We start from the raw sequence: 121,896 nt of genomic DNA on the forward strand, positions 1-121,896 counted from the left end.
ATTGGCAGGCGGCGGGGGCATCACCGCCACCTCGGCCACACCAGATGGGCAGTGCTTCCCTGTGCCGGGCCCCCAGATCGCTGCTGCTGCCCTGGGGTGGCTATTTTTTGGGAGCAGGGCTTATTTGGGCCACTGAGCAGGCTTTGCCCGGGCAGGGACGCGTGAAGAGGGGTTGCCCCTGTCTCGCCTCACCGCTGTCACCCGCTGCATCCAGCCTCTCCTTCGCAGGACGCTCGCCCTCAGCCTTATCACGGCTCTGCCCCCTTGCAGGGTCGTCCCACGCCAGGGACACGGTGGGGTGTGGGGAAGCAGCCCCCGAGCCATCCCTCAGCTGCAGAAGAGCGGCGGGCAGCACCAAGGCATCCATTACCTGTGCTCCCACTTTATCCCAGCCAGAAACCAATTGTCCGCCCCAGGCAAGCCTCCATGTTTGTGAGGTGGTACCGGCTCTGTAGCAGCTCCCCCGGCTCGGCCTGGGCTCCCCCAGTGTGTTCTGCTAATCTCCTCTTCTTGTCATTGCTTTTTCCCCCCCTTCCCCTGTTGCTGGTGTGAGGAACTCCTATTAACCCAGCTGATTTCAAGACTGTCGAAAAAATTGTCTTGAGACTCATCCAATTGTTGACTGTGTTGTCCCTCTCCTAGCGCGGGAAAGGGGGAAGGAGCCGTGGGAGCGCCGAGACCAGCTTTGTGATGGTTACTTCTTGCCTCCCCAAAGACTCGAGCGCACGGGGGCATGAAGCCTTTTGTATCTCGTGATATGCCACAAATGGCTCCTGCCGCCAAGTCCTCCTGCCCGCTGAGCCAAGCCCTGGCAATGGTGCCATCTCGGAAACTAGGGGTAACGCGCCAGGAAATGGCAAATGTGGAAATGCAATTTTTTTTGTGTTTTGTTTTCATCTGTATCTGCTGTATCATGACTGAAAACAGACTCACGCTTTTGGAAAGGAAACAAAACTCACTCCTCTCTTCATTTTTTTGTCTTTTTCTTTGAAAGCCCAGATCCTTATTCCATGGACACCTTTCTTTGGTTTTGGGAAGATCTGGGCATTGATGGGACAGAAGCAGCTTGGCTCATCCTTCCTTCACAGATTCAGACTTTTAACAAGAGCCTTTTATTAATGACAGCAAACTATAACAACCCAAGCACTGGGCTTTATTGGGGGATTTTTTTTTTTCACTTCCTGTTGTGGTTTCAGTTGGGGTAGAGTCAGGTTTCTTATCAGCAGCTGGTGCAGTGCTGTGTTTTGGATGTGGGATGGGAATAGTGTGAGAGCGCACTGGGGTTTTTAGTTGTCGCCACGCTCTCCAGGCATTTTCTGCTCCTCACACCACCCCACCAGTAAGTAGACTCGTCTGGGCACAAGAAGTTGGGAGGAGACACAGCTGGGACAGCTGACCCCAACTGACCAAAGAGATATTCCATGCCATATGACATCATGCTCAGGATATAAAGTTGAGGGAAGAAGAAGGAAGGAGTGACATTTGGAGTGATGGCGTTTTTCTTCCCAAGTAACCATTACGCGTGATGGAGCCCTGCTTCCCTGGAGATGGCTGAACACCTGCCTGCCCATGGGAAGCAGTGAATGAATTCCTTGTTCTGCTTTGCTTGTGTGCGTGGCTTTTGCTTTACCTATTAAACTGTCTCTATCTCAACTCACAAGTTTTTTTCTCACTTCTGCTCTTCCGATTCTCTCCCCATCCAGACTGGGGGAGTGAGCAAGCAGCTGAGTGGTCCTAGCTGCCAGCTGGGGTTAAACCACGACAGCTTACTAATGTGGCTACTGTGGTAGGGACTATTACTAAGAAATATGTGGCACTCGTGTGATTTACTGAGATGTTCCTGCTGCTGCTGATAGATTTGCTTTTCTACACTCAGATGCTGGAGCCTGTTTTTTGAAGTTTGTCCAGGGACAGAGGACAGGAGGAAGCCCTCTGGGTCGGTGAGGTTTGGTCTGCAGCATACACAGCAAACGCAGCCCGCTCCACACTGCCATCAGACCCGGCCACTCTCTTCCCTGAGAGAATGCATTAGAAATGGCCATTCAGCCATGCGGGGTTGATGGGGACAAGCTCAAGGAAAGGTGGAGTCACAGCCTGACATAGAGCCAACAGCTTGACTCAGTGGAGAGAACTCCTGGCCGGTCCTGAGGACTTATGAGCGGCACCTTCCTGCTGGTTAAATTGATTTCTTCCATGCATTTACTGAAGGCAGGAGATACTGTCCCCTGCCAGCGAAACCACTGCTCAAAACGGATGGTCTTGTGTTAACCTCATGAACATCTGCTCATAAAGTCTGAAATTCCATTGGATTCCATCGTCTGCCTCTCAGTTCCTGGATGCTCCCGAGGACTGAAATCAAACCCTGGCAGGGAGCTGAGCCTGGCCATGACCCCGGGGCATGGTGTGCAATCCTCCTGCCCTGGGACCAGGCCCCAGCTCTCACCAGTGCCATTTACTGGGGCACTTTACCCATGACTTGTGGTTTTCAGCTCTGGTTTGCATGGCTGAAGTCCTGGAAGGAGCACCAAGGCTCGGCTCTGGCTTGGGCACATCTCTCCTGGTCGGCTCAATGTGGGGGGTGGCTGAGGGGCAATGTGCCATGGAGACACCCCTCCAAAACCCATGTGTATGCCGTGTTGGCCATCAGCGCCCAGCAGAGAAGAGCTCTTGCCCCAACCTGCGCTCTTCAGAGAGGAGCTGGGTTCAATGCTGCTCACCTCCTGCCGTACGTTTTTGCAGGGTTTGTCTTTTACCTTTCGTTTCCCAAGAGGGCTTATGTGCTTCACAAACGTCCGATGAGTCTCAGCGTCCTTCTTCTCCCTCCAATCCCTATCCCAAACCAAACCTTTCTCTCTCTACCCATCACCCCCAAAAGTCCTTGCCACCCGGTAAGTTTTTCCCTACCCCTAACCCCTACACCTGCAGTGTTGTCCCACCCTTGCTTTCCTCAGAGTCCCCTGGTCACCCTTCTGCCTTGTGAGCTCCCAGGCTGTTGTGTGAAAAGATGGGAGAGCCAGGTTGGGATTTTCGGAGGCGCCTGGTTTCCAGCGACACCTCATAGGTATTCAGGCTGCCCTACTCCTTGCTGACGAGCCTTGTCTACAGAGTTTTCCTGCATAAAAAACTGCACATGTCAGAGCGGAAAGACAAATGACGATAGCAATAATGTGGAAGAACATCCTCGGAACATCTGAGAGGGCTGAATTCATGAACCACTTTTATCAAGGCATACAAGAGGCACTTAAATATTAGCTGCTGCTTATAAATAATATTGGTATGTTAAATACACACATATTTTCACAGTTTTATAAAGCGAGTGATCTCTGTTTGCTTTCAACTGGAAATCATAAAGTAAAAATCAATGATCTTATATCAAGCTTATATTATAGTCCTTGAAGAGTCAACTGACTCTATAAAAATGACTGTTTTCTAGCGAAGATATCATTAATTGGATTGAGTTGGCAAAGTTTAAGTGCCTTGTCATATTTTGATTGCTATGCAGTGCTAGAGCTTATTGATTTTATAGAACAGCCTGTAGATAAATGTAATGATTAATTTTGTTTGGTTTACAAGAACTGAAAACTTCTATGCAGAACTGGATGCACTATTTTATTTTTTTATAACCGCCCGTACCTCAAGCGAGCGTGGGTCTAGCTGTGAAGCTATGCCAGGTGGCCTGGCCTTCCCTGGTTTCTTGTTTCCTCAAATGAAATTCCATATTCCACCCAAATCCATGGCGTTTCCCCCCGCTAGCCCCGCTTTCATTTCAAGGGCTTTGGAGAGATTGTTTTTCAGGCTTTATTTCTTGCATGGGGTGGGTGTTTCTATTTTCCTGCTGAAAAAAGGAATGGTCGTGAAGTTTTATTCCATTTTAGTCCGTGAAGCTGTCAGCTGCAGGTCTGCAACCCAGGCCCAGCTGGTGGACTCTCTTCCAGGTCAGTGCTTGCCTCTGGGATGGAGCAGGCGTCTCCAGGCCGCGATGCAGATCCTCGCCTGCCCCGGGGACCCCGTGTGACCCCCTGCCCTGCCTCAACACCCCCGGCCCTGCCGTGGTGCAGAGGAGCGTCGCTGCTGGAGGTCTGGCTGCCCCCCAAAACGGGGCGAGCTGGGGCTGCGATCCCCTCGCACGCAACACACCGGGGCTCTGCTCGGTGCCGAGCTGTTTTTCCCTGAGACTTCGGGGATATTTTTAGCCCTTGCTACGGCACTGGGCACTGCATGGCTGCCTCCGAATTATTTGGTTTCTTAATTGGAGGAGTTGATGTAAAAGCAAAGTGAGGGGAAAGGAAATACCAGCAGCCTCCCTGGGGACACCCTGCCAAGCCTGGGGGTGACAGTCGTGCTCACCATGAACTGTCGCGGCACGTTTCTGTACCAGGAACACGAGGAATTAAAAGGATTTCTTTCACGCCTTAATTTTTGTTCAGGTCTGGTGTTTTCCTTCCTGACTGTTCTAATTGTATTATTGCACCCACTGCTGGCAAAGGCCGAAAACTGCATTTCTGGATGCTGCTGGTCGTTCTTCCCGTTGGCACGAGCAGCTGAGAGCTTCTGACAATTAAGCTCCAAACCTACACATTATCCGCAAGGTACCTGAATTTAAATCAAAGTTTTGATGTTTATGTTTGCCCTCAGAACGGATTAGTATTGAATTCCTGATCTACAAGGGTTTAATGCGTCTCTGGATATCACCAGCGGAGCAGAAATCGTTGAGTAGCTTAAGTTGGCCAGAAATTAAGGCAGGAAAGTCACTTTGTAGGGTCTGTATGGGAACTGCTAAAATCGCATCCCAATAAATTCCAGGGCACCTCATTCCTCTGAATCAGCGCTCTCTTCTGCTCCAACACAGACGTGTATTCCTGTGGGATCTTGGGAAATCACGTATGCCAGGCGTGTGTGAGTAGCTACCTAAAATAAAATATCTCCATTGATGTGAGAACAAGTAAGAGGTGGTTGAGGGTGCTCAAAGCAGGCCACCATCCGTATGGTTTCCAAAACTAACCCCTCTGAGAGGGCAGTTGACACAATCACCAGTTCCCCATGTCACTGCTGCGATGTTACAGCTTAAACCACCTGGTTGCAGGGAAAACACTTGGTATAAAGCTAAATTCCACTCTCCCACTGAGAGCCTGAGCCACCCATGTCCCGGGACACAACACAGCCTTCATGGCATTGCCCTTCCTCCAGCGGTGCCCCAGGGCTGCGGGGCCGAGCCCCAGATGAGCTTTTTGGCTCTGCTCCCCTCCAGCTGCTCCTCAGCGAGGCGCTGCCATGCCCAGCGCCACCAGGGGCTCCTGGGAACGGCTTTTGCCCCCATGCTTCGGTCCCGGGGAACGCTGCCGACAGCTCGGGGCGGCCCCATTGGGCACCGGCTGGGCATGTGAAATGATGTGGCATCATCTGGGGTGGGAGGTGTCCCCGCTCCTCAGGCTCTGCCTGGCAACAGCTGCGTGCCACCGGGAACCCTGCTGCCACCAGCCTGTGATCTCCACGCCAGCAAAGCAAAGATTAGCAAAACCAGGGGAAGCACAGCATCGCCCAGGCTCAGGCAGAGGGAATTCCTTCCCCTGAGGGCCCGTAGGATGTCAGCCCCTGCAGAGGGCACCCCATTTAAACAATTATTGAAATGATGGGGGTACTTTGCCCCGTGCCCGTGTGCCACCATCCAGAGGCGGGCATGGCTCTGTCTCAGCTCAGCGCCAGGCTCATCTTCTGGCGCCCAGCTGGCCACCACCATGCTCCCGCTCCCCACTCCTCCCCGCGCTGGCGGCTGCTGCCCCGGTGCCAGGCCATTGGAAACATTACCCTGAATAACCGGGATGTCAGGAAAATCGTCACCAGGGCTCATCACCGGCTGGGCACGCAGGGCAGCCCGTGGCAGAGCGGGCAGAGGGGCTCTCGCCAGCAGCAAGGGGGGGCGAGGCGAGGAGTGAGCACCCTGGCACAGCCGCCTTCGCCGCCGCTTTGCCCCCCATGCCACCTCCTCTCCAAAGCTGCCTCCAAATATGCCGATCAACCTGCAGGGGTGACTGCCGCGGCTGGCACTCACGCTCTTACCGCGCTCCTTCAGCTAAAAATACGGTTAAAATTTTGCTCTTGAGAGATATTGTAAAAATGTCACTTTTAAGGGCTTTTTTGCAACAAGGAAACGGTTCCCAGCGTGCTGTAATTCAGTTCCTGCTCCGAGGGCCAGGGAGCGGCGTCGCCGGCGTGCGGCACTCGCAGGTGAGCTGGAAGGGGAGGCGGGAGCTCGGCTGTGCCAAAGGCGGCGGCTGCGGTGGCAGCGCCGGAGGGAAACCAGCCACCGGGATTTATAAATCACTGCGCTTTACAGGCAAATTACTGCTCCTTAGATCAGAGGAAACAAAGTACCCAGGAGGGGAAGAAAAATCTAACTTTTGGGAGGTTATCGTCGTTTCATCCCAGAACATCTGCCAGCCCCGGTGTCAGCGCGAGGCAACAAACACATGGCACGAATCCGGGAGTGTAAAAGATGTGTCATTGCAAGAAGGAGTAGGAGGAAAATAAAGCAAGCTGACAGCTCACATCCTGTGCCATAATCCTAGAAATTGTTAATATTTACAAAATTAACAACTAATATAACTGATGACAATCTCACTCCTCCTGGTTGTCATGAGGATATTAACAGTTACCACCCGCTCCAAACTGGAAATAATACCCGTCTCCGGAGCTCCTGCTGCTCAGCACGAGGGGGATGGCACAGTCTCGCCCTCCCAGCTTCCACACCAGCACCCAGCCATGAGCCAGCGCAGAGACCCAAGCGTTGCTGGGGCTGGAAATGCCTCCTGACCTCACCCTGCCCCTTGGGAATGAGCAGGGGGCCTGGCAGAGCAGTTGGAAGGCTTCTCCCTCTCCTTGGCCCCTCTGGGAGCCCAGCACCCAGCCCCAGCATGGTGGGGAGAGCCCAGAGAAGGAGGATGGGGAGAACACAGGGTGTTGGAGGGAGGAGAGGTGAGGGCCGCACCGTACCGCCGAACAGGCTGCCATTTCAGGAAAAATGCCCACGGTGCTGGTGTGATTTGCCAGCTGCGAGGCTGGCAGCTCTTTGATGAACAGATGCCACAGTGTCATCTCCTTAATAGGAAAGACCTGGCTAAAACCAAAAGATGTTTGTATACCAGTGACTCCGTATTTCCAGACTAAGAATCGTAAAAAAATGAAACTTTAGAATCACAAAATGCTGTCCACCTCCATTTTAAATAAAGAGAGTAACAGTGGTTACTGAGTTACTCAGCTCTGAGTTGTTGGAGCTGATATGTTTTTTTGTTGTGGGTTTCTTTAAACTCTTACTTGTCCATCAGGAGGCCTGCAGCAGGCAATACAGGGTTAACACTGTAAGTACAAGAACACTGTGGATGGTGCCTGCACAGGTGGGATTTCTGGCTTCGTTTCACCCTATCTTTATTAAGGAGCCATCAACCCCCAGGCCGCTCTTTGCATAGGCGCAGCATATTGGTCTTATGACAATTTTAAAAAGTTTTCTTTGTCAGGGTGCATTGTATGTGAAAAAACGGCCAAACTCTTTGCAGTTCACTGTATGCAAAACCAAAACAAAGAATTACCTTCATTGTTGCTTTCAAAGAGCTCCCAGGTACTGGAAAGGTGCCGAGAGCAAATCGCCTTCTCACAGGAATCACTTTCTACCCTTGAAGTGTCTTGTTGTTGGCTGTATGAGGGGTTGGCCCAAAGAGGCAACTTGGATGAGTGACCGTGAATGAATGGATGGCGCAAAGTCCTTTTTCAAGGTGCTTTGAGATCAGGGATCTCATTGTCAACCAGGCCAGTGAAACAATATTGCCCAGAGGAGCAAAGAGCTGCCATTACAGAGCTCTGTGCTCCATCTGGCACAACACATTCGCTCTCCTCGGGGCTGCACCCAAGGGCTCACTGGAAGGGGCCTCCGCTTGATGGATCCTCTGGAGAAATGACCATGGGGACCATCAGAGGGACCACCACGAGCTGTGATGCTCATTAATTGATCCATCGCAGCAGGACACAGCAGCTCCTTTCCCTGAAGTACAGTGGGGAAAGAAGTGTGACCCAGTAAAATGAAACAAGTTGCTTTTAAATATTAAAAAAGCAATGACTCTTGAGAACAGATACATAACATCATCAAACCCGCATTAAAACTGTTGTGTAGTTTGCTCTAAGAAGCTGGTACCTTTTTAAAAACACTAAAACATTAGCATGTTGCATCCCAGATGGTTTGCTTTTCTTCCCCACATCTTTTATTCTGCCCTGAGCCTCTGAAAAGCACTCCTTTTCCCCCCATTTTGTTTTCTGTTTGTAAAGCTTTATACATTTCAGTTTTCCGTCGTCTTCTCAGATCATTATCTTATTTTTTCATCTTTCTTTTCAAGAAACTTCTTTTTTCCTCATGTGCCATCATCTTCAGTATAATACTTCTCCCTTTAGGATTTCTTTTATCCTTCTCATCTTTATGCCTTTCACTTATTCTTCTCCAGACCCCTCATTCTTGCTTTTGCTTGTCAAAACTGTGTTTCTTCCTCCTTCACGGGGGAAGAAGTGGGAAGTTTGGGTGGATTTTTTTGCTATGAACACCCAGGAATGCTCCAATCAATACTTCGAAACGCTGCAGAGGAGAGCTTGCACGAGTCTTTCAACGCTTTCAAAATTTGCAAGAGCGGTTAATGAAAGTCTGACTAATGCTTGAAAATCAGCAGCTTATTTTAAAGCGGTGCTGTAGCTTCCCACCAATAACATCATCAGGCCTTCCCCAACAAGCTTTTATTTTTACATTGGAGACGCCACTCTCTGCTTTGAAACCCTCGTAGCCCCGTAGCAGCTTCTCTCTTCCTAAACGCCAGGACGCCGAGCAGGTGACGGACGCAGTCTCAGACCCCCCGCGCCGTGCTTAGCCCTGCCTGGATTTCTGCTCAGAGGAAACGGGAGCCCCATCGCTACCCCGCTCACAGAAAGCCATGCCCGGGTGCACCCAGGGAGACTTCAGAAGAGCAGTGACTCCAGTTCAGCTGGAAGCGAGCGTACGTAAAACATCTTCCAGCCTGAAAGTAGGGGTCCAGCCATGGCTGCGGGCGTCTGCCAGGAGAGCGGCGGCTCAGCCCCAGGGCTACGGCCACCCCCGCGGGCTGGGAACAGCCCGGTGCCAGGGAAGGACGCCGGGGGAAGGATCTAGAGCCTCGTCACCCCTTCCCGATAAATCTGCCCTTGCTATTTACTTTGTTCTGAAAGGAATTTGCAATAGTAGTTTGGGGATCTTCTGATATTTCGCTGACATTTCTTCAGGGCTGTTTGTGGCACGATTATTATTGTCATTAGGTGCCCTCACGTGCTAATGCCTACACTAGATTTAATCGTGTGCATTCCCGCCGGGGGCCAGTTTTTGCTGTGAATTCTTAACATGCACCCAACCTACACCTCCATGGGCCTGTTTCAGTTGGACCTGTTCCCTTAGACGGATCACTTAAGAGGTCTGGAAAATCCTCTGCAGAGCTTGCAACAGATAGAATTGACTCTTCCTGACAAGTCTACCATTTTTACTGTTTTCCATCTGCCTAACAAGACTGCCTCATTCTTCTGAAGTACCAAAGACCACTTAAAATGTGTCTAAAGCTTGATGCCAACTTCCTAGCCCTGCTTGCCAATTCAAAAAATCTGTTGCAAAATATATGTCAATACATTTATTCCCAGACTAAGGCAACCGTGCATTACTTAAAGGCTGGGGTAAGCCCAAATGCGATCGAGAGGCTGGTGGTGGTAAGAGCCTTCAGATGCAAAACAGCTTTCATAGAACGCATCATTTCTAGCGTGAGGTATTTAAAACCTTTTCTTCTCTTACTAAACACAACAGGCCAGTTTCGGCAGTCTGGGCATGTTTCCTGGCTTGCTGCCCGGATGGCAGCCGCAACTCGGCAATGGGTTGCTCAGGTAGGAAATTCATGGAAGTGGAAATCAGGGGCAGGAAGGTCCCGAGCTGAGCGATTCAGGCATGGGGAGAATATCGGTTCTTGCCCCTCGGGTTTCCTGGTTAGCGTCTGCTCTGCTAAGACTAAAAATGGTTGGAAATCACTGTCTGTAGATTTTAGGTTTTTCTTCCCCACTGGTAAGACCCGAAGCTATTTCAGATGTTAAACAATTTGTTGTTTAATCACTTCACAACTGCGGCTTCTGAGCTTGGTTGTGGTGCTGGCTTTGTACAGATAAATATAGAACCTGTGGCATTTTCAAAAGGCATTTGGAACAGCTCTTCAATACAAGCACTTTCACGGCAGAGATTAAATACATTATTTGGGTTTTCTGCCTAAAAAAAAAAAAATCACTTAAAAAAATTGGCAGAAATACCATTTTCTTCAAATGAGAAAGTTCTCTTTCTCCAAATTGAGGCTGGCAATTGGCAGCTCTTTACAAAGACTTTTTTTTTTCCTTCCTCTCTCCCTTCCCCTACTCCTTGATTTCAAAATAACCTTCAAGGCAAAAAAGCAGGACATAGCAATGTAAAAAAGAAACAGAAACTGATTAAAATTTTTCACTCCCTGAACAGAATGCTTTACATTTTAACTAACTTGTATCAGATAAAATGCTATTGCATTCCAGCACAAGAAATTAACACATTGCAGGAAACTGGACACATGAGGTTCCTCGAGGAATTCACTATTCAGAAGTCCTACTGAAGAAATTGAAACACAATACAAATAAAGACCTTTATTAAAATAACTTGGAATATCATATGAAATTTAATATCATATAATATAGGTGCAAACCCCCTGATATTAATAGGACGTGATACATGTGGAGAGAGGACATTAATATACATAGAAATAGAAAAGTTAAAATGTGTTTAACAGTGATATATTAAATGGCTACATAAACGTGACCATAATTAGGAGAGTATGTAATTTTGTATTCCTTAAGCAGTATCTTCTAAAGCAGTATACATAGTAAATTGCTTTTACCTCTAGTGTCTGCTTTCTTATGAGTAACAGGAGATGCGTAGGCGCATTATAGGCACATGCAAAAGCAATGTAAAAGATACAAAAACAGAGGCAGAAGCCAGGGACTTATTTGTTCTTGGCTGCCAGAGGCTTACGGCTGATCTTCTTTGACTTGTCGTTGTTCTTCTTTGGAGGTTCAGGGTTCGCCTGCATGTGTCTGCCATAAAGACTGTAAGGAAATGAGACAAAGAATATTTGTGATCCTTTATCACAAAGAATATTGTGATAAACAAAGGTTTTTACTCTGCAACATGTTAAACAACGCATCTGGTTACCAGACATAAAAAAAAGGAAGGTTATTGTATTTATTTTGTCTCAATACACTGAATTTTCTATTAAATGTTACACTGTAGTCCATAATACTAGGGTTTTTTGTGACTTATCAGGAGAGTAACATCGGGAAGATCAGGCCTTTGGAGCAGTGAAGAAGCAATCAGTTCTGCCTTCAGAAACTAGCAACCTTTATTCTGCAGTTATGGGATTAAGGCTCGGAAGGCTGCAAGGATATGTATTCAAGTCGACAATGACAAAAATTGGGTTGAACTGGAGAGATAGAGTGCCCACTTAGAGCAAAGTGAGCATCATCCCTAACCAGAAAACCCAAGAGCTTGATAATGTGACAGAGAGCAATGGTGTCACGGCCGCCTTTGCTGCTCGCACATGATTGATAGTACTGGGACAGCTACCAACACATCAATGCCACATTAGTAAGTACCACTGATTAAATGTTGACAAAGTATCCTACAATTAAGACGGCTAGCATTCACAGCGAAGCTAAATAGACTACATGGCTGAGAGGATCTTGCTAAATATCACATAGTAATTAATAGATAATTTATGAGTAATCCTGATTAAACTAAATTAAAAACCTACCCAAAATAAACACAGCTCAAACTTAACTTCCCTTATTGACACAAAGTGCTTTTTGAAGACGTACTTTGCGGGGGTGTCTGTATCTAGAAGGGAACAGAGACGAGCTTTGTTTCTGCTCATTCAGCTGCATAAACACTGGCAACGACGACAGAAACACCGAGATCCCTCTGAAAGGCGTCTCCCTGCTAACACTTCAGCCCGATGCCGGTGAGTGTCCGCCCCAATCCTGTACTGGGCTGTTGCCAGTCAAGTTGGACACCAATTTCTACCACCTGATAGGGATTCTGCTACTGAAGAAGATAACGGCACCACTTCCCACAAGAGCCTTCCTTGTGTTGCTGCACCTGCTCGTGCCACTGCACTTCCACGTTTGGGTGGACTTGTCAAGGAACAGGACAGATTTAGGGGCTTGGGGACGAGTCTTCCTAAAATTGCCTTTTGATGCGTCAAAATCTGGATGGGTAGCTGTCAGCACTGCCGCCACAGAACCCAGGTCCTGCATTTTCACGTGTCTGCAGCAAGCAGAAGGTCCCAGCTGTCACAGGCGAGCTGCACTGGTCCATCGCACCCCCCCTCGCCATGCGTTCTCCCCCATGGCAATCTGTGTACGCAGCTTGCATGGCTGTCCAGCCCTTGCTGCAAACAAGGACCAGGTACAGATCCTTTTGCTACTTAGTCGTGTTGGTACAGACTTAGTCACTCATGGTAATGATGTTACTTATCCAGAAAGCATGACCTGATACACAGTTCTGCGGTGGGTATCACCCTAAGCGGGTATCTCAGACACAAAGTGACTCTTTATTTACAGTGACCTCTTTTGCTTTGCAGGCTGAAACTAATTTCAGCAAAGGACGGTCCCTCCTTCTTCTACAGGGCCTGGTGGACATGCAGTCAACTATACGCAAGAGACATTGAACAAGGATCCAAACAGACATACTCTTGAATCGCCATACTACAAGGTTACAGAGGGGCTACTTATGTCAGATACAGAGAGATTTTAGCTAAGACATATAGAAGTCACGAGGCTAAAAGCTACCGTGTGCTCTGAGCTTTATTTTGCTGCATCTGGAGGATACTTCAACCCTGGTGTTCCTGGACTGCAGAATGGGATTAGAGCCTCTCGTGGGGTGGGGTGGAGAGGCAGCGCTCGCCTCCACCTCTTCAGCAGCTGCAGTTTCACATCACGCTGCCGAGCAGGCTGCTGTCAAGGTGCACTGTACCCAAAACAGCCTTCCTCAAGGGAAGCACAACTGTAAACTACGACATTACTTCACCTTTCTGAAATTTCATGTGTGCCATCACCTACTGTTGACAAGGGATCAGAAGCCATTTTCTGACAAACGCAGAGAGCCCTGACCCTCCGTGATAACTGTATGCTGACTATTAGCTACAATACACATATTTTTCTTTTCATAAGAGATACAGCCCCAACAGCACAAGGGTATACTTTATCCAAGTACACGACACGCGTACTAATCAAACATCCATCCTAAATAACTGTCCTGTTTTGGAAGGCATTAAGTGAGTTGAAGGAGGGAAGACACAGAAGGAGACGTGTTGGTATCAGGAAATACTGTCATTGTGGAAGAGCACAGAAGTGTCATTCAAGGAGGCTGTCCATTCAGAAACCAATCCAGGGTAGAAGAAAGCCAGGGGAAAAGCAGCATCTTGTCCTCAACGACATGCAGGGTAGCATTTGAATCACTGTCAGCAATAATTTCGTAACTCTGAGAAGTTAGCGACAGAGAAGCGGAAATGCATGCTCAAATCTGCAACACCAATGGTTAGTTAAATACTAAATTAACGTTCGAGCTGTTTTTTGGCTCTAGAGCAATAATGCTACGTTGAAGTAGAATGTAAGGTTTTTCTCATATAATAAGGAAGTCCCCATTTAGGATTCTAAGCACTGAATTTACAGAGAATCCACTGATCCATTGTATCTGAGCACAAAAAAACTCCGTGGATGGGAACTGAAGTTTCCCTTTCACCATCCTGTGCCTTCCAGCTCCTGCTGTCCCACAGCTCCTTTGCCCTGTTAGTGTCAACCCAGAGAGGACTGTAACAGCTCTAGTAGTTTTCAGGTGCTATACACCCTTTTTTTTGCTCAGGTTGGTTTAGGCCTCACTTTTTTGCTTTGGAAACCTTATATGAGTTTCCCTTTCAGACGACACTTGGCATTCCTTGTGCCTCTCATTTCCTGCTTTCTCAGTGCAAATATTCAAGTTTGCAGAGAAGTAGAACTTAGATTACCGAACTTTTTCTGAGGTAAAAGGGTGTGGTGGGAATTCTACTGCCTACACAGATGCTTTTGAAGTACAGAAACTGAATATTGACAATTTTCAATGAACTTTGGAGTTCTGGTAAAGTCTACTTGGGCAACGTCTTTTGAATGTGAAATGAAGACTAGCAGCCACTGCATGTGTTAAGCAGTAAAAATCCCAACTGACCTGTAAGTACTTTTGGTAGCAGTTTTTCTTTGATATTTGCTCCTTACGATATTCAGTGCTATCGGTGCTCCAGCATTTCCTTCCGCCCCATGCAAATACTATGTTTGTAGTAAATGTGCATGAGTTGCAGACATCTGCAGCACTTTTACGCTATTTTTACTTACTCTCACATCCAACCACTTCTGTGCATGTGCCCCGAAACTTCATCCAGGAAAGTAAGTACTGGGTTTGAAATACGCAAATCAAATATATCTACTTAGGTTGCTCTGGCAAAATTTCAAGGAACTTTCAGCTGCACGTTTCTGTCTCAACTGAAGAGAAGTGGTTTACAATATCTCACAGTAGTCTGCTACACAAAGAGCAAGGATCAGACGTATTTAGATTATATAAGCCTTCGCAGACAGGGACTCTCTCTTGTGTTTGCACACATCAAATACGAGGAGACATATGGTGTCACAACAACATTTAAATACAATAATGACTGTGATAATGCCTCTGGGACAGAATTTGCCTTCTGTTACACTAGGGAAAAGAGAATTCACAATTTTCAATGAACTTCTAGTATAACAACAGACACCACTTTTATAGCTCCTAAGGAAAAAAAAACAGGAAAAAAACAAAAGAAAAAATTAATGGACCTGATCCACACAGAGAAGCAACTATCTGAATTACACAAGAACCTATAACCCTTTGGCTGTAATAGATGTGGAGTTTATATGTACAGTCCTTAGTGATTTTGATACCTACTGGAAGGATACAGCCACTGAAAACACAGCTTGCACGTCACCGTCAGCCAAGCTGTAGTAACTAACCGTGGACATGCTCTTGCTCCGGCATCACGGCGAAGTCAAACGTGTTATGCAGAGACACACACACTGTCCTGGGCAGTGGAGGTCAGCTTAAGACATGCACACAGACAGCAACGCAGCTTGGCTGATGGATGCTGATGTACTGGGAGATGGTACCTTAACATACCCGTTTGTATGACCAGACCCTTAGCAAAGGCAGATGGTCTCCATAAACAGACAAAGGAATAACTGAGGCAGATTGCAGCTACTCTTTCAAGGCAGATTTGTGAGATAACTGCTGATAACACATCCATGGCAGCACCTTCACACTTGGTATTTTGGAACATCACCTGTTCACGGAGCTGGTATAGCTCTGAGCAGAACACTACACACAACTTGCAGACCAAAACCTCAGCTGAAGAATAAAATCCGGAGTGCAAATAAATATTTGAGATGTTTGCGGTTTGCAGCAACAGTCAGAGGCTAGTTATTATAAGCACAGTTCACAAACTGCTGAACCTTTGTAGACTTAGCAGCTACAGTATTGCATGCAGCCTTTTCATTATGTTGAAGCGAAAGGGGAGATTAAATGCAAGACTGAAAATGCAGAAAGGCCTCAGAGACAGATTTCCAGTTGCTTTCTTTCGTTGTGTATATTTTTCAAAGCAAATATCTCTCACAAACATAAATGTTTCTTTGTATGCAAATATAAAGATAAACAAAATCTCCCTGCATTTCCTGTCTATCTGCCCCACTGGAAGTAACAAATGAGAGCACTATGGCTGCTGCAGCAAAACTAACAGTATCAAGTGAGAAAGATGCTCATTAAACTTCATCATTCTGTCTACTTTAATGATGCTTTTACTTAATAAAAATTCCCTAAGCAGTTGCAAGGATATTAGGCAAGGTCTTTGGTTATGTATCAGGGGTCTAAGCTGTCACTAGCAAGCATGCAGTTCAGGAGGGGCATTCCCAAGAGGAAAGAGTGAATACAGCTTTCTTGTAATAAATTCAGAGAGGATCAATAACCACAGCCTGCCACATTACTTAAGCATTTAGGAAAGTAGGTGATCCTTCTAAATTAAACCACAAATTGCTAAATGTTGCAATTTACAGCATAAGATCAGGCAAAGAGCCTTGTAACTTGAAAGCATACAGTCTTGCTACCAAAATCTCTGAATTTACAAAAGAACCATAGTTAAAATTCAAAAGAGCCACTTTTAAAAACCACCTTCAGCACAACTGCCTTCAATTTTTCTCTCTTGTACAACAAAACACTCACTAACTGAACACTACATACTCTCAGAGATGAAAAGAGCAAACTTGTGTAAACTAGTGAACCAGTGTAAAGTGTTTAATGCACACATTGATTTTCTTGAGTTAAGCATTTTGAAAGAGGATTTCAAGAACAAGCCATAAGAAATACATTGCTCTCACTTTATGTTTGTAATAGACCTACAGGGTGAGTATGCAGCATGAAAAGGGTGCGCGCAGTTAAGTACGATCCTGGAGAGATGCTACCTCCAGGTACGTACTGGAATCTGAGAAACAAAGATGAAACACTGCGGCACTGCTCGCTTTGAGCTCAGGTTCAGGTGGGTTTTTAATGCTCAGATGCAGCTTCAAATGTGGGTATTTACAGTGACCTCAAGAGGACGGTCCCCAGCCCCAGCTGCTGAAGCTGGAGAGGGGAAAGGCTGAATCAGTGGTGATATCACTAGAGACCCAAAGCTGAAAGAAGTGCTTACAAGAAGGACATGGACCTGTTGGAGCAAGTCTAGAGGAGGGCCACGAAGATGATCAGGGGGCTGGAGCATCTCTTCTATGGAGACAGGCTGAGAGAGTTGGGGTTGTTCAGCCTGGAGAAAAGAAGGCTCTGGGGAAACCTTATAGCAGCCTTCCAGTACCTAAATGGGGCCTACAGGAAGGATGGGGAGGGACTCTGTATCAGGGGGTGTAGCGATAGAACGAGGGGTAACAGTTTTAAACTGAAAGAGGGGAAATTTAGATTTGATATTAGGAAGAAATTCTTTACTCTGAGGGTGGTGGGACACTGACACAGGTTGCCCAGGGAAGTTGTGGATGCCCCATCCCTAGAAGTGTTCAAGGCCAGGCTGGATGGGGCTTTGAGCAACTAGTATAAGGTGTCCCTGTCCATGGCAGGAGGGTTGGAACTAGATGATCTTTAGGGTCACTTCCATCTCTAACCCTTCTATGATTCTATGAAGACCGATACATGCTGGCTAGCCTGTATTTGTTGCAATTCTCAAACACTTACTGTAAGATGCTTTTGCCCCAGTAGTTTTTGTGCAGCTTCTTGCTGCTCTGGTATCTCCTCTGAGCCACTGAGATTGGCCTTTCCTCCCATGGGAGCTGCTAACACCTCACCTCCTCAAAACACATCTCCTCCCAGGAAGGGGGACAGATAATGGGGCTTAATTTGCTAGTAATGTACCAGCGAGAGAAAATAGTGGGGGTTAAAATTACTTTGCAAGTATCATATTATTTTGGTAGTTTACCCATAATTTATTTTTATTCTCTGTGACATAAGTCAAATGATTTAAATTAAGAGAAGCATTGCATGGGTAAGTGAAATAAATATCTGGTTTCCCTGCACACTCGGATGGCAAACTGCAGTTTTAGGATTCTTAATGAGGAAGAACAGACAAGAGTGACTCATTTTATTCAGCTAATTTTTTGCCCCTTGTTTGCGAGTGCTCTGAGAGCAGATGGCAGCAATGCCAGAGATGTTCATCATCTGAAGGTCTCTGCAAGTTTCTTCAGAAACCTCAGCTTTGGCCTGTCATCTGCGTGCATACCAGCTCACTCCTCACTCCCCATGCTCCGAAGTGGAGGAAGCACTGATGGGTTGAAGGGGGCAGGGGTTAATGGTGCTGCTTGTTTGCTATGGCTGCAAGAGCCTCTGGGCTACTAAACCTGCAGCTCTTAATGCACTGTAGAACTGCTCCAGTATTTTTAGGTCTCTACCAGTTGGTCTTCCTCACACTCTGGTATGCCTAACACTTCAGAATGCCCCAAATCTTCACACCCCAGAGCCCAGCCCCAAGGCACTCCGAAGCGTAACAACCTGTTCCCTCCATCTGCCCCAATAATCTTTATAACCCGAAGTTTCTGCAGAGTTTGCCCTGGCATCACCCTCCCTAATCCCCCCAAGTCCTGCACATCACCTTTCAAATAGACTTTTCACCAGAAATCCCTAATCTTCTCACGTGCTTTCTGGGGTCTTAACCCCCAGAGGCACTCTGTAGAGGAACTGATGACCTCTTCCCATCTTCGTTCAGCTCTTTTTTGTAGCTAGTGTCATTTTTTGGATCCTGAATTAGATAAGAAGGAGAGAATTCAGTGCAGGTACAAAGCTAGGTATCCAAGCCCATGTTGCAGTCAGTGGAGATCTGGCTAATGAAGCCAGTAGAGACCTTTTTTGGGTGGCCAAATACAAGTATCTACTGTGAGATGCTTGGTTGCTATACTTACAGATTTCCACCAATTACAGTGGACAGTGGGCAGCTAGCTGACACACAGACGCTCACGTTTAGATATTTTAAAATGCCAGATGAAGACCACCCAAAGCAACCACTCCCCCTCTGCTCCCACTTTGCACGCTCTCACAAGCTGTTAGTTACCGTACATTACAGACTCTGCTGACTCATACAGTCCAACGTTGACTTACTGTGAATTCCTGCCTAAAAACAGTACAAAGCAAAAGAAGCAAAAAGAAGTATTCTGCCAAAGCTGTCCTAAAGCTCACTGTCTCGGTGACTGTGTAGAACGTGCATCCTCCAAAATAAGCACATCCATCCCATGTGTCTCCTATTGGCAACTTCATCATCCAGTTCCCCGCAGGGATCCTTTCTGTCAGATCCCTCAGTCTCAGTCTCTCCCCTTTACATTTGCTGCGCCTGAAGAAGAGGAAGACTCAAACTCTACATGCCGTGTTTCCCACCCTCTTTCCCTACAGGTGGTCCATCAGAGATGGACCCTGACCAGATGGACCTCTGGCCTGAGCTCAGGCTCTCCCTGTGGTGCTCCTCACAATAGCATCGTCAGTCCTGCCATGACGGCTCAGCAGCCCAAACACAGCAGTTGTAAAGGGAATACAGTCCACTTGGATGCATAGACACCTTGGGGTAGATGTGTCTGTGTAGGGAGATTTGAGCCAAGGTGACTATGATTTACAAACACCTGCTCTCCTATAGGGCTGGCAATTCCTGGATAATTTTAATTCTGCTAGCTCTTGAACTGGTTAATTTAATCCCTGCTTCTTTGAACTCACCATCTCACATGTTAAGGAGAACTAATTTTTTATTTTTTTTCCAGAAAGGAATTCCACGTAGGTGTTAGGCATTTCTTTAATTAATATACAGTAATAAAAGGAAAGACTTCTCCTTATAGGCTCTGAGGCTAGCAGCCTTTTGAAGCAAGTACTTTAAATGAGAGGCTTGTTAGGGGAGCACAGCTGGAAGCTCATAGAAACCTAGCAAAAAAAGAAGTCTTTTTTAAAGGAAAACATACAGGTCAAGATTTGCAAAACTGGCTAATGACTTTGCATACCCAACTTGAAAGACTTTACAAGAAATGTGGCTTTTGGCAGAGAGGGTTTTGAAAGCAAATGGAACACCAGCATCTGCTTTCTGAAAGTCAGACCTATTTAACACCCAGCGAGCTCAGCACTGAAAATCTCAGCCGCGATACAAAGCCAGAGAGACACACAAGGGGGATCTCCATGGAACTGTCACGAAGATGGAAAGGAGAGGATGTGCTTATGCTTATTTCTTTAAAAACAGAGACAAACACGAATTGAGATTTCATCTAGACAATCTATTCTGCTAATAAATCAATCCCCAGCTAGCCCAGTATAATGAGTTGGCAGCCTGAGAGGACCAGGGAGAGAATGATTTGTTTCTGCACCTGGATAGAGTCCTATCAAACTAGCCCAATTACAAAGAATTTCTCCCTGGGACTCACATCTTCAAGCACATCCAGGAGGTCTGATCTTCCTTCTCACGCTCCATTTTGAATGGATTTGTGAGCGGTTCAGCCTACACGTGCAGACCAGCCCCAGGCATGGAGAAACTTCATAGGTCAGAACCTGAAGTCCTCACAGCTGAGAATTCCAACAGACTGTAGTGGAATATTTTTTCCCCTTGTTTTCTTGTCACAGATCAAATGGGCTTTCCCACTTACATATAACTAGAAAAAACAATTTAGTGCCAGATAGAAGCATCAGCTGCAAACCCTGAGGGATGAGGCACACACTAGAACATGCTCCACCTAATGAAGCAAAAGGACCTGAGCCACAGAATCTGCACAAGCATGCTCAGCTTCTTTGGCAGAAGCCAGCACAGGTGGCTGCAGAGAAAAAACACACCAGCAAGAAGGAAAAAGACTATCCAAGTGAGAAAGAAGTGTGTTCTGTTTACTCAAGTCATCTGTATCATCACGACCCTTGTCTTTAGGTATTTGTAATTCTACGAGCATGCAGTAAATAAATCAAGTGTTTGCTCCGTTTCACCAAACCATGTTGTTGGGATCATGTTCAGGGCCACCTGCCCGCTCTCAGACTAACCCCGGACAGACAGCAAATGGTGCAGAAAACATACTGCCACGCAGCACTGACACTTTCCTGGAGCCGGCCAGATGCAGACTTCTTCATTCTTATGTTATTTTAATGCTCTTGTCCATGTGGAGTCCTTTGGGCTTTAGTAAACCAGCGCTCATTTTCCTTTTTGAATGCTACACTAAGGGGCCTGCTGCTCAGATAAATCCCCTTACATAATCTTTGTTACCGATGTACTACATGCATTTTGCTGTGCACCTAATGAACATTAAAACAAAAAAGGAAAACAGAGGGTAAAAATAGCTAAGTGCAAGCCAAGGAACTTTCTTCAAGTTATTCTAAGTCTGGCAGGTATGTATTTCTTTTCCAGTAACTAGACAAAGTGTACCAATAAACTGTATAGAAGAGATTGGGGAAATGCTGACACGCAGACTCTCTTTTTTTTCTCCTTTTTTTTAAGCAAAAGTGAAGTGTCTGAGTTAATCTGAGCCTGCTCTGATGCACCTTGAGGATGACCGATTTCACTGGCAGTAGCAAGGAGAACATTCAGGGGACTGGAATTCTCCACACGCAGGGTTTATATAGCTGCCCTGCTCTGCTGGGCCGGCTCACATGCCTCTCCCAGGGCGTCCACCTTCGTCATCCCTACTGGATGCAGGGCTGGCTGCCAAACGGCTCCTCAAAATAGACACAAAGACCAAACAGTGATGAGGGACACAGTGACACGGTGGGGAACCCAACCAACCTAACTCTCCTGAATCACCACTCCTGAGACCCTCAAAGGTGAAGGACTAAGCCCCAGTCCCGCCGCACAACCCACCTGCATGACCCAACACATGAAACTCTTTCTGGAAGGCTGTGCAAGTTCTGGGGACCACTGGGTAAAGGGGGCATAGGACTTACTGCGGGATGCTTAGGTGGAGTCTAGGGATTGAGCAAAAGTAGTTAAGGCTTATACAGGACTTAGGAGATGTTTAGGGGAAGGACCAAGAGAGTGGAAGGGAGGAATCTAGGTGGATGGCAGAAAACAAGTGCAGGAAAATAGAGGGATGATCAGGTGGGGAATAAATGAGGCCAAATAGTGTGCAAGCAGGAGGCTGGTCAGCACACTGGTTAAGCTCTGTGCCAAATTACCTCCACTTTGTCCAACCTAAACCCTGTTCCTAACTGTTTTCTGTGTGATTGTGCTCTCTGTCCTGACAGCATGCACGCGTGACCCATCAGCAAAGTTCAAGCCAGAGCAGCTGGTCATTAGGGTGGACTGAGTCCTGGATACTGGAGAGGCCAAGGGTCTGGGACCAGCTCCCAGGGAGGCTGAGGGGCTGTAGGCTGGTAAGACTAGGTCTGGGGGCCTGATACTTGAAACAGTAAGATTTGGGAGTCAGGTACTAGAGGGATCCCTGACATAGGTAGGGTTTTCCCTGAGCATAGAACCCTAGAAATGCAGTCTGGCTGTTGTTTGTCCTCTCTGTGGCTATCTGTCCTCCCGTCACACTAACCTGTTCATGGCTGGCCACATGTATATACATGTTCAGAATTTGTGGTTAGCTTTGCTATTGGCAGAACAAGGGAACAGGGATATGGAGCAGCTGCTCACTGCCATCGGTGGAGGAATCCCCTGGCTCCTCCAGCCCACTGTATTTAGCTGCTCAAAAGCACTAACAGGAAAAAGGTGAAGAAGTGAGGAAACTCGCTTCACCTTTTTGACACAAAGGATCACATCTGAAGTGCTACATATCACAGACAATCACATCCAATTTTACCCGGTCACCCGAGTCAGCTTTGTTTGGCTCATGTTGGATATACTTTCCAGAAAGGCTGGTCCAAGGGAACCTTCCTGGATTGAATTTTTGAACATGCATAACATGTCAACGCAAATATCAAATTTTGCCATCTTCCTCATGGAATCTCTTTCCAGTTCCCAAATTCAACTACACCCTGGGCAACACTGGCACAAACATGCCAATGATGTCAATCTTCCAGACTGACAAGTTGTGCTCAGACAGGTCCACATACATGCAAAGGAGCAAGGAGATTCAAAGCCAATTTCAAAATCATTGTCACCATTCATGTTAAAATGCTGGAATTTTGAAAGTCAGAGATGGAAGCAAAAAATATCAATAAAGTGGTTTTCCAGTTAAATACATCTACTGCAGAGGACCAAGGATGGTCACACAGGTACCATGTAATAAAATGACACAGACTATTCACCCCATTTTCCAGCCAGTTTTGAACAAAGCACCACACCATTAATATTTGGCAACCAATTACTGGGTTTTAAGCAGTTCTTTGGCGTTTTTCCATGGCTTTTACTGTGCCAACAAAGCTGTTCCAGAATCTTTTCAGGAGGGACCTACGTTATGTGGCAGCCAATAATCTTTATGGTAGCGCTGCAATGAAAATGTCGCTTACTGTAATGAGCAGCGATCATAAGTTAAGCCCCCAGCTACCTTTCTATTATTTTTCATTACAGTCTTTCTGGGTTTGTTATGCTTCAAGAGTACTCAGGGAATTACACCAAACTAGGCTCACTAGTCAGCTCTTCATTACTCAGACCACACTGAAACTGAGCAATCAGCAAACTGAACCAGCTCCTGAGGTAACACAAGACACCAACATTTGTTGGAATATTTTATTTTCTTGTTTGAATATTTCTTTTTTAGCTTGTCCTCTTTCTTAAAGCTCTGTTCTGTAAAACAAACTTGCCTACAGTTGGAGGCAGTTCTGAAATAACAGGAAAATCACGTAATATTTTTTCATGCCATTAACACCTTGAATGAAGGGCTGGGCTTCCTTTCCTCTACCAGAAACAAACTGTGATATACCCATGTTTTCCTGAAAGCAGTGGTTTTCCTAGATTTACGTTCCATAGTGCTGGATGAGCTGGGTGAGACAAGAAGTCTCACTTGCCGTGTGAATCCTTGCCCCTGCTCCATTGCAGATTTTTACATTGGCTTCCTTCTCTCTTGCAAAGCAAACATTGACCACCCCTTTCGAAACCAGCAGTCACACCGACATCAGTAAGTTCTGGTGTCATCCAATCCGCACAACTTCCCAAGTTGCTTTCCATGCCTTTCAAGGCCACAGTGTGAAGAACATAGAGCCTTTTGAAAAGCTTTCTTTTCCCCTGATGTCTGTCAAGATGAAACGTCAGCGTGGTGTCAGCTTGATTTTGTTTTCAACAAAATCAATACAAGTTTTGCTTCTGGTTTCGGTGGGTGCAAGGTTTGGCCTTTAATGTCATGCAATCTATTCCTGACAGCTGAAAATCCACTAGTGCACACCGTGCAGCACAGGCTATCCCATGAGACAGCCTCCTCACAGTCTTCTTGGAAGCCACCTACATTTCCTATTTTAGCTCTCTCCTGAACAGAGTGACTTGGGAAGTGTAAAGACCACTTGATTACTTAAGAATTACAACAGAGGTTTCATAATATTTTGCATTGTAATTACTGTTAACAACAGAGGCATATCTTGGAAACTGTGCAAAAACAAATATGGCTTTACGATGTCAATCAAACAGCGTGTTCTTTTTTGTTTAAATCATCTGCACACAGCCATTATTATCCATGGAAGCAAACAGGCAAACGGCACTTGCAGCACAGCTCACAAGCCACAAACTCCACAGCAACACATGACCAACATCTAGGTTGGCTCTGAACACTGGAGTGAAAATTATGTCTTCTCATCAAGTGCTAGTAATAGCTAGGGCCAGTGAGTCACTCTGTAAACTTCTTAATGCACGCATTAACCAAAATAGTTTCTCTTACAGGGAAGGTGGGATTATGCATACCGATATGATCTGTTCTTGCTGAACATCTTTTTGCTGTAGGTAGGCAGCACTCATCCGAAATCGCTGGTGCTTACGTACGCTCATGAGTTAGAAGAACAAATATGGAACTTTTACTTAAAAGGACAAGAATTAGTTCACTTGATCATCAGACATTTGCAAGAGGCACCCACAGGAGCCTTCAAGAGTGATGCAAAATAAACCAGTGGTTGCACCTACTTCTGGGCAGGAGGAAAAGGAACATGGAGTTGAACCCACTTGCACTGAATCACTAAGTGCCACGGTAGCAACAAAGGCAGAAAGAGTGCAGCAAGGGGGAGACAACCCCCAAGCTGCAGACCTGGGAGGATAAACTGCGAGACATCTACTCTGCGTCTTCTTCGAAACATGTTGTAAAACACATTGCAGGGAGGGCAAACATGGTCCTTGGACTACTGTCCTTACTTTCCGGTTCCTCAAAACACAGGCTACTAACATGTTTGCCAAATCCCAGCCTATGCACACAAGGCTGCAAACGGGCACTTGTGAAGCCGTCCTAGTATTCCCCCAGTATTGCCCCCCCTAGTATCCCGGCGTGGAGCGGATTTATGAGAAATGCCAATGCAGGAGTGGGAAAAGCAAAGTGGCAAAAGATTTGTCAACAGCTCTCTGTCACCGAGAAAGCACTTCATTAGCCTGTCAATCGCACAGTGTCTAGGAGATACATTTATTGACAACTCACTGCCAATTGATCCAACATCTATATAAAAAGCTCTTCTTATGCAATGAGCTTGCTGACTCACATGATCATGAGATCTATAGAGAGCTAATAGCCGTACTAAGCCCCAAATTGCGCTAATTTCTAAACAAAATGAAACCAGAAGTGGTAAAAACCCACCAACATCTCATCAGCTAGGCCGTATTCACTGTTTACAGCAAAACATTTTAAAATGAGATTAATTTTTGATACACTACATAGGTGGGGTATGAACTCATGGTGAATAGAAGTCTTTATACAAAACACCATTTTTCACTTCTGTGGCCATTAGTATTTACGGGATTACTTTTGAAATACAGGGAGTCTGCATTTTCTGCTCCCTTTTAGCATGGAAGTACCCAGTGATGTTCAATTCTATACACCAACCAGCTGCTCTGTGTGGTTGGGTCCCTCGGCCTCTCATCGGGTTAGGATAACGCTGCGAATGGCTAATTGATCCTGCAGTGGCTTTAACAACTGGCAGTCACTTCACAGAGCCAGCAGCGATCCTGCAATGCACATGCTCCTAACTCTTGCTTGCTTTGCTGTGTACTACCTGTTTTATCACTTCATGATAAGGCAGCGTCAAAGACAGCAGGAGTAACCTATTCTGGCATCTCCATCTGGCACTATTTATCAGACTTGTGCTGCTCTGGTGGATTAGTTTCAGATCCCTGTTGGCAGATCAAAGGCAGCAATAATAACCACAAATCAATCCCTCTTTAAGGCCTAAAACATCTTCTCCCTCACATAGGATGCCTCATTTCTTCACCACCCCAGAGCCCTTATAAATACCAACTTTGCCTAGACACAACAGTTGTATGCAAATACTCAGGCCCTGGAGAATTTGGCGCTGTGTTTTTGGCTGCTTTCTCCTATTTACTGACAAACAAACTGAGCAGCATCACTAGAGAGGGGCTCATGTAGGTTAAACACTTGAGTTCCCAAAAGTCAGAAAGGTGTTTGGTGCCAAAGCGAGGACATACAGAGAAGATGGCTTGCTTCCCTCAGTCTTACCTCAGGTAATGTATTTTCCAGCACCCATTGGTGAGACAGTGCTGTATTTTCGCAGAAGCACCCAGCTACCATCAGATCACTGCTCAGTGCCCTAAGCCAACCAACACACGTTTTCAGTGAACGTGTTCAGATACAGAATAGATGTAGCCCCAGATGAACAACTGCACTGTGGGCAGGTTGTTTTCTCATGGTGTTTCCAGACAGCTTACCCACTCGATTAGCACATGCTCTAGAAAACAGGACTCAGAAGAAAGGGGATTCTTGAGATTCAAGATCCACATGGCTGCTCCAATATAGGGGGAACATCTGGTCCCTTTTGCAACAACTGTGCTTCCATTCTTGAGATTGTGCTTGAATTCTTGATGCTCACCTGTTAGGCCTTAGCTAAAGGCAGTGGTAGTTAAGATACGACTCGAGGGCTAGGTATCAGCTCTCTGCCTGGCTATGCTTTACTGTCAAAATGAGATTTTTACTGCAAGAGATGTAGCTTTTGTTGCTCCCTCTCCGTAACGCCTTACGGTGACACAGCTGTATTTACCATGGCAGTTCCCTAGGACTCAACTCACCCAGAGATGTTGTGGCAAGAAAAAAATCTGTACTTGGGTTTTACAGGAGAACAGCTATTATGCTGTAAAAAGTATACCTGCATAGGCAGTGAAGACATCAACTCTTCTTCTTATCTTTCTTTAAGTCTTTCAGTCTTTCAGTAACTTGCAGTTCGAACTGTCTCCGAAGAGACTGCAACATCAGCTAGAATAGCAACAAATCAGCATCCCTACATTCTTCTTAAAATGAAACCCAGAGATAAAGAGTGAAAATGACAGCTGCTTAAGTATCTTCTGAAATTCTTAAGAAAAAAATGTATCAATTAAAGGCAAACAGCCATAAATCCTCTGGTGCCAATATTGCATACTAGTAAATCTGGAAAGGCCAGAAAGACCTAATATTTCTTGGTTACCACATAAGGGGCCAACAAATATTTTGTCCTAAAATTCTTTTGAATACAACTGTAAAGTACTTTGATCCTGATTTTTTCAGTGTTCAATTAAGATACAGTTCCATTTGACTGTTTATCACTGACAATTTTTTTACTATACACATAAAACTAGAACATTATCTCAACATATGGAAAATGTGGATAGTACATATTGCTCATAGCTGCACATAATTTTAAGAAGAACTGTAACTGCACTATTTCTAGATAATTTTTAAACTATGACAAAGATGCATGCTATTGAAGAAAAATGGCAAGCCTATAAAAAGCTATGTGTGTTTGAGTCAATCAAGTATAAAGAGTATCATTTTTTTCTTATAGTATGATTCTTTCATATGCTAGTGTCAGTAGGAAGTCAGAAAGATTAATCAAAGATCAAGAAAAAAGACCATCCTCTTCCTCCCCTCTCCTGCTACTGAGCTTAGAAAAATATCCTAAAAAGAAAAAAAAAATTACACTGGCAGCTTCTACGACAGTTTAATAAACCTTGGGGAAGGCCTTAGTGTTGAATTTACCTTCCCGGTAGTACCTAAAGCACTGCTACTAAAGCAATACAATAAAGTTTATGAACTTGTCTTTACTGCTGCGTAATTTATCTTCGAGAAATGATGCTATGGTGAACAACTGCTCTCTATGAATCTCTTTGGGGCATCAGTGGACTGCAGTTTTTATCACAGCAAGTAAACTGGATCAAGATTGAACTCCAAACCGAAATATATATCGCATTTTTTATTAACGAAAAATACTTAATTCAAAAGTTAATCCCTGCTATACTCAACTGTTTTCTTATCCACTACGTCAACTTTCCAACTAAAGTGTTTTTGAGACACTTTACACTGAAAACCAAAAGAAAAAAAACCCAGAAATCACTCATATTTCTTTCTATTCAAGAAACTTCCACTTTTCTTTTTTATTAGTTCCCTGCCTAACAAAACCCAAATACATCCCTTCACAAAAACAAACTAACACGCAAAACCACCCCCCAAGCCCCAACAAAACCACACAGCAAATTAAAAATAAACTTAACCAAAACTCAGCAGCCAAAGCCAAAGATACACTGCTCTAGAAAATGTTTATTTTCAGGGTGTGGGCCTTCCGTCAGGTCAGCAAGTTAACATGACCACGCAGCTGCTTGGTCATCAGATTTAATGTGATGGAGGCATGGGAAACCCCAGCCAGAGGAAAAAGGTAAGAGAAAGAAAATAAATCAATCTGTTTTTATCATTAAAAAACCCCATACAAATTAGACCGTATAAATCAGAAGGTGTAACTACACAGAGGGACATGCATACATGTTGTAGAGAAAACCTCGTCACTCAAAGCCCACAAGCCCATGCAAAGCTGACACAATAAAGAGTGGTGAGGAACCAGCACAGTGGAAGGGAGACCCACAGACCAGGGGTCAGCCAGGATCTCCTGCCAAGGAGGTGTTAGATCAGTCCGTACAACAGCTGTGTAAGAAAACTGGCAGATATTCAGTGTAGCCTGGAAAAAACACCTGTGCTGAGGGACCGATGACCTATGAATTCTGTAGGGTACTTTCCCTCCCTGGATGTTATGATCGTTGGCCAAGTGGCTTTTCTCTGTCTATTACAAGATAACTTCAGGATGCTTGATTCCAGCATTTCAGGGAATGATCTAGGCAACAGGCTATGTCATACTGATTTTGGTGAAAACAAAAAAATGAAAGGGGGAAAGTACATACACACACAGCGTTTGTGACCTCTCGCAGTTAGCAGATTGCAGCTGTTTCAGCCATCCAAATCTGTGGGTAATGGCCTATAGATCAAAGCGCCAGTCAATGGCTACCATCTTTGCCAGCGTTAATGATTCCCCCCCTTTCCTCCATAACCTTGCAGCACTTGCTCCCAGTACAGTTTAGAAATGCTGACACCCAGAACAAATTGCCTCAGGGAGAGAAAGAAAGCACACTAAGGAAAATATGGAAGACAGGAAGGAAGAGCTATGAGGACAAAAGGGGGGTGAAGAGACACACAAAGCTTTGTCTACAGAAAAGCAGCAAGGGAAAAAGGGGACAACACCAGCGTATTGCAAGAAACACAGAGGCAACTCTCACTTTGGTCAAGAAAGGAAGCATGGAGTGAATGAAGGAATAGATGAGGGTTCAGATCATGTGAATTCAGGGAGCCCTTACGGTATGGAACAGAAGAACATGGAGGGTCCTTGGCCGATGCAAGGAGCATATCCCTTAAATGCTGTGCAAGTTCTCCTTAGTCTACGTTTTCGCTACCATTACTTCAAGACCAAGCACATGTAGCATGAGCACAGACTGCAGCAGACCCTTCCCCGTTTAAACATACATGGTGCTTGTCACTTCTTCACATCCATCTTTCGGTCACATTATCTCCTTTAATGAAAAAATAAATGTTGCAAAAGGGAAGTATTAACATAGCCAATGCCAAGGACATTAATTTTAAAAACGCTATTTACTTTGTATCAGAGCAGTCATATATCTTGATCTTGAGCAGTTCTTAGCCTTGTCCAGATTCCGATTCCATGCTATGGAGACAAACTCTGCCCTGACTCCCCTTCCTGCCCATGATTCATTAGCTTGACATGTTTAGTACTGCACTCGCTTGATGGGCTTCATGTGTTTAGTAAAAGACAATAATTCTTATTAAAGCAAAAATGAGTTCTTTAGTGAAAATCCTAGACAGTGACTTACTGTGAAGTATAGACACAATACAGCTCAAACTATCTGCTTGAAGAGAGAAGTCACCTGGCTCCAAATACAACAGTTGGCCTTGTGCTGTGTGAAAAATCTGCAGCTCCACAGAGAAAGCGGGTGAGTCCCCAGCCCCGAGGGATCTGCACTAGGTCCAGTGAGCTGCCTACAAGTATCACTCAGCATCTGGCTTTGAAGATCCATGTTATGTACTAACTACACAGAAGCAAGACCCTCAGGAATAAACTCACGCAGGTAACTCACCCTCCTAATCTGTTCCCCTGACACAAACCAGCCACAGGTGTCAACTCTGCTTTTCCCCAAATCAAGAGAAAAAACTATGGAGAGCACAAACTGTGGCCAAAGCACGAGGAAGATGTCAGCCCATGGCTACTCTTTGTAGTTTATTTGATTTGCCAAGAGAGCCAGGCAGCCAGGGCGGGACAGTGTGTGGAGCCTCTGGGACGTGAGGGTGGTCCTCTCAGGGCACAGAGGATCTGGGAATTCTCTCCATAGCAGTCACTGTTAGAATTAAACCCAATATTTTCAGGACCAGGAAAGGAAGCAGAAGCAATCGCCCTGTCAGGAAATGTGCCAATGGATAACTTGGGAATAACCTGCATATGTGAACACAAGGTGGGTTTATTTCCAGACTGGCGGCAGTGCCTCCCCATCTGTCCGAGACACGACTTCAGTCGCTCGCCAGCAGCCACCAGGCGACCTCGGTGCTCTCATGCACTCATACCCCATTGCCACCCCTCCTCTGCCCAGCGCGGCGCTCTGGCAGACGTCACATGCTAAGTTAGCATTACTGAAGCTCCAGCTGATATTCTCTTCAAACTCCCCTGTTCCCCCCTTTCTCAGTCACTATGGCAACGCCCATCATCCTGCAAACAGCACCGGCCGACTCGGGCTCGCTCTGCACTCATTCATCTCAGCTGTTTCAAGAACTGCCTCTTTTCTAATGTGCAACGTTTCTAAAAACCGAGTTTTTTACTCCCTGCTGATGTCCCCACACCTTTGACACAGTTCCATTGCCCTGTGTTGCAAACCTGTGGCTGCCCCCAGTGCGGTCCCCCTCCGGACCAGGTAAAAGAGCCAAAATCAAACACAAAATCAAACCGAAACACAGAGCAGGTTGTGCGAGTATCTCTAAACAGACTGGACGCAGACCGAGGACCTTCCCTTAAAAATCCTGGTTCTTGTGAGCAGCTTTCCCTTTTAAAAGCTGTCCCTGCTAAGTAAAGGCATTGAAGATCAGCTGTAGATGGCCAAAATAAAAACAGTGTGGCAAGGACAAAATAGCAAGGCTTTCCTTTGATTGAGATTTTTTCCAGGATACATCTTCCTTGCTATTTTGTTTAATTGGGCTCTGACTATATGTTATTATTCCTCAGAACACACCCATTCTGTATTTATGTTAATCCCAGCCTGGGAGAAACAACAAGATTTCATTTAACTCAATTCAATTCCTACTGATTTTTTACTATATTCTTGAAATATTATTTCATTGCTGGTAACTTTAGATCAGATATTCTCACAGCCTTTCTGAATACTTTTCTATTTATTTGGAAATTATTTTCAGTAAGGAGGGGAATACGCTTGTGGTGTATTTTTTAATTCTGCCAGAACAATGAAGAACAGGTCAGGGGTTCCAGATAAAATAATCAGCGCATAAAATAGAAACAGTTTGAAGGAAGAAAGATGCTTTTTTCAAAGAGTCTTTCTAATTTTTGCAAGAATTAGTTTAATAGCACTGCCGTTTATGTGTATGGGGATAAAAACTACACATGCTACAATGGGAGATCCCTAACTTCTCTCAATACATGGCAGAAAACAGCATTTTCTTTCAGAAGGAAAAAGTCATTTTCGTTGAGGCAGTATATAATTTTCCACACACAAATGTGTTCATCCAAACCCAACCTACATGTCTCTGTACCTTATGCTCAAATCTTCTCTCCCTGCATTCAATACATTAAGTGCTGCCTGACTCCCACCTCCTGAATTCAGCAAAAAATCATTTTTTCCTTCAAAAAAACACACCCTTTGAAATAGAATGTGTTCTTATTGTTATAGCCTACAAGTTAAGAGTCTGAAAACAGCCATTAGTTAACAACCTACCCATTATTCTGTAAAGCGTCAACATCGCGTGAACCACTGCTGCAAGGAAATTGCCTGAAGTAAAGGGCAGGGCACACTCCTTGATCCACTCTCTTCTGGAGAATAAAAACATACTGGGGGTTCACCTCTCAAAAAGCCTTGTTCTTTTATCCTCTCGTGCCAGCTAACCTTTGCTAGCTGGCAAATGAAACGGTGGGCCACAGCACGGCCAAGGGTTTAGCATCCCTGCAGACACCCATGCATCCAGGTTGGTGTCTAGATCCTGGAAGCTCTGTACCACTTCTGGAGCCACCCCACCACCCTATGGACAGGGAGATGCTTGAGATGACGCCCCATGATACTTGCACCCTGAAGGCTGTGCACCCCTTATATGCTTGAGCTATCGAGTCAAAATGTTTGCTAGTTACTGTATTAAAGGAGGGGATGTACTGAAACTTGCACTTTTCTAGAAGCACAAGGAAAAGAGATGATCCAAAATTGCTCAGAATCATTTCAAAGCCTGTTAGTTCAAGCTACAGCTCCAAAATAATACAATTCAAATAATTCAAAGTAGTCACAGAATTTGGCAATACAGTGGTATTAAAGGAAGTGCAGTCTACCCAAAGTAAACATGGTGAACCAAAATCACACAAAGGAACACGAAGTCCTAAGAGTAGGACAAGCAAGAAAATACAAGTTGGTTGTGCCTTTGACATTTGTCCATTGTCCCTCTCTCCCACCCTCTGACTGGTAATGGGAGAAAAAGCCAGCCAATATCCTTTCATATCCTATCCTTTGATTATTTGGTGTCCTTGATTTCTGCTTTTACTAAATTCTCCATTTTTCTGCTATTGCTGCACTTCCTCCTATCTCTTCCCTTTGCCTAATCAGCTGATTCTTCTCATTTATCTTCCCTGTCGAGAATCTTGGCTCTTCCCATTTCTCTTCCCTTTCCAGCTCATCAGCCTTCTCCTTCTTACTGGTCTTCCTCCTCTACCACTTGTATGCTTTCTTCATTCCTTTCCTTGTTTATCATCATTTTTTTTTATATATAGGATACTCATCGTTCCATCTGTACTCCCTTTTTGCCTCTCAGGTGGTTGGATCTGAATAGGAGTGATTCTGTTTTGAGACATTTAAGTAGGAAAACGAATGACTCTTCTTAGTATTTTCCTCAGCAGATGGACACACACTACACAGAGGGGATCCGCTATAATGTGTTTTAAGATATTTCCCTGGATCCTGTATCATTGTTCAAAAAAACATTTTAAAAGTATTTTAAAAGGATTTCATATGAAACATTTCACATAAATCTTTATGGGAATTGCAATAAGTTCCTTTTTCTTTTTTTCCTTAAAAAAGTAGGCATGAAATAAAAGTTATTACTGACATCTGTCATATTTTAAATTCCTTTATAAAATTTAGTAGTGGCAGCAGCAGATGTAGCATAAAACACTGTGAAACGATCTCTTTAATAGAGCATCCTTTATGGAAAGCAGCTTCATCATTGACAGTCATTTAGTAACACAGGAGGCAGCTTCCCAGAAGATATTTGCTGCTGTTATATTAGAGGTAATTAAACTATAAGGTGATTTATTTCTTTGCAGTCATGTAATTGAACTTTCTAAAGCCATTAATGATACCTTATGAAAGTATCAGCAGATACGGAACATGATTATCCCCAGCAAAATTGCATTTACAACACATAGAGCCACAAAAATTCTACAAAATGCCATTTATTGGCAAAACATTAATATATTAAGCCACAAAGGACAGGGCACTGAGGGTAGAAACGCTGTCATCAAACGTATGTCTCTCCTTCACCCTTCCCCCAGCTGTCCTTTTGCTATGATTGACAGCTATTTTCTCATAGTAGGCATTATCTCCAGGCAAGAAAATCTGTGTACACAAAAAATAGTTTTACTTTAGTCCTATTGCAGCACTATCGATTACTAAAGGAAGCTGTAGGCAACAAAATATTTATATATACAAAAAAATTATGCATATTTAAGAGTGGAAAAAACCCCCTATGTATAGAAATTCAAAGGAGTATCAATGTCTCGCATATTTTCCCCACCATATTAACTAATCCAGCAAAAACGATCCTTGATATGTCATTTGCTGATTGATGAGCGCAGAGAGCTGAGACCTGAGCACGGAATTTTATTGCTGAAGACATTTTCATCTGCAGCCAAATCACCAGGGAAACACTTTGTCAAACAACTTCATTCTGCAGGGAGACTTTGTGACAATATTGGCAACTTAAGAATTTGTTCTGTTTTTTCCAATAGCATCTACCTGTCCATGTTGAGAAATATTTACAGTAGCACTGCAATTCACACAGATGACCAGCTTAAGATCCAGAAACAAGTGGTTCACATTTCATTGCAACAATATGTAAAAAATACATGCCTGCAAGCTCTATTTTTTTTAATATCTATCTCTTTATCTATCTATATATGATCCAATATATTTTTGACAGTTAAATACCAAACCCCTGTATTCTCATAATAACTGATCTTATATCGAGCATCTGCAGGGCTACAAATTGTTACTTGTTTTCAAGAGCTCAAATACCTCTTTTACCCTTTTCTGTTGTTTTTTATATATATTTTTTTCAACTGGGGGAACTGAATCTAACAAAATGCTGCTAACTTTTACACCATCAGGTTAAGCAAAATGTTAGGCTTCCAGTAGGACACCACAGGTTAATATATCCACACTCTCATCCTCTTGCTGCTCCTGAAATTGCTAAGGAATCTGAGTCCTGCTGATTGTCTTGAAGCTTCTAATTATTTTCTGTGTTGAACGAAATTCCCAGGTTTCACAATTTTTAACTGCAGTGGCAGCAAAAGTGACCTACTATGAAATTCTCTCAGCCAAGTAACTGTTATTCGGTGTTCTCAATGGCTCAGATACGCTGTCCACAATGGGCTAAACCTGGTAAATCCACAAACAGGTGGCCCCAATCAGGATTTATGTATAAAACTGTACATACAATTCCTTTTTCCATAGACGAGCATAAGAAAACAAACAAATGGCCAAACAAGATGGTTAAGACTACCTGGCATGTGATGGAGTGGGAGAAACGAAGAGCGTTACTATTTCTCTGCAGGGGTACAGGGTTAGAGTTTCTCCTTGGGCTTTTAGGGTTAAATCCTCTAAGCCTCATTGATAATTCTGCATCTGAAAATGGGGGGTTAAGCTGAATAATCATAATTTTTCCCAGAGAAGTTTCCCTAGGTACTGCGATGCCATTTTACCCGGGCAATCTGCCAATGGCATTGTTCCACTGGCTCGTTTAAAGGATGGGGATCGAGTGTTTAATACTAGCTGCCAGTCAGCTTGCAAATAAAAAGGCTTTCATCCAGCACTGAGCATCCATTTCCACCATTCCTATCGCCACAGGATCCACTCAAACCCCCGCTGCTGCCCATCTTCTTGATCCTGCCCTTCAGAAACACACACAGAATTATGCTTTTTAGACAAACCACCACGCCACGCGTATACTAAGCAAAAATAACATGCTGAAATATGCTCTGAGCAGGTTACCACCAACTTCATTACCTTTTTTTTCAGATCCAAACACATTTTAATAGTTAGCTCTTTTGAAACATATTTGTGTCACCTACTTTTATCTGAAACCCTCAGATCAAGTCCCACGTCAGACAAATCATCCCCTTTGTTTCCAGATAAATTCTGGCAGGGATGAAGGCTCAATGATTTGCTGCGAGATTTTAAAATTGCAAATCTTCATACCTGCTGTTTCATTTGCTTTTTTTTTTCATAAAAGCTGAATCAAAAAACCTCAACACATTCTTTCCTACACCATGAACAGCTTAGTAAAAACAAGTGGGTGGGTCTTTTATTGGCTAAATTACGTTGTGAGTAGAGCCACGTGCCTAACGCTCTCGTCTGAGACCATCTACACATCTTTCTAAATGACAGCTGTGCTCTTCCTTACAAGGGACAAGTCCCCAGCACTAAGCTGCTTTTGCAATGGGTGGTGAGGGGGGAGCCCAGCGCCCTGTTCACTTGTCCTTGGTGTGAAAGGTAGAAATGGTTCCTCTGGGAATCAGCCTGACACTGCTGGTCTTTTCCTAGCAGGTCATTTATAAAAAATTTTTTTTTCCCTGGATCTCTGCTTTGTGATCTTTAGCTTGTTGTTCTCCAGCTGGTTACTACAGCTTCAAAGTTCAGATGGCACATCAATAAATATAACCCAGACAGCAATGCAGTAGTTCTTGCACTCCAGAGGACAGAGTGCACGAGGACAGGTTCACAGGACACCTTGTCCAGATAGGAAGCACTTTTCCCTTTCTAACAGAAAATATGAATACGGCTTGTTACAGGCACTGCTGCGTTAACGTGACAGGTTTACAACGCCTGGGCTTGCTCAGCAGTAATGATCTTTCAGCATCCCTGTCAGATCAATGCGTGCCTTTCCTCGGGACCCACTTACTGGAACACTGGTCAGGAGGGAATGTAACTATGCAAAACAGCTTCCAAACCAGACGGCTCCACCAGGAACTGCGGGAGTGACAGACTCGGGGATGTTTGCAAAGTTCTTTAATTCAGCATGCTGGAAGGACGCATCCCTGCCCCTTCACAGACCACACTGCAGCACAGTTTTTCCTTGCGTTACCTACAGTCGTGGAGGATTTTGACCGAATGATCTAGATTTGTTGCAAGTCCTTTCCCGTCACTGGGTGGTAATTTTTGGCAAATGTCTCACCCCATCTGGTCTTTGCCACCGGCAAACAGCAGACAGTGGGAGGCAGTTAAGGTATCGTCCTGAACATACTTTGACAAACTGCAAATGGAAAGAAATCATGCGACATCTCATTACCATAAAAACATGCTGTTTTTTACTCTTTCCTAAATATAAGTGTAGCTACACGTAGCTTGATCACAAAGACCTGTTAAAAAACAGAAACAAAACAAAACACCCAAGAAATGACAGCTCAGCTATTGCTGTTGGGTAATGAGTCGTCTTTTACAGAGCCCGTACAGTAACTTCTTCATGTGAGACAAAAACATGTTTGAGTGGAGGGGGCAGATGAGAAGGCTTTTGATCTTTCTTTTTCATTTTTGTAAACACTTCACTGTTACAATCTAACCTGGTGAAATTAAATTTCAAGAACAATATATATGGTCTTCTATATTTAAGCCATTAAGTTTTAATTCTCTTGCTCTCCTCAAGAGTAACAGCTGTGAAGAGCATTGCTATTAGTCCAAAGGGAGTTCAGAAGGTTCTTCATAGTTCATTCACAGCTACCTTAACCACAGATGCGGGCCATATAAATAAGAAACCATTTCATATTTTGAAAGTATTATTTTTTGGACAGTGGAAACTTTATCTCACAAGTTGTTTCTCAAGGAGCTTAATTTTCACACCTCAGAATTAGTAATGTGAAAACACCTTCTTTCCACGTGTCAAACACAAGGCACTAACACTGCCTGTGTCTGAGTCCCAGAGGTGGCTTCACCGAAGTGACACCACCTCTTTCAAGCCTGCCTTTTCTAAGAGGAAAGACATGAATACCTTACCAAATCATGCTAACATTGCTCCACCTCAGGAGGCTGAACCTCAGCTTCTCAAAGACATGTCAGAAGACTGCTGCGATGGACTTACTAGCTAATAACAAGCTTCAGGGCACAAATTTCACCTGAAAGGCATCAGTTTAGTCATAAAATAAGGCAGCTTCACAATAATTCAACAGGAACGTACGTTGCCATTCAGTGCACACAATCTCTTAATAATAATTTACCCTCCTGATCCGTTTTAAAAGAAAGCAAAAGCCAGAGCGCTGGATGGCAAGAGCAGCCAACGTCAGCAGGAAATGAACAAAGCCAGTGCCATCTCCTCGTCGGGGTCCCATCGCCAGGGGCAGTTACACAGTTAAGGTGATAACTGAGGAACCGTAAACGCTGCATTTTCAATCCTGCTTCAAAACTATTATTTAATCCCTAATATATTGCTGTCTCCATCTGAATACCCGAAATAGTATGAAATTAGGGCTCAGTACTTATTCATGAGATCAAATTTAAGCAATTCTTCTTTTCAGGATTACAGGCTTGATTCTCCTCTCATTTGCTCATGCACAGAAAAGGAGTAATTCTGCTGAGGTCAATGTCAGAGCAAGAAAGGGACAAGTACTGAAAGGGAAGAAGCAATTCCCAGCCAAGGTAGCACAGACCACAGCAAGCAGTGAAGCAGCAGAGCAATGAGTTTCAGCAGCAGAAGACTGCTGAGCCTTATGCTGTTGTATCTTTACTGTTATTCTTACTCATTAAAGCCAGCTCGAATACATTCTGGTATGCTGAAGATCAGACTTTTCTCTGAAGAACAGACAAAAGCAGTATTTGAAGTGTGCTTTTTTTTACATGCCATGGGGCTCATCCTTGCTAGGTGTAAGCTGGAACAGCACTATGGAGCTCTGACCTCTTACGTCAGTGGACAGACAGTGCATTTACAGTATATAAGTTTTGACGTTTTACCCTTTTCTTACATTCCAGGGTAAAAGGTGTAGCCTTTGACATCAACTGTCAAAAGACTATACTCAAGAATTGATGGATGGACTGGCTATGGCGATAAACAAGTCCACAGATGATTCGGAAATGTTACCCACAGAATCAAGTCACACTGGTAACACATAGAGTGTGCAAAGCCAGATTAGATTAAAATCCACTGAAATGCCTGCAAGGAGGTTTAAATTTAATTAACAGGATACAAGATTCAGATGTACAGACATGAACAAAAATAGACAAAATGGAATGAAAGCCTGAAGCTCCCTCCTTTCCACCACAGAAAAGAACTAGGGAAAAAAAAAAAAGTCACGGATATTTTACAGGTATGAGTATTAATAGCAGGGTTTTTTTTCTGTTCTGACAGTGACAACTTTTATGACAGACAAGAATACTCTTTATCTCCATAAGGTACTGCGTTAAAATGCCTCTTAGGAAGGCTCAAACACGGATGAGTACCACAGAGTTCGGGGTGAACCCCTATCAAAATCTTGACAACGAACACCGCAGCCTCCCCACCTACTGGCAACCAGCCAGCCAGATGACGGAACCGCTACGTTTGCATGAAATCTCATCCAGAAGTACAAAGCCAGGATGATAGTACAAAGAAACCTGTCAAGGCAGACAGACAATATATTTCAGACTCGGAAGAGGGATGCAGCAGACAAGTCCCGCCGAGCAGCACAGCAAACAGCAGCCGCCGAACGGCCGGGACCAACCACCGCCAGGGATCAGGGGGTGAAAACACCACGCAGGTAACAACTCTTCCCTGTACCTGCCCTCACTCTTCTCTGAGAACGACTAATTTTTAACTTGATGGCATCTGAAGAAATCCCATCAGAACAGAAGAAACTTGTTTTGCAAAGTTTGAAACCCATTCCAGCTTTAGGGAAAGGAAAGCATAAGGAGGCCTGGATAATATAGTAAAAAAGGAACCGAGAGCTCAGTTTTAGCAGTCTCTTGTTCAGGAAGAATTAGCAACTTTGTCCTGTAAGACACTATGGTCAAATGAGTTCCGACCTCAGGGGATATGGCTGGCCTTGAGTATTAGATCTATCACTAATACATGGTGATGCAGCTAGGCAACTTTTTTTAATTAGCCACATATCCCCAGAATAGAAGAACTCACTTACCAACTGTAAGCTGGAAAAAAGTGGGATACAGAAAGCCACACTGGGCCAGAGGATTCGTCACTGGAAAGATCCCTTTGAGACTGGATCTACGTAGTACGAAGAAGTATATGCTGGAGCACCAACACATCTATTAAATTTAAGAGGCCTGTGAGCACTGAAGAATGTGAGGAGAGGTTCTCCTTCACACTGCATCTGGTTACTGAACTGCTGGGCTTTAAAACATCTCTCTTCCGCCTGCTGGGCCAGCCCACTCCCCAAAACACCCCAGCAGCTCCACGGAAGCACGTTTCCCTTCCTCTGGGCACCCATAACATTCCCTTGGAATTGTCTCAGGGAATTTATCTGCGATGCTTTTCATCCCTTCTTAGGTTCTCACCTCCTCTAATTTGGCAAGTCTACGGCATGACGTGAAGGGACTTCAAAGGTTAAAAATGCAGCTTCTAAATTATCCGGATCATGCCTTTGCTGCTTGAAAATAAGCATCTTTTCTTGCTTGAGAATTACTTTTCTCTTTTGCTTGGCTGCTACCAGCATGTAATAACCATCAGGAACACCTGTCGGGGAAACCAGCAACTGCCCCTCAAAAACGCAGTGAAATTACCGCTCTTCTGCAAAGGGCATTTTCTAAAAGCTGGCTATTTAGGCCGCTTCCAGCCAGCATGAACACTCGTCTCCAGCGGGAAACACAAGAATTTTTCTATATCAGGATCTCATCTGTTTCTCTGAAATTCCCCAATCAGTACTTAAGAATGAGGTAATTTTTTAATCAAAAGCCTATTCTGTGAGCTGTCTGCCCGCAGGTCCATCTCATTCATCTCTCTGGACATGGGTTTCAGTTTTCTCCTCCAAAGAGGTTAACAGATTGGTGTAATTGGATGCCCCCCAAGAAACGTGCTTCAAGCTTCTGAAACAGAACCCAGCCCGTGCTCTCAGCCATGAAAGATTTCCCCCTTATTAAATATTGCTAACAGTGTGTTTTAAGTACCTCAGGGGAAAGTATGATCTAAAGAGTTAATTCACTTGTATCTGGCTATGAGGAGGCCTTCCCTGGCATTCAGGTTAAAACTGTCCATATCCCACTTGTAATAAGCTAAAAAAAAAATTACTCTGACTAGTGTATTCAGCTTTTAAACACCTGCAGACTGTTATGATGCTGTAATTAACTTCTTCCCCTTACAGCATTACCAGCAACTTCTACTGCCACAGAAGCACAGCTCCTCACGTGTCTTTTGCTTTATTTGCAAGCCCATCTCCTCAATTATTTTCTAAAATATTTGAAAAAAATTTTCGAAAAAAATTTTCTAAAACTTTATGAAAACGCAGGAATAAGAAACAATGTCTTTACTGACCTCTACCCTTGTGAAATCTGATGAAAAGTTTTTCATCATTAAGAAGCACACCCGATTCTGCATTCTTTCTGTGTTTTGTTTCGGGGTTTTTTTTAGGAAGATTGTAACAAGGTTACAAGGTATCTTACTGTAATTAAAACAGGCAGAAACCAAAACAGCTTTCAACTAATCATTCATAGTCAGTTAAAATGGACGTGTCTGAATGACATGCAAACCTGTGTGAAGCGTCATCTTTTCAAAAGCATATTTCTGTGAGTGAAAACCTCATCGAGTGTCACATACTCCATCACAATTAAGACTTCCTGAAGCTTCAATCTGAGTATGCCTTATGCCTTTTAATTCTCAAAAGAGTTGAAATATCCATGTAGAATTGGTGAATATTTATTGAGAGGTAGCATAACACTAAATAACTAAACAAGGGCTGTGACAGCTGTGAAAAAGAAACTACGTGAAAACTACCGAGTCAGATTAGACTTTTCAGTATTACAAGCTAAACTGAAGCCTTCCCCGTTTTAACAAAACTGAATATATAAACTCTGCACTGACAAAAACTCAATTGTTATCTGTTGATAGCATTCACAGATAAAAACGGTCCCTGGGATGGCCCAGCACCACACAACAGCAACCTACGGTACACAGAATATGGGGAGTAAATCCCAGAGTACCCAACGTGCTGAATCAAAGATGATACATCTGGACAATACCAGTTAAATCCATAAATATGGTGACTCACCGGAAGGATAATAAGATATGATCTCTTATTGAATCAGGATGTGCAATGATGGATACCCTAAAGAATGATGGATACGCTTCAGTTAGAGGGAGAACTTCTGCTAGACATAGGGATATCAGAGGCAGATCTGAAAAAAATATTTACAGCCTTCAGATGAAACACAAATATTATATCAAAAGCATTTGCTATATCACTTAACCCAGGCAAAGATATAAAACCACTTTTAACGTGTCATCTTTTAAAGGCAGTCCTTCCAGAAAAATCCAGTTATCCAAAATATGTTTCTTCCATTTCCTGATGCTAGAATTTTGAAGCAATGCATTAACCAGGATTGTTTCTAAGAGGTTTTTCTTTTCCCTTTTTGTTTTTAGGGTTGGGACTGAGTAGGGAGGTAAAAAGGACAACAGACCCATTCATTACATTACACACACATACATATTCTTTTACATACAGACTGTCAAGAAAGTAAAAAAAAGATCACCATCACCCAGGTGTGAATTAAAAAATGTAATTATATTGAGAGTTCCTGTTTAAAAGGCACCAGAATTACCTGTCACAGCACAGCACTGTTCTACGGGTCTGAGGGACAACTTTGAAAGGCATTTGTCACTGAACCGATTCTCCAGATCTACTGAACCAATTGACACAGGAAAATCATTTAAACTGGCAGCACCTACAATACAATTGGACTGAAAGGAAGAAATATTTGCTCAAAGTTTGAAGTGTGTACGACACAGGGACCGAAGACGGCAAAAAAAGCTTTCTGAAAAATATTAGAGCAATCAGCTAGGGCTGTTATATCAAGCACAGGGGAGAGCCCTCTGGGAGCAGATGCACCAGTGAAGCATTTGTCCCACACTGAGCCCTGCTCCCAGTGACATTTCTGTGCGCTGTTATTTACGCGCCCAGAAATTCTTGCAGTGCGCCAAACTAAGGGTGCTTACTCGGGAGGAAAGGCTTAATGACAAATGTTATTTCTTGAAGAACACATCTTCCTTAAAAGCGCTGTTTTTAAATCTAACTCCAGATCTAATATATTTACTGGAAAGCCTGCTTGAAAACCTGTGATTTCCCAAAGCCTTGCTTTATGATTGCTCCTCTTCTCAGACAACGTTTTTCAGTGGGTTCTAAAATAGACCAGTGGCTTCCAGCATAAAAACTAAACATATCTCCCAAAGCATCAAGAAATATAACTGATAGATAAAAACGCTTTATCTGACTTTTAAAAATACTGTTGTTGTAGTTACAAATGCAGGAGACGTAAATAATAACTAGGACCACTAGATGTTGTTAAAAGAAAACTATTTCATGTCCTTACATGGTTGCTTTGAAGCTTCTATAACTGCCAAAATGGAAGTGGGAGATTTTATGGGTAGAAGAAAAATATTTCTTAAGTTCTAGGTGTTTCAAAACTTGCCTAAAACCCCATATGCATGCTGAACATATGCGAAAACGAGATGGACAAAGGGCCCCTGCGTTATCTAAGGTGCAGACCACAGTTCCAGCAACTATGTGATTTGATGAACAAGTCACCACCGGTACGCTGGGCTCTGGAGCTACAGCTCGTGAGCTGCTCCTGCTGGAGCTGCCCACACGTGTCCTCCAGCAATGCAGTAAATGGCAGGTGGCTTTCACTGGATGGGTAAAGCACTTTTCCCTCAGGACAGGAGGGTGGGTTTCGGCACGTCTCAGGGAGCAGCTGGTACGCTGGAAGGTGGCATGACCATGCATCTTACCCTTGCTCCGAGCCTCAGCACTGAAGAAAGGGCAGGGAAGCACACTTGTAGCAGCTGAGGTCTTAAAAATAGCTTCCAGCCAAAAAGCTGAACTGGCCCTGAATTAATCGTAGCTTCTCAGGCAATGCAGCAGTTACAGAGCGACGCTATGTAGGCCACGGGTCAGCAACCTCGCACAAGTGGCACGTCAGACTGCACGTATCCATCCCAAACCAGCAGACACCAAACAGGTACCAGAAGATGCTGCATCTCAGAGGAAAACAGGGCTCTCCTTTCATTAGCAGTTTCTATTCTCTGCAGAGGAACCAGCTCTTCTGAGATGACTTGGTGGGGAGCAAATGCCAGTGATGCTGCTTCTCTGGGACACCTCTCAGCACACTACAACAATTAGCTCCTCTTTGCTAAATGCCACTTGAAGTACGTGGGCCTCTTTACAATATACTCATACACGGACTGTGTCAAACCGACAGCTGACATAACATGAAGAAAAACCCACACAAAGGGGTATTCTCAGCCCCAACTCTCGATGCATCTCCTCTTTGGTATGCGTTACTCCCTCCTCCTGTCACCCACAGGTGACTTCTGCACAACCTTCTTCTAAATCACATCTTCTCTATATCACTAAATAGTAACAGTTTTTCTGCCCACAGAGCTTTAGGTGGATCTATCTCCAATAACCTGAATATTACACATTTATCCAGAACATGAGTAGTCTGGCTGTGTGCAAGGAATCTCCAGGACACTGAACTGCAGCTCCTTCCCGAAGGCAAAAATTGTGCCTGGGGAGTAATGGTGTAGCCAGAGGCAGTGCTTGGGTCAGCTGATGACACGTGTTATGGACCATTATTCCTACATACAAAGCAGACTTCTGTGTAAGTACAGAGGCTGTTTACCAACTGATCTGCAGATAGATATTGCAACATCCCACCACTATCCAAATCAACATGCCTGTTCCTGTCTGGTCGATGCACCCCAGTTTCTTTTCCATGGGAGTATGGGTGAAGGGGATATGAAGAGGAGTGGCCTTGCCTTGAGACAGCAGCAGAACGGGGCTGGGACACATGGCTGGACAGGGAACTTGGAGGCTGAGGTACAACTTCCAGCACTTTCTCTGGGACATGTTCACGCTGCTGCCATGGGAATTAAGCAGCAGAGGAGATTCTTCACAAGCTAAGAGTTCTGCTAGCTGTACACTAAGCATTCAACCTTAACATACATATTTCTTAATGACCCTAGAAACAAGAGGAACAGGATGTCACACGAAAAATTTCTTTGTACGTGTTCTTTTGTCATATCCTTTTAGCAGCATTGCATGCTGTGGACTGTAGGACTGTAGGACTTTTTTGACCCAGCACAACCATTCATTCCTGTGGCAGATCCTCCTCTCTTCCAGCAATCAGTTTTAGAGAATTCCTAAACTGGGGTCACACCCTGCGTACCTTATTTAACAGGACTTTCTTCCACCAGTTTGTCAAACTGCTTCTGCAGCAAGTTTACAGTATCCATCTCTACAACTGAATGACATGTGATAAAAACCAAACCACCTCCCTCCTCCCTTCTGTTTGTTTTACATCTCTCCCAGATTATTTGTCATAATTCTTGGATTGTGGGAAATACTGAGTAAAGTTCCTTATTCATCTGTATCATGCCATTTATCATTTTACAGCTCTCTAACACATCCTGCGTGATCATTTCCTTTCCAGGACAGACAGTTCAAGTCTATTTCTGCACATTTGTATTTCTTCTCTCATACTTCTCGACTGAACACATAGTTTTCCAATATTAGTTATCTTAATTTATTTAAATGCCTTCCCTTCCTAACTAGGTAAATCCACCGAAAGCCTATAAGCTCAGAATCTGCAACCCTTCAACTTTTTCTGCTATAAATCTGATCAAAAATTGTAAATTTTGTTTCAACGCTCAATGGACTAATTTTTCACTGTTCTTTTCTATACGATTCCAGGCTGAAGAGATTTTATTATAGTTTTACAGATGTGCACTACACAAATAATTTCTAGATACAGGTATGCATAATCTTAACCTAAGAAATATTCTGGAAGTTATGGAATGATAGAAATTGTTTAATGGGCTTCATTTGGCACTATGATTTCTAAGACAAAAACTTTATTTTCATCATGACTGTTAACCTAAAATACAATTTCTGCCCAACGAAATCCAACAGAAAAAAGAGAGAATTAAGTATTTTTTTTTCTTTTTCTAAATTAAACAAATCCTTATGTGTCATGATCTCCCTGCTGGGCCCTTTTAGCTCGTGCTGTCCTTTCACTCAGGAACAGACTCAAACCTTTGCTGTGAAATAAACAAACAAAAACTATTTCCCAGAGGAATAATTTTATCCCTCTCTAGGTAAGGCTCCCCCGCGCCTTTACATACCCATACTACTCCTGAAAGACACTGACAGCAGACTGAAGGCTCTGTCACACAAAAAATTACATCTGCAGAGGACAGGAATTCAATCTTGTAACACTTGTTTCTGACAGGATAAAATTTTTGTGGACCCCCTCCTAAAATGGAAAGTTTTTTTCTATTTCTAATTGGTTTCATCTTTTGGCAAAACGAGCCTTACAATTTCAAAGGAGGATTGTGACCGAGATGGTTTATCAGAGAGGAAAATGATAGCTACTGGCTTTCTGACTGCCAGCAAAAAGGAACACAATTTAAACATGAGCCATCCCAACTGAAGAGAGAGACTACAGGAGACAGGTATTTGCCAGAATATCTGCTAAGACTAAAACCATAACTCTACCTTGTTAGAAGTTTTACAAATAAAATGAGAGAAAAGTGAGTCTGAAAGGGAAACTGCATTAGGTGGAAACCAGTGTTTTAGGCTGGATATAACACACTTTGATGGCAGAATTGAACTAGTCCCATTGCAAGCGAAACACTTCAGTTAAGGAGAAGCAGAAATCCCGCCAGGGCTGTCCCAAAATATTCCTGTTCTGTAATGAGAGATATAAACCGCAATATAAAACATTTGTACTTCTGAGTTTGTACTATTACTCTGAACATGTTTCACTAATAAATAAAAACACTAAAGAAAAGTTGATAAATACTTTTTTTTTTTTTTTACTTAAGGAAGGAGAAGTACTACTGAGGAACGAAGAAATCCAGAAATAAAAAAAAACCCAATCAACCAAGATAATTACCCAAAGAACATCTCCCTCAGCAACACTGAAAAATATGAACAAAATAGGCACAGTTTTCCTATAGACAGCATATGTAAACTTTTTATTTATTATATATACTCATATCACCAAGCACATTTCCAGGTTAAATAAAATAATGCTATTTGAAACAGTTTACATTTGAAATGTCTTTTTTTTCTTTAGAACACCCTGACATGACAGTCAAGTTTTACCAGGTGATAAAACATCTGTTATTGAGCAGAACTACTCTTCAGAGCATTTCTACAACTTTGTGTCCAGCAATGAACCCAACATTGAAGTCTGACAAACAATAGCTATTTGGCCATCTCTTACTGTTTAAGGGGTTTAATAGTATTTTGTGTAGACAACTACATTACATACACATACTTTGTCATTTATTTTGGCAGTGATGCATACAGTTTACTGTTAGCCACAGCAAATGTGTATTTTTTTTTTAAAGGAGAACTACAATTGCTTATTCTTGAAGTCTGTATTTTACACCTTTTTGAGCATAAGCAGATAAATTTTTAGTGTCACTGTTGCTGAGATTTCCTGCTATTTTTATTTTCTACTGACAGAATATTCAAAGCTGACAAATGTTGTAGAACAGACATAGTTATTAAAAGCTTCAATTTACAGCCAATAGTGACAGTTTGCTTTTGCTGCTCATAAACCAAAAATCTAAGAGGTGTAAATAGAGGGAAGGTGGCATCAAAACACTTAAATAGTTCTACAAGTAAGTGTGATACAGAGTAACACACTTGCTTTCATTGTGTGCATCCAACATCATCAGGCTTATGGATCTTGAAACAGTCCTTTTAAATTCGTCTTATACAAAAAAACCCCAGGGACCATAGGCCTAAGTGAACAAAAACCTCCAAAAGATAAAGTGTACAGTATATTTAAGCACACCTCTTTGAACTGCTGGGCTTTGCTGTGAAGTAACATTGCTACTCTTTACTGAGGTGGTGCTTATGTTTGATGGAGTGGTGTCTCTCACCTCTCCAGCTTCGCTCCCTGAAATGGTTATTTCTCCTTCCTCACTCCCCTCTCCTCCTCCACCATAAAATTTGGGTAGCAATTACTATTGAAGCTTTTCAACACTCACCAAGTTTATATTTATCTTTCAACAACCATATCAAATACTTTATTTCAGCATACAGGTCTCTGAATCAGATCAATTTTAAGCCCTTTTGTGCAACAGTAGTTGTCCAAGATGATGAGGATCCCTGGGAGCATGGCACACTCCCTGCTTAGAGATGGCTAGTCGGATACATAAAACAATCCTGGTAGTAAATACTGAATTGCTGGCTGTATATCCTGTAAATTAATAATATTATAAGGTAGAGTATGAAGGATAAGGAAAGAAAGCATACCTGCCACTTCGTGGTTAAGACTGGCAGAACTCATCTATGTCGAGGAGAGCTGTAATGCTTTGTATTTTGGATGTTCTGGCATTACTGCACTTGCCAGCGCACATGCTCGGCCCGACCTCGCACCTGCACGAAGACTGAGGCAGCCGGAATGTGTCGGAGCTCATCTCACAAAGGACCTACAGCGGGCCTGTGGATGGGCAGCATCCCCTGCGTGACAGAGCTTAAGGGGTTTGATCTCCCCACTAGCACAGAGCACTGCCACGAGAAAAGGTGATTTACTAGAGTGGCAGAAGTGAAATATGGAAGACTGAATCCTCTTACCCAAGCTGAGATCATACATGAACATGTTCAGTAACTGTTCTGTGATTGCAGTGTCCTACGACCCTAACCTGGCTGGTGTGCACAGTCAAACAAGTTTGATGGTATGCTTGACTTTTTAAGAGATCTCCCCTTATTTCTTCCCCCTAAAAGCTTTTTCAACAAGAAAATTCTTTTCCCCGCATAGTCAACTGTAACTCAAAAAAGGCCTCCCTGTGCTTGAAAACTTGGGTTAGTAAGTCTGCATTTTGCACAATTGACACTAAACAGCTTGGCATAATTTCTCCTTTCACTGCACTGTGAAAAATCCCAGCACAAACACACTGCTTTGCCCTCCAATAAGTTAAAAATTCCTAATAAGACTCATTTTCAGTACACCAAGCTTGCAGGAAAATATTTTTTGCTTTAGTTACCGTATGCACTGTAATTGCTCCGAAGACTGAAACAATAGGCGTTTCAAACAAAACACCACACCAGTTGTTGATTTCACTGGGGAAATCAATTTAAACACAGGTGTGGGTTCTGACCAGTGCAAGTTGCAGCATGTCAATAACCATCCGTACACTGTGGGATGAATAAAAAGGAATACTTAATATACACCCTAATAAGATGAGCAATCTTAAAGTTATGTTTGATGCATCAATTTTAGTTTTATTTCTTACTTTCTCCTAGTTATCTTCTCAGCTCAAAAAAAAAAAGAAAAAAGGTAATGTTGACTAACAAAACAGTGACATTCTATTTATTTTATCTTTTCACACTGAAATTTTAAAAGATGACCTACAGAAGACAATCTTTCAGGCTTCGTTGCTGCTTCCAAAAAATCCCCAAAGGAAAAATCTTTTGAAAGCCCCATTTGACAAAAGCAGCAAACAACCTCATAAGGTAGCAAGCATGCTGTGGCACATTTCTCTACTTTAAATACTTAATTTTGCTTACTAAGAAACTTAAAAGTTTTCTGCTCACATTCTTTCCTGACAAATTTGTGTTTTCAGCTACATGAGGATATTGTAAAAGCTCTTAATTTTTGTTTTAAAGTAAATAAAACTTCTCTCCCTCTTCTGTGTTAAAGAGTCTTCAGGGTTGAGACAGGAAATTATTTTTTAAAAAATTCAGAAAATCTACTGTAATGTCTTATGTGTGGTTCACACCTCCCTCTAGCAAAACATACGCTATAAAGCAACACGATGGGTCTGAAATAAGAGGACTGCAGTTCCATGACAGAGGTTAAGCTGATGGAGGTACTGCCCTGCCACGAACTCTGCCCACGGACAAAGCTGGGAGCAAATTCAGCCTGCATTCCAGATCTCATGTGGCCTTTAGAAACAGTTGCTGACCAAAATTACGATCTCTCTGATGAAATCCTCCCTGTCCCCCTGCCCCCCCAAAAAACCCCAGACAGTGTCAGGTTTCTTTTTCCCCTTTGGGATTTGATGTCACTATTTTAATCTTTATTCATTTAAATATTATGTATTTACATAATATTTACGCACCTAAAGCATCATGGACAGACCTGAGGATCATCCCATACTACGTAGTGACAAAGCTAATTCGTTATCACTTCAATAGCTTTTTAGGGAGAAGGAAAGATACTTTCTTTTCTTCTTTCCTTTTTTATGGGGGGATGGAGAAGGAAAGAGGAAGGGTGAAGAAAGGGCAGACTCTGAGAACACAGTAAGAAACAGAGTCAAAAAAATAATGTTGACAGGACATTGAGAACTCATCTGCTTCAATCTTCTGCCTCATGACAGGATTAACTCTAGTTTGTCTTGATTGCTTTTTAAAGATCACCAGTGATGACAGAAGACAGTTTGAGTCCAATTTTTTTGTATTATTCTCTCTCAAGACCACGTCTTTTTTTTTCCCTTCCTCTTCTTCAAAGACTTGTTAACCATTTCAACTTTTACCTCTTCAGGGTAAACCCCTCAAATTTGTCCATTTTTCCTCGTAGGTGAACTTTTCCAGCCTTTGACTTTGCCTGTTCCTCTGCTCTGGACTTTCTCCAATTGGTTCCCATCTTTCTTGCAGCTGGGATACATGCCTTAAAATAGGGCTGACAGAACTGAGAACAGCGGGTGCATTGCTTCTCCCATGTCACATAAGACACTTCCCCAGTGACGTGGTGGCATTTGCTGACCGTCTGTGGTTCCAGAGCTCATTCTGCAGATCCAGTGCTCAGCAGTAATTCCCAGCCATGTATTCCCATAGCCAGTAATTCACACTCAGCTCTGCTGAACTGCAGGCTATTCTTTTCAGGACACAGTAGTGGCGGTAGTATTTATATCTCAAATGCTACTTCATTTCCCAAAATCAACAGTGTTGGATTATTTTTTTATTGTAACTCTGTCTCCTGTACTCGTGTCTTCATTTCACCTCTGCTAATCACTTTATCACGCTCCCATGTATGTAGAAAAAATACTGTTCTCAAATACACAAGTTCCAAATTTTTCAGAACAATACTTTCTTATACAAATAAACTGTATGACTAAACAGTCACTAGGCAAGTAGTACAGTAAGTAGAAGAAAGAGAAAGAAAAACAGTGTCTGATATAAACACTGATATACCTTGTCCCTGTTATGCATAGTATCATGTATCTCTTCATTTCTTTCATTTATTCTTAGGTAGCAACTGCTTATACTGCAACCTCAAGACCAAGCAGTAGAAGGGAATGTGCTTTAACCTTTTGTGCAGTAGAGCAACAACTTCTCCCAAACAAGCAGCAGTGGAGGAAAGAGGATCTGACTTGCACTATGAGGTGGGGTTAAAGACGGCATCCAGGAAAACTCAGCTTCAGAGATCTACTGAAACGTCTGATTTCTCCTACAGCAATACTAGCTGTTCTTGGAAAACCAGCCACTGCCTTCCCCGTAAATCTTCTTTACTCAGATTTGGCTCAAGAAAGACGCTGAAGACTTGAAAATGTTCCCAAGTCCCATGTTCCCATGGTCACCCTGAAGAGTCCTTTTCCAATGCAGACACCTACATGCGCATCCAGTAAAGTGCTAAAACTAATGCCCAGCAGGTGTAGGCATCTATAAGGGAATATATAGTTATTAAGTGAATTATATGACACCTGTGATTCAGATGCCCCAGGCAACAAGAATAGCAATGGCAAAGAGGGAGTCAGAGCTCTGTCTAGGGGGTGTAAAACTGTAATGAAATAAAACATAGGTTCGCTAATATGAATAAAATCTTCGGCGAATTAAGTTTTGTTGCAAAGCCTCGAAAATTCTTCCACCAGAAATAAAAAGAAAATTTGGAGCCATCAGGATTTGTATCCTGATGCTGTTTCCTTCACAACGCTCTGAAGTTCCCCACTGTCCAGACAGCAGAGAGTGTCATTTCCCTCTGCATATGTCACTCTTCTCCAGTCTATACCAGAAGTCACCAAAAATAATTTACCCTCCTTCACTGCATTGTGCTCAATCGTCTGTCTCTTTAGTTGGTTCTGCCCAATTACAACCTGATACAAAAGAAACATCTTTTTTCCCCCCTACCATTTCCTCTGCCCTTATCAATTATGTTAAGTTTACTGTCCCATTTACCCATTTCCCACATAGCAAACTCCTGATGTTCTTCCGCCAACCCATGTATGGAGAAATCTCTCCTGGCATGCTATGGCAAGGAACTACCCCCCTGTCGTGGTTTCAGCTGGGATGTGGTTAACTTTTTTTGCTAGCAGCTGGTGTAGTGCTATGTTTTGGGTTTGGGATGGGAACAGTGTGAGAGCGCACTGGGGTTTTTAGTTGTTGCTAAGCACTCACGGCCTTTTCTGCTCCTCACACCGCCCCACCAGCGAGAAGGCTGGGAGTGCACAAGAAGTCAGGAGGAGACACAGCTGGGGCAGCTGACCCCAAATGACCAAGGGGATATTCCATATGAAGACATGCTCAGTATATAAAGCTGGGGAAGAAGAAGGAAGGGAGTGACGTTCAGAGTTCAGGCATTTGTCTTCCCGAGTAACTGCTATGTGTGATGGAGCCCTGCTTTCCTGGAGATTGCTGAACACCTGCCTGCCAATGGGAAGCAGTGAATGAATTCCTTGTTTTGCTTTCCTTGCATGCGTGGCTTTTACTTTACCTATTAAACTGTCTTTATCTCAACCCACGATTTTTTTCTCACTTTTACTCTTACAATTCTCTCCCCCATCCCAACTGGGGGAGTGAGCAAGTGGCTGTGTGGTTCTAGGTGCTGGCTGGAGTTAAACCATGACACCCCTCATAACTCAGTATTTTCAATGAGGTCCCATTACATGGTGAAGCATCTAAACATTTATCAAAAATAATCACAAAATTATAAAGCACTTGGGAAATGTTTATTCCCTTTGACATTGTTTTGTCTTTCAGACTCCTCAGTTCTCAAGATCAGGAACTGTCTTGTATTTGAGTATCATCCAAGACATGTTGGTAGCATCCAAAATCTAATAATCATAACAGCAATAAAAGCAGTAATACATTTCAGATGCTGTCCTTAGAGATTTCATGTTCCAAAGGGTTCAGCCAATTAATGGAAAAATCAATGTTGCTAGTAATTGCTTTTAGAGTTGGTTGGTTCAACCCCTTTGAATATGATGGTTATATTCCCACCCACTGGGTAAACAAGTATGATAGAAAGCTCATTTGCATGATTTTTAGAACACACCAACAGAAACCGAAGTGATGTGCATGATCTGCAAGGACTACAACATGATGTTTTTTTGAATGCATATGCCAACATTAAAAAAGCCCTCTCTTGCAACTCAGTATGGGAGCAGGGTATTAGGAAAAAAACCCTAATAGAACCCTGTCTTTTTAGCAATAACACATTTTGAACTTCTTGCACCACTTAGTCAACAAAATTAGCAATCAGTAGAAATCCTAAAGTGAGACGGATGGTTTAGTTACTGTCAGTAACATATTTCAGAGGTCTGTAACAAATAGCAGCATCAAATGAATAAATAATGTTCGAAGTCTAACAGCCGGCTTCCCTAACAGTGTGAAAATATGTAAATGTTGCATCGCTTTACTCTTCAAACTGGCTCTCCTTTCATTCCTCAGAGACTCTTCTGTCAGAATAACAAGCTAAAAACAAAATATGAATGACAAGTGCACATACTTAGCTGATTGAGAACATAGAGTTGAACAGTAACCATATTAATCTCGTCTCTCAAAGAGGTTGTGTGAATTCCAGGCAGAAATATTGATTTTGATCTAGTCTACTGCAGCGTAGATTGATAATCGGTGTTCAAAATCTATGCGGGAGTGCTTTCCTCCAAAACGGCAACCTTCAGCATTTCTCTTAGTTCAATTAGGACACCTAGAATTTTACACTTAAAACCCATTAACGCTGTCAAAATCCTGCTATCTCTATACATCCTCGACAAACATCTTGACTTGTGAACTTCCGTATAATCACAGCCTAAAGGCATAAGAAAATTTAAATGTTATCAGTGACTACTCTTGATCTGGATATTTGCAGTGAAGCAAGTATTCATCACATCGAAGCAAATTCTTTCTTCAGTGCACTACTGCGATGCAGACTTGCCTGACTGTAATACTGCAGTGACATTATTACCCCTCATATGTCCCCAACACAGCTCAATGGTGCCGTGCCTCACTGTCCCCTTTCAGATACCGCACACCTGCCATCATGCTACAAGATCCTAAACTCATTCCCAGTAATTCGTCATTCCCTTTCCGGCACACCCCTGCCAACTCACAAACCAGCTCACCAGACTAGTGGTCCTGAAGCTGCCCTTTACACAGAATCACAGAATGGTTCTGGTTGGAAGGGACCTTAAAGATCATCTAGTTCCAACCCCCCTGCCACGGGCAGGGACACCTCCCACTAGACCAGGCTGCTCAAAGCCCCATCCAGCCTGGCCTTTAGCACTTAGAGGAGTAAGATGCAAGGGATGACTTGGTACACAGTGGCTCACTTCGGTATCAAACTGTAGCTCTCAGCTCCCATCCCTGTTCGTTTCTGCATGATGGTGCCTCGTCTGAAAAGCTATGGCTGGTCCAGCCACAATTGTGGTTCTTTGCCACTATCCCTATCTGTGTATTAGCAGAACAATTTGATCTTAAGTATAATAAATCCCATTCCCACGTTTAGCCCTCAATGAATCAAGGAAATCAGTTCAAACAGAAAAGACCACCCAGCAGTTAGTGAACTTCCAGAACTTGCTGGTACAGGAGTCTCTGCTGGCAGACAGTCTCAGGAGCTTCAAATAAGAATGAGATAAATTCACTGACAACAGGTCTGTAAATAGGTGACAAAAAGAAGAGTTAGGGATGTACTCTCCATCACCCATAATATGATGATGCCGGATGCTGGGAGAGAATAAGGGGAAAGGACTGCAGGTAGCAGCCAGTCTTGTGTGTTCTCCCTGACCAGTGTCTCCTATCGCCTCTTGGGGGGAGGCCACTGGGCTCCATGGGTCATAGGTCTAACACAGAAAGTCTTTTCTTATGTCCTTAGGATATTCATCGTAGAACCTGGGAGCTGAAGTAGTCAAACCACAAGTAAGACTAGCCACAAATGAATGATGCTGTAAAGCTTTTATTCAGGAAAAAAACCAATATATTTGTCCGAAAAGGTCAACAATCATTATTTTATATCTAGCTATGAAAAACTCTCAAGCTACTAAATGAAAACTGAAACATTTCATTTAGAAGTTTCACTGCGAGAGGTTAGGGAAGCAGTTGCCTAAACTCCAATTAGTGTCGTATCCCGTGATTTTCACACAGTAATTCACAAAGGCCCATTTTAATTAAAGGAAAAACGTCAGGTCACTTTTGTTGGCATCATTAGGTGGAAAAAACCCCCACAACACCCAACAAACCAACAGCAAAAAAAACCAAAACCACCCCAGCAGGCACAGGCAGCTGTTTACCTCTCTGTAATGCCATAAATAACAATTACATTAAATTAGACTTCAGGAACAAGGCCCAAAGTTTGAGCTAGCGTTACTCTTTATTGACTTGAGAAGTTTCTGAGATTGTAACAGCAATAGCATTAAGCATTTCCTCTCAATGGAGTAGGTTCACAGGAAAGCAAAAGGTGTAATAAAATTGATGACAGTACCTCATTGGCCGCTGTTACAGAAGGACTGACCAAAGGTAGTTATTGGCCCAAATTGTCTATTATGTTTGTTAAAAAAAAGACTGAAAAACTTTCAGCTTCCCCTGGTAAAATTGATGTCATGTTGTTCTGAGAGGGAAAAGGGCTGTCTGCTCTCTGAAGGAGAAAAGAAAGGTTAAGCTTTCCAAATGGTCCATCTTTTATCCCCAAAACAATTGTGCTGACAGTAAGCCTTGAGCCTGCCGCTGCCCTGGAACCCACAGGTAGCAGAAGTGTCACTGCTTGCAGAGACTTAGCAAAGAAATTAATACTACTGGCTCACTGTTACCCTGTAAGCACAAACCTGTCCGGTAAGCACAAACCTCTCAGTAGCTTCCAGCCAGTCTGCCTCCTTTTATGCTGAATACTCAAAGAGAAACTCCTTCCAATTACAAAACGCCCAGAAAGTCCATCAAATATCTTTTATCTACACTGCTTGTGCTGGCAGAATAAGTGGGTGAGACTGGACAACCGTATGCTTCTCAAACTGCCGCCCAACTAGAGGTCTAGAATGTCGGACTGCACACAGAGAAAATCCCTTTGCTAACTCTAGTGCAAATACATTTTCACAGAGGGTTTGAGGCACTACGTCAGGTACTGCTCTGTTGCCTGGCTGGGTCACCCCTCTCAAATCAGCACATAGTTTGACCTTTGCTGTTAGGTGTTGGAATCCAGTCACCTCAGGTATTTGTCTTGTCCACTTGCTGTAGCAAAAACTTCTAGTAACCACCATCTGGGAACTGATTTCTGTTACCACATCACTTCAGAGAAGCTCACCTGGACCCAAAGACCATTATGACACAGTACCCTTAGGCTGGGAAGAGGTACAGGGGGGTAATTTGGGAGCACAGCTTTCGTTCTAAGACATAATGAAGTTGAATAGTGCATGTTTCCACAGTGATCGTACTGGCTTGAATCACAGGATCACACTTTCCGCAGAGGAAAAACACTCTTTACAAGTTATTACGTTCAAAAGTTAATACAGAGAAGGCAGCCCCCAAAACCCAGTACAACAATCCCAAACATTTGAGCACAGGAATTGAAGGAACAAATACTACTATGGAAAGATATTTTTCTTAGTTTATGGAAAGGCAAGCTCAACCAGAGAGTGGATAAATAGGCTGATTAAAAAAAAAAAAATAAATCCTCAGATTGCTCCTTATGGATACTTACATTTGGCCAGCAAATCCAGCTAGAAACCTCCCCAGACAGATAAGGTAAAACACTTGTGGTTGCATTTTCTTTCTTCTAGCTTTCCTTATTTCTCATTTTTTCCCATTTATTTGCGGCATTATGCCTACGTGGAAGACCTTAATTTTGCAGTAGGATTTTCTGCACTACTTGGAGTTCAAACAATGTTGATGTTTTGCAAAATCCTTTGATAATCAGAGAGACGCTGCACCACTTTGGGAGCAGGGAGTGCACAGCTGGGACTGCCTTTTGGTTGAATGTAAAGCAATTGCCGAACCTCAGGTATTCTATAGGCAAACCATGGTCATGGCAGCAGTGGTCACAAAGCGATTCGTCACGCAAATTTGTCATGGTTAGTTTCTGAACTAAAGTATTTTTCTCTTAAACAGTTTTCTGTTTAATTATAAAGAGGAATCTGAGTGCATGCCAGCAAGACATGAAATAATAATGCATAAAAAGGGATTGTTCCTTTATTCTCCACCAAGATGTATTTAATCAAATGGAAAGTGCTTGTCTGATGGTTTACGCAGAATTTCATTGGCCTCTAATTGCTTTTGACAATTAGTGGAAATAATGCCGCATTGCCATGCAAACGGCAGCACAGTCAGTAAGCCATTCCAAAGGAATTCACCATAAAGCAAAACATTCCAGCTACAGTATCAGACTCCTTCGGCTTTACGCAAAGTGCCCCAACCAACTCATAACTGTTCTACGCTCCTAATGCGGAAAACTTTTAAGTCAAATTTTTCTTTCTGAAAACTAAGTTTTTTCTTCTTGTGCTCTTCCAAATTACTTAAAAAACATAAAATCCTTGTTTGACAAAATAAGACACACAAGATGCACCACTTTAGGTCCTTTCTGGATATTGGTACAGGTGTACAACAGGCAGATTTTTTGTTTGAATTCTCTCGCAAATGGAGTTGTCTTACCTGTGTGCATCAATTAGCCACTGGTTTATGGACCAGCCACCAGAAGATAAGGTAACTGTGACTATCTTATAGTCACTCTAACTGCGTACCTGGTTGGTGGAAATCCTTCCCATATTGCATTTCTTTTTTTTCAGGAAGAGAGTCCCGTTGCCCTGACAAATCCAGGAGAACAGCTGTGAGGCACCACACACGCAGTAGGTATATAATTGATTTTTATAACTTTCCTGGGACATCCGCGGGGAAGGGTAGAAAACTGCATTACAAACATGTTTCGCCATCCTATGATATCTTTAAAAGAAGCAATTTATAGTTGTAAGCTAGAGAACGGATAAGCACATAAAATTTAATTAAATGCATATTCTAACTTTTTTCCAATGTGTATTCCTTTTTCATCTAAATAAAACCTTTTTTTAAAAAAAAAGCAGCAAACAATTATATGTAGAAAATATGTATCGCTACTAAACCCTTTGAAAGTATGCTTGAATGTAAACTGCAGATACACATTTTTAAGAGATGCTGATAGGGGTTTTGGAAAATGCCTCATGGATCATTCTAAAATTTAGACAAATTTCCATTATAATGTCATGATAAAATGGTTCAGATAATGTATTGAAGCAAGACATAAGAATAGAGCAGTTCATCTAGGCAGCAACCAGTTATGAATAATTTTAATAAATATGCAAAGACTACATTCTGCCACATAAAACAGCTAGTCAGTTGTAAACCTGCAATTCATTTTTAGGCTATAGTATGCGTATATCTAGAATTAAATAATTAATTATGATCCCCATGAATATAATAATTTGGATTCTGCAATATCTGCATTTTGCATCAGTTCCTCCCAAGACTCATTTTGATCATCTCAGTATTTTATGTATGAATATTATTTTTTACGAATTTATTTTTAACACCATTTGTATTTTTGTTTCGTGGCAACAGAATTCTACACTGCAATGCCCATTGTCTTCTAAATCTATCCTTTTTCCTAGAAAAGAATAAAACGGAACTGAGTTAATGGATGCATCTACTGAACAAGACATAACGTCAGCACTAAACTAAATATACGCAGGAATATGGGAGAATATTTACGGATAGATGTGTGTGCAGAGACACCTACACCACCAACATATAAACTCACAACTTGTTAGTAAGTCCACCTCTCTCCTTCTAGGCAAAACACAGGGCGTGTTTTAGCTTCTCTTAATGCAGACTCCCCGCTTCTCCAATAGGTATACTTGTTAGTGCTCAGGCAGGTATTCCCATGCCAATGTATGAACATTTGAGAGAGCAGCCTTTCCAATTCCTAGCTCCACTGTCTGAAATTTGTTTGTGGAAAGGAAGATTTCATGTGAAATATATCCGAGTATTATCTAATATCACAAAACATTCCTTTACAGGGAAAGAGAAATGACTAACCTTCACCCTTGTTACAGGGCTCTCATTTTCTTACGTATAAACGTAAAAATGTTTTTCAGTGAGGAAGAAAGCAACTCACACTACTTACTTTGTGAACATAGGTAAACCTGGCTGTAGTAAACCAAGTTTCAGAGGATTAAAACTAATCATTAAACATAATTAAGCAATGAAACACAGTTTATGAATAATCATCTAGACTAGCGCATACATGAGTTGCCAAGCAGAGGGAATATGACGTTTTAATTATCATTCGTAACACCATAAGCCACAGAATACCAGGCATTCATAACACCATAAGCCACAGAACACCAGGCATTTATATGTCCATCGGTAAATATTACTGAAAAACAAATAATAATCAAGCAATGCAATACTTATAAAACTAATCTTCAGAAAAAGAAGCAAGCATCAGTACTGCCATAATCCGATGGGAATCCAAACACAACACCAGTATGTAAAAGGAAGGTGTTTATCTTTGCAAACTGAAGTATCAAATATTTGTGAGTGCTCAGGCTACCACCATGAGTCTAATAAAACGCATCGGCGGGTTTCAAGTTGGTCCGTAAGAACCTTGACCTGCAAACTCTCCTCCATAAAACAATGTGAGATGCGCAGATTATTGCAACTCTCAGACACGTATTTGCCACCTGCAAAGCTAAGAAATATGCAGTGAATGACCTGGAACTGATACACGACTATCAGCCAGATTTTGATCACAGGCACCGCTGAATCTCTAGGGCGACCTAGTTGGTTGTATGTATGTCATCACGTGAACAGGACTGTACTTCAGAGGAAAGCAGGACAAATCAACTTTTCGAGAAAAGATTAAAATATCGTTTTGGCACGTGTCTCCAAACTAGTCTCAAAACTGAAGAGTAAACAAATTAATCAAAATCTAAATTTTGAAATGCCAGAAATGCCAGACTTAATTTCCAAGAACATTACCTGACTTGAGAAAGAATCTATTTTGTTTCAATTTCCAGAGTAAATTTGCAAATTAAAGCAAATCAACAAACAAAGAAAAAGAAGTCAATATTACTAACTAAAAAAAAATGCTTGGTGGAGAAATTTGCAGAAAATATAGCATGACTTGATGCACCCGTGTGTAAAAATGTTTCTGAACCATCTCTCCCAGTTATATCAAAAGTATCACAGCAGAGGCCACCTCAGATGCATCACGTCAGTAAGAATCCAAATACTCTGAACAGAATTCATCCTCACTAACTTCTAACAAAAATGCAGGGTTCCAGAGACGATCTCATAAAAAAGAAAACATATCTGTTCCTCAAGTTCTTCCCGCTACTGATTAGAGCAGCTCTTGACCCTCCATCAGTGGTAGGTCTTATGGAAGGGGCTGCGGGATGTTGGACCTGAAGAGCAGGATCCCACTCCACTTGAAGTCTGTGTCCTGGAGAAAGGGTAGGTCTTTATGCTTTTCTCCTATCTATGGCACTCGAGAAACGTCTAGTCAAGTTATGGAAAATGAAGGCCTGGCCAGGTAGATTTTACACTGGGAATGAAGTGAACGGAGCAAACAGAAACCGTGTACTTTTAACACCGGTTTGCTATTGACTGGCTGATTTCTTACCAGCCACCTGAAATGCAGATTCTCCGCAGTAAAATGGATACGTGTTTTTGTTTACTCTACATGCATTCAGTACCCTGGTATGACCTTTAGGAGCTTATGGCCCCTAAGCTAAAGTTACTTGTGTTGAGACCCTCGAGAATTGGCTGTATAGAAGTCATTAAAGCTGTACATGAAATCTGCGACAGACGGGGGGCTGGGATTCTCACTTACACCTTGTCAGCTTCCTGATACCTCTCCAATTTACAGAAAGACTTGGATCTCAAACTCCCACTTCACTATTCATCCAGTGGATGCTTCCAAACTTACTCTGGGAGTACTCTGAAATACGTATGTATTTCCAGCAAGCCTCCTGAGCCACTGTCCAAATCACAGTCTTTAATCCAGAGTATTTAACAGCTCTACTAACTGTAGTTTTATATATTCCACCACAAAGCTCTCCTAAACCTGTTTGGACCAGTCCAAACTCCAGTCTGCCTTAAAATCAAGACCAGAGAAGATTAGTCCTTTCTGTTCTGAATAAAAATGCTACCGAGCAGCAGCCATATAAAAGATACACAGAGAGACTGTTAGTTATTTTGACATGTTAATGACAAGTATACCAGCTTTACCTTAGAACTTTCACGTCTCATTATAGATTTGTCTCAAAAGTAAAAAGAACATAAAAATCTACTCTTGAAGTAAGATTATACAGATGAACTGCAGGTAGGCTGGTAAAGATAGTTAAAATATGCAGCTGCGGTCAGATGTGAGCATTGATTACTGGATATTATTATTAGCTTTAAAACCACCACACCTTTACAGCTATATCTAGAAGAGAAATAAGAGACCTATATCTAGTTCCCTTACACCTTACACACACCGCTAAGTGAGCAACCCACAGCAACCATTTTCAGCCATAACTCACTTGAATTGGAATCAGACCAGGGAGATAAACTTTTCAGAGCTACAAGACAACAGTGCTTCTGTAAGCCGTTCATCCCAGAGACAGCCCTATTTTCAGCCATACTCAGGATTACAGACACAGAAGATGACAATGCTGAACTTAAATACATTTCTGTTGCAAAAGCACACATTGGGTGGAAGAGGAAATGCTCGGGTTTCTTCTGTGTGTCATTCACAGTTCTGCATTGCTTGGTAGCCATCCAGAAACATCCTTTCTGGTTATTAACACTGAATAAATTCAATCTCCCTTCAGTTATTTTTTTATTAGGCAAAACACGTGAAAGCTAGCTGCAAGAGCTCCACTTGCGTATTTTCAGCATCACCAAATGCATGTGAAATACACAGGCTGTTGGGGCTTTTCCTTCCCCACATTTTCAGCACATAGACAAATCCAGACTTTCCATTACTTCACCAACGTTGGGGAGTTTTTACCTGTAAGTTCTTAAAAGTATTTGTGTTCTCTTTGTAGCCTTTGATCCTGACCTGTGTGTTCCTGAATCCAGTTTCTGTCTGCCACTGAGCCCAGTCCCAGTGCTTGCCAGCGACATGATCATCATTCTGGGAGCTCGATATTGGTTTTGTATATATTTGTATATATTTCATCATTTTCTTATTAATATTATTATCTTTTCTTTTTATTGTTAATATTTCATTAGAACTGCTTTAGGTTTTTTCCAACATATAAGCACATAAGTCTCTCCCTTCTTTTCTCTATCTCTTCTCCTTTCTGGGAAGGGGTTAATAAAGAGCATCTGTCCTTCATTTAGTGGCCAGCCCAGCCTAAACTTTTACAAAAATGCACGTAAGTACCCAGGTTCTCCTCCTTGTGCCTTTGGACCAGCCCATGCAACATATCTTACCCCAGCTGGGCCACCTCTTCCATGGCTGGGTATCTGCCATCCTGGCTAGCACTGGCAGTCAGGCACTGAAGTCAAGGAGGTAATTCAGACTAAAACTGCCAAAATAAGTGATTAGTTTCCAGCCGTATCACCTCTCCGAACCATCTTGCTACATGGTCATGTGAGAGCCATTACTGGCCTGGGCATGCCTGTGTGAACGCAGCCAAGGATGGAGACACTGGGCTGGTGTCACACCACTGCTTCAGTAGTGTACTGCCCATGAAGCAGTGGCCAAGGGCTCAGCCTCCCTCTCTGGGCCTCTAGAGCATGACTCAGTTTTTTGGAGAACTATCTTGGCCCCCGAGGTGCCTCCTTGACCATAGGGACAACCTACGGTGACTCTTTTGTCCTTCTTGTGACTGCTTGATGTGCCTACGCTTGGGTACTGAAATGAAGTCAGGCTTCATAAAACAATGCAATCGTTCCCCAAACATGCACCCTCCTGCAAGCACAGGGCTACCAGCTCGCACGTGGATTTTCCTGATGGCACATTCACGCCAGAGAGCCAACAGCAGTTGTCAGGGGAATGTGAAGCCACCAGCCACACTCCCAGTGCTGTCACCAGTATGTTCTTGCCACACACCTGTGGCTACGTCCCCTTTGAACAGGCCAGCCCATTGCTTGTGTACAGACTGGAGAGGAGACTCAACCAATGCAAATGTTAAATGCAAGAGTGTTTGGGTACAATGAGCATTTTGCTTTAATGAAAAAGCAGATTTGGGAAGGATCCAGCTCTGTCTTTGCTCTGTTACAATGACAGCCACAAAAAGTGTGACCAGGAAATTCTTCTTAAAATACCAAGAAACATGTAATCTCTTCAGAAAGTAGAAAGATCACTGTATCAAATAAGACACTAGAGGTTTAACTGGAACGAATATCAGAGCTCCGTATGCCACTGGATCAGAGACTGAAGCATACTGGGGGCATGCCGGTACTAGTTGCAATGTACTTCCATCCCACCCTGCTCCTGAAACGCACACCATCTATTACAACTAGCTATAGAAGTTTCAGATTTTAATTAAAGTTCTATATTACATTTTACATAGGAGTTGTATGCTTTGCCAGAATGGAGCTAACATGAAAAAAAAAAAAAAATATATATATACACACACATAAAAAATCGAAGGAAGAAAGGGCTATCACAAAAGGAAGCAATTGTGTCATGGTGATGACTATTTTAATGAAAGTGCAAACAAAACCTCTGACCCTAGCAGTAAATGCAATACACAAGTGTCAAAACCATGTAGTCTTGAATGATCTTTTACATGCCACTTTGTTCACCCTATTAAGATGCTAGTTGTTTCTTTGATTTATCTGATAATAAATTTTTGATGACTAGTGAGTCTCATAAAAATTGCTCTGGTGCTGACTACATTGATTAATAAGCCCAAAGAATCGAAACTGTCAGAAATTCATGTGCAAGAGTAAATTACTGCCAAATATACATTAGATATTCCATAAAATATAGAATAAAAAAGGTTGATTTGGTAATTTTATCTTGCATCAATTTGCTTGATATAATTTATATTCAGGATCATCACTGTCAGTCCCTGCATACCTTTCCTTTTTTTAAAGTCAACATTAGAGTAAATCTAAGTTTGGGACAGGCAAGAAACAACAGGAGACAGAATATCAAATGCAATAATAAAAACTAACATTCAGAATTTAGCTTGGAAATTATATCCAGTTGAAAGGTGACCAAAAAACCGTCTTCTCAGAATTGCAGCTTTTGTAAGTAAAATTCACTTGTATTTTAGGAGTCGAAACATGTACATATATACCCATGCCGAAATCCCATTCTTCCAAAACTGTGATATCTCCTTATCAGGGCCTTTGCACATAGCAGGTTCTTGCAATGCATCTGAACTAACGTCTTTGAAGAGTCCTGGACTCCGTGGTCCCACTCTTTTTCCTTGGGTAACTCCCAAAAACATTGAACGTGCAGGAATTCCCACAAAACTAGACACTGGAGCAGGCCAGAGGTAGGGATCCGGGTACACAAATGAATAGGGATCAAATATTCTCCTTTTCCTGACAAGAGGAACCATATTTACACCACTGGGTTTAGGATTTGCTCCATTTACTTCTGCATGTATTTACCATCATGTGACAGCATTTTGTTGCAAGATACACGATTGTAGGATTGAAAACCTATCTGATTATAAATTTATAAGTGGGCTTCATGGACAATAATTCAGGGAATCACTGTTCCCCATTCAGTGAAATAAATGCTGCTGTTTACATCTATCACTAGAGACAGCTTCTTAAAACACATGGCAAAACTATGAAGAGGGCTAATATTCTTGCATTTATTATTATTATTGCTTTGGTGAAGCTAGAGCAATTGAAATGGTCAGTATCCTAAGTAATTCTATTTACTGTTTGTGCTCCTGCATATTTCACTTCAGACTGTAATTTCTTTCCCCAGTTTCCCAAGCAAGTGTAATGAAGAGGAAAATCTACAGGATTTTTTTTCCTGGGATATTTGATACTAACTGATTTTGAGTATATCAGATTTTTAGTGTTAAATTATTAATGGGGTTGGGTACAGAATAGAAAAAAGCCATTGCAAAGCTGCAGTCAAAAGGACTTGCTTAAACACAACCTAAATCTGACTATTCCCAGCTTTAACATTTCTTGTTTGGACGGATGAAAGCACTGAAATCCAGGACTGAGAAATCCTGTCATATACAACAGAAGCTCATGGTTTTCAGGTTATACTTTTCAAGAAAAAGTTAATTTTAATAACAAGAATTTAAAGTGAAATCTGATTATACCCATTTTCAACACTGTGCCTTAGGTATAAAGTGCATATAAACCGTATGACAGCAATACCTGCTAAAATAAAATCATGGCTTTTAAAAAGTTTATCAGAGCTTGCACTACAAGTGGCTGCAGAAAATTACACCAGAATCATTCCCATCTCAGCCTTCCACTGGATAAACAGCTGATAAAGGCAATCACAAAATTAGGGACACTCCTCTATCTAACTGATAGCCCTCACCAGGAGGGTAAAAAAATTGCTACAGATCACACAAAACGCTCAAATAATGGAAGACTGAAACAAGAAACTGGAGTTCAATAAAAGCCAGCATGCAATAAAACAGATACGACTGTACAGAGAATAGAAATTGCAGACAGTTCTGCTTGATTATAAAAGCGCCACTTTTTAATTTATCTCTCAAATAAAACCAGCAAATGTGTGCAGTAACTCTTCTTGTTTGGTTATAAAGAACCAATCTGAAGAAGAAAACAAGAAAGCAAGTCAACTGAATTTTGAAGATTACAAAGGGTTAACAGGCTTACCACTACTTATTGTTGGTTACACAAATTTACCAGAAAACCCTTATTGCTACCGACATGTTTTCCACATCAGTTCCAATTAGTATTTTTTTATCTGCTGTTTCCTATTTATTCCTCTCCCTCTTGCAGTCTTGAGGATTATCTTTAAAATGCTCTATTCTTTTTGTTATCTGCTGTGAAGTCCAAGTTCTGTTCTCTGCAATGTCCTCACAACAACAAAAAATGATTAGGTGAGGCACCTTCAGAGCACATCAGTCAAGTTTCTTAATTGCATGCATTCTGGACACACTGTAGATGACTTCCAGGTCATCTACAATTTTTTAGTCAGAAACAACTGCATATTTGATTCCAAATACCTGAGAACACTGAGCAGTTCCAGGTCAGATCTCTGTGGAGCTCACCAGAAATATCCCTGTTGGTAATTATCTCCCAAAACCGACCAGACAGTTGTTAATTCTTCTTAGTGTTTTATTGAAATTATACAGTGCTCATTTTCTAATGAGAACATTGTGCAGCTGTACAAGCTAAACATTTCACAAATTTCTATGTACTGAGTTGCCTTGACCAACCAAATTTATAATGTCTCTTTAGGAAATAGTTCTCAATCATATTCATGCCTTAATTGTACAAATTATGTTCATACTACGCCATATTCTTTACATCTTCTCTAGTAGAATCCCATGTCTCTTCTTCACTATTTAACCCAAAATGGATGCCAGCGTAAACTAGGTCATAATAATCCAGTTTGGTCTATTCTCCTTCCTTGACGTTGGAAGGATACCAGCACTTCTGCCACTTTTTTGGCATTTCCCCGACACCGCAATTTAATTAAGACTGAACTTTGGCAAGTCCAGACTCTGTCAGTCAAGTCTCCTAAACCTTTTGAGTGCACGTTCACAGGCCTGGAGGTTTAAAACCGTTTCTCACAACACAATGCTGGTCAGGCTTCTACTTAGGGGACAAAGAAATAACTCATCTTCCTAAAAGACCATTCTGCTTGCACTGAACACAGAACAGAAGCACAGCAAAACATGACTTCCCTTCCTTCACCATCACTAATAATCTGACTATCATAGTTCAGAAAAGGGCCCATTTAATTTCTAGATTTATCATAATCAGAGAGCCATAACCAGTCTCTCCAATGACTAAGAAGCTAACAAGACAGATCCCGCTTTGGATCAGCCCTCTTCCCCACTGCACATACTTTATTCAATCCCACCTATCATTTTTCCTGCTCCGGGTGCCACTTGCCTGAAGCTGCACATCTCACACCTTGCTTGCTCAGACCCCAACCTGCCCTCTAGGCCAGGTCCTCAATTCTGTTTCTAACCGCTTTCTTTGACACATCCCTAGCTGTTTCTCATTTTGAATTTTACCATAATTACCACAATTACCACTGATTTTTAACTCAGCTACTGCTCTTGCCTTGCCTTATAGTTAAATGCAACTTTGTCTTGTTTCCTTACTCAAATCCTGTATCCGTCTCTGTTTCCCTACTTTTGGCTTCATCAAGTCCTCAGCTTCTGCACCTTCCTCACTTCTTCATTCCAATTCTGCTTCTAACACAGCCCTAGACATCCGCCCCAGTGACTTAAGCCCTGGGTTATCATCCTTGACATGGTAAATGGATTACTGCATAATATTCTAAACTTTGTATGAAAGTTCACATCAAAAGGAATGGTAATATCAGTAGTTAGACCAATATTTATATGTGCAGTATCTGTATCTGTCAGATAGATCAGTGATAGCTTTGTTTTTATTACATATCCATCTTAGTAATATATAAACACAAAAATACAGAGATACTGTTTTTCTTGTTTATCTTTCAACATGGGTTCCAGTTTGCTCTTCTTTAGGGAAGAGTTACAGATTTGCATGTAAATGTTGTCTAAAGATGTCAGGACTCTGAGTCATCTATTGTCTTTGTTGGAAATAATGTACTAATATATTTATCAATTTTTAAAATACAGCCAATAAATACAACATTTGGTTGGAATACGAATCAGTATTTTCATATAAAATATACAGTATGATGCCTTTGATACAACAGAACCAAACGTAAGTGACATTTTTATATTTCCCCGCATCAGGTTGATAAAAGACTTTTATTGGTTAATTAAAATTTTTTACTGGTACGTGATCAAAATGTGTGAACTAGGGTTGCTAACACGTGTTTATTTCTTAGCTACAATGGATCTTGTTTCCTACCATCCTTTGAGGGAAGTTTAATTTGCCATGAGTTCATCTTCACAGGAAATGCAGCATCTCGGAGAATCCCACCTAAAGTAGATCACTGAGGTCATCTCTTTTTCACTACCTTTACCCAGTCTTTGAAACCACCCTAAAATACATGAGGTCACAGCTACCACTGGCACAGATGATGCAGCCACGTCAGGGGCCAAATGGTAAAGGTGCCAGGATAAAAAGTCACTGAAACATAGAAGTGAACTCCAGCAATGGACTGTTGGACACATACGCCATCTTATTTCTTGTACAGGGCCCAGGAGAACCACACTGTGCAAATGAGAAGGGTAAAGTCGTACTTACTGAAAGTTCATCCTATGAGCACACGCACAAGCGCAATCCCTCTAGGAACAATGAGAATACCTGTTCTAGAAGTATAAGTATTTGTGGAGCTGAACCTAAGAGAAAACTAATGCATGAAGCCTTCTATTCCACAAATTACCAAAGAATACGGGTGACAAAAGAAAAGAAAAATAAAGAAGGAAAGTAGCATTTATTATGGCCTATTTTTCTTAGCAAGGCAGGGTAGAATCACACTATCCAAGTTCTTTAAATCTTCATTGACCTCTGTGCATCATACAAACAGCTGAGGCATCTAACCGTACTCCTTGGAATCAAATCAACGTTAGATGGTTAAAGCAATTGGTCTGCGTTCCTCTCTACGGTCTTTATTTCACCCAGAGCCTCCAGAGCACTTACATTCTAGTCTCACCATTAGAAATTACTCCTGAGATCATACTGTGCTCAATTCTGTTCTTTTTGGTATTGTTACAAGATAAGATAATGACTGGATAATACAAGAAGTTATTTAATTTTACTTAGAGACTGCCAGAGAGAAGCATTCTCTCTATGTATGTCGTCAGCCTAAGTGGAGAAAGGAATATGATGAAGATTTTTATAACCCCAAATTAATTTTTCCTAATGAATATATAATTTATATAGTAACCAGTAATTACTAGGTTAGTAAAAATTTTTTGTCATTTTAAACTATTGCCCAAAACTGCCACACACGTTCATTTAAACGAGTTATTAAACATAGAGATATGCAAAATAATCTTTTGCCTCATTTATATTAACAGACAACAGAGCTTTGTCTCCCTTAGTGTCAATCGCACTGTGCAGTTATCTTAATATATGGGGGCGGGGGTCATCTGAGTTTTTCACTCAAATATCAGAAGACATGAATACAGAAGCACAAAGGTCTGCCTGCATCACAGACATGCCATCCTCTGCCACAAGCAATCACGTCATAGACTCCTGCTCAAATTGATCAGCGCTCACTGAAACAAACAAGATATTGGACTTCATTGCTTCTGTCAGAAGGCTATTTCTATCAGAAGGTTATCACCTTGCTCCCTTAATAATTAGAGACCTTCCTTCAAATACACAGTTGAACAGTTTATTTATATTTGTTCTTATGTCCACCATTTTTTTCATGCTTTAAATGAAGTCTCTTCTTCCCCCTCTACATCCCAATGACACCAACGATCTCTGTTATCAGTCTTCGCTTTGCTGAATGAACCAAATACCTTTTAAATCTCCTCTTGGCTCTTCATTCCTATTATCATCCTATTATCCTTCCTCACTTTGCCTGTTCCTGTCTGAATTCATCTTTCATGAACGTGACGACCAAAACTGCACAATACTTCCTTTTCTGTACTGGAAAATTCCCACTCTCTTAACGCAGCTCTGGAGACCGTGGTTTCTCTTTCTCTTCCCCTTACTGCAGCATATCACACCGGTGGCTCACAGAAAACCTGTAACTAATACACCTGAGTCCTCTTCTTCATTTGCGAATTCTTCTTGTGTGGTGTGCTGATTGTCTTCTGTGCGGCTAGCTTTGTGTCATCAGGAAACGTCACTTAAATACTCCTACTTTTTGTGCTAACATACAAAAAAATTAAATTCTTCAGGTCTAAGACCGTGCTGCCCAAGTAACACTGTTCCAGGACAATCTCACTTCAACCTGCTGGTGCCTCCATCTCAACTGCTGGCAAGTCCCACTTCCCCAGTATGCTTCCCCACCACCAACACATGGATCTTTCACTTGTTTGGCCTCTTTTCCACTCTGTGATAGGTGGCTTTACTGATCCTCTTCTTTACATCTTGGATAGCACCAATCACACAGATGAAACTGAATAAGCTTAACAACTGTGGAATAAGAACAGGAGTTATTTCAAGATACTCTTTGTCTTCTAATGCATTATTCTGAGTATCTTGCCAGTCTCCTCTACTTGTAAAAAAGAAATGCTAAAATACTCTTCATTAATATAACTCAGAAGAAGAATCTCTTACTTCATGACCTGTGTCTGCTGCCCTGGAAGCAGCTGCTACATAATAGTGGGGGTCCAGTTCAACAATTCATTCTCAAGAAGAAAGGTGGGGAGATTGTCTCTAAATAGATGACTGAATCAAGAGTGGATTTTTCCAGACTGTCACTGCCGATGAAATGAGGTTTTCAATTACAATGCTTAGCACAGAGCAGCATAGGGAAAACCTACGTTCCAATGCTGCCAAGCGATATATGCTCAGCATAGCATTTATCAAACCATTTCCTCTGCTAAGAGTTAATGTGTCAGTCTTTAAAATGGCTTGCTCTTTTACCACCTTTCCTGATGGAAATGTGAAAAGTGCAACTTACTTTCTTTCACAAAACATCTTGGTGAGACTCTTGACTCCAAATCGACTGCCTCATGGGGAAAACCTGCTTTCTAGAAACTTAACAAATGGTAACTGCTCCATCATAATTCTGCCTCACTGGAATAAGGAGGTCAAAGCATGAGACAACAATCATTAAATAAAGTGTTAAAAGGTGATGGCCGGTTTAAATGGCAGCTTAAAAATGCTAGAAGTCTGAATGCTACTCTGACCACTAAGGACCTAGCAAATTATTTTGTTTTAGCTGAGATATACTATCAGTTGACGATGACTGCAACAGACTCCACTGTGATAAAAGCAAAATCACTACCCTTTCTGTTACAAGAACAAACAGGCAAAGAGCAAGTTTCACATGAAGATTGATCAAGAGCACATGATTAATGCCAGAAATGTACCCAAAGAGCAGCTTTCTGGATTAAGTTTGCTGTAAATGTCAGCAACCAAACCCACCCACTGGTACCGATTGCACCTCTCAGCTTTACCTCATCTTAATCAAATCACTAATTGTCTTGCACTGATCCTGACGAGCATCACAGGATTTCTGTTTTTCATAGGTGCTTAATTCACTGTTTTCTTTCAAACGTTCATGTCTGTCTGCACTTGTCTAAGTACATTGTAGCCACTAAATCATACAATCCATCATCTCTTTGTCAGTACCCCAGACAGAGAAGATCCTCTGAGAATATGCTTACAACATAAAGGTCACTTTGAAAGTTGACTAAAGGCATGAATAAAAAAAATAAAACATTTAGTTAAGCCCTTTGAGGAGATGAGGTTGCCATTACCCTTTACTGTTTGAGCAAGTTCTTCAACTGCTTTTCAACACTATCATGACACCACATGGGGAGTTTAATGGCACCTTCTGAGTATATATAGAATCAAAGCCAAAATTCAGCTTACTAACTTAACTTTCAGAATGTCAGTACGGCAGTCAGAAATTAAGAATCATTATATACTTGGCAAACTGACCTATTTCCAAAGGATGCCGTCACAGGATGATACGTGCAGTGGGCGTATTTTAGCCAACAAAAGCTAGCAAAGTGCCAAGAGCTGCTGAATTTCCTGTTAAGAATTAAGAGCCCCTCCACACACATTTTTTGCCACAATATACGGCCCATCTTTTTGTCATCATGAATCTGCCTTGAAAAATGAGGGTTGAAAAAAATCACCCAGCATCATTTCTCATGAAGGGTGAGGAAATTAAAGGAAATGAAAGAGGCTACAAAGTAAGAAGAGTTGAATCTGAGGGTCCTACTGGTTAACATGCTTGTGAAGTGAAGTGCAATTCCAGTTTTATACTTGCTGCTTCAATACCATGTAAAACAGGAGCGTTGAAATGTAAAAGTATGTGAGACAAATGACATTTTATCTTTAGACGTAATCATCCCTCATAGGTGTCATCCCTACTTACCAATTAATCACTACAGCATGAATATCCTAAGACAAGGCTAAAAATGGAGTGTAATTTTTTCACTAAATATGCCTGAAACAGCCAGTCCATTTCACGGAGGAAAGAAGAGGTTGGTGATCTATTTGGTAGTTGCTCCACAAGTGCAACCTCACAGAACCTGAATGGAAATCTCTAGTCATAGCATGCAGTTATGGCTTGTGCCAGCCATCAGTAGAAACCTCAAGGTTTCGTAATGTGACTCTAAGTGCATGCATTGCCAAGACTTAGTGAATTACGACTTTCTGGCTAAGATAAAAACTGAGTAAATATGATGTTCTAGTCATTGCAAACATAAAATAAAACGTATTAGCATAAATCACTTAGTGAAACATAACTTGCTAAGCCCCTGAAACTTGGCACTTGTGATTGTATGAGCATACCCTCTGTCTCAGCTAGTATAGACAATGTTAGGCTTGTAAACAAAGTAAAATCAATATTTCCAATCAGCCAGCAAAAGCAATGGGCATAGGGAGCCGATTACCATCTCTGGAGCTCACAATCCATCTACCACATAGATGTATATTTCCTGGTTTATGAAAGTACCTGAAAGTAAACTTACTGATCTGATTGTCAGCTGCTAATGTATGTGAGCTGTTCTCTCCTCTCAGTGTTGCAAGTGAGGTTATCTAAACACCATTCCATCCAATCATCCATTTAACTCTACTGCTTGGTCTCAGAGTAAAAGTTAAGCTGTCTGGGTCTATTACATGTCGCAAGTTGATTTTGAAATTTTTCTTTTGGCGGAATGATCCAAAAAACCCCCAAGAGCTCAATTTTGCTTAGTTAGATATCTACAGAGAAACTCATGACATTCATATCTCAAGCTTGTGATTTGCTTAATGAGGAAAAAGACACAATAGCAGGACGTAGGCTCTGAAAGAAAAAGGAAGTTGAAGAAGGTGTACAGTCGTTAGCAGGAAAAGATCAAAATTTCATCACATAAAGTTTTCATTCTCTCTGTGTTCACAGCTTATTTGCTTTTGTGCAAAAAATGCTACTAGACCAGTAACCTAGATTATGCCATTGCTTATGAGTTTTAACACCTAAAATCAAATGCAAACAGAAAAAAGACTGTAGCAGGTGGCATCCAAGTAATTCTCAGATCACATATTTAGAGGTAACCGGAAATAAAAAGGACAATCTTTTTTCAGCAAGAAAATTCACAAACTCTCTTTATAGCATGTGAAACAAGTTCCATCAAGAATCAAAACAAGTTGCTACTGGGATTCTAATGAAATTATACAGATATTTTTAATTTATGGTTTAAATATAAAACAGTTATGTGCTGAAAATGAATACATGCCATATAATTATTAACATCTGCATGTATTTGGTTTCCATCACTAAACTTTGAAAATCACGACATTTTAACTGAATAAGATTCTAAGATCAAAATAGAAGCCAGGAGTGAGCCATGGAAAGATTCTTTATTTTTCCCCCTATTAACAGGTAGTCTGATTTTGCTTACACTGTTAACTATACAGGCTTCAAATATTTACTGTGGACAAAATCAAAATCAGCCCATTAGCCAACAACACCGTCTTGCTAACAGTGTCAGCAAATAACAAGACAGCAAACATCATATGGCTAATTTAAAACAAAGAGCAATAGTTGAGGCAAGTGATGAATTAAACTTTAGTGTCCTCCTGATGCCCAGAGCTGTCCCTGTGAGAACTGCATGGGGGTCCCTGATCTACATTGGTCAAACAGAAATATAAAATTGGCAATAAAAAAAATTTACAAAACATTATAAAGAAACCTAAATGCAGCTACACAATGGACTGTGGGGAAGGGATGGTCTAAGGCGACAGACAGCTGCTTCCCTACACCATGTCTGTAGTACAGAGTACTACTAGAAGACGGGTGTTGCAGCCTACTTAAATCTATGAATAAATCTATCTTGAGAACACATATTATAGCATAAATATCAGGACACTTCTGAGACACGCAATTTTTGTAACCACTCTCCCATCTGTGATCCTTTTCACTTAAATTCTGTAAATGAAGAACAGCCTACAAAAGCCGTTGCTGGATCATTTAGTTTGATACAGAAATTTACATCTTGGTTACTTAATTGGAATCCCAAAACCTTTACTTGTGAGTACTCTCCTTTCGTAACTGAGTTTAGACAGCCACCATATAAAAAAAAAAGTCAGAAAAGCTTCTAAATTATTAAAATATATTTTTTAAATAAAGGGGAAATGTAAAAACTAATTTTCCAACCTAGAGGCTGTATTGTGTGTCATACTACCTACTGCTTCTAGAAGACGGCATCAAGGTTGTTGTGAAAGACGTAAAAATAACTTCCCATCTGAAGTATTACTGTGGACTGGTAACATGGAGATTTTTATTGAAAAGAAATATTTCAATTCAGGGAATGATTAAAGACATTATTTCCTTAACAAATGCTTAGCATTTGTACATAGAATTTTGAATTAAAATGGAGAAATCCCAGCATGAGGTTTATTTTTTTCCACTTATACTGTTGAAGAAAGCACTAGTATCAGTATTCGAATTACCAGGGTTGTAGACTTGTGTAAACCAGTTCAGATCAAAACAGGTTTAAATTCTGGACATCTCTTTCAAAACGTAACAACTTGCATCCAAAATCATTAACAAATATCTATTTAAATCTATAAAACCTTACTGTACATACTTAAAATTAATACTTCTCAAAAGCTTGCAATGCTTGCTCATTTACATCTCTCTTGTTACTTAATAGCTCTTGGAAATGAACAACAAATGCAGGACAACATCAAACAGTCTTTGTGCTTTCCTAACATGTCTGAATCACGTTTATTTACCTTCTTGTTCCTAAAATTCCTTAATACCCTGAATACCAAGCTACTGCATGGATTATGAAAGAAGGGTATAGCTGATAACACTTTGCCAAACACACTACAGGAAAAAAACCCAACACAGCTACAGTATATAAGCAACATGTAATACTTACTATTTATATGTTTCTGAACGAATGTATTCAAAAACATGAGATACTCCCAGCTGGAATTGGTCAGCAATAGGGGTAACCCAAGGATTGTTCTCTGCCTTGAAGACTTGCTTTTGACCAGTCAAATCCAAATTACCTGAAAGGGATTAAACAAAACAGCACATGAAAAAAAATCTGAAATACGAAAAATTTGAAAGAAATATCTTGCTGTGAATATAAAACTTTTCATTCATTTCAGAGAGTACAACCATAATAAAAGCAAATATTTCAGTCTTAGCATTGAGGAATAGGAGGACATAGCAGTCCCCACCACGATGGATGCAGTTCCACCCTATTCATTTCAGTGCTGCTACCTATTGCACAGCAGGATTGAACTCAGCCCACTGCATATAATATTTATTCATCAAATTAGTTTAAAGCAGGGCTTAATAGCGCATAGCTGCTGGGCCCTCTCCACCACAGCTTGCAGGAATGAAAGGAGGTAGGAGTTTGCTCTGCTGAAGCTTAGGCATTGCAAAGCATTTCTCAATCACTGCTCCAAGCACGTCAACAAGCGAAGCCCAACAGGATTTTTGCCTTCCCAGTGCCCAACGTGGTGTTTATACTGAGATCCTACCGCCAATCTGTGGTTGTAGTTCTCTATACCGAGAAAAACGAAAACGTCATTCTTGCAACATGACAGTTTTACCTATTTTGTTGACAGGAAGACTTAAGAGACCTATTAGGGGCTTGCTTGAGGTTTTTTTGTTTGTTTGTTCCTTTTGTGAACGTTTACCAGTCAAAACCAAAACAGTACATGCTCTACTGAAACTCCTCATTGGCTATGGATACAACAGGCTGAATTCCAGGAAGGTCTGGCCATTGAAATATTTTCTTGTGTTCCATAAATTAAAATAAGAAATCTGTGCTACCATTTTAAATTTATTTTTGTGAATTTTACGATGAAGAAAGGTCTACCCTCCTTCCATAAATGTAAAGTAATAAATAAATAATAATTAAAAAAAAATCTTTAACCATGGGAAACAAAACCAAAAAAAATTTACAAGGTTTTGAAGACTGGCTGAACCAAGCTGTCAGAGAAATCTGTAGTCAACCTGACGTGCTAGCATTCCAAAATTAAAGGCACTCATGTAAGTAGCATGAACACACACGCATGCAACGGGAGCTGCTGCAAGCCTGGTGCTCGCTGGCCGTTTCAGTGCGTGTTCTGCATTACAGCTAATCCTCGACCTGTTCCCCTCCGTAAAAAGGGTTAACACAATTAGAGTAAAGACAGACCATTATACCGTGTGAAAGGATGTCATGCATGTCATATCAGCCTATCAACAAGTTACCATTACCTTAGCGAGCTCATCTGTCAGCTGTCTGAGGCCCGCTCTGAGATAACAACAGGCAGGGCGCCTTCGCCCCTCTGTCAGTCAGGCGGCAATTGCCCTCGCTGCCTCACGCTCCACTGTGCCTCGTTAGCAGCCTCGCGCCCATCTCCTTTATTAAGAGACTCGGCAGCCCTGTTCTAACAAGGATCAGGAAGCAGGATTAAGTACTGTGACAAAGAGGACCTAATAAGCTAGAAGCCAGTGTGTCTAAATCCATGCTGGCTCACGGCGCAGGCTCACGCTGCTCGCTATTCAGTTTTCAGGCACGGGCCACCGGGGAAGCAAGCCAGCGCCGTGATTAGCCGTAACCCTCTGACCGGAGCCACTATGAAGATCATGTATCACTCAGGGGCTCGCTTTGCAATTGCAAATTGGATTTTCCATTTTATTACCTGCAAAAAAACCCCACATGCATTGCTCTCCAAAACTACCAACACTGTAATTACAGCTCTGCATCAAGGTAGAATGATCAATCTGTGTACAACTAATAAATATAGTTATTGGGGAGGCAAGCTTGGCCCCACTGTGGGTCAAATTGCTTACAAAATTGCTTACAGGATTAAGTCACACATTCCCCAAATCTCAATAGCCAGAGTCTCAGATGAATCCTCTAGTCCCGAGCTGTGACAGAGATTTACCACCCAGGGAACGCTGCCATATGTTTCCATCCCTGCAGCACAGTGTGCCCACTTCCATTCCAAATACCACATGGCCCATTTAAATGTAATTGTAATAAATACTATTCTACTAAAGCCAAAGAAATCTTACAGCAAAGAGAGGACTGCTCAAGCAAAAAGAACTGTTGGTCTCCATGCCAAAGTAATCACTTAATTTTCCTCTGCTGTCTGTTTTTCCCCAAAACACACCAGGGGCAGGTACAAATATTACTTTTTACCTTCAGAGGGACGAGGCAGACAGAGGCCCTAAGGGTAAAATTAATCTAATTACAGAGGAAACTGAGGCACCTGAAAGTCCAGCATCCGCACTGGAATCCACCCCCTCCCTGCCCAGGACGCCCCTCAAGGAGCCCTGCCAGCAGCAGCTGGCCCTGCAGCCTGTCCCACTGGCCACCTACAGCTGGAGCCAGAGGTCAGCTACCACCTCGCAGCCCAGACTTTGAACTGAAGAATTGTTGCAGTGCGAAAAGGAAGAACCCGTCATGGCAAGCACCAGGCAGAGAGCGGGTGCTCCTCCGCAGAGGAGGAAAGGAGGGCTGCCACACCGAAAGGAGGAAGGACGGGGCACCCACGCTTTAAGCTCTTCCCTCCAAAATTCCCATCTGTAAATGAAGGATAGAAATGGGCAGAAAATGAAGCAGGGTAAGAAGTCACAGAGAGCCTGCCCTGCCTCATCAGCACTAGGGAGGAAACAGAGCCTTATGCTCCTGCCACAAGGCAAGCGACTTGAGAACAAAGAAGCCGTATAATTAAAACTGAGACTGGATGGAAACAGGTCACTCCTGCAATCACCGCACATTACTTGGGGCCATATCCTGCTGTCCTTTCTGTACTTACAGCTAAAACATCCCTGAATCAAGGGCTTACCTAATTCTGCTCTGGCTGCAGGACACGCAGGAGTCCCAAGCACGAGGCCAAAGTCTCAGTAACATCTCAGGAGCAGTACAAACACAGGGGAGCCCTGCATGAACCCTTCTGCCCCTGTGCACCAAGACAAACCCAGCAGCGTGGAAGAGATCACCAAACCCGCCTGAAGCAATGGCTCTGGTACCAAGCTGATCGCAGGAGCGCTGTGCGACTGGACACCTTGCAGATGTGTCCCTGTCCCTCCACACCACCAACAGTCTCCTTGCCTACATGTTTTTTTAGCTGTGCTAAGAAACACTGTTATTCCATCCCTGCAGCACTAGAGTCATGGGCCAGGGAAAAAACCATGGCAGATGCGCCTTCATGCATATTACCTAACAGCAGCATCAGCAGAAGACTATCCCCAGGCCTTTAGGAAATTTATATACTGTTCTGCTACACAGATCACATCAAATCCCTCAGATATTTTTAGTAAGCAAAATACAAAATTGCCTCTAGTAAAAATCCAGTATTGAAGATTCAATCACAAAATATATTAGGGTTGGAGATTTCATTGGTCATTGCTGGTTTGATGTTTCCATGCACATCAGCCTATTAAAAAATATTTATCATCTCTAAAACTTGGCACAACTAGTAAAATTGTATTTCTTCATAATGGACTTAAGGTTCTTGTTATTTTGCCATACTGAAAGAGATGAACTCCACTGAAACGCATTACAGTCCCATACCTCTGGTACGAGAGGAGGAGAAGGCTATCCTTAAGATTAGTCAGTACAGCCCCTTTCCTGGATCACAGAAATGTTTTTCAAATTATTTTTGAGTGCTTCTAAAATTATTCTTATAAGTAAATAAATAAATAATCAAAACTATATATCCCAGAACCCAGGTCTAACATGCTTGAAGAATTTTCTAATATCTAAGCCTGGATGATACTTTTTTAAGCTTTCTATCTTGAACAGGCATAGATTTCCAAGTAGGAAGAATGCAAAGTGGACATGTGCTGCTACGAGTGAGCAGATACTGAAAAGAGAACAGACTCTGGAATAGAGAAGAGCAGAGATAAAGCTCTAACAGCTGACTGCTGTGGATGACCTGCACAGAATGACCAAAAGCCTTCTAAAAGGAGTCAGCTGTGTGGTCTTAGAAATACCTGATATTGGCATTTTTTTCTCTGTCTCAGCACTCATTGTATCTAAAGATGATCCTGAACCATTAAGTTTGATTGGTGTGACTGAACTCCTGTGTTTAATCCACCTTAAAAGCCACATTGTCCCTATGCCCAACTAGTAAGCTGTGCAGAGCTGGAAATTGTCTGCTGACCAAATCCCTTGTTAGCTGCCACCCGGAAGCTACAGTAAATAGATCTACACCAAAACAAACCCTTGAAAAGTCAAGGACAAAATCAAAGTATGCATATTTTTAATTTCCATGTATTCTAACTTATGTCAAATACAACTTATCACTGCTTAAATTCAGAGCTCCCACAGCCATGGGTGGACAGAAGGGACATCTTGTATGACAGTGGGCACATCCTATCCTGAGTGAGGTTAAAGGGAAAAGGAAGCTACCGTTTCCCTGCACCTCCCTCAATAAATCTGTCCTGCATTTGATCTAAAACATGATAGTTAATGCTTCTTGTTATTTTCCTTCAGTGCTGTTGAAACAAAAAGTGGTTTGTGTGAACATTCGTATTTTGCTCAACTGCCTGCAAAGGTCAGAAAAGAGCTCATAAAAATCAAATAAAATGCTGCCTCCCACAGTCCTGATTGCAGAAACTGTCAGAGCCAGTGATAATGCTACCTATCACTTTGACCAAGGGTGTCTCCAGACTTCCCAGGCTCCTCCTGACCATTAGATTTAGCCTGCAAGCACCTCTTAATATGCAACTATAAGCCCCTCATCCTCTTGTGATGTATGATATATGGACTGTATAATATTTACCCAGTGTATGTATACTTAAGGTATAGTAAGATATGACAACTGTACGCAGGCATTACTTCAATACAAACAAAAGAAAACAGAATGAACACAAACCTGACTTGTCCTTTCCACTTGAACGCCCCTTGGCAACACTTTAAATACTTTCAAAAATTAAAAGGTGAAATAAAGTAATTAAACAACTCTGACATTTGAGAAGTGAACATTGGCATTCAGCATAAGAAACATGATCCTAGCTGTAAAATGCCAGATCAACGCTTCTTTGTAATGGTTTAAATTCATCCCTAGTGGAGCTTCATTAAAATCCATGGAAATAATTTTTAGCCTGTTGTCATGGTTTAACCCCAGCTGGCAACTAAGCACCACTGTAGCCCAGCCAAAACCAGCACACCTGTACACTGCTGAGTTTCACATCTGTGTCTGGTTAATACTCTGACTCACCTTCCAGCCTACCCTCTACTGCACTGACCTGAAGGGGAGTCCTCAGCCTGTAACACATCCCTTCAAGCCATTCCTCTCAAGACTGCAATTTAAATGTTCTTTCCCTTTACAACACAAAGGTCTTGTTCTCTCACTGTCGTACATAAGGACAGGAGGAATGAAATTAGTTTTATTTCTTTATTTTAGATATAAATACCCTAGAATCCTGTTTTATTAAAGGCTAAGTAAGGGCTCAATCCACTACACTAAATTTAAACTTAGGTTATATGTAAAAATATTTCTGTCCTGGCTTGTTTTAGATTTACTTTACGCTACAGGGCTTATAATTTTTATTACTTCTGTGGCATGTGCTCTGTCTCCATAGAGAGAGAAATTTGTTTAAGCATGGGGTGGAAGAAATATCATGACTATTATGTCATAAAAATGACAGCAAAGCAATTAATTGTGAATGATGTCTTAAAATCTATTTTAGAAAATGAAAATATATACCTATTTCTATACCATGGAGTGTTATCAAAATCAAATTATTTTTACACCAATCTTAAGCACATATAAGCTGTGCATCCGTAACCCATATCATTCCTACAAACCAGTAAGATCATCTCTGCTTTGAAGACCTCTCACTTTTGAAGGATTAGTAACAGAAGAGAGTAGATTTGAACAGTAGTTACAAAGGAGCAGCAAGACAAGGGAGAGCAAAGATTTCTTGTACATAAGTGAAGTGTGACTCAATCTTTTTCGAACGTGCAAAAATATTCATAGAAATATTCCGTATGATAAACAAATCTACAGCTCCATAGCATATGTTGGAAATATACATTTGCTTATTGATGAGTTTCTATGCACTAAAAGAAAACGACTAGTAAATCTAAACCTACACTGAAGCGCCTCCAAAAGATTGATCCTAGCAACACTTTTGCCCTCTTACACCTACATGCTTGCACTGGAGAAGGTCTAACAGTATCCCTCCGAATCACCAGCATGTCAAGAACCCCGAAATAGCTTTTGTGGTGGTTTTACGTAACAAGGGAAAAGGTTCAAGTCTCAAATAACAAGAAGTCAGATTCGGCACATACAAATAAACCAAACAGATACTCCAGAACATCCATCAGACAGAAGCAAGCTGTAAGTCTTCCTCTGACTGCTTTCCTGACCACACAGACGGGAATGGCTGCAGCCTCATCAGTGAGCATTAGACAGGAAGCCCCAGGGTAAGAGAAGGCTGAATGAGCAATCTGAAAACCAGACACTGATGGGCCTAAGCCCACTCTCAGTTTTATAATTCCTTTCAATTTTTTTTTTTATTTTACAATTTTTTGTATTTTTTGTAGTTTTACAATTATTTACAGGAGTACAGATACTGCAACGTCACACATTATTCTAACAACTTCTTAGATGTAAATGAGAATTTCCAATAATGAGTTCAGAGATTAGACCCCAACTTGAATGTTCACTTATCCATCTAACAGCAGATCTCTGTGTCAGTTCAGTAATTGAAGAGTTTAACAAAGTCATTTCAAACAGAAAAACATCTGGTCTGAAAAACACCAGGAGATGGAGACTTTGCCAATGGTGTCTTTTTCGAATGGTTCATCACTGTCAGAATGCATTCTTTATTTCAGTGCTGAACTGAAGTTCTCAAACACTGCTGCTGCTGCCCATCTGCAAGGCAGAAAGATGACCTATGCTTTCTTCTCATAGAGTTAGCGTGGATCGTCAGCTAAGCCTCCTCTCACTCTTCCCTTTGATAGGTTAAATAAAGACTCTGATTATTCAGAGTGGGATCCCAGAATAGCTATTCTGTTTGCTTCAACTCTCAGCAAAAGGACCACTGCTGAAATAAAGTAAAAGCAGACCAACTAAATCTTGAATTCATTACCCCTGACTTAAAGGTGAAGTGATACAGGGCAAACTGGTATTGCCTCAGCTACCGCTATTACAATTCTATTCACTGTCTTACAATGTCTATTCACTGTGTGTGTATATATATACATATGCGCTGTCTATTCACTGTATTACAATTCTAATTCACTGTCCCACCTCAACTTTTCAAAGAAGAGAGTTTAAAACAAAGTGAATTTAGTCCCGAGATATTTATACGAAACTCCAGCATCATAGCAAAGGTCAGCCAGAATCACTACACTGAAGCGTAGTGGGGAGTCTGGCACAAGGAGACTTTCACTCCAGAATGTGTCAGGACTGAAGATGAAGCCTGGGAAAGACAACAGAACAGATGAAATGCTGAACTTCTCCCTTTCTCCCTTAATACCACATTTCACTTATTAAGTACAGGCAGAACAGAGATCTAACCTGGCTGGGCAAACTCACACTGCCATATTCAGGTGACACAAAGAGTCATTAATTCTCTGTGAACAAGGGAAGAGCCCTGGAAATTTCTACCATCACTCCACACAGCAAACCTGACCTTAGCGTAACAACTAGTAGAAACAGTAAATAATATTAACGTTCACTGATGAATGCCACAAAACAGGAACTTACTCAATGCAGCACACAAGGCACTCCCAGCCAAACAACACTCTGCTAATGGCTTGTACTTCCACATGACAAATCACACTGTTTCAACAGCCAAACTCCACCACACACAGCCTGCAGGTACCAAGGCAACCAGGCCAGCTGATGCCATTGTGTGGGCAGCTGAGGGGAACGGCAGAAGCAACAGCATTTTGACAAAAATCCAAGAAATTACTTCAAAATGTTTCCTACATTCTTTCTAAAATTGTTTCAAATTACTTACGACTCGGTTAAATTCCTTTCTGACACATTCCTAATGTAAGAGAGAGACCGTTTACTGGAAGACCTACAAGTATTGCTAAGTTTCGCCGTTTTCTTTCTTTGAAAGGTGACACATTGTGCTGGAAACACCATTTCCTTCACTGCTTTGTGTAACAACTGTCTAGCACTGACCGGGATCTCGAGGGGCAAACAGTCAGTCACTGCTGAGCGTTGTTCCCAGTGAAGAAACCCAAGAAACACACTACGCAGCAGATGCCTTTTGGAACAAAGGGAATTAACGTGATGTCAAAGAAGTTTAACATCAAAGACGTTTTAATGGCACAGGAAGTATTACAGGCTTAGAGGATCAGCATCCCAATTTATTTTGAAATATATTGCACATTTTTTCCAAACTCAGAAACTCCCCTGGGATTCCCAATTACATGGGAATTCAACAGAGCATTCTCTCTTTGAAGGGTCCCTATCAGACCAAAATCTAGTTAATTTTAAAATATGAGTGCAAAAAGGATTCACTGTATTGCTTTTGCCCCGTACGTTTGAAACTTCCATTCAAACACAGATTGCCAAGTACTCAGAAGAGCAAAACCACTTTTAAGTACTATGAAACACATGAAATTAACCAAATTTAACAACAACTATAACATTTGCTCAGATTGGCTCTAATTAGGGTACTCTTACCTACCACAGCTCCGACAGAACAGATGAAATATTTGCCGACAGAAATATCATTATTATGCTGATGGTACTTATAATCAGAGTACAGTCAACATTAGGAAATCCTACACACACACATACTGTAGTCATCTGAGAAGCGACAGTAGGACTTGCATATTTTAAAAACTAATGTAAGATCAAATCTGAATCTTGGGAAGTTTGGCAAGAATTACAGCAGTGTAAGGAAATGAATGTCCATGGTGTAAATCTAAATGGTGGGCTACAGAAAACACCTTTCTGTGTATAATGAAACCGCAGAGTTGTCACCTCTTCGCATGCACCTTAACTCCCATCAAGTACTTTGTGGAATCAGCCTGGTTTCTAACCGCGTAAAAAGTGGTGGGTTTTGGTGGTGGGTTTTTTTTTTCTTCCTTTTTTAACTTAAAACAAGCAAAAAATTAAAAACGCAATTAGAATATTCACAAATTTTCAGAGATGCTTTTCTTACATAAATACTCTGTCCATGACCTATCTTGTTATGTACATTTTTCTATTTTTCCTTCACGAGTAACTGCTACATCCTAGAAAACAGTTATTTTCTTTATCCACTGGGAAGTTTAATAAAGTTCCTTACTTTCTTACACCACCTTTGCCTTAGTTCCAAAACTAGAAACATGTAATTTTTTTTTTTTTAAATTGCAAGGTATCAATTAGTTGTTCCAGTGCTCAGCTGGTGTCCAGAGAGCCCCAGGATGTTCAGGCTTCCAACAAGCACCACAGACCTGTATTTGCAGGTGTAAGCAGCATTGTGTTGTGACACAGGTAGAATGCAGTGACGGTTTATACTGAGGTAAGTAAAGTTTGATGTTTACGTCAAGTATATTTAGAAAAGAAAAATCTTTTGTGAAATAAGTGATTCCTATGTTTGCACATGCCCGTTACAATTACCTAAGTAAACTCCTATTTCAATTAATATTAACTTGAACAAATAAGTGCAGCAACTACTTTGCGTAATATAATATTCATTCACAAACTCTAGAGTCATTTCAAAAGTCTGAATTTTAAAATGTCCTCTCCTGTGACGGAAATATTGAGACTTCTGGCAGGAATCCTTGAACTTTCTATTTAAAGCCAATCCTTTATCCACAGAAGATAATTTAGCTGTTCAAAACTAAAAAATGATGACAGAATTACTTAGGCATTCTGACATACAGATTTAATTTACAAAATGTTTCACCCTTCTTAAAAAGGAACATGGCTACTTACCCCATAAAGGTTTTTTTCTTCTTTAAAGGGCTTGTATTTTCCACTTTTCAACTATGTACCTAACATCACAGTTTTGATAGTGTCTCCCTATGCCTGAGGAAATTATCTGATAAAGTAGAACAGTACTGAATAGTATACTTAAAAGCCATTGATGCCAACATTCAGTTTTGGAAAAAGAGGATGGTAATTAGAAACACATCCTTAGAAATCACTGTTCTTCCCACATGCATAAACATGAGCAAACTCCATGTACGTGTGCGCGCACATGTGTGTTGGCGGCAGGGTAACAAACACAGTCAACATTAGAATCTGGTTTTAAAAATCTGCCATTTGCTTTCACATCATAAACGCAAACCTACAGATAAACTAGTTACATTCTCTGGGTGGCTATTTACGTTTAGCTACAACTTTGTGAATATTCTGCACCTTATACTACTCTTACACTCCTGACTCAGCTAAGAAAATCTTTGATATGGCACATATGGGTCCACATAGATGACCATACAATGAACTAAAACACCATCGTTGATCTTACTAATTACATCTGTCACTTTACATGGTTCTTGTTTCTTCTCGGCTTTCTTTCCAAACACCGTTCCAATTGTTAAATGGTCAGAATACACAAAGTGACAGATTTAGTGCTTCTTTGGCAATTCATATAACTGACTGCAACTCTGTTGTTGCAGTGAATCATGATTTATTTGTCTTACAATGCAGCACATAACCTTTTAAATGCTAAGGAAAAAAATGCCAGCGCCTCTTTAAAGTTTATATATGACTGCCCACCACCATTCCTCATGAACGGGGTTTTGAGAGACAAATGATGAAAACACGCTGCAAATTCCACCCACCTACTCCTGGCCATTTCCTCTGTTCATCACTCACATGTACTGTATTTACAGACAAGCTCCCTCACCCAGAGCACCACTGCGCTCTTCTAGACAGGGGTCTTCCTCCTGGGCAAGAATATTTTTCTTAAATTAGTGATAGGTATTCTCTGCTAAACACAGAGGAGGGTAACGCTGATCTCCCCCAGTCCTCTTACTGGTGTGTGCCACACTCAATCACGTCAGGTGAAATTAAGAGCAGACTGCAAGTTTTTATTTATTGGTATCTCTCTCCATTCCAAAATGTGATCTCAACGCCTGTTTATGGCCTTTTCTCACTCCTACTCTCCATGTCGTCTTCTGCACTTATTTCCATTACCTTTAAAAACCAGTTTAATGTACTCCTCCCCTTCTCCTCATTCAAATACACTGTTTTATTCGGCTGTTTATATTGTGCCCATCTCCCTGGTAAATGAACATCTAATGACTCATTGCTGTCCACCAGTGCCGAACTAAGCCAGTCAAAAGCCTTCAGCACCTTTAATTATGAAAGTGATAATGAGAGAGGAAAGATTGTTTACTTTAAATGGAACAGCAGTACCTCCAATTAATGCAAATAGGACCTGTTCATTAAAAAGCTATTTATCCGACAAGCACAGCACAAAGTATTTGGATAGTTCTCCTTACATTATAATCCAGTTTTAAAAATTTAGGAGGGAGAACTCAGGCAGCAGATAAAATTGTTTTTCCCTCAGAAGACGACTATGGAATTCGCAGTCCATTCATTAGGGTGCAACACTCGCATACCACCTTTCCTTGGCAGATTTAAAACTGTTTGTAAAGGGGCCTGCTTCTGTAAATTGCCCTAGTTTGCAGAAGGGAAAACAGGGCTGCAGAGACAAAGCGACTTCTAATTCAGCAGATTCATGCTTGCCTGTGGCCTGCTCCTACCTCATCTCAAACAAGCTCTCCAAAGCCCAGCCTGGTGCTCCATTTACTAAAATCTGTTTCCTAAATGTTTGCCTAGGTGTTTAACAAACAAGCAACACCGCTTTGCACAGTAAATATGCTTACAAGTTGCACAAGTTATAAATCTAGCCTTCAGTGTAATCTCCTCTGGAAATATACCACAAAATCTAGGCTATTTTAATTTTTTTATATATACATAAAAATTATTCTAGCACTACACATGGCATAGACTGCAATAGAAATTACACCAATTGATCATGAATGAGAATCTTGGGTAAGACCATAAAATGAAGAGAAAAGTATAATTTATAGGATAGCATTTGAGTAATAAAGAACTGAGGTGACAAGGACTTAAGCTGTGTCAATGCACATCATCCTAATCGGGTGGGGCAAAATGACAAGTCCTTTTTCTACCAGATTGTGGTATCGCTCTATAATGCAAACAAATGCTAACTAACAGGAGAAATGCTTCCCTTGGCCATCCTGAGCTTTGCAGGTCAGTGCAAAATAAAAAAAGAATTTTGTTTCAAACATTTCCATTCAGTTTGGACAGTGATGTAAAGCCATTTAAAGTGAATTTGCTGTTATGCTCGTATGGCAGCAGCATGTTTAGAACATTTAATTAGCTGCAGAAGGTGGTTAGACTCAGTGCAGCACTTAACTTCCACTTTCTGGAAAAAAACAAGGCTATAATTTAGGAAGCTACATAAAAGTACATTTAGAGATACTACATGCTTCTGAGATGTTACTGCTGTTGAAAAGGATTTTATAAATAAATATGACTGTGACAAAAAGCTACAGAAAGTATACATGTGTCAAGGAATAAACATCTGAAATTAAGCAAACGAGAGCAACTTTCAACTACCGGTGATGCGAAATGAAAAAATAAAAAATCCTGAGCATCATATAGTCCAGTAGATTGACAAAGGCAAAAAAACCATGGTGGATAAACAAGTAAGAGTCAAGACAAACATCTTCCCCACCTCATAGAAAGCAGCAGACACTTCTGTATGAAACAAAAAGCACACATTGCAGACTGTCACATTTATGCACACAGCTGCCACATTCTCTAATGGGTCGACGCAAGTTCTTATGACAACAAATAATTTTGCTTTATCATGCAAACTTCAGTCACTATCTTTCTCAGTTTTGGGAACCATTTGGAAGGTACCAGTAGAAACAAAGAAGTTGCCACAGTCCACAATAACAAGAAATAAGGAACAAACCCTGTGTAACAGATATTTCAACAACAGATAATTGATGCAGCTACGTTATTCCCAACAAAAATATTTTATGACAATATTTAAAAAGATCTGAAACCAAATTCTGGCATGGGGCAAACAGGCACAACTTCTATTGAAGTTAATGCACCTCCTTAAAATGGAATACGGCAATACAAATTCACCAAAATCAATACTTAAGTTTCAAAGATAAACTCTACCTTATAGGTTTAAAGAAGCCACTTGTAATCATATTTAAATGGCCGATATCACAAATTCAAAGTACATCAACCAGCTCCACTGCTTTAAGTGAAACCGCCATCAACTCACTAAGGTAGGCTACCAAAACAGAAAACAAAAAAATTCCTCTAATTTAGCTATATTTCACTCTAGTTGATCAAACTTCCATTTTCACAGGAACAGTCACAAAAAAGTCAGTTATACTGCTGTCATTTTTGCTTAATATAATTTTGTCTGATCCAAACAGTGTTCTCAAAACCCAGCCAGAGACAAGAATAGCTTTGCAGACCCAATATTTATGATATCTTATATAAAGCAAGATGCTGTATGCAAATTGGCAGTCAGGTGTACTAATACACAAGGAAAATGTAACATGAAAAAAAACATAATAAAACTAAACACACATCATCTTCTGGCCTCTCCTGCATATTGAGTAGGAGTGACAAAAGTGAGTCTTTCTCACAGGAAAGTAAATATTAGCAGCAATGACAACTTAAGCAAAATCATTTCCCAGAGTTTAACAATTGGTTTCGTTTCAGCGGAAACACAGTGCATCATTATTGTTATTATTCAAATAAATAAAAGACCATCCATAATCTTACCTAGTTCTGGGGGCAGCACAGTAAGACGATTTCCCTGGATGTGAAGTTCCTTCAGCTGAGTGAGCTCACCAATTTCTTTAGGCAGTGATATCAGGTCATTGTCTCTAAGACTCAGCTAAGAGTGAATATAAAGTAGTCAGAACAATTTTTGGTCACCATAAAGCAGCCTAAAACAGAACTCTACTCCCTCTGCCCCCACCTTTCTCCTAAACGCTCAATTCTTCCAATTTATTTACAAGTGTCTGCTGGTAAACAAGAAACAGTTCCAGGTGTAGTGGTCTATTCCCGCAAACTTACCCTACTACTCCTCAAATTGACTAGATTCTATTCCTACAAGCATTGCAAAAGTGAATTGATTTTCCAAGAATTTAGATAAATTACTTACTATCTGCAACTTTGTGAGCTTCCCAATATCTGGCGGCAGGATTTCAAAATCGTTGTCACTTAGATAGAGTGCACGCAGGGTGGCTGCAAATTAAATAGCAATATATAAACAGGGTGGCATATAACCCAACCGTTTGAGGTCTAATCAATAAAAGGGAGTCAAGTTTGATTAATAACCCTGACTTGGTGAAAAGCCTTTGACACACCCAGGGCTCACAATAATAACAAGCAGGTCAAACTTAGATTTACTGGCTTATTGTATTGTTGGTGAGTTCAGGAAAACATCTATATTCAAAAGGACTGGCACAATTAACAATTTCTACAATAGTAGATTCTGGCAGGTTCTGGCATATAGTCTCAATGCTCAGCTGTCAGAATGCAGTCATTATTCTTTATTCTTCTTTATTTCTTATTTATTACATCAATTTGCATCCTAAACAAACATTAAAAAAAATCAGATTTTTTGGACAAATACACATCTATATTAAGCTGTACAGAGAGCACAGCCTAACGCTGGGAAAGAAATCTTAAAAGAGAGCAATACTGAACACTCAAATTATGTAATTTATAATTTCCATGCTTAGTCTCTACGAAATTTACAGAAAAAGAGATGACCCAGCACGAACATGTAGCTTGCTATTATTGAATGAGCGTACATGATTGTTTGAAAAAAAAAAAAAAAATTCAAATGGAGACTCCCAAAGAACTGTCGGGTGCAGCAGGAAGCAAGGTGGTCAGGTCAGCAAAACTTCTCCTCCCCACCAGAGAGGAGATCCCATTTGTCCTTTGCAGTTTACTCCTCCTCCTCTTTTCACTTCATTATATGTAACCATTTTTAATAATGCTGACTTAAAAATTTCCCTCTGCCAGGTTACAATCATGAAATCCCTCAGACAGCGGCACTCCTTCCTCTCCCCTCGCCTTCACTTTTGCTGCTAAATGCACTAACTCTGAAGCCACTTCAGCACAGCACAGTGCAAAGACCAGTAAGGTAGCAGAACCACTGAAATCCAGAAAGTGCCAGAATTCAAGTTGCTTAGGCAACCATAATACAGCCCTTTTGCACATATGCATTACAATACCTTTATTTTAACTCTCTGAGCTTGTATTTTTAACATGTGCAAAGGTCAGCTTAGCTCTACCATTCCTGTGCCAAACCTTGTAACTTTACCATGTTTTTTAACGTACTGGACGCTTCAACATCCACGTGCTGTTAAAACTATTTCAGTAACGAACCATCAAGAACACAATTGTTTCTGGAGTCAACACACAACAGTTGCCTTGCAAAACAGTTTCCTTTCCCCTGAGGCTTGCAAGCTTACATGAAGTTTTAACTGCATGTATGGGACCCAAGGAAATATTACTCAGAAGAAAATTAATATACCATTACTAACCAAGTCTTCTCATGTCCAATGGTGTCAGGTGACTGCATGCAAGTGGTAAATATTGCTGAGCTATGTAGAAATAGTCGAGAGATATTCAAAGGAAAACATAAATATCATAAAAAATTCTGTTGGAGTTCGGTCTCCACCAAATAAATTTCAACTGCAGAAAGCAAAGCACCATATCATGAAGATTTGCAGAGTTTTTAGAAAAGTTTCTTACTCAGATAGAAGAAGTTTCCTGGTAGAGAATTTTCATTTAAGTTATTGTAAGTCAAGTCAAGAACCTCCAGAGCTGGTAAAGAGCCAAATCCTCTTGGCAGGGTGTTTAACCTATTCATGCTGTAGGTGAAGAAGAAAAAACAGAACACGACATCAGTATTCACTTCATCTGGTAGGAATAATACAGGCAATGAGTTTAATTTCTAAAAAGTGTACTCTAAACCAAACTACCCTTTTATTTTGAAAAGGGCTTGATGCTACAAAATACTGAGCAAGCCTTTGGCGATGCAGGCCTTTTTTAAATCTCTCACTCCCATAAATATGCCAAAACTTATATACTTGCAAGGAATCCCATTTATTATGTCAATCAACAGCCACACCTGAAACACGAAGCACCAGGGAGAGAGGTGCCACAATGCTACGCTCAGCTTAAACAGTGTGCCACGGAGAAAGCTAGTCCTTGGTAGATGACCTATCTTCTAGCTAAACTACAAATTACCCTTTTGCACATCTTCTTGACCACCTGCCATTCCCCCATTCCACATAGCTCTTCACCATGGCACCAAATACAAAGCGGAATACCACAACTGCCCGGTATTTATGTTCATTGATAATTGCTGCTCAAACTGCTTCTTAAGAACAGCAAATTTGTGTCACTAGATAACTATCAATGCACATGGAGCATGAAGTAAATAAAATGTCAGTCCTCTGATTGATGAGGCTTAGTCTAAATATAGCTCGTTCAGCCCGTCTTAGAGGGTTTAGGATAGCAGTTCCCACTGGTAACAGCCAGAAGAACAGGAGGAAAGCTACCAGAAGGAAAAGGTTTCTCTGATATCCTGGAGCAGAAGGGGTACAGAGAATAGTAATTTTTCTCTGACCTCAGAGGGCTTGAACAAGGTGATCCAGATAATCACTAGAGCTGCTGCAACGGCGAAGAAAGGCAAGGAGCTGGAGACAATATTGATAGCACCTCACTGTTTGTGTATGAGCTGGAGCTCTGCCTGCTTAGCATATGAACAGCAAAGAACTATCAACTTATTATTTATACTGTCCCTATTGCATGTACACCAAACATAAAACTTGTGTGTATCGATCTTACTTCAGTTACCACTGGGTTTGAAAGCAGAATAGAGAAGATAGGCATCTTCAGGAAAAGCATGCACTATTTTGAAGAACTGGATTTTATTCTTATGTGGGGACTGGAAACAATCATGACCTTTCACATGTTATCTCTAAACACATTCTGAATTTGACTCTCCTTCTGATGCAAAAGTGATAAATAGCCATAGACACAATTGAAGTCAAAAGAAGATGTAACGTGAGTCTATGAAGTGTGATGTAACACTAAACTATCAAAACTCAAGTTGAAATATTGACAAAGTTAGGTATCCAAAAATAAAGACTTTTGGCTCTAATCTCCCCCATGCAATGTCTGACAAACACTGTGCTATACCATGTGATAAATACTGTGAAATACATCTGTAGGACAGGCCATCTTCTAGAAGTTCTTTAGACACAAAATTAAATACAAGAGCAGCTGCACGTCCAGACTAAGCATGACGACTACACACCCATGTGAGCACAGGCAGGAGAAGCACATACAACGTTTCTTTTACAGACTCTCAGATACTAACTTCACCTTTCCTCTCCCACTTTTGCATAAGCCAGCCCCACCAGAACAAGAACCTGTAGAGATCAGCTCTCTGTAGCTAAACACCAGATGAAATCTTCTTCCTCCTCATGCCCCATAAGAAGTCCTACCAGGGACCTGCACCTCAATAGTAGTAGCTATTAAAATACAGAAAGGCATTCTCCACTATTGCTACGGTAGACTTGTCTCTGTTTTTAAAACTGTTATTTATATCAAATAGGACTAAAGAAAGCAGCTCCTTTTTCACTAGTAAAAAGGATGGGCGGCCCTGACGGCCCTCCCTTTTGCAAGCAAGGAGCAGGGAGAGAGAGCAGTCTCCCTACTGACAACAGGCAGAACGGTATCTATTCTTTGGCATGGAAAAAGAACCAGCTGCAAGTCCCTGCCCAGCACAAGTTCAAGCATTGAGCTTGTGCCCCAGAAACCATGCCACACCTGCCTTCCAAAATTTTTCTTTTTTTCCAGCGTTCAGTGCAGCAGTACACCTTCCCTCTTTTCTACCCTGCTACTTGACTATGCTCTTATTCAAGCTTCCCCTCTCCCCCAGAGGGCTGTTTTGATGCCCTGTGTGTACACATGCACTGCAGATGACAAGAGGGTTTACAGGCTGCCCCCCAACAAACTACTAGGGCAGAAGTTTCCCCTTTACTAACTCCAAGGACCTCTGAAGCATAGCCTATTTTGCTGGGCTGTAAATCCTGTGCCTGGAAGATTATGGCTGAAGAGGGGATTAAGAAGGAAGAGCATTTAATCTACAAGATCTTGGGCCACAGGACACATGAAGGTGGCAACTGTGATTCAAGACCTGAATGCCTGCTGGTCTTAACCCCAGGTGGACTTTTGCACTACATCTTTTCCATTAATGAAGACCAGTATTTGAACTACACTAACAATTGTCACTGCTTCAGTCCACGGAAGGAGCCCAGCTTCTTCCCCCCTCCATACACTGCAACATATACCATTGCAAAAATATGGATTTAACCCCCAAGATATATAGAAACCTGATCATGAATGAATATTCACTCTGAAAAGCAGCTCCAGGTTCAAACAGATATTAGGGCATGCCAGAGATCTAAAGTAACCAAATAAAGACCAGAGAAGACAGATCATCATGAAAACATTTATTGTCATTTCAACAGTTCAAGATGCAATTCAACTATCAGCACTTCACAAAAGTATCTAAAGCACGATACACAGATCTTCGCCAAAATCATTCGGTATTTAAAATAGTAAAAAAAAAAAAAAATCCTCAGTTTAAGGTCTTCAGAACCTTGAATTTATAAAATACAAACATTCTTCAGTGAGAAGACTATAAAGCTAAAGCTTTCCCCTACCAGTGTTTTTCTAATTAGTTACACTTTAATATGCCCAGTTAATTTTAAGGAGGTTTGTGCTTCACATTTATTTTCTTAATAATTCAAGAAAGCCTTCTGGAAGCATACTTCTTACAAAGTACCACCAACTCTACTGGAATATAGTATCTCAACACTTAACAGGAATGACTTTGGCTCAAATTCAGTCAATAGTAGCTCTCTGAAATAAATACACATTTAAAGACTTGCTGCTTCTTTTAAAGGTTTAATAGAAATTGAAATGTCTTTAATCCCAAATTTGGGACTTTGGAATTAAAGTCCTAAATTAACATGGAAAAAAACAGCTTGCTTTTTTTTTTTTTTTTAAACAAAACAGAACAGAATATAGAGCCTGTCTCTTACACAGCAACCACAGAATTAAGAGACAGTTGCTAGGGAAGTAAAATTCAATAATTGTTAGGTTTTACTTCAGTATTAGATGAATGTGAGTTGCTGTTTGCCATTAAACAGTTATCAGTATACCAGAGTAAGTGTTTGATCACTTTTAAGTACCTGATTATCCAGGATACTAGATAAACACTCTGAAGTCATAATTGCCAAAATATCCTCACAAACACTTTCAAAAAGAAACTTTAATAGCAAAAAATAAGAAATTCCAGGTTCCGTTTCAACAACATTTGGCATTACCTCTGTTACAGAAAATTTTTGCATTAAGATACGCACCCAAGATTCAGGTGTTTGAGCTTCTGAAGGCTGCTAATCTGTGTAGGCAGCTCCTCAATCTGGTTGTTGAAAAAGTTGAGCACTTCTATGTTTCTCAGGTCTGCGATGTTTGCTGGCACAGCTGTGGGAAAGTTTTCATCGTGAGAGACTGCAATTCAAACTAGCTACCTAGACTATAGATGCTCTACTAGCACCCGTCTTTTGCTCTGTTTGTAGTGTCTGACAGTAGAAACAGCATCTAATAGCTACTGCAATAAAAGCAAAGTTTATATCAAAAAAGCCTCCTATCTGGAATCTGTTCTCATTGCTAAGAGCAGTCACTTTGCACTCTTCAGAAAACTACTACCAGCATTGTAAGGTATTTTGACTAACAAACACCACTGCAGAGAGACAAGGACAACAAATGCTCTCATAGACTAAGAGAGAGAAGCAGGTTGTCCGCTTGAGTTCACGTAGCACACGCGGGTCTCAAAAGAGCAGACCCCAAGAGATTCAGATAATTTCATTATTTGAATTGAAAAAATTAATGATACAAGTAGTTACACCAAGACGACAGTTTTATTAAAGGTCTTTAACAGCAAACATGAAATAAAAATTCATTTTTAGCAATAGCCCATTCTGCTTACTGCTTAAATAATCTAGCATCCAAGTTTTTTCCATTTAAGATACAACAAAATTTACAAAAAAAGTAAGTTTAGCCCTAAAAGATGGACTCTTTCAGTTAACCTCCAATGAGTGAATAACTAGCTGATCAATACACATACATGGGTACACTGGATTACCAACAAATCAACATCTGCTTGCTCTCTAGAAACACAAAAAATAATAAAGAAGCACAATATGAGTATGTCTGTACAAGTGAGGTTTAAAAGCTATTTAGATTTGTATCTTTACCCCTTAAACTTAGTAAGATTTAAGCAGACTGCTGAGGTTTACATAAAAAGAGGTTGGCAAATCACCTGCACCAAAGCTTGCACCTGTGTTCGATATTCACCTTGGTTCAGTCTCAACTTTGACTGCATCAGGAACCCACAGAGTGCACATCTAAATAATTACAAGTTTTTATGAGGCCATGATTTTTCTTTTATTTGTTGGCATGAGGCAATCTCAGTCTTGAAATGGAGTCAATAATGTTTACAAAGCAGAACATTATAGTATGTCACATTTACTAGACATTGTGAACAATAACGGGATGCCTAACAAACACTCTAATTACACTACATAAATATTACTGTTGAGGGCCAAATTCATTGCAGAAGATTTCTAGCAGACTTTTTTTATAAAGTCATTAAGGCAAATTTGAACATTTAAAAGCCCTCCCTTTGCGGTATTTTCCAACTGGTCCATGCATATCTGTCACTCAATGACAGCAAGAATTATGTGCCTTCAGAAAGTAAAGGGTAATGTACTACTACTGTTGTTTTAAATTATTCCCTAACAGAAGTGAGGATTTTAATTGACATAATTCAGCTGTTTCCAGCCTCAATATTTCACCAGAATAGTAATTACCAATATTAAAATGTTTTCCTTTCAGAAATTAGACTTTATAATTTGACTTTGATGAGATGCAGTGGACTGGCAAACCATGTTACTGCTCTTCTCAAGCAGATACTATGTTCATGCAAGACTAGTAATCAGAAGTACTAGCAAATGCAGGTTTTAGCTTAGTCAAAGTCTAAATGATACAGAGATCAAATACAATTCTCCTGAAGTTACACTGTTGATGCAATTAATAAAAATTCAGTATGAAGGTTTTGGCATTTTTGACAGTGTAACAGATTACACGCTCCTAGAAAAAAAAAAAACCACTGCAACTTAACATCACAAGTTATGCTAAATGTAATGCAGAGCTCTGTTGTGGGAACACTGAAACAAGAGCCTGACATCTCAGAGGTGACTTACCAAACCTACAGTCAGCTTGGCTGCCTAGGTGTCAACTCTGTGTTTCAATTATTCAGGTTGAAAGCCATCACCAGATGATAAAGAAATTAAGATGTTACCCAAGACACCAAAATTTCTCAAAGCCAACTGAAAAAAAGTACAGTGAAATACTTAAGAATACTTAAGAAAAGTACAGAAAAAAAAAAAAAAGAACTGAAAAAAATCTTACACCAAGGACCATACACTATCACTACAAAGAGAGGAAGCCCATGAAACTTTTTTGATTGTGCCGTGAGGCTGGACTACAGAAACTGTCAGACTATAGAGACAACTTGTTAGTGCTACCCTCATGCAAGGAAAGCCAGCGATACCTGACATGCATTTCAGTTGAAACAGTGTTGGTTACAGGCACCTTACATTTAGTCAGTCCCATTCACAGTGGATTTAGTTCCCTAATGACCTCTTGCATCACAGAGTAGCAGCAAAGCTGTTCTGTGTCTGTGAACAGACCACAAGATGGGGACAAGTACCCTCCAAGGAGCCTGACAGAGTCCAAACAATAAGTGACATCAAGCAAAAAGCTGGACCCAGTTACTGAGCTACCCTGAACTACTGACACTGATTTAGTTGATGCATCCTTTCAAATACCTGTCCAAACCAACTTGTTTCCCATCCTTAAGAAAAAGGGAATTCTTAAGCTTGTATCTCACTTCTGACTTAAGCTAGGAGACTGCAGGGAGAAAAAGATTCATTACAAGGAAGAAGGTGAATGATGATCTTAATTAGAAATAAAATAAAAAAACCAAATACAAAACAATCAAAAAAAAGCCCCATGAGGCTACCTGGAAAAAGATGACATCTAGACAGGAAGAAAATGGCTTCTAGAGATTTGTTCACAAAGATTACACTTGCACTGAAGATCACAGCAAAGAGAACTGTAGTGTCAATGGGTTACTACACAGTTGAAGAGTCTCTGATTCTATCTGCTTACCTGACTTGCAACCATGGGGCAAAACCTCAACTTCCATTGCCTAGTTTATCAGAGGTTTTAAATTTGGTTTTCTTTGTGAGGGCACAGGCGTGAATAAGCGTCCCTAGAGAACAATAGGAGCTGTGCCCGTGCACACTGTCCACTAAGTTTCTGATATATTTGTATAATTGCCACATGCTGTACTTTATGTTATAAATTACACTTAGGATACTTTATATCATTATTTTCTTCAAGCCATATGAGAAGCTGCATGGGTAAGCAGGCTAAAAAGGCTAAAAATTTAGCAAAGGATTTGGATAAATTACTTTGTGTCTCACCCTGTTAAATGAAAGTAAAAAGCCCTAATCCACAATTGTATTTTTTCGTTTGGATGGAGGGGCTGGAGGTATTTAGTGAGACAGAAAAACAGAAGAGTAAGCTTGTGGTAGGGGAAAGAGGACCTTTTCCTGTAACAGCTTATTTTCTGGTTCAACAATTCAGATGAATGAATGCTCTCTTGGATTCAAAGAAAAACAGAAGACTGAAATTAACTCCTGTACTGGTCTTGTAGCTAAACTGCACAGATCCAGCACCTTCAGGTCTAAAGATCAGCCGTGGTCAAGCAAGGTTGACTAGGCATATAATGTCGTCTGTTCTGAACTTTACACGAGTAAGTGCATCCCGACTACCGTCCCACTGTTATGCTGCAAAATTCTTCCCAGATATATAGCAGACTGCAAAATATCAAAAAATTCATGTTCTGGCAATACTGAGTTCCACTCGAGTCACCTTCTCATGATGAGCTGTGAGAGTGAACTGTCAGCATCCTGGTTCCATTCACCCACATATTTACAGTACGATCCACAGTGTCTTAACAACTCTTCTAAGACCATCTGCTGCCCAGTGTCATTAACAACTAAACTCCCCCTCAGCAAATGCTAGTAAAATTTGGCAGCCCAAAGCCTTTGCGTTCTCCTGTGAAGCTTCAGTCACATCATGAAGCCCCATTCATATTAAGTCTCACTTCACAAGACCAGGAGCAGCTTCCTTCCCCGTGTTCAATACTGGAAATTGCATACGGTGATTCACTATGTCAGCTATAGACTTCACCTTGATTTCAAGAGCTTGGTTGAGAGTAAGAGTCTACAGGCTGCACACCAAGGAATAAGAGGCTCCTGGAAATAAGGACTGTCAGCTTGTTGTACTTGAAAGCATTTACAAACAAACATGCTCTGTTTTGCCCTGAAGCTAGTGGCAATTGTTTAGGCAAAAATATATTCTCATCAGAGCAGCCTTTCACTCAAGGCAAGTTATTCCTACATAAGCAGCAGCTGTTCAGAACTCCTGATATGATTTCCAAAACATACATAAGAAGGATTAAATCCTGCTATTCAATCCCTATACCTCCACACCTAAGTATCCTGGATCTGGACTTTAGTTCTCTCTCTACATCAAGAGCCAGAAGCCAACACTAAACATCTAGCTTTACTAGAGGGCTGATGTTGCCCTCTGTTGGAGAGCAGATACTAAGTTAGATGGACCGTTTATCCGAGACAGCTATCATGCACACACTAAGAACCTTTAAATCAGTCAGAGCAGCTTGGACATAAGCGTCTTAGACGTAACCCTTTCTCATGAAGCAGGAAGTCAAGTGGTTCTCATACCACTACCTATAACTGACATCTAGATCCAGCTCCTTTTCTATACCCAACCTCTGACAAAGGAGGATGAATACAGAAAATGGAGGAGAAGAAAAGATGATGCATTTTTCCACCCTCCAGTTGTTCCACTCTGCAATCATTCATCTAGATTTCAATACAAGTCCTCTTGTGGTGGCAGGGCCCTTGATACAGCTGAAAATGCAGAGACTTCAGAAAGTCTCTATTTCTGCAAGTGATCTCCAGGATTATTTCTCTTAAAGTTTCTGTGAAGCACTGGAAAACAACAGGAATACTCACAGCTTTGAAAGTAAACAAACTCAGGTGTTTGCAAGATTAAGTCTCCATTTGCTTTTTATCTAAAAGATGAAATTTAGTCTGGTTTTTTGTGTTTAGCAGGGACCAACATGAAATCAAACATTTCTGAAAACACTCTTAATAAGAGAGACCCATATAAAAATTTCCTTTACAATTTAAAACTCAAATATAAAAAAATTTTGACAAGGAAGCTCAGATGAAAAAGGTGACAAGAGCCAATAAACTACTCAATTGGACAAGTGAACTGATTTATTAAATATCATAGTTTCCATGAGAGGAACACACAGTATGTAAACAGAGTTAAACACTTCAGTTCATTTATACCTTAATACTGAATGTTCAAAACAAACATTGTCCCACTGCTGCTTGGAAAACAGTATCTGTAATACTTGCCTATTCATAAAACTGCATGAGTAAGCATACGATCTCCTCAATAAATATGATTCAAAGGCTACAGAAAACCTCCCATTGAATTCAATGGGTTTTGAATCGGACAGCAAGTGAAATAAGAATTTCAAGCATTTAAAATATGATTAGTTTCTTTGGCATCCACATCTTTAAAAACTTTAAGCTGCAGAATCCCTGTTTTTTCAGAATGTTTCTTTAGTTAATTAAGTAATTTTGCAGTACATGATGTTCAGTAGTACTCCAAACCTTTACAGGTCTAAGAGAATATTTATTCAGAAGAGCTATTAAAATAGCACTAGCTGTCAGAGAAGAGATTTATAAGCCTATGCCAGTTTCTCATTAAACTGTTCCACTTACAAGCTGGTCAAGAGTCTGAGTAAAGAGAACTCAATACAGACCTTCGAGAGTGCGATCAGTCCATTGTAGATCCCAGGTAAGGTTTTCTAGCCAAGAGCAAGACCCTATTTCTTAAGCCTACAGTAAAACCTGTGGGCTATACAATATAATAAACCCAGTTCTCCAGACTGTTGCTAATCCAATTAGCATCAACAGGAACTTTTCATGAGTAAGGATCCCTTAGACTAAAGGTCATAAAGACATGAAATGTTACTCACATTTCATGGGGGAAGAAGTATTTAGAAATACTAAATATATAATGCATTCTGTGCATCCAATATAACTGTACTCATAGAGCTCGAGTCATGTTTAGATTAATTCGACAAGGGTTCTGTTATATTGAGAGAGAAGCAATCAGCTTCACCAAAATGAAAGAGGAATTAGCAGAGGGAGAACACAACAGTTTTCATTTTAAATATTCATAAGCATGCTGATATCATACTTGGCAGTTAACTGAAGAGAATCCTGATCCCAACTGAAGCACACAGTACTTAATTTACGCATTACGTAGCTCAAGTTTCTCCTTTTGTCCTCCCCTCACTTTCTTCCAAAGGTGGATACTAACCTTCCTCATACTTAAAACATTAAAAACAAACTTCTCTCCTTAATCTTCAGCTCTTTCCACAGACCAGCAGAGTTCTTTTTTGCAATCATCCAGAGAAGCACTGCAGTTATGAAAGTGTTCTTATGAACATGTTTAAATTATGCTGCAGCTCACTTATGTACTACTGTGCTAACAAAGCCATTTATCAACAAATAGTTTTAATTTAGAAGCCAGAGTCTAAGTAGAAGTGCTGTGAGCACAAGAAAGACTGAGAAGAGGCCGGGAATCAAATGACATCTACTGAAGACAAAGGACAAATCTGTTTTTCTCTGAGAAGAAAATGCAAGATGTGCTCCAGAGTTTGTAGAGACATACTAGAAACCAGGGGCTGAGGTTAGGAAGCGATTACTAGTGAGTCTCCTTCAGGCGTTTAAGTTGTTTAAGCATGGTTTCACACTACTGCACGGTAGCCGGCTTTAGTTAAATCAAACCAGATGAAGTTCAGCATGTTCCCCTTCCCCTCCCTCAATATTCTCTTTACTTCAGTCTATTTAACATGCTTTCTGCAGTTTACAAGAGGGACTAACCAAAGATGCCCTGAACACCAGGTCTTTGTAACTAATACTATAAGTATCTGTTGACCTCACAGGTCAAGGTCACTCCAGCCTCTTACTCAGAAATGCCAACTTTTAAATACTCTATACCTGGCAAGAGTATTTCCAACAATTTTACATTACAGCCTGTACGTACACATGGAGAAAGATCGCTTATATAGGGCTTCCACAAAAAAATTACAGCCATTTTAAGCCACTGGTAGATAAGCGAAGAGACAAGAAATTTGTACTAAAATACGTCAGAAAACATTGAGACTTAGAAAAAATTAGTTAATGTGTTTACAGATGCCTTTTAATAAGAGAAGAACAGCTTCTGAAGAATTATGTTAAAAACAAGTGATTTGCATCTAGTGCTGTATTTAATATGTACGCTTACTTATGATGCAAAACTGACTTTGTTGCCATACAGCAAAAACTTTGACAATTTAATTTATGCATAAATGGGGGTGGTTTCAGCATGCAATCGTTATACCATTAAAGCACAAAACTCTTTCCTAAATTATTCTGCTTCATTCTCCCAAAGCTTCTTAAACCCAAAATTTGTATTATTTAAAGCTAAAATGCTCTACCATCTGTACTTTGTCAGAACCAAAGCTTTGGGCTTGCTTCAAGGAGGAAAAAAAAGCTAACAAGGTATTTAATATAAACATTTGTGTAGAACTCAGATGTCACAAATTTAGTAAGGCATATGCATAGGGATCTCCTTTTCCCTCCTTCTCACATCCCCCTGTGCACTGCAATCATAAAGATATTTCCCTTCAGAGATCCTCACACCAGAAATAGGAAGTAAAAAAACAAATCAAAATATATAACAAAAAAAAGAAAAGCTTACAGTTAATTTGAAGCACCACTCCCAAGCACAGTTGAGAGGCCACTCTCAGGCAGAAATCTTGTGCTTTGGACACAACCCTGGTTTCACCGCATAGATAACTTACTTGCGCCATTTTGGGGTATATCATGTCAGTACGAGAGCATGGAATGACTTACCAGAAGGAAGCAGAGGCAGAAGCAAAGTAGAGAAGAACACAAGAAGCAACGAAGAGTAAAGAGTATACGGGCATCTAGTTCCCTCCAGAAGTCAAGTTTGCTATATAAATAACCTGATACCAGGCAAAATGCAGAGTGTCAGACAATAGACAATACCAGTGGGAGACACTATAACACATTTCAGCAGTCTGGACAGGACAAAGCAGCTAGACTGGGAAGGAATTCAGGACAGACAGATGCAGTGTTGCTATCTGCCCCTGGACTATCTCCAATGCATCTCGGTATACACGGCAGCCAGAAAGGTGACTTATAAAGGAGATGTCCTAATATAAAAATGACACCAAGGGATTTTAGCAGCATGTTAAATAAGATCAACGACACAGTCAAGAGGGTTAACAGCAATGAAAGGACAAGCTCCTGTGCTGGTCATGCACAGAGAGCAGGACAATCTAGGAGACGGTAGAGCAAAGAAGCAGTAAGCTGTGCGAGCATTTAAAAAAAAAAAAATAAAAGGGGAAAAGTTTTGAACTGCTCTGCTGGAAGAAGGCGAAATGCACAAGGATGATAAAGGGTGGACACGTGGCTCTCAAAGGAACAACAACGAGACACAGCTATTCTGACAGGATCAGAAAGTGAACTCAAACAAAATTCAGGTGTGGAAATGGGAACCAGCAGAAAAAAACCTAATGGATCATCTCAGAAAAAGGAAAGAACTAAAGATGAGTAAAGGATTACACTTGAGAATCAAGGAAGAAGCAGTGGAAAGAACATAGGACAGTACAGGACAGCAGCTCAGAGGAAAGGGAGAGGAGGACTGAACGTGACATCAGGTAATACAGGGGAGGTTTGATAAAGAAAATAGTTGTTCCTGATTTCTCATCATTCAGACATTTGATAACACTGGGCAAGGAATCACAGCACAAGAGCAAAAGGATAGAAAAAAAAAATCATCAGGAGTGAGCTATGAGTAGCAGACAACTTTTGAGAACATTTAAAAGCAGCACAAGAATACGGTGAAGCTGATGAGCACAGGATCACCTGAGGTTAAGGAGACTGAGGAGAATAGCAAAAACTAAGCTGTGTCCACCACCACCTACCAGGCAGGCTCAATCGCTACCAGGAGCATAAGCATCTTCCCACAAAAGAAACTGCTAAAGCTATTTAAACAGTGACCTCTAATGGACAAATCATATAATGCCGGTATTTCCACTGACGGCAGAAACACTCATGGACTCCAGGTACGACCAGATAATGACACAACCGCTACAATCTCTGGAAAGATTCTCCACATGATTACAACATCAATTAGTCACCTCTAGTAGGCAAGTCAAATAACTGTTACAGCAGTCACAAGTCATCAAAAACTTGCAGCATATCCTAAAAATAAGTGGAAATAAAACATGTCAAGTTGGCAGCGCAGTAGTTGCACGTGTACCGATGACCAGCAGCGGTACCTGCTGTCAATGCTGAAGTAACCTTTACCATCCCAGCCTGCTTTCCAGTCACGTCTTCCCCTCTGCGCACTCCTGGGCTGCACTACAGTTAACCTGAGCTTCTGAAAGCTTTTCAAGCACACCTCCTCTTCATCATGTAGTACAAGGACTCTAATTGACAAACTTATCAGTGTACCAAGTAAGGATATTAAGTGCGACTATATTAGGATGTGAAATTTTGTATACATTTTAAGTAGCTGGAGAATACCTTGAGTTAGCCTAGCTATCAAAAGACTAGAAGTTTCAGTACCACTTCATACTTAATGGAAAAATAATTCATAAAAGCTGCTCTACAAGGGAAAAAAAAAAAAAAGGTCAGATAAGGCATAAACCACAATATACATGCTCGGTTTCTTTTAAAAATAGGAGTTTCTCTGTTGCTAATTCTAATCCAGTTATTGCTCACTTACAAATCTAGTGACATAAGTGGAGCAAAAGGTGAAGCCTAATCTACCCTGCTGACTGCAGTTTGAGTCCGCAAAGGTATGGTTTTTTTCCAGTCAAAGGCAGCCATTTGGTGTTTTAGTGCAGCCAATTTATAAAAAAGCTAAGCCCTCAAGACAATGTGATACACAAACCTTATTCCCAGCTGGACAAAACTTTCTCATACTCACTCATCTATTTTACACTGTCTCACAGTGCTCCAAACCATTCTGCTTGAAATGACCTGGGGCAAGTCCCAGAGTAGAAAAGCCAAGCTTGGCAATATGCCTTTCCTCTCCCTGACCTGGGCTCCCTGGACATCCTAGTATTCTGCAATTCCCAGCCTGTCTCCCAGAACCATTACAGAACCACAAACTCTAGCTGGAGGTTTGAACAGAGTAGGAAAAATTCCTACACCAGACCTACACCAACACTTTAAGTTCACTTTCACCCCATTCAAGGGTGTCAGAAAGAGTAAGTGGCCAAGAGTGCTGCAGACTTCAAGAGAAGTTACATTCCACTTGAACTTGGGTGAAGCAGTCCTAAGTAGAAGTGCAGAAAACAACAGAATGGATACCCATAAAAGTTATTACTGTTGCACAGAAGATGCAGAAATAATATTTGTGATTGACCAAACTGATCAAGCGTGGTTTCTACAGATGTCCTGTGGCTCCAACTCCCTTCATACCACTCCAGCACAGCTTTCCTAAATCCCTACCACTATTCATGTCATATTAAAGATCCCACTAAGCAGAAGGTAAATGTCACCTGTATGTACCCCAGCTACCATCAAATGACATGGAACAAAACCAATTTGGTCATATCTACCCAAATTAACCCACCCCACTGGAAGGCAGATCTCTATCAGCCAGCCACTCATTTCCACAAATTTGAGGAACATTTGTCAGGACTTCTATTCCATTTATTTTGATGTTAGCCAATGAGTTCAAAAGACAGCTGGGTCACGATCAGACAACCTATGCAGGCTAATAGCATGAGCATGACTGTCTTTAATATTGCTTCTCAGATGTATACTGGATAGAAGGCTTTACGTCACTAAATGATGGAATGAAAAACTCCCAGTACAATATATAGAGACACTGGCCCATATGTCTACATTAATTAACTAAAAAAACATAATTACTCATTTTCTCCCTCTGCTTTCAACTGGATTGTCACGGGAGACCCCCGAACTGGAATCATCCCAGGTTTTATGCAGCAACTGGTTCAACAAGACTGTAGAATCACAGCTATTTAGCTTCCCCTAGAGTTTTGCTTCTGATTTTGAAGCACAAGAAGTTCTCATCAAGCAGTAAAGGACAGACTCAACTGTTTCAGAAGTTAACTATAGCAGAAGCAGCCAGTTCAAGACTCCTCCACTAGCGCAGCACCAGACAGCTGAAAAAAATCCATCCTAATATTCTTCAGAAAAATCAATGTGGATTTGAGTACTTCTGATAATGAATGATCTAGACATGCAAATGCACAAGCATCAGCCATATGAATAGCATACTAAAAACACTAACAAAAACCATGCCACAGAAATATTCTAAGCAGTATGATGGATTTAATAGTGCGGTCCTCATACTTGCTAAAGAAACTTTACTTTTAATACAGTTTGCTGGCAAAAATATGAACTATGGTTACATAAAATTATGCATATCCAGTTTTTGCATGTATTTATTCTTCCAGATAGACATATTTACTCTAAACAGCAGAAAAAAGGCAAGCAGAACACTCATTTAAATGGCAGAAAACTAGCAGAAGATGCTAATATGACCTTAATGTAGCATGTCAAGTGTCACTGCCACCAGCTTCCTAGTCATTTTAAGAACAATCTACTAAGACAATTAATTACACAGCTTAAGAGATTAGGTCAGCAGTGTCAAATACGAGACTATGAACTTGAAATTTAGCCTTTTAAAAATGTGTGCTGTCTATTTAAATGTCTACATCAATTTGTGAAAGAATAGCAAGTTTCAGAATTGATGAGTTATTTATCAGGAGACGCAGTGGTTTTACCTTCCCATAAAAGAAACCCAACGTAGCAATTAGAAAACCTGAGAGAATCCCTTGGCTGAGAGAACAGACATACTTGCGGCCTACTGATCTAAGGGCTACTTTAGAAGAAAACAGTAATTAAAAGTTGAGATTTATTATAACACAATTTTAGAATAGTGGCAATCCTTAAACTGGTATTTTGAAAACTAAAACTGTTTTAAACAAATGGTGTGCTCTGGGTTTTTCTTGAATTGTTAAAGTCAACCTGAACGCATCCTTCTTGGACACCTCCTATTACCGTATCTTTTTCCTCCCCCAGTCAGGTCTACAGCTAAGACTCATAGCTAGGACATAGGTTAGTTACTTCACTTTTCACTCTGGTGCTCATGCTGAAGCATGTCACCCTCCCCAGGCTCAGTTCTCAGACAGCCAAGTTTACCACAGTTCAAGTCTCCTTGCAGAAGTTTCAGCCTGTCTTCTCTTCCTCAGAGCAAGGCTGATATCGGCTACCTGCCCGGCCAGTTGTATGTTCAGCTGAACTCACCCTTTAGCTACGTTTAAGATTTGTAAGGTGTCACATGGAAGAGATGATTAAGTCCTTGGAAGTGTGTTAGCTTTCAAAAGTTGTAGGATTTTCACAAATCCCAGGGAACGAATAGTCAAGTTTACCAAGAGTAATGCTTACAACTCATTTCATCCTTGTGCCAGGTAAGCAGACATGCAACAGAAGACACCTGAGGAAATAATCGGCACCAGACAGAAGTTCTGCCTGGCAGCTCTAGATACCCAACTTTGGATAAGTTGAGTTGTCCCACCACAAGCATTAGACAGAGGTCTGCAGAATGAACTGCTATCTCAAGGTTCTCATAACCCTCCAAAAGCTGCAGAGAAAGTTGAAGAGGCTGGATGCAATTAACCGCCTTGCTTTTAAGCAGCTCAAGTTCAGAGACAGGCATCTCCTTGCAGTGACCTGAGGGAACACAAAAGCCACCAGTGGCCCTGTAGACAAACTCCATCAGTGGCTGATAACAGATGCCAGAGGGCAATATGCTCAAAGCGAGTTTACCATGATGCTTTCCCGAAACAGTCTCTCCGCTCCCAGCTATTCATAACTTCATGACCTTCTAAAACCAGCTGTGTGTCTAATAGCAATGCTTATGATTTCCCCATGAATTTACTCATTGATCATCATTTACATGTTAGATGGCTGGACATTGCTGGTCATACTTATAAAACAAATTGAGATTTCTTTGAAAACTATAATAGGGACAAAAACAAGTAGCAAGATGTCAGTCTAGAGGACACTGTACAATCAGAAGCAGGGCCTAGAATAACTAATTCATACTTCTCACAGCCACTCACATAGTGCCCATAATTTTATCTATTTACTACAACAAATCCTTTAAACTACACATTAGTACCCAATAAACTGCATCTGGAGTAGAAGTGGTTATGTACTAAAACTAAGAATATTTTCGTTATTTCTTCATGCTTAATCCTCTGCAAATGCTCATAGCCTAAGTGAGATTCTCATATTAATACATATGTTTCAAATAACACATACTATCTTACAGCTGGTGCAGCAAGTAGTTCAGAGTTCAATAGGTTGGGTTTTATTTGTTTGTTTGTTAGCGGTTTTTTTGTTTATGTTTGTTTGGCTTTTAAACCCATCTCAGTTTGTAAAGCTTTCCTTGGGTATAGCCTGGCACGTGCCAAGGCACCTACTCAGTTATGTCCTCAACACGCACCCCCTTTGGTGGCTCCATTCCCCTCCCTGTTTCACGGACTCTTAAAAAATTCAGTTCCAAAAAGGGAAGAACTGGTTGAGACAGAAATACACTGGCACGTGCAGAGAGCAGACAAGGACAAGCACATCAGCAAGAACACTTTCCTTCTCTTCAGAAGGCGCACAGTAACAGAGATCAGATGAAACTCACTGCTTGTATTTCAAGAACCAAGAAGCAGGAACGTTTGCACAAGACACTGATGGGTAAGCCCAAAACATTCTACAAAAAAATATTTTTTTTTGCCTTGCAAAAGTCAGTCTGATATCTGCCTCCACTAAATTAAGTCTCACATTTATGTTGTTCTCATAACATGCTATTCACCAACACCTCACTTAAGGCCTTTACTATGGGAAGTGGGATCCACAAGGTAATAACTGAAGTTGGTGTGTGAAGTACAAGCAAGAGACAACTTACACTCGAAAGATTTTTTTTGACAGAAGTAGACTGCTTGACTTTCATGCCTGAAGCTCACATATATTTGATTATAGGTATAATGCAGTTGAGTTGTAATTTATTTTCACTCACTTCAGTTAATTATCCATCTACTAAAATGCAAACTATATATTTCTGATACAGTTAACATTCAAAAGTCCTCACCTAAACATAAGGAATTCAGAGCCATGATAGGGAATGGATTTTTGGCTGAACTGGTAACAGGAATGAGAGATACAGATGTTACAGTATGTGGCAGGTCTGTACTGAAGTTGGAAAGGCATGTTGAACATGGCTGCTAAGCCACATCCTCAATCTCTTTATTAGTGCTTCACCAGGAAGCACTCTTAACAGTGACATTGCGCTCTGCTAAAAAATAAAAATAAAAAAATCAAAATAGCAGTGTCAGCTTTTCAATATTGCTCAACTGCCTGTAATGAAGTCCAAAAACAGGAGTATACTTACTTGTAAGCTTGTTGTGACTCAGAACCAGCTGTGTGATATGAGACAAGGTAACTGCAAGTGAAGAGAGAAAGAAGTTAGTTTATGGACTTGGCAACTGAGAGCTTGTATCTATTTTAGCTAAAAAAGACGCAAGTTATTCTCTCCACTCCAGTAACTCCACATTCATGTGCACTGTCACAATAAACAAGACAAGCTCAAGACTAAAGGACATATCCAGCCACTCCTCTGCCCCTTTACTTCTCTTTTCTGTTACTGCATCAAACCCGACTTGAGCAACAAGCACTGCTGCCTCCCAGCAGAGGTCTGGTTCTGGGCACACAAACACCTTTTTATTTTCACCCTTTAAATCCTTCCTGAGGAAAAACTGATAGGTACTCCAGCATTTATCCCAACAGAACACATACCACACGAGCAATTACATTTCCACATGTTCCCAACTCATTATTATGCTAGACTTAAGCCCTAAGTACCAACAGCTGCATTTACAACCTTGCATCCATGAAGCACAGTAGCAGACTAGTATCGTTGTTGTGTGTCAAACAGCCAGGTGACCACATGCAATATTTACTCAAATTAATTGAATGATCTGATTGATCAAAGCCCCTCAGATTCCACGTTATTGAACAAACGAGTGTGGAGCACAGGGCAGCTACAGAGACCAGCACTCTCCCTACCTTTCTTTATCCTTCACGTTTCTTCTTGCCTACTTCCACCCTCCACACCACCATTGCTTCCCCTAGAAGCTCCATAGCCCACAGTTGACAACAGTATCTAATCAGAAAAATAAGCTAAATAGTCAGAGGAGAAACTTGCACCTTGAAGGAGTTCTCAAACATCTTCCCTCTTCCCGTATAAAGTTCGCTGTATTTTATTGGAACTAGAAAAATTGAGAGATTTTCCTCCCCTACATCTTTTCCTTACTTCCAGCCTAGCCTCTTCAAGACAGCTGTAGAAACTACCTTGCTCACCCTCCTAGGTAGCTGGACACTTTTCCTGCCTGAAGGATACCTGTAGATCTACGTCTCTTATCCCTCAGAGCTTTTCTCAATTAACAAACATCACTAATGTTAGCCCAGAGACAGCCCACAGGCATCTTGCTGCCTTAGGGAATGAAGATATCTTGGAGAGCATGTGTGAAAACCGGGCCTGCTAATTAATACTTACTAAATTGCAAGTTGGAGGAAACAGCTTGGAGAGCTTTTACTTACTGATATAGCAACCAGTTTCAGCTAACCCTTGAAAGCTCGTGACTTAACACAGGCAAATACAACCTGTTAGCAGAATGAAAGCAGTCACCCAAACACAGAAACAGAAAATTCAGTGGGGTGGGGGGAAGCCTCACCACAGTTCCCTGTGCAATTGCAGGTTGTGGAGGAAGGAAAGGCAGGGAGGAGAAAGGAAGAAACAGTGCACCCACCCTAAATTTCTCCCAAAATATGAGCGCTCTAAGTACTGCCTGTACCACCTCACAAAGCAGAACAGGAAGACAGAAGCCGATAGAAAGTCTGTAAAGAGTACCATAGAAAAACAGCACTAAAGGTCAGACAGGAGCAGCCGCCTCCACAAAGAGCTCTAAGCTTTAAAACAGAAAAGGCACACCAGCACCTGAACCACAGGCAACCACGGAGCTGAAAGACACGCACAAGTCTGTGGGGACAGATGGGATCCACTTGAGGGTACTGAGGGAGCTGGCAGAAGCGCTCACCAAGCCACTTTCCATCATTTGTCAGCAGTCCTGGCAAACTGGGGAGGTCCCAGTTGAGTAGAGGCTAGTGAATGTGACGCCCATCTACAAGAAGTGCTGGAAGAAGCATCCAGGAAACTACAGGCCTGTCAGTCTGACCTTGGTGCTGGGGAAGGTTATGGAGCAGATCATCTTGAGTGCCATCGCACAGCATGTACAGGACAACCAGGCAATCGGGCCCAGCCAGCATGGGCTTATGAAAGGCAGGTCCTGCTTGACTAACCCGATCTCCTGCTGTGACAAGGTGACCCGCTTTGTAGATGAGGAAAAGGCTGTGGATGTTGTCTCCCTAGACTTTTACTAAAGCCTTTGACACCATTTCCCACAGCATTCTCCTCAAGAAACTGGCTTCTCATGGCTCGGATGGGTGTACTCTTCTCTGGGTGAAAAACTACATGAGGAAAGGTTCAAATTCAGTTTGTACATCCACCAATATGACAGGCCTTTCTCAACTCTTTTCTGCCTATGAACCACCTCTTCTATGAAGATGATCTGACTTCTATGAATGATTACTTGTTAACACGAAGGCTAGACATGTCCATGGTTACAAAAATAAACAAACTCTTTAAGGCAGTGGTAAAGGAAGTAGTCCCGATCGTCCCTGTGCCCCATGAAGTGAGACACTCATTTAAAGCATACAAATCAGAACAAAAACTCAAAGACTTGAAGAAGCGTTTAGGATTTTCTGTTTCTAAGCTCAAGATGTAATTCAGTATTTAAAGGAATAACCATACCAAATAATGTTTGTAACTCCTGCCAAGACGCCAGCTTACGAAGAGATACCACTTTCATGTGACTTATTTGCACCACAGAAGTATAAAGTCACTGAACTGCACCAAGTGCTAGACAGCAGCACACATGAAGTACCTGCTCTGGATCACTTACAAACTGAACTAGGAAACAAAAGAGTAAAAAAAGGAAGTGTTTTACTAATAGAGAACTGGGACAGACCCTGACCTAATCTGTGTTTACGCACATGGGGAAGCTTTCCTGACATAGTTTCACCATTTCTATACGTGGGACGCTTACTCAAGGGCAATTAAGCTTTGGGGCTGCAGGCCTGGGTCTTCTGAACATCAAACGATTCACCCTGAGTGCCAGTCCCCCAGGATTCAAAGGGCACTGCGATTCCCACAGGGGAATTACTATTACCTCTCTACGATGCTACCAGAGGAGCTACTAAACACTAAGCAGCAGCTCCTTGAGGACAGCAGACCTCAGATGCCTTGTTAACATTAGAGTAATTAGCATAGAGACCATAAGTTATTTTGATTTCAAGAATGCACCAAATATCCATACTGAAGTTTGAGCGTCAGGATACTACTGTTTCCCAGAGCAATTTACTTGCATAGTAATTACAAAGTCTCATTATGGTCCCAGTGTCACTATTGCTTCAAAACAGGGTGGGTCAAGGGAAGAACATTTAAACTCTTCCCTTTTGGCCCTAGTATCTTTCATATACTGCTGCCACGCACTGCAAGTTAGCTTTACAGAAAATATTTGTATGACAAGACTTATTTTTTTTTTTAAAGGAACAAAAAAACCCAAACCAGGAAGACTCCAGAGACCTTGCTGAACCACGATAAGACATTTTCTGTCCCACTGGAGGAAGTTAATGCAGGATCAGCATTCCAGTATCGTACAAAACTTACAAGTAGCCTGCCCCTCCATCTTCTGTGCTTTGGTTATTTTAGGAGCAGACAATTATATCAACACTAACTTTCTGATAAAAAAAATTCTAGGCATGTTAATTCCTACCACACAAGCATGTACTTTATGTAAAATATGAATAGCTTACAGATGGAATGATAATGAGAACAAATTAACACTTACAGAGTAAATAGGATTTCATCCAATATCCCCTCCCTGACAACAAGACAACTTGAGACATCTGCTGCTCTGCAATTTGGGGAAAATAATTCCTTAATTCATAGCTTCCCCATATCGACCTCTTAAAGATAAATAAATCAGAGATTAGAGACTGGTCCCTACTCCAAGAACAATTCCATAACTGTTGATAGCTGTTTGAAGTTCTACCAACAAATGCCCTAACCTCAGGCTCGGGAAAAGGCGCATCCTACTTGCTGAACCCAGTTGTTCGCCCTACAGCTATTAATGGTCTCCACCATTACCTGTCCATATTGAGTGCTTTGTAAACAAAAACGATCTATTTATTTTCATAATATGGAATTAAAAAACCCACACATTAGAACACTTCCACAGGGCAAGACATTTTTTAAAACTATTCATGGGTAGATGCACAAATATAGTATAGCTGTGCTCACAAATGGCATAACATTTGTTCTATCGCATGCCAGAATAATAAGGAAAGCCTTTAAACTTTAAAACTGTTTCACATGGTCTTTGCAGTAGTGTGATGAGATAAAGCACAGAACACCTAGACCAATGAACATTTTTAGTCGCAAGTGAAGTTTTTTTTCCTACAGAACATCTTTGAAAAGAGTTTTCTCATATTACATTTTCTAAACCCTCAAAAATTCAGACACTCTGAAGGTCTGTAGCCCATTTATAGTTTGTACTTTAAGTCATTAATAGAAAACATGGAAGTGCCTGGATTCAAGGAATATTCCAAAAATAGAACTCAACTTCTAATGACAATAATGAACTCCTGAGCGAGCAAGCAGCAGCTCAGGGACTAGTGAACTCTTCTTTGTGAATCTGAACACCACATTATATACAAGCTGATAACTCCACTCTCCGTTTACTAAACACAAAAGCAGGAAGAGATGTAGAGATTGCCAAGCTTCTAGATCTTAGCTAGTTTAAGACAGTTTCAGACACCAAGTGTCAATCTCCATCCAGATAGGAAAAGTATTTCATTGATTTGGAAAGAGACATTGGTATTTGACAGAGGCAAGTTTAGTCTGTTTTGTCTCTCCAACAACTGCTACAGAGGGTGGAAGGCAAGGCAAAAGAAAATACAAGTGGCTGCCCTGTATTGTAGCAAGTCATTTACTAGACCAGAGAGTCCGCAAGAGATTCCTACCCAAGGCAGGAATATCCACCAGGGCATATCTTCCCCTTTCCCATTTATCCTGTCTCCCCCTATATAACACCACAACAACTAGGATGACACAGCCGTCCACTCACTCCCCCTCACCCCACCTCAGGAGGATAGGGAGAAGAGGGAGAAAAAGGGAAAAAAAAAACAACTGATGGATTGAAATAAAGACAGTTTAACAGAGAACAACAGAAGAGAAAATAATAACAAAAATGGTAAAAGAATATACAAAATGAGTGATGCAATAAAATTGCTCACCACCCAGTGACTGACTGCCCATCTCATCCCAAGCAGTGATTGTGGATTCCTGCCCCCATTTATATACTGAGCATGACATCTATGGTACGTTATATTCCTTTGGCAAGCTTGTCCTGTCTGTGCTCCCTCTCAGCTTCTATGGGAAGCTGAAAAAGTCCTGGACTTAATATAAGCATTGCTTAGCAGCAATTAAACCAATATGTGTTATCAACATTATTCTCACACTAAATCCAAAACACAGCAGCTACTAGGAAGAATATTGACTCTATCTTAGCTGAAACCAGGACACATAATATCTTCGCTAACTCTATGTGAATTAAATTAAGCAAGCTTAAATACGAGTCCACTAACCAGTCCGCAGCAAGTACTCAAAATATGCAGAAGGACAAGGTTATTCTTGAAGAATAATCAAGAGTACAAGGATCAGCTTTACTTTAAGAGTCACTGGCCACTGGGGGAGGCGGGGGGGGGGGCGCATTCACAACCATTAAATAATTACATGAGACAAAATGCCTATCAGGGGCTATTGAACACAGTAACTTAGGAGTACCCTCCAACCTAGTAAGTCCTTAAACCTCAAATGTCCAAAAACAGGGAAAACACCACCAAAATGTTCCCTCCTGTCATAACCCAATCTTACCCTTATCTCTGAACATCTACTGGTGGCCTTCATTAAAGACAAGATGCTGTGAAAGAACAGTCACTGGGCATGAATCATGATGGTTGTTTTTAACAAAGATCTTTATTTCATGGAAAAAACAAAGTTTCTGAAAAGGCAAGCTTTAACTCTGCTCTGCACTGGGAAGATATCCAACAGACCTATCAGGAAAGGCACCAGGACAGACTCATTTAGCTTGCCTGCCAGTTCTGAGAGCCAGACAAACCCAAAACACCCAATCTGTACTAGAAACAACCATTCATTAGGAGTCAGATGACAGGGCTAGAAAACAAGCATGTTTAACGTTTTCTCAAACCATGACCTAAAACTCAGAGATATTACCTACTCATTACTTTTTCAAAGGCGCATTTGAACAGTAATTCCTTCTACTGATGGAAAGCAGCAAATACCTTGATGACAAAACAAAACCAAGCCAAAACCCCCAACTTATAATGCCTCATCTCCCAGAGTGCAGAGTAACTGAAAAAGCAAGACAGTCAATTAACTGAACAGAAACCAGCCATCATTTCCCCCTCCCCTAACTTCTGTCTCAAATTGGAGACAGCCCCAAATCCCCACGCTAAATCAAGTCACATGATGTGCACCAAGAATATCTGCACACGGACTTCTCTGATGTAATATAACTTGGGTACCACAAGTCTACACTTCATCTAGGGAGCTCCCTGCCAAACAAACTTCAGGTGCTTAATTAGCAGCTTGGTATCAGGGACCACCTGTGGGCCAGTGTCACCCATCGTGGTCCCTGACCCTGCCTCCACAACAAATGCAAAACAGCATTCATACAAGAAGAGCTTTTTTTTACTTCAGCATTACATTTAGCATTCAACATTACTTTTTTTCCCCCACACACCCAAAAGATCAAAGCTAGCTAATTATGTGTCTTAGCATTGATAACAGGCACCAAGTCTACTTAACAAAAGCACCAGTACTCTGTTGCTGCCCCACACTCCTAATACATTAGTTTATCTGAAAGGGGTAAGTATAACTCTGAAAATGGGTCTCTAGTTAATGGGAGTTAAACACTACTTTGTATCAAGCCACGGTTCATCCAATAGAAATACAGTGAAGCTTTCTATTTAACATGAGTTGATCCATACAGGCTTTACAATGTGATCTTCCTGAAATTCCACGCACAACTCAGATGCAGGAAAAGAATCAGTAAAGGCTGAAGACTTAAGTACGGAACGTAGTTCTGTAAAACTGCACTTACATCCTCATCCTTCACTGATGTGAGCGAAGATACCCTGGTCTGCTCCCAGCTCTGCAGACAATGGTGAGTTGGTAGCAGGCCATATACTTCCCTGAACTCATTTCCATCATGTAAAGAAGAACTATGTACATCTGCTCCTGTTTGCTATCAAGTTCAACAAACATAGTAAAGAGCTAAACCAGGATATGGTTAGAGTTTCAAGTATGGTGATTGTTTAAGACTTTGGGGTTTTTTTTTCTCATTACATCACATACTCAGGAAAATTTCAGCCTGTGGCACACTACAGCTAGCCACAACTTCAACTTACTGGATATCAGCTGTACCATAACACAGAATGGTTTAGGTTGGAAGGGAACTTAAAGACCATCTACTTCCAACCCCCCCTGCCATGGGCAGGGACATCCCCCACTAGCCCAGGCTGCTCAAAGCCCCATCCAGCCTGGCCTTGAACACTTCCAGGGATGGGGCATCCACAACTTCCCTGGGCAACCTGTTCCAGTGTCTCTCTCACCACACTCATAAGGAAAAATTTCTTCCTGATATCTAAGCCTACACTCTTCCAGTTTAAAACTGTTACTCCTTGTTCTATCACTACACACCCTTGTAAAAAGTCCCTCTCCAGCTATTTCCTTCAGATACCACAAGGCTGCAATAAGGTCTCCCTGAGGCCTTCTCTTCTTCAGGCTGAACAACCCCAACTCTCTCAGCCTGTCTTCACAGAAGAGATGCCCCAGCCCTCTGATCATCTTCACGGCCCTCCTCTGGAGGAGGAGGTACATCATATGCACTCTTAGCCAAAGGAAAAGCAAGGCAAAGTTACCTGCTGTGTTCTTCATTTATGAGTCCCCCAGAGCTGTGACAGTGTGTTAACTTACAGCAAATGCAACATACCAATAACAAGATACTGTCACATTCTGGAAGCATATGCAATCATGCAACATCTAAAGTATGACATTGCTGTACCCGTTACACGGTACTACCTCACTCTCCTTCAGAAACCAGCCATGCCTAGCTCCAGCCTGATGTCACCCTATCCCTTTCAAAAGCCAGTGGAGATGCTACCTGGCCAGTGGCTTTGCTTCGGTTAGCAGGGAGAGGCAAGGACTGACAGGAGGCCAAGTCTACCCATCGCACAAGTGCCAGAATGACAACAGTGCGAGAGAGACAGGGAGCACTTAGGGTGGCAGATGGGCAGAGGTGATGGGAGGGATGGGCGGCAGCCCCAGCTCCCCGCGCCGGTCTCTCCAGTGCAGCGGAGCAGGGGCTCTGCCGAACACGCCCACGGCTCCTTACGGCGCTGCCGGGAGACGCACCGTTTCCTCCTACCCACGAACCTCCCTCAAAACTCCCGATGCCCAAAGCCTCAGGGCACCCCAGGTCCCGGCTGGGGCCGCCTCACCGCCGCCGAGGGGCTGGGGCAGCAGCCGAGGCGGGGCGGCCTGGACCCCCCCGCGTCCAGGGCCGGCGGCGGCCCCGTCTCGTCCCGGGACAAATAAGGAAGTTTCCGCGATCTCCACGCCCGCCGCCGGCGCCGGTACCTACAGAGGCCGGGCACGTCCAGCATGTTGGAGATGCCGCGGTCGCACATGTCCACTTCGGGCTGGTTCTTCTCCCTGCTCTCCTCCACAATCTTCTTCAGCGACTTGGACATGGTCTGGGCGGGGCAGAAACGGACACCGTGAGGCGGGCGGGGGAAAGGCGGGGTACACCCGGCCCGGGGCGCCGCCGAGACAGCGCAGGAACGATCCCCGCCCTGAGGGGACAGCGAACAGCGAGCCCACCCGTTCCGCGCCGCCGGGGAGTCCCGTCCCGCCCCCCCGCAGCCCAGCAGAGCCCTGATCGGGATGCCGGCCGGCCAGCCGCCCTTCCCATCCCCGGACGGAGGGGCAGGCCCCGCCACTGCCTCCCGGGGCGACTCACCGGGCGGTGCGCGGCGGGACAGCGGGACTGTCGGTGGCCCTGAGGGCAGCTGCGCGCGCTCGCGGCCGCCGCGCCGCGCCCCGCCCCGCCCCGCCGCCCCTTCCCCCGCCCTGCCGCGCAGGCGCGCGGCCACCCTACCCCGGGCGGCGAGGGCGCTCCTCACGCTCTCCACGGCCGGCAGAGCCGTTCCACCCACGGCTGGGAAGGCACCGGGCCAATCAGCGCGCCCTCTCGGCTGCGGGCCCGCCGGCCATTGGCTGGGGGCGCCTGAGGAAGGTTCGCGGCCAATAAGCGCGCCCCGTTGGTGATAGCGGGTGAGGCCGTAAGTCTCTGGCGTTCTATTGGCACGGGTGAGGCCCCGGCGCATGCGCCGGGGTGGGTGCTGGTGACCGCTGAGTGCGGTCACCGGGCTTGGCGTGCCCGGCTCAGCCACCTGCTGGCGAGCGCGGCCGCGGGCAGCCCAGTGCCACCGCCAGACGCAGCCCCTCCCGGTAGAGGAGTGCAGCCCCCAGGGAGGGGGGGCCGCCGCGTGGGTTGCGGCGCCCTGTCAGGCACCGGGGAGGGGCCGGGCGCAGCCTGCGGGGATCCGCCGGCACGGTGGGTTCGATGGCGTGGCCTGCCTTGCTCGGGGCTGGCGGGCTGTGGGGGAAAACTGGCCCTCGTTAGTGCTGCCGCCCGGGCGGTGGTGGCCTGTCTGAGCAGGCGCCCCTGGGTGCTCGTTCGTCTGGGTGGGAGTAAGCGTCGTGTGGTCACACAGCCCTCTGCAAAACAGCCCTGACGCTGGCCCCTGCTTCTTCGGTATCTGGAAAGCACTTCGTAAACGTAAAGCCAAGACACCGTTTTGCACCGAGGAGAAACGTGGGTCTGGGTGCCCCTGTCCTATGAGCTCCTCGTGCCCTGGTGGGGTCTGGAAACTGGCAGGGACGTGCCCCGGGCAGGTCGGTGCCCCGGCCGGTCAGCAGCAGGAGACAGGAGAGGCTGCAGAGCCGTGGCGCGGGAGAGCTCAGGCTCCCTGGGGACTGACCGCGCAGGGTTTCAGAGTTCGCTCTGAAGTTTGGCAAAGGCTACTGAAGGTAAAAGGCATTACCGCAAAAAACCGTGGGTTCGTTGAATCAGTGGTTTCCATTTCTTCAGGTGTCTTGGTGGATTTTTTAGACAGCTCTCGTTCCAAAATGAGTCGTGAGGCTGGGCCCAGGTTCTTGGCACTTCTAATTGAGCTTGCCACCATGATGTTCGAGTTACAGCCTTTCTGCTTAGAATGTATTCACACCTATCTTGGGTAGGCGTTAGAAGCTCCTACTTACTGTCATTTGGCAGATAAGGAAGCTCAGGGCAATTAATGACTAAATGTATAAAATGACCTAAGGCCAAGCCACCCATTGAGAACCACAGCCTTGAATTTTGCATGTGCACTCCCTATGCACTGCATGGTGTTACTTAGAAGCCTAAAAATAATACCCACAGAAACCAAGATGATGAATGGGAAGGGGCCAAACCAGCAAATGAGAAACACTGCTGGAGGTCCAACTTTAGCTGTTGAGGGACATCAGTTGTTTAGCATTAATAAGTATGTTTTAATTAGAATAAATTACTTAGGATTATAATATGGTGTGATTTGTACTGTTTGCCTAGCTTTACTTAGCATGAGTATCTAGATTTGCTGAAGCCTATAGGCCACAATAGAGTTAATTTTCTTAGCAATTTTCCCAGCAGCTGGTACAGTGTTGTGCTTCGCCTTTTAGTATGGGAAAGATGTTGGTATCACACTGATGTTTTGGTAGCGTTTTTCCCAAGTCTGGGACTCTTCAGTTCCCCATGTTCTGCCAGCGAGCGCAGGTGCACAAGGAGTGTAAACCAGAAGATAAGGGGGGTCCAACCCTGGGCTGAAACTGCAGATCAACAAGATAAGAGCCTGCCTGCCTGGACACAGGAAAAGAATCCAATAAGGTGTTAGAAGACCCCAGATCAAAAACCACCATTGAACTAAAAGATGTGTGGACAGTGTGCGAGGGGCGGGTGTGTGGATCACAAGGGTATAATTGCCCAGGGATTTCTTTGTTTGGGGTCCCTCTCTTTGGAGGCACCCAGCCTGGGCTGTCCTTGCTGCTGTACCTTTCAATTAAATTAATTATTTTATAAAATCCAATGCCTGAGACTGCTGCAGGGTCGAGCCTGAAGGAGGAAGCATGGCCAAGAGTGTGTGTGCAACACCGTGTATGGTGTGTGAATGCTCAGGGAGTGGCTTCGCCTTTAACATAGCTTTTCCTTTTTTAGGAATGTGAGGATTTAATTATGGATTGCAGAACTGTAGCATGTTTATCCCTAAATGCCATTTACTACCTTGAATCCTTTCCTGAAGTGACAGGCTGCTTTCATGTCTTTCTTACAAAACCCAACTGGAAGAACTTCCTTTTATCTGGTCACTCAGATGTACAGTTCCTTTTTGTCTGCAGAAACATGAATCCAGATCCCTTTCCTGTCTAAGAAAATGTCCTGATTGCCACCAGTCAGTTGTCCCAAAGACCTAGGTGCCAGCATTGTCTGCTGTTTCATACAGAACCATCACAGGCTTTGTTTAGTAGCAAAGGCTGAGGCAGATTCATTGCCTATAAACTGGTCCCAACTTGCTTATTCCAACAAAGTACATGGGACTGTCACAAGATGATACGCACAAAATGGTGTCTTCATGGCTAATGAGAAGCTCACCTGGCTTCTCACTGCCCCATTTATGCAGTGATCAAAACAATAGCATATTACATTGCGCATGGCCTGGATGTCCACGTTATGCCCCTGCCGTAGAAGTATTTAATTACTCCCTGCTTAATGAACATATTGCCATTACTCCCATTTGTTAGGAGTTTTTGGAGGTTTTTTTACCATCCACCTAATTTCATTATCTTCTTCTTGTGTAAACAGTTCATCTATCACCCACACCTTCGTTGAGATCTGCTTTGGCTCCTGCTTTAGCAAATCTTTCATCTCTAATCAATACTCGAGTCACGTCTGCACTGGATTTGGCAAAGAGGAGCTGCTGTCAAGCCTTCCTTTTAAAGCTTCTTAGCTACTGTTCAAGCACTAAATATCAATTGGATGAGAAGGGGTGGGAAAATAAGTACTGACGCCACACTGTCCAAGGGTCAGGTCATTCCTGGACCTTGAAAGTGTAATTTTCAGGTTGTTCCATGGGCAGTCATCCTCACAAAGACTAATTTCCTGCAGAGGGCTTATGCCACTGCAGTAACCCCATCTCACAGAATCACAGAATGGTCGGGGTTGGAAGGGACCTCTGGAGATCATCTAGTCCAACCCCCCTGCCAGAGCAGGGTCACCTACAGCAGGTTGCACAGTAACGCGTCCAGGCAGGTTTTGAATGGCTCCAGAGACGGAGACCCCACCACTTCTCTGGGCAGCCTGTTCCAGTGCTCTGCCACCCTCAAAGTAAAGAAGATCCTCCTCATGTTGAGATGGAACTTCCTATGTTCAAGTTTGTGCCCATTCCTTCTTGTCCTGTTGCCGGGGACCACTGAAAAGAACCTGTCTCCATCCTCCTGACAACCACCCTTTAAGTATTTATAAGCGTTGATAAGGTCCCCCCTCAGTCGTCTTTTTTCCAGACTGAAGAGACCCAAATCCTTCATCCTTTCTTCATAAGAGAGGTGTTCGAATTCCCTAATCATCTTAGTAGCATTCTGCTGCACCCTCTCCAGCAGTTCCCTGTCCCTCTTGAACCGGGGAGCCCAGAACTGGACACAGTTCTCCAGATGCAGCCTCACCAGGGCAGAGTAGAGGGGGAGGATGACCTCCCTTGACCTGCTGGCCACACTCTTCTTGATGCACCCCAGGATGCCATTGGCCTTCTTGGCCACAAGGGCACATTGCTGGCTCATGGGCATCCTGTTGTCCACCAGGACTCCCAGGTCTCTTTCAGATGAGCTGCTCTCCAGCAGGTCAGCCCCCAACCTGTACTGGTGCATGGGCTTGTTCCTCCCCAGGTGCAGCACCCTACACTTGCCCTTGTTGAATTTCATAAGGTTTCTCTCTGCCCAACTCTCCAGCCTGTCCAGGTCTCTCTGTATGGCGGCACAGCCTTCCGGTGTGTCAGCCACCCCCCCAGCTTTGTGTCATCAGCAAACTTGCTGAGGGTGCACTCTGTCCCTTCATCCAA

General features: G+C 42.0%; 1 protein-coding gene across 5 annotated transcripts; it reads right to left on the reverse strand.

Moving 5' to 3' along the window:
* Positions 1–10,689: 10,689 nt before the first annotated feature.
* RSU1 (Ras suppressor protein 1) lies at positions 10,690–117,889 on the reverse strand. Of its 5 annotated transcripts, XR_008464775.1 has the most exons (10): positions 117,732–117,854; positions 117,354–117,465; positions 108,899–108,949; positions 94,522–94,642; positions 90,833–90,951; positions 89,229–89,311; positions 88,844–88,958; positions 75,016–75,148; positions 41,747–41,803; positions 11,093–11,163 (listed from the first exon to the last, which is right to left on the reverse strand). XR_008464775.1 is itself a non-coding variant. In XM_054190945.1 (9 exons), exons 2-9 carry the CDS (start codon positions 117,460–117,462, stop codon positions 11,061–11,063), a joined length of 834 nt encoding a protein of 277 aa, XP_054046920.1. In that variant the 5' UTR covers positions 117,463–117,465; positions 117,870–117,889; the 3' UTR covers positions 10,690–11,060. The 5 variants fall into 5 exon arrangements, 4 of the variants coding, with proteins under 4 accessions (XP_054046920.1, XP_054046919.1, XP_054046922.1 ...); XM_054190945.1 differs by lacking the exons at positions 41,747–41,803; positions 117,732–117,854 and adding an exon at positions 117,870–117,889 and having other exon boundaries at positions 10,690–11,163; XM_054190944.1 differs by lacking the exon at positions 41,747–41,803 and having other exon boundaries at positions 10,690–11,163.
* Positions 117,890–121,896: the final 4,007 nt, after the last annotated feature.

The sequence above is a fragment of the Rissa tridactyla genome, chromosome 2, assembly GCF_028500815.1.
Source record: "Rissa tridactyla isolate bRisTri1 chromosome 2, bRisTri1.patW.cur.20221130, whole genome shotgun sequence".
NCBI classification, from domain to species: domain Eukaryota; kingdom Metazoa; phylum Chordata; class Aves; order Charadriiformes; family Laridae; genus Rissa; species Rissa tridactyla.

Bases quoted from the DNA above. Each gene is read 5' to 3' on its own strand.
- RSU1 (XM_054190945.1), bottom strand. From the start codon at position 117,462: ATGTCCAAGTCGCTGAAGAAGATTGTGGAGGAGAGCAGGGAGAAGAAC. The intron at 94,643-108,898 runs GTAAGTATACTC...ACTTTCCCACAG, and splicing joins GAGTCACAACAAGCTTACAA to CTGTGCCAGCAAACATCGCA. The intron at 75,149-88,843 runs GTAAGATTATGG...AATCCCTTTCAG, and splicing joins TGTGCTGCCCCCAGAACTAG to GTAATTTGGATTTGACTGGT.